Source organism: Podarcis tiliguerta (genome assembly GCF_965153285.1).
Source record: "Podarcis tiliguerta genome assembly, chromosome: 5".
Classification (NCBI taxonomy): Eukaryota; Metazoa; Chordata; class Lepidosauria; order Squamata; family Lacertidae; genus Podarcis; species Podarcis tiliguerta.
This window is the reverse complement of record NC_139538.1, coordinates 63,284,390-63,403,433: the sequence shown is the minus strand read 5'-3', so window position 1 is coordinate 63,403,433 and position 119,044 is coordinate 63,284,390. Positions and strand designations below refer to the sequence as shown.

General features: G+C 42.7%; 3 protein-coding genes across 5 annotated transcripts; 2 read left to right on the top strand and 1 right to left on the bottom strand.

Annotated features, from left to right (window-relative positions):
• The first annotated feature begins 816 nt into the window (after nucleotides 1-816).
• Nucleotides 817-29,276, top strand: STAMBPL1 (STAM binding protein like 1). 2 transcript variants are annotated; one of them, XM_083443691.1, is made up of 11 exons: nucleotides 817-1,185; nucleotides 12,788-12,868; nucleotides 14,278-14,495; nucleotides 17,188-17,263; nucleotides 17,757-17,852; nucleotides 19,193-19,526; nucleotides 21,694-21,818; nucleotides 23,071-23,208; nucleotides 25,785-25,897; nucleotides 27,490-27,589; nucleotides 28,656-29,276. In XM_083443691.1, exons 1-11 carry the CDS (start codon nucleotides 1,183-1,185, stop codon nucleotides 28,710-28,712), a joined length of 1,341 nt encoding a protein of 446 aa, XP_083299817.1. In that variant the 5' UTR covers nucleotides 817-1,182; the 3' UTR covers nucleotides 28,713-29,276. The 2 variants fall into 2 exon arrangements, with proteins under 2 accessions (XP_083299817.1, XP_083299818.1); XM_083443692.1 differs by having other exon boundaries at nucleotides 822-1,185; nucleotides 12,788-12,856.
• On the bottom strand, nucleotides 29,103-45,209 carry ACTA2 (actin alpha 2, smooth muscle). The gene is made up of 9 exons (XM_083443748.1): nucleotides 45,056-45,209; nucleotides 37,623-37,793; nucleotides 35,577-35,705; nucleotides 33,990-34,100; nucleotides 33,248-33,332; nucleotides 32,994-33,155; nucleotides 32,290-32,481; nucleotides 30,187-30,368; nucleotides 29,103-29,450 (listed from the first exon to the last, which is right to left on the bottom strand). The coding sequence occupies exons 2-9, from the start codon at nucleotides 37,749-37,751 to the stop codon at nucleotides 29,307-29,309; spliced, it is 1,134 nt and encodes a 377-aa protein (XP_083299874.1). The 5' UTR covers nucleotides 37,752-37,793; nucleotides 45,056-45,209; the 3' UTR covers nucleotides 29,103-29,306.
• A 6,640-nt stretch (nucleotides 45,210-51,849) lies between these two features.
• On the top strand, nucleotides 51,850-65,626 carry FAS (Fas cell surface death receptor). 2 transcript variants are annotated; one of them, XM_083443754.1, is made up of 9 exons: nucleotides 51,850-52,181; nucleotides 54,213-54,387; nucleotides 55,066-55,206; nucleotides 56,167-56,278; nucleotides 57,666-57,730; nucleotides 58,163-58,255; nucleotides 59,214-59,269; nucleotides 61,078-61,114; nucleotides 64,563-65,626. In XM_083443754.1, the coding sequence occupies exons 1-9, from the start codon at nucleotides 52,122-52,124 to the stop codon at nucleotides 64,844-64,846; spliced, it is 1,023 nt and encodes a 340-aa protein (XP_083299880.1). In that variant the 5' UTR covers nucleotides 51,850-52,121; the 3' UTR covers nucleotides 64,847-65,626. The 2 variants fall into 2 exon arrangements, with proteins under 2 accessions (XP_083299880.1, XP_083299881.1); XM_083443755.1 differs by lacking the exon at nucleotides 58,163-58,255.
• Nucleotides 65,627-119,044: the final 53,418 nt, after the last annotated feature.

The following is a 119,044-nucleotide window of genomic DNA, read 5'->3' as shown; positions in this document are numbered from 1 at the left end:
ACTGCTGCTATTGTGAATCGACAGGGTTGCAAACTGATCACTCTGTTCCTTGAAAATAACAATAGAAACACATGCATCGGTTGGATAGCTCACTTGGTTAGAGCATGGTGCCGATAACCCCAAGGTTGCGGGTTCGATTCCATATAGGGCAGCCGCATTGCAGGTGGTTGGACTATCAGCCTTTCTCAACTTGTGGGTCCCCAGATGTTGTTGAACTACAACTCCCATCATGCCTAGTGAGCAAGGCCAGAGCTCAGGGATGATGGGAGTTGTAGTCCAACAACATCTGGGGACCCACAGGTTGAGAACCGCTGGATGACGCTCAGGGTCCCTTCCAACTCTATGATTCTACATTTAAAAACAAAAACAAAAACCAACAACTGTGCAAGTGTCAGTCCAGCCTCACCAGGGCTCAGCCTCACCAGGGTCTTAATTGCTGCTCATACTACCAACCCGCCTCTCAACTACAGTGGTACCTCAGGTTAAGTACTTAATTCGTTCCGGAGGTCCGTTCTTAACCTGAAACTGTTCTTAACCTGAAGCACCACTTTAGCTAATGGGGCCTCCTGCTGCCGCTGAGCACGATTTCTGTTCTCATCCTGAAGCAAAGTTCTTAACCCGAGGTAATATTTCTGGGTTAGCGGAGTGTGTAACCTGAAGCATATGTAACCTGAGGTACCACTGTACTCCCATTCCTGCCTGAGGCAGACTCCAGAGAGCTAAGTGAAGTCGGGGACTGAGAGCCGGGGGCCTCGCGCTTTCGCGGGCTGCCGCTCGGCTTTACCGCGCCTTTCCCTTTGCGCCCCGCCCAACCGCGGTCCATGTGAGCGCGCGCGCGGCGCCAGCCGGCTGTCTCCGCTGAGGGGAGCAACGGGCCCTTGGCTCAGCCACGGCAGCAGGAGCCCGCGCGGCGCTGCTGCTGCTGCTCGCGGCGGCATTGCGCTCGAGAGCGGCGCTCGCGGCGAGAGATTGGGGCGCGCTCCGCCCCCGGCGCGTGTCACGGATTAGGCGAGCCGAGCGGCGGGCGGAGGCGGCAGCAGCAGCGGCGGCGGCGGCTGGTCTCGGCCCCGCTCATTGTTGGGCCATTGTGGCGGCGGCCGCCGGCAGCTGCCGCCACTTCTCTCTAGCCGAAGCCCTGAGGCGAGGCGGACTTGACGCGACTCTCCGGGCAGCCATGGCTTTATGGTAAGCTGGCGCGCTTTCTCCTCTTCGAAGGAGAGGTATGGAAACGGGGATGGTTTTGCTTCAGAGAGATGGAGGGCGGGGAAGGGGGCTGCGGGAAGGCAGCCGGAGGGAGGGGGGGCTGCCGCCCTCGCCGTGCCCCACGGCTTTCGCCAGGCGCATCTGGCCGACCCCTCCCGGAGGCGCAGAGCTGGGCTGCAGGCACCTTGCGGTCCCATTCCGAAAGGGCCCGCTCTGACGCTTTGACGAGGCGCCGACCCTCCGCCAGACAAACATGTGTGCCTCGAGGGGCGGGGGAAGCCTCGAAGCCCTTGTCTTCCTAGTTCCGCCTCTCGCTGCCACAGCCGGCGAGGAATCTCGAGCTTAGGGGATCGGGAAGACGTGCTCTGTGGCTGAGGCTGATCTGACAGATCCCTTTCCCTGGCCATTATTATATACCGCGTTTTCCTAAAGCATCGCCGCTCGGGAACACGCTGTGCTGGAAAGGTGCTCTTTGGTTGCATGATCGGGGTGGAGTTGATCTGGACAACGGGGCGGGCGGCAGTTCCCGCCCCCTTTGAAATGTGACCGAAATGAAGCAGCTTCAGTCGTTTCCAGATGCCATTTGTTTTTAAAGGGACACTTGGAAGGGAGTGCACATTTCAGAAACAACATTATAGATCACTCTCTCTCCCCCCCCCCTCTCTCCCTCCCTCTCCCCCACTCTTCTCTTTTTAAAAACAGACTCCACAAATCCCTTAACAGGCCCACTGGGATTTGCGAATCCACATAAGGATTTGCTACCCCATCCCCACCTCCAATCACCCCTCTTTCCTGGTAAGTGGCGTTTGCCCTAGGGATTTTATTGCATCTGTACCTCAGACTCATTCTTCACTTCAGAGCTGCAGTTTTCTCTTTGCCTGCCCTCAGCACTTTCCGCTGCTATGTTATTGATTCCCCAAGGACTTGCAGGTTGCATCAAGATGGCCTTGAATGCAATACAAATACCTTCTGGCGGTGGGGAAAAGAAAGCAATCAAGACAATAAGGTGGAACTGAGAAGATGTTCAGGGAGAATTTTCACCCTCTATCATAAATGGCTTTCCTTCTTTCCTTTCCCCTTTTTATAGTGAGTGCAGTATATGACCTTTATAATTTATCACGCCATTATATATATATTAGAGATAATGTCAGGATTAACACAAGATTCTGTTCATACTCGGGTTCAACTGTAAATTGAACAGCAATTAGCACTCTACCAGGTTTTTGGCCTGGTAATTGCTCTTGTTCTAACAGGCACTTTCTCCAGGGATGTGTTGAAATATTGCCCGTAAATAGCATTGCCAGAATATGAAAAATAAATGTCTTAAGAAAGTGAGAAAGGAGCAACAACTGTGTGAAATTGCACTGTCTAGAATCTTGTATTGCCTTTCAATAGATAAAGGCTTGGCATAACCCTAACCTAGCTTGCTATAATGTATTTTAGTAGGCCAACTAGATGTAAAATTGATTGTATTTTAAAATATTGCATAATGATGTCACATTTCTGGACTGGCTCTCCAGACAAAGGATAATTCATAAGATTAGCAATTAATAGGACTGATACGACTGTAAGAATAGATTAAGTCTTGAGAAATTCAGAAATCCAAGTTGAAAAGTGCTGTCAAATTCTAAATTGCTAAGAATGTGACTAGACAGCCACAGTTACAGATGTCATAAACTGGGATTCTAATGATAGAAGCTTTTTTTTCTTTTTCTTTTTTAAGAAAACATATACTGTATCTGAATTTGGAGTTTTTGTTGTTGGGGCTGTTGGTGTTTGGACTATATAAAGCTGAAAGGTTTGCCAATATTTGCTTATTTTTAGCAGCTATGCTAATGTTCAGTGTTAGGAAACATTTTAAGATCATAACAAATTATATTCCATTGCTAAATGTGCTCGCTTAAAGATGACCTATCTCAGTAGAGCCTAGGAGCAGTTTACATAGTGAATCAGTGCACTGAAATCATGAGTTTAGTGAATTCTGATGGGGTTTTGAATGTGACTGAAAGTTGAGTCACACAACCCTCTCAGCATGTTACCATCCCCAGAGAATACTCAGCCTACAATGAGTTGACTTGGGAAAGCAGTGTGACTGCTGCTGGCAAGCGCTGAATTTGGCACAGTCATTTTAGAGAGTTGGTAGCAGTCATGTTTCTCCCCCTGGCCTAGTAACTTGTCCTCTTGTTTCTAAGTGGTACTTAATGCAGCTAGCTCTGTCTAATTGGGAGTAGAAAGTTTTTATTCTATTAAGCAGTTGTTGTTGTTTAGTCGTTTAGTCATGTCCGGCTCTTCGTGACCCCACTGACCAGAGCGCGCCAGGCACTCCTGTCTTCCACTGCCTCCCACAGTTTGGTCAGACTCATGTTTGTAGCTTCGAGAACACCATCCAACCATCTCATCCTCTGTCGTCCCCTTCTCCTTGTGCTCTCCCAACATCAGGGTCTTTTCCAGGGAGTCTTCTCTTCTCATGAGGTGGCCAAAGTATTGGAGCCTCAGATTCACGATCTGTCCTTCCAGTGAGCACTAAGGGCTGATTTCCTTAAGAATGGATAGGTTTGATCTTCTTGCAGTCCATGGAACTCTCAAGAGTCTCCTCTAGCACAATAATTCAAAAGCATCAATTCTTTGGCGATCAGCTCTCACTTCCATACATCACTACTGGGAAAACCATGGTTTTAACTATACGGACCTTTGTTGGCAAGGTGATGTCTCTGCTTTTTAAGATGCTGTCTAGGTTTGTCATTGCTTTTCTCCCAAGAAGCAGGTGCCTTTTAATTTCATGAGTGCTGTCACCATCTGCATGATCATGGAGCCCAAGAAAGTAATTGCATATATTTTCAATTTAACGAGGGTGGTGCATGTACAGAAGGAAACCTCATGTACACATCCCTTGCATGGGTTGAAATTATGTGCTCAAAAGTATACAGTGGGCATGTTTTCTGGCTTTGGATCCTTCTGTTTAGATTCTGTGTAATTCCAGATATGGGACTGGTTACTGTACAAAGCACTTAACATTTATTTGGAGGAAGTGAACATAATTCATTTGCTACTTCCTGTGTTACCGATTGTGAAGAAGAGGATCTGTGATTTAGCTCTCCCCTCCAAACCCGAGCAGGTGATCTGAGCTGTCAGGCTTTGCAAAGTGGCCATCTGTTGGGTGGTTTTGTTGTTGTTTAGTCGTTTAGTGGTGTCCGACTCTTCGTGACCCCATGGACAAGAGCATGCCAGGCACTCCTGTCTTCCACTGCCTCCCGCAGTTTGGTCAAACTCATGCTGGTAGCTTCGAGAATACTGTCCAAATATCTCATCCTCTGTCGTCTGTGTTTGCATGGCACACTAAACCAGGGTGCTGAAGCTCAGGTCTGCAGACCAAATGTGGCTCATCAGGCTCTTCTTTCTGGCCAGGCCACAGCCCTCATTGTTTCTACTTCATACCTAAGCTTCGTGCTGATAACACCAAGGTTGCAGGTTCGATCCCCATATGGGACAGCTTTATATTCCTGCATTGCAGGGGGTTGAAGTAGTTGATCCTCAGGGTCCCTTCCAACTCTACAATTCTATTATTCTGTAAGTGCTTTTGTCAGGTAGTTCAGACCAGCAAAATGGTTAACACTATTGTTAGTTTCTTTTTAAAAAATATTTTAATTAATTTTTTCCCCTCATAACAAATATCCAATATCAATAACATTCATTTTCCAATTTCTCCCCTCCCTATTGACTTCCCTCAGCTTCCATTTCTGGTTTATTCTGTCATCCTGCTGTTTGTATATAGTATAATGTTGTCACGTTGTTAAATTTCTTGTTCTCTGTAAAAAAAATTGTAAATGTTTATTTAAAACCTGCCAGGGAGTCCATGTCTGTTTGTTTTTTCGTTTCCGCAAATACTGTAAGTTGTAAAAGGTTCCCATTCTTTTTCGAAATCACTATTGTCCTTTTCACGCAATTTGGCCGTTAACTTTGCCAACTCTGCATAGTTCATCAACTTTTATTGCCATTGTTCTTTTGACGGTATTTCTCCAGTCTTCCAGTTTTGTGCTATTAAGATTCTTGCTGGTATTGTGGCATACATGAATAATGTCCATTTTTCTTTCAGTAGCTCTTAAATACCTAACAAACACTATTGTAAGTTTCAAAAAGGCTGATTTCACACAGTCATTGCTGAATGTTAGACTAAGTTTTTAGCTAAGAGCAAAAAAAGACCCAGTCTCAGTTCCAGACTGCAAATGCAACCTCTGGTTAAGCAAAAGCAAGCACTTTGGAACTTCTTCTCTTGGGTGCATGAGATGGGAGCAGAAGAGTATGAGGTCCAGAGTTTGAGGAAGCTCATTATGGAGTGCATGCATAATTCTAACCTGTAATCTAACAACAAGGCTGCCAACCTTTTAGGGGCTGGGAGCACATTTGCAAGCTAGAGAAACACACACACACACACACACACGGTGCATCCAAGCATACACCACAGCCTATTCTATTGGCTACAAGAGAGAAATCTGTGTGGAGAGGGGATAGGACCTGGTGGGCACCAGGGAAGGCCTTTATGGCTGCATGGGCACCCATGGGCACAACATTGGTGGTCCCTGTTTTCACGTGATGTCCTGATGTGCCCCAAATGTCAGTAACTGTTGACAGCCGGTGTATCAGAATGTTAGATTTTGATCAGGAAAATTTCTGGGTTCAATTTTCTGCTGACCCATGCAGTTCACTAGGTGACCTTGAGCTCTCTCCATCTAACCTACATCACAAGGTTGTTGTGAGGGTGATATCAGTTAAGTCTTGGGCATGTTGCCTTGGGCTCCTTAGAAGAAGGATGGAATACAATCTAATAAATAAATTAGATGGTTTTTTATGGACTAGTATCTACTGCATATATATATTTGTTTCACAAACCAGAACTGCATATAAGCTGTTCCTTTTAAAAATGGGGGGAACTTCCCCCACCTCCCAAACGACATGTTACTTTTGTGTTATAATAAGGGTATTGCCTACCAACAGGCCATTGGTTAAAATCCCATTGCTCACATGAGTGTTATTAGAGGATACACCAGTCTGCTAGCTATGAGCGGATTAGGAGTGTATTGAAGTAATGGGATGCTTAGAATAATCATGCCAGTTGACCTTAAAGAAGTTTGTAGCAAACAAGCATATGGAATGAACTCTTCTCCATGAGCTGAAGGTCACCTTCTTTTGATACCTTTGCTCTGAGTCAAGTTTAAAAATCAATGGAATGGTTTACCTTGATACAGAGGCAGCATTCGTCAGTATCTTTTCTACACACAATAAACAACCAGGGTAACCTGAGATCTAACTACTTCCCTCTTGAAGTAGTTCCCTCTATATCATCTGTTTTATTATGATTTTGCTACACACACACACACACACACAGCCCATAGTCACTTCTGAATAAGTATGCAGAGCATGGCATTGTAAAATCAACTAAACTGTTGTTAGAAAGCAGACATATTAAATGATTGTAATAAGATTTTACAGTACTTTCAACCGACAGAAGTGCTTTTATATCTTAATCATGTTGTCATCTATAATGTAACTGCTTAAGCTTTCATGGAGCTAATCTTAGAGCTCACTTTGTACATTCAAATGCAGTTTGCTGCCGTTTTAATGTTTGACATTTCTGCATAATTTGATGTGAATATGTATCAGTTGAATGTTTGTGTGCCTCTGTTTGCTTTGTGTTATTGATTTGGCTTGACATGTAGTCTACTTTCTTCAGTTACTAAGTTGCTGTTATTGTTATTATTATTGGCCAACCTTCCTACACATGCACTGTATCAGAAATTTGGTGTGCCCTGGCAGCATAAAAGGAAATAATTATCTCTGTTAGTCATTTGCCTAGTCATCACTGGGACTATTTACAAACTCAGAAGCTGCAACAGTGAAAAAATAAAAAAGTATCCCCAGTTCTGAACAACTTATATGGATACTTATATAGTTACTTATATAGATAACCTGTAGCCACCTAGTTGACATTGCTCAGGAATTCTAAGAAACCAACAAATTGGTGCAGTTTTCAAAGGTTCAGTCTGCCAAAATGGCATCCATTTGTATCCAAACACAGATAAAAGCCTGCTACTTGATTGCAGGAACCAGCATGCAAAATTTGCTTATAACATTCATAGCAATCAGACAAACAAATTTCCACAATATAGATTGGAAGATGAGGGATAGGCACTTGATCAAATATATTAACTATGTTAAGATACGTTAACTGTTAAAACAATAAAGTCATGAGCAGATAGGAAACTTATACTAATTACAAAAACAAATTAGTTAACATTATGATACAATTAAATTCACTTTTAAAAACATATTTATTTATTCCATACGTTTATATCCCTCTTTTTCTCTGTGATAGAACTCAAGGCAGCATACATGGGCTTCCCAGGTAGACACTGACCAGGCACAGACCTGCGTAGCACAACCAAGGGTTTCTATAAACCAGAGCTTTCCAAACATTTCATGTTGGTGGCACACTTTTTAGATGTGCATCATTTCGCGACCCAGTAGTTCAGTTTTACTAGAAAACCAGAGGTTAAACCAGGCATAGGCAAACTCGGCCCTCCAGATGTTTTGGGACTACAAATCCCATCATCCCTAGCTAACAGGACCAGTGGTCAGGGATGATGGGAGTTGTAGTCCTAAAACATCTGGAGGGCCGAGTTTGCCTATGCCTAGGTTAAACTTACTCCTTTCCAGCTCCAGGAGGAGCATAGGGAGTGTTCATGTGGCACATTAATGTGTTGCGACACACGGTTTGGAAAGCTCTGCTATAAATGCTAACTATTCTGCAAATAGTTCTTCTTTTACTTTTATCCTGGAGCATCAGGGCCAGCCTTTATTTATTTATTTAAAATAAAATAAATTAACAACAGATATCACAGAGGTAATTCTCATTCCTGCAGCAAGCAAGATAGAATAATAGGTATTCTTTGGCAGTGGTCTTTGCCACTGATAACTGACTGCTTTCCTGTTCAGATACACCAGTGGTTTTCAACCAATCTTCCATGGCACCCTGGGGTGCCTTGAGTGATGGTCAGGGATGCCAGGGGCAACACTGGTCTTTGTTCCTTTTTCCTTCCCTCCCTTCCTCTAATGCCCTCACACATCTTTACCTCTCAAAGGCTTGCACAGCTGTTTGTTGCAGCATCCCTGCCTACAAGCTCCCCAGGCAAATGGTGCCTCTGGGGCTGGTTAGGGGGTGCTTCCCAGGCCCCTGTGGGGCAGTGTGAGGAGGCACCTTTCCTTGGGGCAGCAGCTTCTGCCTGGAGGACTCCCAAGGAGAGGGGAGAGGGAAGAGGGAGATGCTGAGGGAACACTCCACAAGGTAGGGTGTTCGAAAAAGGGTGAGAAGCTGCCAGCTCTGCAGGCAAGGGCAGACATAACTGGGCTCTTGAGCTCCACAGGGGTGCCACAAAAAGAATGTAGTTGGTCAAGGGAACTGTGGACTCAAAAAGGCTGAAAACCACCCACAATTACTCTAGGTGGCCAGCTGGAAAAAACTTTCCTTTCCTTCGAGTTTGCCCCTAATTGCTGCAGGGCCAGGAGGAAGAATCTCCATTCCTGCAATTTCTATAACCTCTTTAATTTCATTATGGCATTAAGCTGACACCTGTGTGGTGGCATTCCTGACTTCATGGAATCTTTGATCATATTTGACTGCATCTTTCTCTTCTTCTTTGGTGATCACTTGCAGCCGAGTAAGATTGTCTTCTATAAACACGGTTTTAAAAGTGAGTCTCTAAGTGACTGTGGGGGCCATTTCTGGATCCACAGGTCTTTCCACAGTGGGGACATACAGTAGGTTTCTGGGCAGGAGTTGATCATGGTGAGGGTTTGCCAAGCGTGCCTTCCTCTTAGCACTTTTCTCCCTTTTGTCCTGAGTTCCAGCATCTTCAAAACCCATGACACCTTTGGTAAAGGCTGTTCTCCAATTGGAGCGCTCGCAGGCCAGTGTTTCCCAGTTGACTGCATCTAATAATGGATAGTTAGTTGACAATATTTGATCAGTCAATTGACCCAAGTGGCAATTCTATAAGGAAGCAAGGCTCGTCAGATTTGTGGTGCTTGGGATGTCTGGGCTTCCTCTATGCATAAATCAGACTGATTAGGAAGATAAAATGGCCACTCTGAGTAATGACAGCTGTTGCAGGCAAAATTTGCAATGGTGCAAAGCAGAATAAAACTGGAGAAAGTAATAGAAACAGGGCCAAGAGTGCAGGGGACAATCAGCTTCAATAAAGACAGTTGAGAAAAATAATATGCTGGGACAGTAAATTTGTCCACTGCCAAGGGAACTCTCCCAAACCAGAATGCCAAAGCTAATTTGTGTATTCTGCTTAGGACAGGCGTGGGGGACAATTGACTGATCAAACAGTGCCTGTTGAGCAGTCAGTTAACTTCAATCAGTTACTTCATGCATGAAAATAATGCCTACCTTTTTATTGTATACTATGAGATTGTTTTATAACAATGACAGAGAATAAAGGCTCTATTTCTGAGCCCTGCAAATGCTAAGTTACAACTTGCCCTGTAATTCCTTCTAAATGCATTCCACGCTCTTACCTTCCTAATAACCACATGACCTAGCTCAAGGGTGGCTAACCATTTTTATTTTTTTCAGTCAAGGGCCACATTCACTCTTCACCAATCCTCTGGAACAGGTGTTGCTGCTCCACACACTTGTATGCACATCCAAAGGCACACTGCCTCCCTCCTCAGCTGATCCATGCAGTCTGATAATGAGGTGGCCTCCATCCACCCCCATTTTTTTTGCCACAGTCGCCAAAATCAGTAGAGTGGGGGGGGGGGGATCAGTAACGTTTTCTTAGAGGACCTGGATTAGAATGCCAAAGGGACAGTTAGCCACCCCGTCCTAGCTTCTCCTACTACCTAGATGCTGCACTGCCAGCTCTGAACAGTACAGGTTTACACTTCAATAGGGAGCAACACACACAAGCAATTTCACATAAGTCACAAGTTCCCGTTTATCAGTGGACTATCACTAAATCCATTGCATTTGATATGGTGAGGTTTTATCAAGTGCTCTGAAACAGTCAGCAATATAGTTAGCCTCCTGCAGGCTCTGTAGGCTCTGAGAGAACTTCGGTTTTCAGAATAGGTGATGAAATAATTATGAGAGATCTTTGGGGGCACTCTTTACCAACTCAGCTTTTTCTCTGCTATCAGATTATTTGGACACTGAGTGTTCAGTATTTTTATTATTTTGGAGGAAGATGGCACACGGTGAGATAATTGGATAATGTCAGCGTTGTGATAGCAGAATGACTTGGATTGTTATTTGGTTTTGAAAATAATGTGTCGATTTATAGACACAGATGTCTTCTGTTTAGGAGAGAGAGATGATGTAAATACATTCTACTGAAAGTATTGTTGAACAACCTATAAATAGCCTATCCTTCAACTCAGTTTGCCAAAGCCAGTTAGGCAGTCAGAGCAAGTTTTGTTGAAATGCAGGGGGCTGAGTGCTGGAGTTAGATACTCCAGTTCTATTAAAAGATGATAGAAGATGAATGCTTATTAAAAAGATTTTTCAGAAACTTTGCAGAGCTATTTTTGCACGGTCTACAGTTCCACCTTAGCCTGATCCTGTCAGATGTTATTTTGGAAAATAAGAATATAGGTTCATGTGCCACGATTTCTGTGGCTCCTCAGAGTGAAGAGCATGGCACTGAGATTACATCACAAGAATTCCAAAACATGATAGTACAGCAGCTTGATAGCACTGTGCTGATAACAACCAGTAAGCACCACTGCATACAACAAAGCAAAATAATTTTCAAGCCCACCCTCCAAAATTTTGGGAAGATTATTGAAGTGCATATGAATTGCTCAGTTGGAATAAACCTTACTTTCATCTTGGGATAATCAAGTGATAATGCTGTTTATGGCTGCAAGGCGAAATTACTGCTTAATGGTCCAGAACGGTTAATAGATTTTTCATTAATGGGAGCTAATTGTTAGGAAGCAGTTAGAGAACGCTGAGTGTTTTGACTAAGAGTTAGCAGAGCTGGGAGCATTACACGAGCCCTGCTAAGGGGGAAGACAGCTGATGCAAGAGGGGTATGTGTTGCTGTGTGTGCATGTGAAGAGAGAAAAAGAAACCACTTTTGGAACAGGGCAGGATGCAAAGAGAGAAGCTGTGAATGAAAGGCTGGAAGCATCTTGAAGTGCCAGTGCCTTTCCAGGGATCTGGTGTGGCATAGTAGATATTGCCTCTTAGGACAACCACTGCTTTCATGTATGCTCTGCTTGCATATTTGTGCATAAGCCAAACATTATAAAAATCTCTTCCCCAAAGGAAAGCAAAACCTGGGAGGTGATTTTCCTGGAACTTTTCACCTCTTAAAGAATATGGAACAATATCAGCATGTAGCTCACAGTCCTAGTAAATTTGAGTTAGCATTTTGCATATGCTTATTTTTACTGGCTAAGATATCTATAGATAGCATTTCCGATGTCTGGTTTTGTCACTTCTCTAAATCTACCAGGGTGCAGGTGGAAGAACCAACGAGGCTTGCAAACTTGCCTGTTGATGTTACTAATCACGTTGTTCCTTTTTCAAACCCTGTGTTTTGTTTCTTTGTCTTCAAAGGGTTTATGCGGCTGGGGGGGGGGTGTTGTTGCTGAGCTCACAGGGCTTTTTTTGCAGAATCAAGCTCCAACATGCTTGACATTTCCATGCTTGACATTCTGAGATAATGACCTTGGTTTATATGAAGAGAGATCTCAAGGGCTTTTCTGCTGAGTTAAGGTTATGTGAATCAGGTACAGGTATATTTCAGTAGAGCTGTGAATTGCTCCCCCAAAAGTAGTTAGTCCTACTGTTATTTATATGGTGAAAGGGATATGTCAACAGACCTAAGGTATGGTGTATTACAGACTGTCTACCAATGCATGATAACAGTGTATATCTTGCCTGTAAAAAAGTAGTGAAGGAACAAATGCTTTCTTACACTTTACATATTTACTTTGTGCAGTAAAACAGAGAACTTGGCTCTTGCTGTAGTGCATTGTCACATATGATATATTGCTAGGAAGGAGCCTACCATGAAAGTATAGTTGTTTTCTTTGCTTAGGGTGCAATCTTATGACCCCTGGGAGGGCTTGGGGCTGTGCTAGGGGAGGACCAGGAAATGGCTTGGATTTAAAACTATCCTAGTCCCCTGATGTGCCCCCAAAGCAGGGAAAGCTTGAGATCACACCCTCCCCCAAGCACTTTTTAGAGGGCAAGAGCACAGTGTGAGAGTGTGGCACTCAAAATGGCCACCATGATCTCACATGAAACAATGTGATGTCCCGATTTTTCCAGGGCAGTTGGTAGGTATATATCCAGAAGATATGGCTACCTTTGAAATACAGGTCAGCAAAGCCATGGTGCTTTAAGTACCAATCTATGGATTCATGATTCATGATTCATATTTCAAGAGACAAATGCTGGCTGGTTACAGCACCGTCAGTATATTTCCTTGGAACTTTGTCATTGGCGTGAGATGTTGGATGAGACTGCTGTTGAGCACTGTATCTTTTCCTATTCTATTTTTGTGGCTAGATGGAAGGAGTGGAGAGGAACAGTAAGCTTGGATTGCAAGCACAAAGTAACATGGAACAACCATTCACTGTAAGTTCATTGGTAAGTGCTAAGGGCTGATGCTTCATGATGCATGGAAAGCTGCTTATCAGACATGTCTGCTTGAATGGTGTGGATATTGGCTTGAGCCTGTTTTTTTGTGAAGCAAGCATCCCACTCAAGCTCAAAATACACCTTGGAACATGTTGTCCATCTTTCCAAAATGTATTGAGTTGGCATAAAATAAAAAAAGTTTATGAATGCTACTTCTTACCCTCCATCTGGTCCATAACTTTTTACTTTTACTGAACTCCTCTGATAATCATATCATTGTTGATAAGTTATCCTAAACCACTCCTTTAAAGCCTTGGTAGGCCCAGACATAATTAAAAATCACAACTTTTAAGGCTTGCGGTAGACATGACAGAAGATGTGGGGCTGCTGCTAAAAATAGGACTGTCCTCTCCTCTTTTCCCCCTCCTCCATAATGTCTACTAATACATAATGTATGGTGAGACACTGTCACAGTGAGAGAATATCTTTGCTACATTTAAGTGGCTGCCACTTGGGGACACAGGGAAACTCTCAGCATGGTGGCCTGATGCCATGTGCTTAAATTGCGAGGACGAGACAGAGATGCAGGACTGCTGTTTTCTTCAGCAGTCTTCCTTTCTCACTATGCCTTTGCTTAAGCCTGAATCATGTCTCAAACTTCCCATATTACATTCCTGTTTATGAAAGAGGCTGAACAGAGTGGCTAAAGGTAAAGGGACCTCTGACAATTAAGTCCAGTCACGAATGACTCTGGGGTTGCGGCACTCATCTCGCTTTATTGGCTGAGGGAGCCGGCATACAGCTTCCGGGTTATGTGGCCAGCATGACTAAGCTGTTTCTGGCAGACCAGAGCAGCCAATGGAAACGCTGTTTATCTTCCTGCCAGAGCGGTACCTGTTTATCTACTTGCACTGTGTGCTTTCGAACTGCTAGGTTGGCAGGAGCAGGGACCGCCGACCAAGGCTCAGTGGTTTACACCACAGCGCCACCTGCATCCTGTTTATGAAAGAGGCCGAACAGAGTGGCTCCGGTTGGTTTAAAAAGTGGCGACTGAAAGCTTTATGATTCTGACTTGCGTATATGCAAATGTGAAATACAACATTTCAGAACAACAGCAGCTGTGAAAAATATATCATAATGGGCATAAAGTGCACAACTCTTGCATCATTAAGCAAAATGATTTTTGGAAAGTTGTGTGGTTTTGAAAATGTGGTTGTGTGCATGTGCATGGAGTAGCTGGGGGTTGGTTTAATGGGATTTCCCCTCTACTATTTTGCAGCAGCTCTGATGGAGCAAAATCGAACCTTGCTGAAACCGTAGGTTGCAACTGCTAATTGTGGCTCAAGATTTCAGCTCGAGTTCCTTGGATAAGTTCAGTAACCAAAGTGAAATGCAATTTGTGCTGTCTGTTTTAACAGAAAAGGCTAGCAGCTATACCTGACCACACAGATGTTTCACTGAGCCCAGAGGAGCGTGTACGTGCCTTAAGCAAACTTGGTTGTAACATCACAATAAATGAAGACATTACTCCACGGCGCTACTTCAGATCTGGAGTGGAGATGGAGCGCATGGCATCTGTATATCTGGAAGAAGGAAATCTTGAAAATGCCTTTGTTCTCTATAATAAGTTTATAACGTAAGGATTGGTCTGAAGTTATGGATATCAACCTGATCGTAATTTTTAGAAACGGCAATTTTAAGCCAGTGGAATGCTAAGCAAATGATTCCAAACGTGTCTGAAAAAGGGGTCTTGTTAGGCAATGACTTTAGAGCTCAACAAATATGCCCTCATTTGTTACAGGGCACACAGAAGGCTTTCCTAACTTCTGCTTCCAAAATTCTGTATTTTCCAAGCATGTGAACAGTAATTACTTTTATACCTGGAAAATACATCTTTCTCCCAGCTAGCGTGTCAGTTGTGAGGTGAACGCTGCATGCAATGCAACTGCACTAGTGCCAAAGAGCCTGGTAGAAAATGTATGTAACATTAGCAGTGATAAACAACACAACCCTCACCTGGTGCTAGGGATTTTCACAGTTTTTGTTCACTCCATGTTTTTAAGTGATCCAACCCGATTCACACTTCTTGGATTAATATGCAGATCAGAACACAGTTATTTTTACGTTTTCACACTTCCCTCCATTTTCTGATATAGCTGTTAGCTCAGATGTGTATTCAACTGCCTCTTTTAGGCTAAAATGTGTATTTTAGGTAAAAAAACCTATTGAAATTGTATTTTACGGTAAAATGTGTACAGAAAATGCACATTTTCCTATGATTTTTAAAAAAACGAAATTGCAGAATCACACAGAAATTGGACTGAATAGACTCGATGCAAAAGTTACATGAACTGGAAATAGCCATCCTTTCATTCTTACCTGATGCCTCTACCATTGTGTTAATTTATGGGACAGAGAGTTTTCCTTTTTTTAATGTTTAAAGATGGAGCACTCAAAAATCAGGAGTTAGATGTTACAGCAAACTTGAGGCCGCCATCTTAAACATCAGCTTTGTGTCCCTTCTCCTGTCCATAATGATAAAAAATATTCAACATACAGAAGAATTTCATTACTCTGTAAGCTTCCTTGACAATGATCTGCATGGATACAGAGAGACATGATATAATATTATGCATGGAATATCACATGCAGGCTGGGATGTTGGAACTTATAGCCTGTTGGAGGGCACAGTGTTGGCTATCTGGCATTTGAGAAAGGGGATAGAGAAGAAACAAGACACAGGGTGCTGTTTTCATGGGTTGCCTCATGTTTGACATACATCCCAGTTTCACAGTCAAAATTAAAGGAATCAGTCTGCAACCTTCCAGACCTTTTCAAATGCAGAAGAGTCTGACAGACTTTCCTTTAATTGAGATGAGACAGGCTCATCAGGCAGAACAGTAGGCCACCACTCATCAGAATGTGTGAGCTTTCGCTGCACCATGCATTGCTGGAGTTGACTCCTGCCTTCAGCTAGTATTTTGCTAAAACTGATGGTTGTAAAAACTCAGGGAAAGTGCAGACATGAGGTACATATGAACTATGTGGCTGCTGTTGCATCATCACAAAGCTAGGGCTCAAACTGAGATGAGGGATTTCTGCTGGGTGATTTAATCTTTCATGTTGCATTTTGAATACAGCTGTGTTCCCCCCCTCCACAAACACACACACACATACACACACAGCAGCTTTTTATTTAACTCTTGTCATGCATCTTCAGTACAAATAACCAATGCATACCTTAATAAGCAGGCAGTAATTACAATGGCCACTATCGCCATGCCAACGACTAATTTCATTCTAGCAAGCAACCTCCATCAACTAGAAACTGCAGTATTTTGCCAGTAAATGGGGATAGGGAGCCCTGCCAGTGTTTCCTATAGAGTCAATAAACTAGGCTGCCAGACCTGCTTCTGTTGCTGAGTCACTAATCCATCCCCTAACCTGCGAGAGAGTGAGTGAGTGGAAGCTCGCCATGCCATTTTTGAATTCCTTTTGTGCACCTGTGGCTGCTTCTGGCACTCTCTTGGCAGAGTCTTTTTCCCTTCCCCAAGCCCAGTTTTGTTCCCAGACATACTTTAACACAATAGGCTGCATTATGGATGCAGACAAGCTGCTTTCCATGCTGCCTTCTCATTCACCCACCCCCACACTCACATCTGAGAAAAGGAAACAGAAGTCTTGCAGCAACTATGTGTTCTGGGGAAAGCCATGTGAGAAGTTAAATGGGAGAATATTGAAGCTCAGTGGTGGGCCATAAGCTTTTCACTCAGAAGGTCCCAGCCTCAGTCCTTCAGTCTAAATGTTCACAACTATTCAGACTGGGACACCTGCCTAAGTTTTGAGAAGTTGTTTTCAGTTGAAGTATTGAAATAGTGCTGGGCTAGTACTCCCGAGGAAAGAGGCAAGAAGAATTGAAATGGAGGGAAGAGAAGGATTGAAAAATTGCATTGTCAGTTACAACAAACAAAGAAAGTAGGTACACCAAAGGATAGTTCTAGTGCTTTGTTTTATTCATTACCTATAGTTCTAAGCATAGCATTGACTGCAATTGAGAAGCATTGTTTTTCTGGAAGAGCTGCGTGAGAATGAGTGGCACTACAGCATAGTAAATAGTAAACCAATTGTGCACGGAGAACCGACTGTAGAACTGCAGTGTTGTAATTTAAAATCCAAAGGTACAGAAAGCTGCTGTGAATCAAAAAAGGAACACTAGGTCCAGCCTCATACGATTTATGCAGCCAGCTTTTGTCTCTGCAGGAAAACAATGGTGTTGTGGATATTTCTCAGACATGCAAGGTGGAAAATGTGTGTGTCTCGTTTTCTAGTTTGTTTGTAGAAAAGCTGCCCTGTCATCGAGACTACCAGCAATGTGCAGTTCCAGAAAAACAGGATATCATGAAGGTAGAGTTGCTTTTTAAAAAAAATAAAAATATCGGGCATTTCAGAGGACTTCTTTTTCTTTTCATGAACCAATAACAACAGCACCACCAGCTGTGCTAAGGCATTTGGGCTCTAAAAGCTTATGTTTCCATCGGTGCTGAGGGCTACAGTATGAACTCTGGGTTTGGAAGCCATGTTCTCCTATGGAGACCAGACTTGATACATTTTCTCGTGATTAAATTATGTTAGCCATTTTACCAAGGCAGCAATACCATCATGACCTTTGAAATCTATCAGTAGCAAACACAAAGGCAGTTAAGACCACTGAACAGCCATGTCAATAGAGGCTGGTTCATAGCTCTGAGCCTTAAATTTTTTGTATTTAATTTTAATTTTATACCAATAGACAAATTGGTTATGAGATCAAGATGGTGATCTGGAATGGGAGGAAGGCAAGTATTTATATGCATGCATGCACTTATTTATTTCTTTATTTTAATTCTCTCTAACAAAGAAACTGAAGGACATAGCCTTTCCAAGAACTGATGAATTGAAGAAGGAGTTGTTAAAGAAATATAATGCAGAATATCGGGAATATATGCAAGACAAGGTAAATTCCACCAGAACATTTATATTGTATGTGTTTTTAATTATATGTGTACCCCATCGTCAATATTCTGTATAACAAAGCTGGCAAATATATAAACCTTTAGTAAGGAATCCTATAGGTGAATGACATAATTTATTTAGCTTTTAAACATTTTGTGGTAGTGGTGGTAAGTAACACTGTTACTATTGATGATAATAATAATAATGTTAAAAATGAACACAAAGTGAAACTGAACACTAACATATCAGCTATCTATTGAGAAACCAAAGTCCTTTGTTACCTCTTGATCCATGGAAGTGTTCCACTGGATTGATGCAAACCTTTTCTCCATCCCCCAGCAACACAGACACACACAAGTAGGCAGCCATGCCCAAACAACATGGGTGCCAAGAACCGTATGGCCCACAGGCAATGCATCCATATTCTGCACTGTACTATTCCTTGCCAAAAAGTTTGGCCAAGAATCATAGCCAGCTATAAACGTGTGTCAGTTCCTTGACATTATTTATTTTTGCCATTATTCACTTCCTATGCTTGTGCTCATAGAGGAAACGATCCTTTCCGAAGCCCAAAATATGCATGACGGTGGCAGACCTACTAAATGAAAAGTTCTCATTTTCACTTGCAAAACAAGTGTGGGTGGTGCAACTGAAAGGGTCAGAGAGCTATGCAGCCAGGAGTTTACCCAGAAGTCTGTTTCTTAAGGTCCAGTACCAGAAGTAAGCCCTGCAGAGGGAAAGCTGCAGGCTGAAGGTTTGTTCAGCATTCTCCCCATCCCCATACACTCCTGGCCTTTAAATAGTACAGTGGTACCTTGGGTTAAGTACTTAGTTCGTTCCGGAGGTCCGTTCTTAACCTGAAACTCTTCTTAACCTGAAGCAGTGGCGTAGCGTGGGTTGTCAGCACCCGGGGCAAGGCAAGTAATTTGCGCCCCCTAACCCGTGGATTTGCGCCCCCTAACCTGTGGATTTGCGCCCCCTAACCCTAACCCCCAGATGTTGCGCCCGGTGCGGCCGGCCCCCCCTGCACCCCCCACGCTACGCCACTGACCTGAAGCATCACTTTAGCTAATGGGGCCTCCTGCTGCCGTCACGCCGCCGGAGCACAGTTTCTGTTCTCATCCTGAAGCAAAGTTCTTAACCTAAGGTGCTATTTCTGGGTTAGCGGAGTCTGCAGCCTGAAGCATATGTAACCTACAGCGTATGTAACCCGAGGTACCACTGTACTCCACTTTATATGTGAATGGGACAAGTATTTAAACAATTGGATCTGCCATGTCTAATGTGGTTTGAACCACTGTGGGCGGTACATTGGATTTTTTCATGTAATATATTTTTCAGGGCAAATGCAAAGCTGAATTACTCAAGAAGCTAGAGCAGCAGAAACTGATAGAAGCAGAGAAGAAGCGGATTGCACAGATTCGTCAACAGCAGCTGGAAACAGAACAGTTTCAGTTCTTTGAAGATCAACTGAAGAAGCAAGAAAGAGCCCGTGATGAGAAAACTAAGGATAACTCAATTACATCTGAGCAGACTGATGGGAGCACGTTATCGTCATGCACTGCAACACATCTGAATAATTCTTTCCCCACAACAATTGCAAACAAGAGTGATGGACAGTCTCCTCCTATAAGTCGGGCCTTAAAGCCAGCTGCTACTCTAAGTGCTGTTCAGAGTAAGAGAGCAATTTTGTTGTTCTTGTCTTCTTCCCGTGTTATTGCACACAGCCAACTGTGTGGCTAAGGTTCGCAACAGGTGGCATCCAATATAAATCGGAATACAGTGGTACCTCGGGTTAAGTACTTAATTTGTTCCGGAGGTCCGTTCTTAACCTGAAACTGTTCTTAACCCAAGGTACCACTTTAGCTAATGGGGCCTCCCGCTGCTGCCGTGCCACCGGAGCACGATTTCTGTTCTCATCCTGAAGCAAAGTTCTTAACCCTAGGTACTATTTCTGGGTTAGCGGAGTCTGTAACCTGAAGCGTCTGTAACCTGAAGTGTATGTAACCCGAGGTACTACTGCACATGAAAGATTTGACCTAAAAGTCTATACAATGCCAATGATTAAAATCCCAAACCGTTGAAATATTACAGCATAGAAGATGTTCTGAAACTTTGATACACACATAGGTATCTTTTATCTGGTTAGAAATGTGTGTCCACGTTCTGGATGGGGTGCTCTGTAAAGGTTGCCCAGTTACTCGTTCAGAGCTCCATTTGAACTGAGTGGTTTTTCCCTAAAAAGGAAAAGCCATGAATAAATAATTGGCAGTTCAACCTAACGAAGGTATCCAAGACAATACCTCACTCATGATATGGAAGTCAAGGTGTGCTTTAAGTTGTGTGTTTGTGACTGACTTCTAGTATACCCTATTCGTTGGTTTGCTCAAGAGAAATATTTGAGTCTCAGATCTCCCTTCTTTCAGGCTTCCATTCACGTAGCTTGCATTCTTCCATGCCCCTAGTTTACCTTCATAAAGCTGTTTCTCTGTATTCCTCATCACTCCTTTCCCTTTAACTTTAGCTTTTTAATTCACTCAAACCTCTTTGAAATCCTGATTCTGGAACTATGCTTCCAAAAGTTCAATAAATTCTGTTTAATAACTGCTCATTCATCCTGGAATGTTGCCGAACGGCCCAAGGTCAGCTAATGACCTTCATGGTTGAGCAGGGATCCCAAACCAGCTTTTCCACTACATCACACTGGCACTCAAATCCTAAAATGCACACACCAAATAAGTGAGACTGCAGCAACTCTAGTAGCTGTCCAACCTATATAGCTTGTGATTGTTGTTGTTTAGTCGTTCAGTCGTGTCCGACTCTTCGTGACCCCATGGACCAGAGCACGCCAGGCACTCCTGTCTTCCACTGCCTCCCGCAGTTTGGTCAGACTCATGTTTGTAGCTTCGAGAACACTGTCTAACCATCTCGTCCTCTGTCGTCCCCTTCTTGTGCCCTCCATCTTTCCCAGCATCAGGGTCTTTTCCAGGGAGTCTTCTCTTCTCATGAGGTGGCCAAAGTATTGGAGCCTCAGCTTCAGGATCTGTCCTTCCAGTGAGCACTCAGGGCTGATTTCCTTAAGAATGGATGCGTTTGATCTTCTTGCAGTCCATGGGACTCTCAAGAGTCTCCTCCAGCACCATAATTCAAAAGCGTCAATTTTTCGGCGATCAACCTTCTTTATTAGCTTGTGATATTTTATAGAAATTTCAGCCTCTCTTTGTTGCATAAGCCATTTGCCATAAGTAGAGGGCAACAGAAACAGGCGCAGAAGAAAATCACTGCTAGAAATGGGACAGTCACTTGCAGTGTCTTTATATCTACCCTGAATTCTGACTGTAGCTAGGTAGTGTATAAATTTCCAAAATAAATGAATAAATGCAAAATAAATTATTAAAAAATTAGCCTCCGAATTTGTACATGTATTCAAGTCAGTCAAGCGCTTTTTAAATTGTATTGTATAAGAACATGTAGACTTCTGCATAAATGTAAAAAGGTAAAGGACCCCTGGACGGTTAAGTCCAGTCAAAGACGACTATGGGGTTGCAGCACTCATCTCACTTTCAGGCCGAGGGATGTTTGTCCACAGACAGCTTTCCAGGTCATGTGGCCAGGATGACTAAACTGCTTCTGGTGCAATGGAACACCGTGACAGAAACTGCTAGGTTGGCAGGAGCTGGGACTGAGCAACAGGAGCTCACCCCATCGTGGGGATTCGAACCACCAACCTTCCGATCAGCAAGCCCAAGAGGCTCAGTGGTTTAGACCACAGTGCCACCCGCATCCCTTACCTTACCTTTATCTCTGCATAAATGGCACTCTTACTCTCTCTCTCTTTTTAGACAATGTGGCTGAAGGGCTGCGAAGTGTGGTTCTGCCCAAGGATCTTTGCCACAAATTTCTGCTGCTAGCAGAGGCAAATACAGTAAGAGGAATAGAGACATGTGGAATTCTCTGTGGAAAACTGGTACAGTTGAACCTTCACATTTGTATGGGGAAGGCACTTTTGATAGTACTGTATTTTCCTGTAATGAACTGATATCAGAGCAAAAGCAGATGTGGAGTGTAAGTGTGCTACATAATTGACTTTACTTCTCAGAAATTCTTACTGAACTGTGGTCTGCTGTTTGCCTTTTGGGGGAGGAGCATAAATCATTGATCTTAGGCAATGGGAAGCATGTAATGCTATTAAATCATTCTGCTGTGAAGTTAGACCTCCACTAAAGGATTTTTTGTAATGGTTTTCATGAAACACAAATGAGAATTTGTTGCAGGAAAACCAATATTAAATATAGTGGGAGCTAATGCTGTGGCATATCAGATTCTGAATATCAGATTTTGTGTGTATGTATGAGTGGAGAGAAATTATAGCAAATATCACTTAGCTATTATTGCTTGGATTTTGCTTCCTAGATAAATAATGCACACTCTTGCCTAATGTTCACTTTACACCAATAGTTAACTGCGAAATGGTGTCTGAAATACGGCTGATATAGAAAGTACTCAACCTGGCACACAGGGGAAAACATACACAGATATTAAAATAATATATATTCTGGCTAGTAAGAAGATTAAAAAAAAATACTGCATTGTGAAACCCAACCCTATCTATGTTTACTGAGAAGTAAATTCCATTCGCATGTGAGTGTGAATAAGATTACATACTAAGAAAAGGTAGCATTTCCTGCCGTATCTTTACATAAGCATGGCGCACACTGGCTGTAGCTCAGTGCTTTTAATGCAGAAGGTTCCATGTTCAGTACCAGGCATTTGCAGGTAAGGGTTGTGGAAAAGCGCTGTCTGTATCCTTGGAGTCACTTCCAGTCATAGCTGTAAACTTTTCCCTTTTCTTGCGAGGAATCCTATTCGGAATAAGGGAATTTCCCTTTAAAAAAGGGAAACGTTGACAGCTATGCTTCCAGTCAGTGTAGAAAATGCCGAGCTAGATGGACTAAAGCTTTGACTCAGTTAATATGGCAACTTTCAATCTTCTCTTTAAATGCTTGTCCAGGTATATAATATTTTAATATCAATGTTGACCTCCCGTCATTGCTGCTTTGTCTGCTACTGTGATGAACCTGAGTATCGCTTGGTGTAAATCAGCACAGCAACTATGATAAGAGCACTAAAAACTGATCCGGTTGGTAATGGTGATGGTTCTGGGGGTCGATGTTCGGTTCTTGTTCCCAAAGCTATCTTGCCACACTTTTATTTTACAGACCCATAACGAATTCACTATTACTCATGTGATAGTGCCAAAACAGTCTGCGGGGCCAGATTATTGCGACATGGAGAATGTGGAAGAGCTGTTCAGTGTTCAAGACCAACACGATCTCCTCACTCTGGGCTGGATCCATGTACGTATATACATAAATATGCTGTGGATCTCAGTGAAGAAATAGGCAGAAGACATTCCTTACAGAAACAATATTTTTGGTAAACTATTCTAAGGGTGTGCAATGGGGGGTGGGGAGAATTGGTTTTGTTTTTAAGCCGACGTCCTTTTTGCTTTATCTTCATTTTAGTTGCATTGGTTTATTTCTATTTTACTCTGGTTTAATTTTTCCATGGATTTCAGTGGAGACCCATCTTGTCTGCTACTGCTTGTGACATGACACATGCACTGACATTTGTTTTTCACATTCGTTAATTGTTTTATGCTTGTCGTAATGGAAAGTGAAAGGTAGTGCATTCAGTTTGTTTTCAAAATGAAAGCACTATCCCTAGACTATTCTTCCTTAACCTTCCTGCTACCCACATGTACCAAGTGTTCTGTAGCCCCTTAGGGCACTGCAAATCTTTCAACAAGTACAGGTCTGTCTACTTTTGTTGACTAGATCTTCAGATTTGTTATGCCTACACAGAAGTGCTTATGATAGCAGGGCATATTGTCATCCCATTTTTTTAACAAAAAAATTCTTGTGTGACAGAAAGAGGCAGATGCATCCTTTAGGAGACATTATAAGTACTACTACTACTACTGCTAGGGACGCGGATGGCGCTGTGGGTAAAACCTCAGCACCTAGGACTTGCCAATCACATGGTCGGCGGTTCGAATCCCCGTGGCGGGGTGCGCTCCCGTCGTTCGGTCCCAGCGCCTGCCAACCTAGCAGTTCGAAAGCACCTCCGGGTGCAAGTAGATAAATAGGGACCGCTTACCAATGGGAAGGTAAACGGCGTTCCGTGTGCTGCGCTGGCTCGCCAGATGCAGCTTGTCATGCTGGCCACGTGACCCGGAAGTGTCTGCGGACAGCACTGGCTCTCGGCCTATAGAGTGAGATGAGCGCACAACCCTAGAGTCTGGCAAGACTGGCCCATATGGGCAGGGGTACCTTTACCTTTACCTTTTACTACTACTGCTACTAATAATGATAACGATGCATTAAAAATATATATATTCTACCAGTTTAATTAGGATACCATAAACCAGGACACGTTTTGAGCTTTAATTCAATTAATTAAAACATTTGTTTAAAATATTTTTGCTTAGGCAACTCTATCCAGACACGGAGATGGTTATGTGTTTTAATCTTTCTTACTGTTTATTGTCATTATTTTAAACTGATTTACTGATGTACCTTGAAACCGTTTAGATGTTTTATTATAAATAAGTGGTATGCAACTGTTGTTAAATAGGCAAATTAACAAATAGGCAAATTAACAAATAAGTCATTAAATGCTGCAGCCATACAAAAAAAAAAAAAAAAGGCATTGCAAGAATATATATAGCAACTCTAGGTAGGTATAGACACTGATCTTTTCAAAATTTAAATAGCAGTCACAGGGAAACAGTGACCAGGACTGTAGGGAGAGAAGAGGTTAACTTTCCCCCCAACACAGCGTTCCTGATTAAAATGCTGGTGTTACTTTGCAAATGTACCCCAGCCCCCAATTGGCCCTGGTAAATACGACTAACTGGCATATACTTTCAATATGCATTCCCATTCCATATGTCTCACTTTTCTTTGAGTAGAGGTGGGCACACATGCTCCCAGACCTGTCGCTCAGCATTTTGGGGTTTTTTTTTTATCATGCTATCAGTGTTCATACCTGCCCTTAGTGTTCCTGCCAAATGTTAGGCCTATATTTGAGTGCTGTGTGCTGCCTGAAGGGATCCATACAGAACTGAGCACATGCAGAAATCAAACGGTGACCGCTGAAGTATGTTCAGCTCATGCCACGTTCAACCTCAAAGCCAAAGAAATGTCCTGAACAGTGGCTCAGGTGAGCTTGCCAGTTGGACATGTGCCAAAGCAATTAAATAATCACTTCAGTACGTGCCAGGCATTGCCTCCCACATCCCCCAAGTGCCTTGAAAAGTTTTGCAAGAAAACATTTGCTTGGGGACTTCCCATCCCATTTTGGGGGTGAAGTTTAAACTTCAGTCAGTCAAATGGGAAATTCCTCTGGGGAGGCTGTTTTGTGATTGCCACAGGAGTCAGGCAATTAGCACTGTGCACTGTTTTTTCAGCTACAAACAAGAAAGACAGATTACATCCCCGCCTCCTGTACATCAATCGTTTGTATGTCTGACCAAAACAATGCAAATTATATACCTATACCTGCCAATTTAATTAAATTTTCCATGTAGTAGTTTGTCATTTTCTGCCCCTATTTCTTTGATATAGTTTCATGGTCAAAGGCTTTAGTTTTCTGTTCCTTTCAGTAATTTCCCTTTCCTTACCAGCCCACCTATGGTGCAGTGAGTAACTTACAACAGGTACCTTTGCTATGACTTTGAAGCACCCTCTTTGCTGATGAGAATTGTCATGCTGTCTGTTTGGGTGAAGGAAATAACATAAACGGTTGCTAGAAAATCATACAACAAGCCTTCAGACTAACTATGATTTCTCCTTGATTGTATTTGACCTTGATCTGTTAAAAAACAAAAAATCCATCCACTAAGTAGACATTTTCCTTTCTTTCTTTGTAGACACATCCAACACAGACGGCATTCTTATCCAGTGTTGATCTTCATACACATTGTTCTTATCAGCTAATGCTACCGGAGGCTATTGCAATTGTTTGTTCACCAAAACATAACGAGTAAGTTATTTCTCTCTCTCTCTCTCTCTGACTCCATCCATCAGCAATGTTCAGAAAGATGTCTCTGTAATCAGCAAACTACAGAACTACAGACAAAGTGAAGGATTGAAGTACAGGGTTGGACTGGAACCGTATTGTAACTTGGACTGTAACTTAGACTTAATTCTTATTGTTAATTCATATTTTAAGTGGCAATTTAATTTCAGGGTCCCTGTTTTCTTTTAAAGATTTTGATTACTGTATATACTTGTCTATAAGCTGACTTTTTCAGCACATTTTTAATGCTGAAAAAGCCCCCCCCCCCAGCTTATACTTGGGTCCCACTTACTGTTTGCTGCCACTGCTAGTGCCACCGCCGCTCTGCCAAGCGTGGCTCCTGTGCTTGCCCTTGCGAGCGGCAAAGGCTGTTACTGGCAGAGGAAGAGGAACGAGCAGCCGAAAGCAGCCCTTTGGGGCAGCTCCTTCCTCCTCCGCTGCCTTTGCCGCTGTCGGCATTTCCCACCCTAGGCTTATACTCGAGTCAATAAGTTTTCCCAGTTTTTTTGTGGTAAAATTAGGTGCCTCGGTTTATATTCGGGTCTCCTTATACTCGAGTCCATAGAGGTCCACATGCATGCATATCCTCATCCACTCCTCACTGGAGGCAAGTTACTGCGTTGGGTAATTTTGTGCTATAGGCATTTGTTTTTTTAACTCAGTTTATTTGGTGGGAATGTTAATTTGTAGGCATATTTATTTTTTGGTGCAATTTTGCTTTACTGTCGTGGGGAATGGAAAAAGGGAAATAAGGAGATGAACTTTATTTCAAGTGTTGAGCATAAAACTTGAACATACAAAAAACGGCATTGGACCACGTAGCCCAGTGTGACCTCGTGTGGTTGGCAGTGGCTTCTCCAGGGATAGGTTCCAAAGCAAGCATCTCTGCCAGCTTTGCTACTTGATATCCTTCTAGTTGGAGATTAAATCTGAGCCTTTTTAACATGTAATGTGCAGGTGCAGTCAACCTTGATGGATTAAGTTAAAAATTAAATGCTTAATCAACTGCAATTATTTTAGTCTGGTTTAGGCAAGTTCAGAATTTTCCACAGCAGGATCTACTTTTTGGATATTACTCTGCTCATGGTATCACACTGGATGCAGTGTGGCATCATTTGCATCATGTGTGTCCAATACGTGAGGCAGCAGTTACAATCCTACATATGTGATGCAAATGTGCTACAGAAATGACCCATTTCATCACTAGGAGAGAGGAAGTATCCTCTTCTCTGGTGAAGGAACCCGCTCTCCTGCTGGTGCATCATTTATAAATACAGTTGGGCAGAGCTGGATTAATCTTAAGCAACCTTTCTTTCATAGGAAGCTGTTATAGTTGCTGTATATACGTACCTCTTCTGCTACTGGTGCTGCATAGAATTGAGCTGTCCGTGTCTTAGTCCTCAGGTGTGAGCTTAAATTGAAATGCTCCTCTGGCAAACTCCCTAAAGTTGCTCATGCATCTGATTTTTCACACATTATTGAGACGTACATTTTTATTTTATTTTTTGCTCTGTTCCGTTTGCTTCCATGGACATAATACTTTCTTTGCTTTCTAGCACGGGAGTCTTCAGACTTACTAATGCTGGCATGTTGGAAGTTTCTGCTTGTAAAAAGAAGGGCTTTCATCCCCATACCAAGGATCCTAGACTATTTAATGTAAGCATTACTTCTCAACAGTTTGGCTGAGTATGTCTGTCTGTCTGTGTGTTTGTTTGTCCAGCACAATGTCTTGCAGGACTGAATTCCATAACTGTGTGAGGAAGCACTTCCTTTTTGTCTTCCTTGAATCTCCAAGAGGGAGAGAAGCTTCTCCCCATCCACTCTCTCCTATCATGCCCCTGTAACTCTTTTTCCAATTTAACAAGCCCCCAATTCTGTAACCTTTCCTCAAAAGAGAGTTGTGCTCTGTCATTCTGGGTGTTCTCTTTGTTTGTTTCTGGAGTACACAGAACTCATCTAGAAAGTGGGAGAGAGGAAATGTGAATTCTCCTTCTCCTTCCCCTTCACTGGGAATATTTATTTTTGCCTGGTGAGGAAGAAGCGTAAACTGCATAGGTTTATATATGCAGCCCAGCTGCTCTGAACTAAAAGACACTAATTTTAAATTTAACTAAGTTAAAGTGTACTCTCTTCCATTTCACCCCATTGTTCCTGCTTTTTGGTCACAATTAAAGCACTAATTTTCCGACATCACAGACACCAAACATCTGCTTTCATAAGGCTGCAGGAAAAAATGTGGCTGGTCTTACATTGACCAAGATGTGATTTAGGCTGTATGCACAGCATTCAAAGCATATAAAATGCCCCCCTCCCCCCCCAAAAAAAGCATCCTGGAAACTGTAGTTATTTAAGGGTGCTAGGCATTGTGCGCTGTGAAGGTTAAACTACAGTTCCCAGAATGCTTTGGGGGAAGTCATGTGCTTTAAATGTATGGAATGTAGGCAGCCTGAGACTGGGGAACTACTGCCTCCAATTTGATGTGTGAGTTACAAGAGATGGCAAGGCAAGGATGAGGAGGGAGAATGCTGCTTTATGGGCACCATGGTTCTTTTCCTCTGAGCCAGCACTAACCTCCAGGAGAAGTACCATATTTTCAAAGAGAAATGCTTTTCATGATCTGCTGTCTCTTAAACAGCATGTTCTCGATTGACTTCAGAGGCCTCTTGCAGCAGATTCCTCACCAATGTATATCCGTGATTGATTTTGGCGACTTCTTTTGCAGATATGTAAACACGTCATTGGGAAAGATGTAAAAATAACTGTACTGGACCTGAGGTGATGTGGATGGGAAAACAAACCACCTCAAAAACAGCTGCCCAAAGGAGAACATGGCTGCCAGATTTTCCTACAGTGTTTTCCAAAAGTTACTGACATTTTATATTTGTACATTTTAGATTTAATAATTTGATATTTATTGCCCTTTCCCATTTTGAGGTTATTTTGTTGTTCTGTCATGATAGAGTTCATGGTGGCATTCAATCAGGATATGTTATTATGCTGAAATATTATGAAAATAAAGTGGACTTGAAACAGCGACAGTGATGGAACATTTGCAGCGCATCTGAATTTTCTGTCTTAGATTCCATGACTTTTGTGAACTGCAGTTTTTCAGCTGAGTAAGAACAACTGGAGGTGTTTTTATTAAGAAAAAATGCAAGCACCCAACTGGTAGCATGTTTACAATTTATTCTATCCCCTCCCCACCCCCAAAATACACAGAATCTAATTGGAAACATAGCCAGAGCCATTGTTATTAATATAAGTGGAATGGAGTTATAAAAACATTGCTATTCCTGAATATATTCACAGTAATGTGCTCGGGGAGAGAGGAAAGGAGAGAGAGGGGGGAAAAAATAGGAAAGAGAGAAGCAGTTTAAAAGCATTTGCGGTGAACAATAGATGGACCAGCTTCATCATATTCTTGTTTGCTGATCCACATTTGCTGGAAGGTGGAAAGAGAAGCAAGGATTGAACCACCAATCCAAACGGAGTACTTGCGTTCAGGGGGAGCAATAATCTGCACAAAAGAGAAATGGAAGGATGTAGCTAAAATGCTGTATGCAATGATAAAATAAACTGCATGAAGAAATTTAATTCAGTGGAGTGATGCAAGCCATTCCTATGGCAAAAAGGGGTAAACAAAAGAGTTTTATCTGTCCACACTTGTGTATCTGACACAAGCAGGTAAGAGCTGCTTCTAAAGTCTTCCTATCTAAAGGAGTGCTTATGCAATCATTTTTGACAGGAGAAAAGTAAACACTGGGGTTTTTTTCACCTGGGGCAATTCAGTATTCTTGCAAAAGCACTCTTACATGATCAGATTTATATTTTGCCCCGTTTTTAAAGGCACTTTAAATTGGGTGGGTGATTTCCTGCAAAACCTTGGGGAAGATCACCAGAATACTTACAGGAGCTTAACCATGGTATCATCAGGAAATAATCTAATTATATTTTGTTGCAAGACGTTTTTTTAAATGGTGTAAACTCGCCCTAGAATCACTGTGCTGCTGGGAATCCCCTCTGCTTGGTCTTCTACTTTCTTCAGTTCCTGTCTTTCCCTAGATTGGCTTGGGAGTGGGATAAGTTGTTTAGTTAGCTTTAATCTTTTCTGCGTCAAGATTTTATTAAGGGCTTTACATATCCCTGTCTGGCTTATCTTAGTTACATTAAAATATGTAAGCTAGCTAGTCACCTTAAAATATGCTGGCCTACTTTGCCACTATAAATTAGATAATAATCAAATAATGCAGTACCTTGATTTTCATAGTGCTGGGTGCCAGGGCAGTGATCTCCTTTTGCATTCGGTCTGCAATGCCAGGGTACATAGTGGTTCCACCAGATAGTACATTGTTTGCATAGAGATCTTTCCTGATATCAATGTCACACTTCATGATGCTGTTATAGGTGGTTTCATGAATGCCAGCAGATTCCATGCCTGTGATGGTTGAGAAATTATTTATTTAAAATATATTTGCCTTGGCTTTCCAACTTTGAGCTGCCTTCCAAGTGTGGATTATAGTCAAGTGTTAAAATACATCCATTATAATAATTAGGAACATGGCAATCAGAAAGAAAACAGGACCAGAAACAATTGATAAACTTGCATGCAACAACAAAATCATAAATTCAAAATGCACCCGCTGTCAAGGCCTCGGAGAATGAAATAGTTTTAAATTGGTGCTATATATGTTAAGTGGCAGATGGATCTGCCTGGGGAGGGCATCCTAAAATTCTAACCATGCCTTAGGATAGTAGAATTGTGGGTGCCACAACTGAGAAGACTGAACCCAGTAGCCACCAACCTGTGAAGGTGTGGACAAGATGTTAGAATGAACCTTAATGAAATACAGTAGAACCTCGGTTCTTGAATGTCTCCATTGACAAACGTTTCGGAACCTGAACGCCGAAAACCCGGAAGTAACTGCTTCAGTTTTCAAATAATTTTCGGAAGCCAAACATACTACACGGCTTCCATTTTGAGTTTCCCTATTGAATTGAGGCTTCCGCTTTCAGTTTTCGAACGTTTCAGAAGTTGAACGGTCCTCCAGAACAGATTACATTTGAAAACCAAGGTACCACTGTAGCCTTAAACTAATTCAAGACTAAGAGAAATTGTTATTCAAAGCCTAGCATATAGAAGTCAGGTAATTGTGTGCACACTTAACTAGAAAAAAAACCCCAATATCTTGTGGCAGGTTGAAGTCAGGCAAAAGTTATTTGAAGTACAACAATTGGTTTCTTAAAATATTTCTTATAAAGGGAATGACAGAGCTGAAAAAAGAATAGAGGCACCTTTACAATTTTCAATGCAGGCTAAGAATTCCTAACACAGTTATTCAACATTTACAAATCCAGCTAGAGTTGGGCTTTTCAAAACATGTCAATTCATAGGTATATGAATTGACATTCAGAGACCTGGTCTGAATAGAGCTATTGGATTCTTGTCTCATTACACATGCTAAAGCTATTTTTGGTCATCTGAATACTATTCCTTGCTTTTTCCTTTAGGACTAATTGCAGTTATTAACAGTCGTCAACAGCTTTACCATTAAGTCAGTCACCCATCCCCTACTACCCTTCTGGAAAAAAACCATTCCACCCTCCCACTATATATAAGGGTCTGGTGACTTCTGTTTCAGTGTATCTCAAGAAGTGTGCATGCACACGAAAGCTTATACAGTACCCAGAACAAACTTAATTGGTCTCTTAAGCTGCTACTGGACAATTTTTTAAATTTTTTAATTTATTTCTACTGTGACAGACCAACACGGCTACCTACCTGAATCTAGAATTCACAGGTATGTAACTGCTTGGACCATCTCCCTGGCAAGGAATGCTGCTACTATATCCAAATTTGATTCTCAAACAACTCTTCCCAAATGTTACAGCTGCCAACAATAACATTCATTTACCCTAAGGCAGCAAGTTCACTTCGCTGTCTTAAGCCTTAGTTTATGCTATTTTTGTACACTTGTCAGGGAGCCAGCTCGTGACAAAACATGTCCAGGTTTTTACCACACCATGGGTGAAATGCCCCACATCACCTCTAGCATATAAAGCAAATCATAGTGAAGTGAACTGAGTGATGGGTGTTCAAGGATCGTTGGTTGTGTTGGCATAGAAGCAGTTATGGAAACCTATAGCCCCCGAGAGGAAGTTGGACTCCAACTTTCATCAGCTCAGCATCCATTATCATTACCAGGGATGATGGGAGTTGTAGTCTAATGACATCCTGAGGACCACTTGTTCTCCATTTTTATTAACCAAGTAGGTATAGCCATTTAGAGTGAGGTGACTGAATTTCTTGCAGGTGTATAATAATATAATTGGCCAATAAACAGTGTAAGTTATCTTACCAATGAAAGAGGGCTGGAAGAGTGTCTCTGGGCAGCGGAAACGTTCGTTCCCTATTGTGATCACCTGACCATCAGGCAGCTCATAGCTTTTTTCCAAGGATGATGAAGAAGCAGCCGTGGCCATCTCATTTTCAAAGTCCAGGGCAACATAGCAAAGTTTCTCCTTGATGTCACGGACAATTTCACGTTCAGCTGCAGATGGGATTCAAAGCAAAGATTTGTGTTTAAATTACAAACAGTACTGTGTAAATCACACTATTTCAGCGATCAAAGAATGATTGATTGATCTTACTCGGCTACGAGTGATCGCCAAAGAATTTTGGCAATCAAAAAAAGGAACTGTTTTGCTTATCTTTAGTTCAGTATTATTCATGATAATGAAACAGGACTCTTGCTTTGCTTTTAAAATTGCAATGTTCTGCATTCAAAATAAATAAATACACGTCTCAACAGGAAGCCCCCAAATGTGATGAATTTGCAAAACATTTTGGGCCAGATTGAACTAGCAGGAGCCAACACTAGCAGAATAGGGCTTTCACCCGCCTCCCATCTGTCCCCACATCACATCCAGGGGGTCAGGAGACATAGTGCTAGGCAAGACGTGTTAATAGAAAAACTTGTTCACCATTACTGAAAGCAGCCATGTGTCTGTAAAGCTCCTAAAAGTATGTTCAGCGAATCTCAATCCTAAGTATTTCTCTTACCAGTAGTAACGAATGAGTAGCCACGTTCTGTCAGGATTTTCATGAGGTAGTCGGTAAGGTCACGGCCGGCTAAATCCAGGCGCATGATGGCATGAGGCAGTGCATAGCCTTCATAGATTGGCACATTGTGGGTTACACCATCCCCAGAGTCAAGCACAATCCCTAGATACAACAGAAAACGGGCAGAATTTATCCTGATATCTATGTACTCTTCTTCCTTTTCACAAATCCAAAAGCTCCCATCACTTTCTTACCTGTTGTACGTCCAGAAGCATAGAGGGACAAAACTGCCTGAATAGCAACATACATAGCTGGGACGTTGAAAGTCTCGAACATAATCTGAAAAGTAATTAACAAACAAACAAAATGAAAGTATTGGGTTTGTGCTATCATCTTTGTTACTCCATGCAATAGGGTCGTAACCATTAATTACCAACAGCACATAATTTAAATGATTTCCACAGTCCTAATCAATGCACCCAGAACCTTCAAATACAGCAGGCTCCACAACTGGATCAATAGAACTCATGACTAACAACAGAAGTTTCCGTTAATTTAGAGAGGGTTAATGTATAACATGACATCTTTTCTAAGGAAATAAAAATCAGTACTATGCGGCTAGGGTATGTTTACAAACCTAAGCTGGATTAATAGTCACTTCCATTCCTTAGAAAATTACAGTTCTCAGGAAACCAGGGTAGTTGAAATGGGTTTCACACCAATATATATGTGGTGCCATGAAATATTCACAACATGAACTGAAATCCCACCATTCAATGAAAAGTAAGAGTTAATCCTTTTATTGTCCTGAAGTACAGAGTCCAATACAGATAAAGGCCACTTACAAACTCAGAAGAAAGAACCACCAAAACCAGTGTATAACCCACATCAACAATCAGAAATACAGCTGGCATCTACACCGTATAGAACTTTAATGAAGAAATACATAAATATATAGTAATTCAATGACCTTAATGCTAAGAAAAGGCTGTTTACCTGTGTCATTTTCTCTCGGTTAGCTTTGGGGTTCAAAGGTGCCTCTGTAAGCAGAGTTGGATGTTCTTCAGGGGCAACGCGCAGCTCATTGTAGAAAGAGTGGTGCCAAATCTGTATTAATAAAAAGCAAAGTGATTTTTTATTATAATAAACAGCCACAGGCCACCACCCCACCTTGACAATATTTCTGAAGCTCCAGTAGCTGTAGAACTCTTATGAGACATTAGAACTGAATGTTTTAGACTGCAAGTGCTATATCTCCATAGTTTCACCCATGTCAGTCCAGGTAACCTCTTCTACATCAAGGGTAGGCAGATTTTAGGCTTGGATAATTTACTAGACCCTCGTGGCTCAAGAAGGCAGACATAGCATTGTGGACCAAGGTATTCCTGGGCACTGTGGCATTTGCCCATTCCTTGTGATTATGTTTGTACAGGGGGATGGGAATGGTTAATGTAGATTGACCAATGAGAAAGCCTACCTGCTTTTGAGGCTCAGCCCAGGGATTTTACCATTGGAAGATAGGAGAGTCAGAGAAAGCTAGTAAAAGATGAATATAGCAGTTGTGACAGAGTGAGAGACAGGGATAGAACTGAGAAAGAAGTGTGTGACAGTGTGAGATAGTGCCACATCTAGTTAAGGGCGCGCATTTGAGAAACCATTCTGAACATATTTAAAACTTGTTTGTTCTTCAATAAACTTTAATCTTCATTGTTGACTTTACAACCTGACTGAGACGCAGTATTTCACCAGAAGAAACCTGGTTGGTGGCAGCAGAAGAATAAAGCAGTGGTGTACAGGTCAATAGTCCGTGAAACGACTGGGGGCTCTGCACGAAGGCCACAGGCACATGCTTTCAGTAAAAAAACTGGAGCTTGCACACAAATCTGTTCCCACACAAATAATCCTGTCCCCCCCCCCAAGCTTTCAGCAGCCTAATACAGGAGGTGGGGAAAACACTTTAATCATCACAATTTTCAAACCATTCCAAATCCCATTCTACTCCTCTACCCACTCTTGATCTATATCTTCTGCCCATGTGGCTAAGAGGACCGCATAATTCCGTCCCAAACTAGCAATGTCTGATTCAGAACTTTGAGAGGGGGTGGTGTCACCTATGTGAATGCAATATTCATCGCAGCTGCAATGACTGAGAGCAATGAGGAGAAACAGCTCTCAATAAGCCCAATGTGAGTAAGGATAACCTCCATGGGCAGAAGATGTATACATTACCAGCAGTGGTGGAGAAGCACCCACGCCCACTCCAGATAAAGGAAGCCCTAGCCACCACTTTCCAGAACTTGTTAATTGCATTTCCTTTCTGTGACTTCTTAATTAGTCTCTATGTAGTTCCAAATCATAGCAGCAAATATGCATTCTTGTGACGTCCTTACTGGAACACCAAACACCATGAACTTACTGGGGAAAAAATTTAAATCCCAATAGCAGAAGATATGCAGATTGTTCTCACCAAAAAAACACAGGCAAATCACAACTTTCTCCCGTCCCCCAAAAAGAGCAAAAATCCCTGCTTCTACTTATCATTCATTTTGCATTATATTCTATTTTAATTTGTGGTTTCAATACCTTCTCCATATCATCCCAGTTTGTGATGATTCCATGCTCTATTGGATATTTCAAGGTCAGGATCCCTCTCTTGCTTTGGGCTTCGTCTCCTACATAGCTATCTTTCTGGCCCATCCCTACCATCACGCCCTAAGTAAGAGAGGGAGAAAAGGTGACGGTGACAACAGGCTCATAAGAAAGCAATGTAACAAAGCAAACAAGATGGCCCATACCTTCTATCTTATTTTTAAATAAAAGGTTGAGGAACCAGCCTTCATTGTTTCCCCACCGAGCATAACTATAACAAACGTAATAGGAAAAAAGTGGCCAATGGAATAGAAACATAGGAAAGCTGTTTTATTTTGGCTCAGATTATTGGTCCCTTTGGCTCAGTGTCACCTACACAGATGGAGTGCAGCTTGCCAGAGTCTTGGGCAGGGATCTGACCCAATAATAGTGCTTCCTCAAACCCTTGCATCCAGAGACTGGACCTTCTGCATGCAAAGAATATGCCCCTCAAGTTCTGCATCTTGTTCTCACCGTGGCCAGCCAGATGGGAAGCCTATAAGCAGGACCCAAGCTTAACAGCACTCTTCCCTCTTGTGATTTTCAGCAACCAGTATTCAGGGACATACCACCTCTGACAGTAGAGGCAGAACATAGGCATTGTGGCTAGCAGCTACTGGTAGCCTTATCCTCCATGAATTGGTCTAATCTTCTTTTGAAGTCATCCAAGTTGATGGCCATCTTTACTCCTGGTACATGCTATAAATATGAGTGAACAGCCATCTAGTGGCAAATATTGGACAGCACACTCTTCTCAAGTGCTCCACTTCCATGGCTCACATTTACAGTCTGATCCTCAACCATGTTTACTTGGAAGTAAGCCTCAGGTATTTCAGTTGGATTTGCTTCCAGATAAATAGTATTGCAGCTTTGACGGGGGGGGGGGGGGAGTCATTTTTTAGAAGTGTGTTATAATAGCTATCTTGGTGGACTTGAATACGTGCATTTTCCATTCTTGTTGGGTCACAATGATTATTTGATACAGTTCCATTTATCTGACATGCAGAGACTGGACACACAAGGGCCCCCCAACTCAGGTCTATAGCTTATGGATATCTCAGCAGTTTCAGGATCATTTTAGGCTCTGAATCTGAAGTTTAATGACATGGCTACTTAAAGTGCATTACTGATGGATGTAATCCGTTTAGCTTGTTCTGTGATGCTTCCACAGTGCTATCACATTATTGCTGTCTGGAGAGGCTGTAGTGGAACAGAAGTGAAACAAAAGAAACCAGAACATTTGTGGTATAAAAAGTTACTGGATTTCGCAGGAAGTTGTGGGATATGCACTGACTAAAAAGGAAGAAGTGTGGCTACCCCAAAGCATGTAAAGCTACAAACAGTGTTAAAAGCAGGACTGTATATTATTGCCCTCATAAAATCATGAGCACAAATCATCATGAATGTGCAATAAAAATGACATCCTGAGGGGCCCTTAGTAAGAGGTATCTGACTAGTGATATTTGATTTGCTATGATTACTTGATATTTGTCCCCCCCCCGACTTTCTTAAAACTCATCTCTATAGCAATCTATGGTTAGTCTACCAGCCTACAAGATGTTCTAAATTAGTCAACTGATTAGTCAATTTTATTAGTCAATTCTACTTGTTGATCAAAGTTCTCCCATTCTACCTCAGCAAACACAAAACCGAAAAGCACTGTTGAATGCACATTGAGTAGTTATTATTTTCCCAAAATTATAGAAACTGGCCGAGGAAATAGGGTTGCCAGCCTCTGGTGAAAGTTTGCTCTCTTCCAATATGGCTGCTCAAGAGTTTAAACTGCATTTTAAATCGGACCACAACATGCTACATGGCAAAGCTCTATTGGCATCAACAGGACTGATCTAAAAGAAATTGGATAAGGACTGTGGCATTGTAAAGGGAGTGTGTGTGGGGGGGGGGACAAAACTCTTCCTTTCGAGGTCCATGTTATTATTGCTAATGAATCCTTTGGCTTCTGTACCAAGCAGTTTTTCAGTAGCTGAATCAGTTATTCACCTGGTGCCTGGGACGTCCCACAATGGATGGAAAAACTGCTCTCGGAGCATCATCCCCAGCAAAGCCAGCCTTACACAGTCCTGAGCCATTGTCACAAACCAGTGCGGTGCTGTCCTCTTCCTCACACATCTTCTATAGCAACTTTCTCAGACCTTCCACACAAGTACAGACCTATAAAGAGAACAGAGAAGTCTCAATGTAATAAAAGAAAACATTCCCAGGAGCGGTGGTGGTGGTTGGGGGCAGGGGAAGGCTAGCTTCGAGAGTTAACGGGGTCTGGCTCCAATTAGAAGAAACTTTGTAAAAGTAGCAAAAAGGGAATCCCTGTCACCTCTCTCAATTGTCCTGACATGTCCTGACATTGTCCACAGCAATTCATGACTTAAAAAGTGGTGGCCTTTGGGACTTGTGGGCTTCCGAAGGGCCACTGCCATTGTAATTGCCTTGAAAGTAGCCCCAATGGCCAACACTCTTCTGCCCTGCAATGTTTCTGGATGACAAAGGGGTGAGAAGGAGGGAGATACTCTAATCCTCTCTGCTACCATCTCCATCCTTGATGGAGGAGGATGTCAGAGAAGATGCTGTGTGAGTGGCGCCCATACTGACTGTGTGCACCCTCAGCCACTCTACAGCTGGGGGGAGGCAGGGGACATCTTGTCACACACCCCCAGAGTGGTACCCAGGGTCACCCGCCCCTTCCGCCCCCCACTTCGTACGCCTCTGCCCACTGAGCCAGAAGCGGTTTAGTCATGCTGGCCACATGACCTGGAAAGCTGTCTGTGGACAAACGCTGGCTCCCTCGGCCTGAAAGCGAGATGAGCGCCACAACCCCATAGTCGCCTTTGACTGGACTTAACAATCCAGGGGTCCTTTACCTTTACTATTTTACCCCCCGCTCCCCCATGATGCAGTGGGAGTGAAGATAAAGCCACAGAATGTGGCTATTAGGTACAGAATTCACCCTCCTAAGAATCTGAGCTTACTTTTCTTAAAAAGCAAATGTTTCTTATCGTAATAGTGACAATATAATTCTTACTTAAATTTTTATCCCATCATTTCTCTAAGGGTTTCAGAAGGGGTGTGTGTGTGTGTGTTTGTGTAGGGTTTGGATGTGAGATTTCAGTTTGATTTAGTACAGAGTACAAGCAGTTCTGCTAGTCATGAGGAAACTCAAGTGTAACTTAACCCAACCTAATACTGTTATCCGGTTTCTTAATTAAGGCCTGCGGTGCTGGATTTTAACAAGGCAGATAAGATCAAGCACTGCAGGCCTTAATTAAGAAACTAGAAGCACTTAGACTTCCGGATTAGCGCCTCCAGCAATGGCGGATTTCCTCTAATCTGGAGGAATCCGCTCCTTGAAAATCAGGGTCTGGACCGCCACGGCGAGGCAGAGACCCACTAAAAACCACGGGCGGGAGAAGCCTGTGGACCTGGGATTCAGCTGGCACCTTTTGTGCCTCCCCTACTCGCGGGGAAACCCGGTTTCAGGGATCCGGAGCGACGTGGGGTGAGCGGCGCGGTGCTTCGAATCGACCACTTTTTTCAAGGAGTGAAGCCGCATTGCTGTTGCTGGAGAGCGCTGACTTTTTCCTGTGGACAATTGGACTTTAAACAACTACTTGTAAGTAGAACGGAAAATTGGATATTTAAACATCGTAATTCGGCACTGAAACGGGAAGGTTCTAAGCAGGAAGTCTGCCTTCCGTTTTGTAAATAGATCAAAGCAAAGACGTTGCAAGCTAAAGTCTGGGAAAAGCCTTTTGTAAAGGATTAAACTTTCATCATTTAAAAATACTAAACCCCCCTTGGAAGCAGGAGAAGAGGGGGGAATTTTTGGACTGTTTAAGCCTGCAGGAGAGAGAGTTAAGAGAGATAAATCACCACCGTTTTGAACCTGGGACTGGGCTATCAGCAAGACTGATGGTTTGAGAAAACTCATTGACTGTGAATAGAGCATATGCTGACAGATAGCTATATAAGAGATATACATTGTTTCCATTGCTTTCCTCTGCATTTAAAAAGGAGAAAAAGTAACTGAAAATTGAAAATTAACTTTGTTGCTCGACTTGTGTCTAAAAGGACAGATACAAATAGAAACTGTTTCCTCTAGAGGGAGCCTTTGTAACTGCTGCAGGAGTGGAGTGGAGCTGGGGAATTTCCCAGCCGTAGAGTCAAAGACGTGAGAAATATAGTGACCTTGGACAAGAATGTCAAAACAAGAAGCCCTAGTGAATGCATTTTGCAAGATAAGTGCTTTACTGGAACAACTTCATGAGAAGACGGATGTGATGATTACTAAAATTGACCAGCTGGGACAAAAAACAACCGATTTTGGACAAAAAGTGAACATTTGTACAGAAAATCTTCGGGCATTGACTCAGGAACCCAGTTCGAAATGGCAAGCTGTGGAGAAGATGAAGGAAAAAGCTGCTTTTAAATCTCAAGCAATACAAGTGGAGGTCTCGTCTTCTCAGAGACAATTTGATGGATTTAAGCCGAAGCCCTGTGTGATTGATTTTGAAAGTCAGATTTGGAGAGAGGGTGTCCTGCCTGAATCGGAGAAGGAAAGTTGGACAGACTCCCTTATGAAGGGACGCTCTGGACTTTGTGATTTGGATCTGGGTCAGGGAGAGATTGGAGTTGTGGAGGCCTTTAGCCTCGAAGGGACTTTGGAATATGTCCTGAAACACCTTTTGGATTTTGGTTCTGATTATGGAGTATGGGCTAACCTGTTAAGAAGGAATAAAGGAACTGTCAAGATGGAGTTCCCCCGGGATCTACTCCACGGTACCAAAGGAAGGAAACTAAGAACAAGCTCAGCAGAAGATAAAGTAAAGTCTATGTATGCATATGAAGAAGATCTGCAGAAGGGACATGGAAATGAGCTAAGAGCCTCAGACAGAAGATCACCAGGTTGATGGGCTATATAGAACTGATAGAAAAGACTGACAGAATCCGAGACCAGGGAGAAGAGACAGTGGAAGAAGATTGGATTTTTTTTAAAAAAAAAAATCTATTTAGAGAAATGTTGTAAAATTAATGAACGTTAGGAAATGTTGGAATGAAATTACATGACTTTAGTAGAAACACTATAAGGAGTTAAGTATAAATAAATTTTAAGGGTTTGATGGTAAAATAATGTTAAAATAAATCAAGATAATTAAATGACAGAAAGCAGTGAAAGAGGGAAAGGATTTGCTGATATAGTCAATAACTGGAATACAAAAAAGGGAGGTGTGAGGAGGTCAAGGAAATAAGTTAATGAAAGATAAGGATAAATATTGGATGTGTTTTTAATTGGTTTTGTTTTTTTCGTGTTTTGATGTATTGTGTTTTTTGATCTTTTTATGTATTGATTTTTGTTCTTTTTTCTTCTCTCTTCTTTTTCTTGTGCTTTTTCTTTTTGTGTAACTTTGAAACTCCTAATAAACATTATTTATTTTTTTTTAAAAAAAGAAACTAGAAGCACTTGATGTTCTCATCATGAGAGCAGCAGCATGAAAGCTCGAACTGGTGAAGGTAAAAATGAGTTGTCTAGCATGAATACAATGAACATAGGCTCTAAATGCCTCTTAGGAACAAAGAATGACATTTCCTGTGCCTTTCCATTGGTATCTGCTGTCACTAATATTTAGTTCATTTTCTTCCAATGTGGAATTCAAGGTGAAGCATTTGGGATTCTCAGGTGGCCTCCCATCCAGTCCCAAACATACAAGATGGTGCCCTCATGTGCCCTCAGAACACACCCTGGGACTCAGAAATGGGAACTGTGAGGCAGTGTTCAAAGGAAATGCTTTGTGAGCCAGTGAGCCTTTGCTTTGGGTGTGAGAGGGAACCAAATTCAAATGCCTTCTCAACCTGGGATGAGAGATCTTTAAGGAAATGTTTATACCAAAATACAAATACAGAGAGAGGCCACTTCTATACACATCACACAGGGGAAACCTGAGGTTGTCCCAAAATGAGTGAGCTCAGCAAACAGCTCCTGCTAACCTTAGCTCTTCCCTGGGTGGTAATAAACCCACATTTGCAAATCTATATCTGTCACATTTACATTTTGCATTTTTAAAGGTCCACCTCAAAGAACGTGATGTGTCAAATCACTCTTTGTCTCATCAGTCCAGGTTACTTCACATAAAAAGTGGATGAGGGTATAATATAGTTCATCTGAAACGCTCAGGGAGGGGTGGGAATTAAACCATAAATTTAAAACAACAAGTAGAAGATGACTTTTTATATTTAGTTTTACTGAAAAGAAATGTTTAATAGCACATATTTTGGGGAGCTAGTGGCTATATATACTTGAGCATTTTACTCCAAAGCACAGAGGAAACCTTACCTAACTTGAGTGCCTCTAGCTAGCCTGTTTGGAACAAACGATTTCCTAATTAGGAAACAAAGTCTTTCAAATGTCTGTTTTTGGAACAGAGCTGGAGAGGTCAAGGGTGGTTTGCTCAAACTCAAGCCAACTGAGCCAAAAATCCTAAGAGGGAGGGGGGAAGGCGGAATGCTGCATTTCTGCCTGAGCAGGGTGAACTCTAAATGAAAACCATATTTAGTAACTAGGATAAATTCAAGCAGATTTTAACATGTGTCTTCTAGTGACAGAGAAGCAAGCAGTGCTCTAAGGCCCCTGGGATGCTCCAGAGTGCTAAGGTGATAACTGCAGCTGCTAATGTAACCCAGAAACCTGCAACAAACCCATTGTGTGCATCTCTCATGAGCAATCCTATGCATGTTTACTAAGAAATTAAACCCCAGTACATCTAATGGGGTTTATACATAGGATTGTCTTTTAATAGTTTAATCCTATGGATGTCAATTGAGAAGTAAGCCCTGCTGAGTTCAAAGGGACTGCCTGCCAGCAAAAGCGTGACCAGCCTGAGGCTGCCTTCCCCAACCTGGTGCTCTCCAGCTGCTGTTGGACTACAAATCCCATCATCCCTGACCATTGGTGATGCTAAGTGGGGCTGATGGGATTTGTAGTCCAACATCATCTGGAGGGCAGTAGCACTTTGGGGAAAGCTGTCCTAAGATGTGCAATTGTCTGCTAATTCTTGCTTCTGGACAGAGCTAAAAGGCATCCCAGCATACCAGGTAAAAGGCAAATCTCATTGAAATATACTGTCTGCAGATTATGGCTTATTTAGATATTAGGAGAAGGAGGAGGATCCTTCTATTTTTCCCCACTTTCCAAACAAACAGGCTCACAATATGTCAAAGCTGTGCAAGTAAATATCTATAGTAATTATAAGTCGAAATGACAGAAATCAACACAAGGAGAATTTAAACAACACAACTCCGAGTGAAGATTTACTATCGCGGTCCCTTGCAGGTGCTAGACTGGGCTATAAAGAGAAGAGCTGCCCTCTAGAAAACCATGGAAGGAGTGGGCCATATGAAGCTCTTTCGGAAGGGAATTCTGCAGGGATGGTGTCACGATGGAGAAGGCCCTGGGCTTTTCTCCACTGGCCCCTCCTCACATACAAGCACTGGACTGCAGGTGGAAAGGGCACAAGCAGCTGGCCTGTCCTGATGACCTGCAGCCTCAATGCAGGCAAAGCTCAGGTGTGGGGGTGTCAGACACTGACAAAAAAACCCATGCAGGAAAAGCAAAAAATGGGCTTTCCCCAGTGAGTGAGTGGTGTGTGTGTGTGTATTCTAATAATTAAATGTCCAAATATATTATCATAGGCAGAGTTCAGCAAGTACATTATATACATGAGAAGAATGGCAACTGTATACTGAGGAAATGCTACAGTAAATATTGTGGTATGTCAACAAATGTTGGCCACTCCAGTTTGGATAGCTATGTTTTTGAGGCATGGAGAGGACCATGCTCAGAGCCAGTGTGACTGGAGGGATTCTAGTGCATGTACCCTCCACTGGCACAGGTCTACAAAAAGAGCATTGGACTACCCACAAGCCCCAACTGGGTATAGGGCATCCATGAGAACCTAGGCTGCAGCTATTATTAGGAGAATAAGATGCAAAATGGGACAAAGAACAGAAAGAAGATAGGATTTCAACAGTTGTTTATTGCATGACAAGCCACACCTGTTGAATATCCCACTTCTATGCAACTTGCAGAACCATGTCCTCTTTTGCATCTAGCCCCCCTGGATTATGCTTTTTTGCAGCATTTACATTCTATAATTTAATTTACCCTTGTTAGTTAACATCAACACTTACACAGAACAAGGGACAGAGTGAAGTTATGACTCACTAGAGTTTTAATTTTGTGCTTTTATGCTTGCATCTAAGTAATTTTCTCTAGGCACTACTTAGGAGTAATAGCAGCACTTGGAGTAGTAATAGTAATTTTATTTATGCAGCACTATCAATGTATATAAATGGCACTTTACACCACGACATAAGCAAAACACAAGTTTCTGCTACAGATCTCCTCTTGCTCCGAACTTAAGGCCATGACTAGAAGTGAATGCATATGATTTCCATTTGGCAAAACAACTGAAAGGGTTCCATGTGAAAATGTGCGCACACACACATTCAATTAGGTCTCAATCCACCAGTTCATTCCAAGCTTGAGAATCCCAGTGAGGGTGTGAAAAGAACCTATCAAAAACCTGAAGTGGGAAATCCCTTTCAGGTTCACAATGTACATATTCATGCAAAGCCTAATATCCACACAGCTTCTAAAGAGCAAGAACACACTAGGAACAAATCTGAATCATAACTGAGAGAGAGAGAGAGAGAGAGAGAGAGAGAGAGAGAGAGAGAGAGAGAGAGAGACCCTTTCCCAGCAAGGATGGTGCTTAAAGAGCAATGCAGCAGGAGAAATAAATACTCTGGCAGAAAGGCTTACAGAGGCTTAGCTATAAATGACATTGCTTATAAACATCATACCAGCTTCATCTTAGAAATGGAAATGCAAAAGTGAGGGTCAGAGAATAAGACAATGGCACAATCAAGACAAAATTACAGTATCCTTCTTTAAGCCCCACCAATTTCACTGGAAGAGTAAAGCATGTGCTTAAATCCTCTCATAAAAATAAATACTTAATTGGATCAGGACAAACAGCACAATCCAGTGCTTGTTTACTCAGATATAAATCCCACATCCAAGGATGTTTCCTTAGAATTGCGGCACAGTTACTTAGGATTAAACTCCACTAAGTTCAGACTGATTTACTTCCAAGTAAATGTGCAGTGCATCAGACAGCAGGAGCCCAACCTAAGGGTACATGGAACATCCCACTGAAGTAAAACAGCAAACACCAATTAAGCTCAATGGGCGTGGATTATTGCACATGTACTCATTTATTGTGTGATGAGCTCTCCTAGGCGCCACCAATATACTGGATTGAAACAGCAAAGAAAGTCTCTCTCTCTCCCCCCCCCCCTTTCTTTCTTTATCTAAACTCATCAGGCAAATCCTGAAATCACTTCTTTGGTTCCCTGCCTCTTACCTGTCAGCGCTTGGCTGGGGAGAGCTGTTCTGGGGTGGTGCACTGGCAAAGTGAACCTTTTCGGCTTATATAGCTCCTTGGCCTGTTCCCCTCCCACCAGCTTCCCAAACAAGGAGCAGAGCAGAGCTCCATCTCCATCTCTCTGTCAAACAGAGCCATATAGGGGCTTCTGCACAAAACTCTCTGATCTGGGTGGCCTCGCAGGGCCCTTGGTCTCCTCCAGTCTGCATTCCTTTCTGCTGTTCGCAAAGCAGGAGGGAGGTTTCAGCAGCACGGTAATATAAACACAGCTAAATTTCAGGATAGCCGCTGAAAGACTACTGGGGTAGCACACAAGTGACAGGCAGCTTCTGGCAAGGAGCGCATGTTTCAGTCATGCACCCCACAGCGTCCTTGTTAAAAAGCAGGCAGCTGACAAACAGGGCGTGAGGAGAGCTGCTACTGCCTGGATAGGAAAACGCCCTGCCGAGTTCCCTTTTCTCGTGGGATTTGGATCAAGAAATTCTCAGCTTGAAGAAGCTGAGTGTATAGGACTGCACCCCAAAAAGAATATATTTCAGCATTTCAGGGTCTGCATGTCTAACGTTACACGAACTGCAGCTACCAAATGCTGCTTAGCTGCACGCATATTAATTACTCAGTCTCACCTACCTCACAGGGTTCTTGCAAAGATAAAAGGTAAGGTGAGGATGGGAAAGTACGCAGCGTCCACAAACCATGTAGAGAGAAATAAACATGCACGAAGCCAAGGAAATACCCCCCACTCCAATTTCTTTAAATGCTTCATCAAATGCAAATACGTGCCCTCTTCCGCCACAATGTCATAAAATGACTTCCAGACGGAATATGAACTGGCGAAGCTTCCCCCAGAGTTGTATTTCCATACTAGATGTCACCTGCTGACATCTTTGAGCCTCAGGTGAAAACTGAGTGAAGGGTGGGCAACCAAAGGTGAGCAATCTATTCCAGAAGGAGCAAAATGTGTCCCCCATCAGAGTTGATACCCATCCCCTAACACCCCACACAGCCCAGTGTGCAGTGTTATTATATCATTCTTCATCATCATCATCATCATACTGCAGCACTTTACATGGCTACAATAATAGGTTTCTGTAGTAAATAAAACTTTTTAAAAAAAAAATGGCGCGCAGCTTTGTGAAGCAAAATCAGCTGCACTCCTCCAAAGGAAAATACGCACATGCTTTTGCTTTATAAGGCAAGGAAGCCAGCTGTGTGCATGCAAGGATCATTTTTGTGCTGAAATTGGGTGGTCCTGTTAAAAATGTATTTGTCTCCCTTCTGATTTAGAAAGTGTCGTGTCATTTTGCTAGCTGACAGGATTTCCAAATGCAGCTGCCTCACCATAAGTCACCAAGGTTCTTATTAAAACACGGCCAGAAGAGACACAGAACAGTTTGGGAGGGAGAGGGAGGGAGAGACTCTCCTAACAGCTTGATTTATTGCAACTGTCGTATAGTTTAGCGTGTCTGCAAAGCACAAATGCAAGGTGTATAAACGGAAACGTAGACTCTCTGACAAAAAGGAAGGAAGCCCAAGCTGCACTGCAGACTAGATACACATCCAGAGGAAGGTGCGGGGAGGGAGGGAAAGAGACAAACAGAAGTTTGTCTCAGACTTCCTCACTCCCATACCCTCCAACATTTCTCTGATGAAAATAGGGACGTCCCATTCCATAATGATAATTACACTATTTCTACCCCACACATCTTATTGGGTTGCCCCAGCACTCTGGGCAGCTTCCAACATATATAAAAAACATAATAATACATTAAACATTAAAAAAACTTCCCTATACAGGATTTCCTTCAGACAACTTAAGAGCTGGAGAACTCCATACCCCCCCAACATTTCTCCAATAAAAATAGGGGCGTCCTAAGGAAACATTCCAGGATCAAATCAGAAACTGGGACTGCTTCTCTAAATCAGGGACATCCCTGGAAAATAGGGACACTTGGAGGGTCTGCATTTCACATACAGTAAATGCTCTTCCTTTATAGCAACTGGGAAGGGAGACTTTTCAGTTGTTTTTCCCTATTAGGTGCTACAAAGAGAGCACAAACCATGCCAACAGTGGCATTTTCCCAGTGGTGGCAACGCTGTGCTCCTCTTGATGGGGCAGAGCAAGGCAGTAGTGGGGTTGGGGGAAGCTCTCGGACATCAGCGGTGACAACTCTGCCAGTGCCAACCTAGGGCTCCACAGACCTCACTGCCTCCTTATCTTGCAGTCTACAGAAATCAGAAGATGAAATTTCTTCTGACATTTATCACCAGCTAGCATCTGCTGATCAAACTGCCACTGAAGTCGTGAGCAATCCTAGCTCTTGGGTGTATTTTTTGAAGGGCTTGGTACAGTTATTTATTAATATCTCAAAATTTAAAAAATTGTCCAGTAGGTAGTTGTGTTGGTCTGACGCAGATGAAATAAATAAATTAAAAATTGTCCAGTAGCACCTTAGAGTCCAACAAAGTTCGTTCTTGGTATAAGCTTTCATGTGCATGCACACTTCTTCAGATACCTGAAGAAGAAATGAAGACTACCTACTTGAATCTATTAATATCTCATAAGAGATAATACAGAAGGCCTGGCTCATTTTTGGGGATTTAGGCTGCAGTCCTATGCACACTTACTTGGGAGCAAGTCCCATTGAATTCAATGAGTCTTCTTGCTGAGTAGACATACATAGGACTGTGCCGTTAGGCTTTTTTTGTTTTGTTTTGGTGTTTTTGATGTTGTGCTTTAACAAATGATGCAAACTACCCCAAGGATTAATGGAGGGTTGAAAAAGCAGAAAAAGGAAATGCTCCTTTGCTGTTATTGTTAGGCTGTAATATTGTACACGAGAAGCAATACTAGCTTCTCAGTCACCACAACTTGCTAGCAGTATCTGCTCTTTTTTTTTTAAAGAACTTTGTGCATTTCTTCCCCCCTCCCAACTGCACATCCTGTGATGAATTAGAAAAACAAGAGCATGATTTCAAAACTCAGCACCTACGTAGTTCAGTCATGTGGAGAACTGCTGTTGGATTTTGAAATACTACTCTCAGACAATAACTGTACACATCTGCCGGCTATAGATAGTGACACTGGCCGCCATTTTATTACTCCCAGCTGCCATCTTCTAAAAACTGTGGTTTGCCAAGTTCATGAAAGTGGTAAAGGATACATACCAGTGTATTATGATGCCTTCTAAATGATGGGATGTGAGCCATTTGGCAATCTAGATCCGTCAGATGTCTAGGATGAATATTCCCCTCATGTCACGTAGGATAAAAAGTAAGAACCAGCAAGGGATGATCACACTGGCCTGAGCTAGCTCAGAAGTCGGTCATCTGCTTTGCGTGCAGGAAGCCCCATGTTAAATCTCCAAGTAGGGTGGGGAGAGACCCTTTGCCTGACACCCTAAAGGGTCACTGCCGATCACTGTAGACAACAATGAGCTAGATGGGCCAGTAGTCTGACTCCGTACAAGGCAGGGTCCTATATTCCTAAATGTCCTCTTATTATATCCCTCTACTTTATCTTATCTATTTATTTCATAAACTTTATACCTCCTGATTGATTGATTGATTAAAAGAAAGAAAGAAAGAACACCTCAAAGTGGTTTACAAAAAAAGATAAAACAATAAAATTATCACTAGGAAAAATTAACACCTCCTGACTGATAGAAAGAATGAAAGAACACCTCAAAGTGGTTTACAAAAAAAATATAATAAAACAATAAAATTATCACTAGGAAAACTTAACAAGACTAATTTAAAATTTTCAGAATGCTAAAATAACAATAGACTAAGAACAGATGAAAACTGTTTGTGTTTTCTAATTATGTATGTCTTTCAGATCTCACATAAACCCTGTTTCAAAGCAGCTGCACTGGTTGCCAGTTTGTCCCAGGGTCCAATTCAAAGCTAACACTAGTGTTTAAAGCCCTAAGCAACTGAGACTCCTGATAATACCCGATAAATCCCACTCCTTCCTTACAGACCCCCCTCAGATGCCAAGATCAGCATAGGGAGCCCTGTTGGTTGTTCCACAGCCCTCAGAAGCTCAGCATGATGGTGGCCAAGGACACAGCATTCTCTGGGGCAGCCCCTAAGTTGTGGAACTCCCTCTCCACAACGGTGCGTCTGGCATCTTCTTAAATAGCTCTGATTTAAAAAAATACCTCTTTACCCTGCTTTCGACACTTGAGCTGTATATCTTCAAGATCCACCTTATTTCTGTGATTGTAATTTTTTTTTAAAAAAAACTGTTTTGAACTATTGTGCTTTAATTCTTGTAATCTGCTCTGGAGTTTAAGGATGAAGGGTGGGGAAATTAATGATGATGATGATGTTTCAAATAAGTAAATAAACAACATATAAAACATTACATTTCTGATAGAAAATTACCTCAGAACTGACAACGGTGTAGTACAAAGCTCACACTAGGGAAAACCAGGAGGGGATTCTTTCTGTAAAGCTGAACATTCATGGGAGCCTTGTGGCTAAAATAAAGACTCTGAGATGGAAAGGCATTTACATTTAAGGCTAACATTGCAGTGATTGGCTGTGAGCACACTAAGGCATCAAGCCAAATTGTTGTTGTTTTTCCAGTCTAAGGGAATGCTTGGGCTATTTGAGGGGAAATGCTGGTTCTACTGTGAACAATGCCATGACAATTTTCAACATATGGTTTTATGGCTAAAACAAGATACATAATAATATGTGAAAGACATATTCCATTTAGTTTCTCTCCAGCTGCTGCAGTGTCATCGTGAGCAGGAGTCTTTCGAGCTAATCACCTACTACTTACCCCCCAAAGGAACCATTTAAGGGCAAAATGGTTTTTGTGGTTTCTCAGCTGTGCTGGCTGCTTGGGTACTCAAACTGAGTGGCTTCAGATTACAGGAAGAGATTGGAGCTGTGTAGCTGAAGCCCAACTTACCTCAGAGACTTTGGGTGGTGTCTAGGGCTGAGCAATGTCTGGTTTTCAGTGTTGTGATATATCACCAGCTAAACATTGCAATACAGTGGTACCTCGGGTTAAGTACTTAATTCGTTCCAGAGGTCTGTTCTTAACCTGAAACTGTTCTTAACCTGAAGCACCACTTTAGCTAATGGGGCCTCCTGCTGCTGCCACGCTGCCGGAGCACAATTTCTGTTCTCATCCTGAAGCAAAGTTCTTAACCCGAGGTAATATTCCTGGGTTAGCAGAGTCTGTAACCTGAAGCGTATGTAACCTGAGGTACCACTGTATACCAATATATCACAATATCTGAAATAAGGATGGAACTATGTAGAGGTGAACTGGGTAATGTTCTGGCAACTGCTACTACCTAGGGCAGGCACCCCCAAACTCGGCCCTCCAGATGTTTTGGGACTACAATTCCCATCATCCCTGACCACTGGTCCTGTTAGCTAGGGATGGTGGGAGTTGTAGTCCCAAAACATCTGGAGGGCCAAGTTTGGGGGTGCCTGACTTAGGGGGCTAAAACCGATACATTTTTACTTACCTTTAACATATTGTTACAACTGTTATTTTATAGCACAGAGCAACTGAGGTAGCAGAAATCATGAGAGAAGTGATGAGCGACTTCACAGTTTCTCCCACATCACAATTTTTTTACATAGCACATGCAAACATTGTTAGCAAGAAACAATAAACCCGAAGAGAGATATAACACTAACCAAACAAAAAGGCTGCTTTGTCAGATGATCTAGTCATATAGATCACAACACTCAACAAGAGTTTTATTAAGGCTAAGGAGTTAACACTGAAGCACTTTTGTGCATGTCTAGTCTCCCAAACCAACTCAGTTAGCCCTCACTCTGACTGAAGGGGAGATCATACTGTCACACGCCATCCTTATCTCCAAGTGGTGAGAGATTCCAAGGGTTTCAGTCAATTAGCCAGGGTTCAATTCCCTTGTAATGAAGGTCAACGGAGACTGTGGTGTCTTTAGGACATATGGTTTTATTGACATATAGTTGCACTCAAAAAATCCACAGGAAGAGTAAACGACAGCAAAATCTGTGCAGCTTGATAATATATTGTTGCATGCCACTCCAATCTCTGAGAGATTCTATGGTTTCTGTGCTCTTTCCCAGGGTTCGTGTTTCCTTTTGGGAATTACGTACAGTGAAGACTGCAGTGTTTTTATATAATATGGTTTATTTACACATGTATACAACCTGAGCCTGTGATGGAGGGGTGCACAGCATTAACACCCCAAAAAGTTCTCAGTTCTTGTTTCTGCCATAGCCACAACCTTTGATTCAAACAGTCACTAAACTTCCTCTCAAATGTTGCTTTCTAGCTTGTTACTTCTAAGTCACATCACTACAAACTCAACTTTCTGGATTTATCTGTTGAGGGAGGGCCCCCCACCCATTTGACGTCTTTCACCAAGCCTCTTAAGCCCCCTTAATGGCTCATCACCTTGGTTCTCACCTCATCAGAAGGCTGGCCTGGCTATTACAATAATTGGAAGCCACCCCAAACAGGCATAGGATCACAGGTTTGGAAGGGTATAAGGAATCATCCAGACTGACCATTTCCCCAAACTCATAACAATATTTTGCATTCTGAACCAGAGAGAACCTTTGTGGGGGAAAGATGCTCAGCGTGCACTGCATCTCGAGCTGTACAAACTCTTATTCCTAAACAGGAAAACTTTGAGGGCCTTTGTACGCATTTGCAAGCTGGAGACACTATGTTGTGCACCTTGCTCACAGTGCAACCGCACACCCAGAATAAAGGAGCTTTCAAAAAGCCTTGTTCTTTCTACCATAATGGTCACTTGTTTGACAGTTGAGGTGTCAGGACACCTAGTGGCAAAGACACAAGTAACAGCAAATGCTTTAAAGATTCCTTTGGCTCACTGCAAGAATGACATGACAAAGTCCGTTTGACTTCAGCCGTTCACAGAAGGGTGTTTCCTTATCTTGAAATAGCACGAGCTCTCCAAAGCAGTGTGTGTCACCGGCCCTTCAAGCCGTGTTTACATTGCTGACTATAAGGGGAAGGGAGTTTCTCAGAAGTGCTCTCCTTTCATTTTCTTTTTACATGCGCCGGCGAAACAACATGGCCAAGAAACTTGTTCTCTGCCTCTTAACCCTGTGTCTGGTAAGTATTATTTCCCCCCCACATATCACCTCCCTGTAATCATTGAAATACCTGTCACTAGCCACAATATTCTTATTCAGAAGCATTCTGTCAGTCTGTTGTTTTGAGAGTTTTTGCCAACAGTTCTGAAGGAAGGCTGCATGAGAAACGGTAGTCAGAGAGTGGCAGGGTTTGAAACGGTATCCCAAATAATTGGTTTGGTTTAGTGTTTTGAACAGTGTGGTTAGCTGACCCAGAAACAGTTTGTTTTTCTCTTGTGTAGCGGAAAAGAAGGTACTTTGAGAAGCTTGCACCTCAATAAAGATTATTAAAGCCTTTTTTAAAAAACCACAAATTAAAAGCATTAATTCATAAACTATTGGATGCAGCCTGTACAGTAAATTCCTTTTCTTATCTGGCTATGCAACTATCACCGGCACATGATGGTGGTTTTTTCCTTCCTTCAAACGACTAGGTTAGGTAAGTTAAAATCTTTGGATACTTAGTTTATTATAATGCATTGCTGAGTTGTGTCAATAGGAAGTTGGTCATTGTTGTCAACTGGTCGGGACTTCAGCTTTCTTCCTGAATGTATTATTCACAAATATATTTCAGAGAAGCAACAAATCTCTCGCTCTTAGCACGATGCACTTTAATATCTATGGTTGACTGAGTTATTTTACTTTACAAATTAATCAAAGGGAAGTCCCAAGAAAAACTTGAAGGAAAGAGGGAGTTGATACGTGGTAACTGTCAAGTCTGGGCATATGCCGTTGAGCTCAAGTCAGTAAGAAAGTACCTATGAGTCATTAAGTGTTATTGTATTCATGTAATAGAATAATATAACAGAATTTTCCATCCTGTGGACCACCACCTCATGCTAGATATGGTATTTTTATGTGCTCTGTTCTGTAGAAAAAGTCCCTGTCTTTCCCCCCCTTTTTCTTTTAAACTAGCGCATTAGGGACAAGATTCTAGATCTTCCTGTCATGCTAACTTTCTAGACACGTGGACACATTTGACTTGAGGAACCGTTTAAAGATGCAAATTTCTCATCTTTAGTGATTTGAAGGAGGGTAGTCTCAGCTGGACTCTATCGTGTGAATTTGCCCTGAACATGATGAAGATTAGAAATTCTGTTGTTTCACTCACCTTAGTACAATGCAGCATGTTATTATCAGTTTCTTATTATTGTAGTAAGCATTATGTAGTGGTTTTGCTACAGATAAGCTCAAGAGATAACAGATACAGGAAATCTTGTTTTGGGGGAGGTATGGAAGCATGCCAGGTGCACTCGATTTCTAACACTGTATCTGGCAGAATTTAAACTGCAGTTGCACAGAAGCTGCACTGATTGTGACAAGGACAGGCCGGAACGGAAATTCCTGCCTTCTTAACTGCGTAATCAGGGATGATTGTAAAAGGTGCGGGATTCCTTTGCTTCCTTCACCACTCTGCTCAGGAGGGGAGAACTCCCTTGGTCACTGGTCATCTTGCCTGGGGCTGATGGGAGATAGATTTTTAATGAAATGGCAACATTAACGTGCAAAGCAAGGACACTCAGTATGATACCAGACAGGTTACTATGCTATAAAATAACATTTAAGACACAGCATGCCCTTAAAAACACCAAAGGAGCCACAGCTGAGAGTGCTCTGGTTTCCAGATGGGGAAGGGCCTGCAACATCCCAACAGCTGCTTCTTCTATTTTTCCTCACAGAAAGGAAAACTTAAGCTATGTCCTTGGGGTGCGTACATCTTCCTTGGGGTCACACCAGTAGCCAAGAGTGATTCTCAAAATTACCCACAAGGAAGCCTCCCCCCACCAACTCAGAACTTCCAGTCCCTTCTGTCCACCCTTCTGTCATCAGAGTATATCTGCTTTGTTCTTTATTTTCATATGAATAAAACTTGACAAGGAGCAATTTGGTTGTCTTTATTGCCTACCAGAATCCAAAGAGAACTATTGTCTTTTCGGAAAATGCCATAATGCATTGAAATGCAATATTTATATATTCTCTCTCTCTCTCTCTCTCTCTCTCTCTCATATAGGCATTTGATTTTATTACTCCTGGACCATTGCATGAGAATGTTTCTATGTCTATGGCGCCCAGAGCACATAAGAAACCTGGGCCAGTGAAAAGTATTTTTAAGCGGAATGTTATCAGGTGTCGGAATGATACACAATATCTGTTTCGAGATTTTTGCTGTGATAGTTGTAAGCCCGGTAGGTATGATTGTAAGATAACTCAGAAGCATTTCCATTTTCAATAGTGGAGAGCTGAAACACAGGTGCATTTTAGGAACATGCTCACCCCTATGGAACACTCAGCCTCTCCAGGCAGCTTTATACTTTGTTTTTGCATGAACCTGATTGCAAGGCAGTAAATGTTAGAGGGAAATGAATTAGGTTCTCATTGCCAAGGCAACCAGACTAATGCTCCCTCTCTCTCATATCCAGTTAGAGCAGAATACAGATGGGGAAATACATTGAAGCCCTGTGCAGGCATTCTAGTCCCCATGAGGGAGTGGCTAGGGAAACCCAGCCAGATGGGTGGGGTATAAATAATAAAATTATTATTATTATTATTATTACAGCCGAGATAAGTGTGCTAACTCTGGCCTCTGTTGCCATCACCATCACATTTCATGTGTCATTCTCATAAGGTTATCTAAAAGGAAAGTGTTTGAATATTACTCTGTCAAGCTCCACTTAAGTCACATTATTAAATAGTTTGGAAATGGATACCTGTTTAACCTAATCACTATCTGGTTAGCATTGTTCCTGCAATGATTTGGTACTTAGGTGGTGCTGAACAAGACAAAGTGATTCAGGAAATCTGAGACATTCAAGTGAATCACGCCATCTTAATGTTTAAACTGTTTTTTTGTTTTTTTTAAATAGGTTCCTTTGCTAAACGGAAAGGTTGCACAAAGGACAATCCTACAACCTCTTGTGAAAAATGCATAGATGGGGAAGAGTATATGGATAAATACAATTATCACCCTGAATGTCTGCGATGTGGTCACTGTGACACAGAGCATGGTATGTTCGCAATCTAGAACTATTGGTTGTGATGCGCATTGCATTAGAGAGAAATATTTTAAGTGCATGTCTTTGCAGAAAGCCTAGCATGTGCAACACAGAGAAAAGGCTTCTTGTCTCCCTACACACGTTCCTCCGTATATGCATCAGATTGCATGCTGGGTAAGGTGGTGGTGGCAGCCATTGCACACACTGGCCTCTAGGGGATGGGAACCAAATAACAGAAGAGGACTCTTATTTATTAAAACAGCTAAACATTATGTGCTGCTGTGGTGAAGACATGTAGACACATGGAACAAAACAGAACACAATGGGTGCAATATAGAAGTTATATCCTGATTTTCATCAACTGAAGACTCTTAAATATATGATCAAGCCTTTGGCTTTTCATTGAACTTCAAGAACACTTAGAATCACAGAGCTGAAGGGGCCTTGCCAATCATCTGTTTCCTTGCAGGGAATACAAGGCTACAGCAGCCCCTAACAGATGGCTGTCCAGCCTCTGCTTGAAGACCACCAGTACTTGGTTGCGTTGTTGACTTGCCCTTACCATTAAGAAGTGTCTCCTAATGTTCTCCAGAAAATCATTGGGCTGTAGGGCAGCATGCAGTTATTCCCTGCTATTTCCATGGAGGAACAGAAGCACACATACACATGAAAGATGGGAGGGTAGCAGCAAGTCTGATAAAGTCCACTGGTGTGAAAGAAATTTAGCACACCTGGGTGGCATAACACAATAAGTAATGCAGTGTAAACAGAACATTAGAAACTGGGGAAGAAGTACTAGCATTATAACCAGGAAACCTAACACAACAATCCCAATGGACCTCTTTTTTGTGACAGTCCTTCAGGAATCAGCTTTGTTTCTCTTCAGATTCAGTCCAATTCATCTGAGTCTTCAAAACCTGCCCACTATAAAAAGAACCAGTTCATTCATATATATGTTTCTATTTATTTTAGGTTTTGAAGTTGAAAAGAATTGTACCATCCACCAGAACATAAAATGTAGATGTAGGTCTGGCTACTTCTGCAATTCTTCTGAACCATGCCGCCACTGTGATCCATGCGATGAGTAAGTCTCCTGCACAGTTACTGACTAAAGGGCAATTTGAATGAAAAGCAGGGACCGGAGCCAGGATCTAAAGCATTTTTGAATTGTAGATCTTGCATTTGAACCTCTGAACCTGCTCCCAATATATGTGGTCTCGGAAATATACAGTATCCACCCCAGAGTTCTAAACATCTATTGCTTTGATGAGATAGGGTTGACTAGGGATGCACGAATCCTTTAAATTGAACACAGTTTTGTATGCGATATTCCATGCAGTGCACATTTTGTACAGTTTACAATACTCTGCTCCTTAAATATGCATTTTTATATGATTTTCTAGGCACTGCTCTTGAAACACACCCTTTGCACATCATATTTTCCCCTGCAAAATAGTTGTTTTTATGTATTTCCCCCATAAAATCTGCATTTTTTTGTATGCACTTTCCCATAAAAGATCCCCGAATTTGAGCAATGCAAACCATCAACCTCTAGGGAGCCACAGATTTTGCACCCCTGCTCTGTATTCATAGGAATGCAACCCTCGATGGTCTGATTTGAAACTTTGTCCAAATCACAGGCTACTCATTATGGACTACCATAAAAGAAGTAAATCCAGAAGGAAGAGAATGCACAATAATTTCCAAACACTAGGTGGCATCCTTGCTCTTCTTCCATGTGTTTCCAACCATTCTCTGGGTGTGTTTTGGAGTAGAGCATAATCTGAAGCTTGGCCAATGGTGAGGGACGATGTACAACCATAACCACACTTTCCAGCTTCTCCGTAATGGACTCTAAGTTTCACCTAAACAGGGACCTGAACCTAGCCTAGAAAGCTACTGAGGAGTGCACGTGCTTATGCTTCAAAGTCGTTTTCTGGAGCAGAATGGAATAAGGGTGTGCATCATTAGCAATAAGTATTGGATACTCCAAGCATGGTATATAAATACCAAGAGCCCACTCTTTTGCTTTTGCATAGTTCAAGGATGGGAAATCAGTGGCTTTCCAGATGTTGGACTTCAACTCCCATCGTTCCTGGCTATTCTCTATGCTGGCAGGGCCTGATGGGAGTTGGTGTCCTGACAGCAGCTGGAGAGCTACTGATTCCATATCCTTGGCCTAGCCTGTGGAATAGTGCCTTCTATTTGTTTCACATAAAGTTCTAGCTTCCAGCTCTGGCCATTGATATCAGAGACTCTGAGCTGGAAAGTCAAAAGATCTAGACTGCAGCTTCTGGGAGGTCCAGCTTAACAATGTCATTGGAGGATACATTCCTCCAAAAGGAACTTCAAAATTCCTATATCATAATAAGAAACTCAAAAAGCAGTAACTTGAGGAAATTGACTATTTTGCTCTGTTCCCTTGACAGATGACCTAATCTTTCCATTGTTTTCAAATAATTTATTCGCAGGTGTAAAGGTGGTAAAATTCTAGAAAATTGCACCCAAACCAATAACACCAGATGTGACAGAACAGGTAACTGTTGGGATCTTTGACTTAGCTCTGAAATATACCTTAAACAAGGGAATGATTACAAAAGAAGAGTTGGCTTTCGGTCACTGGACCTCTCCTACATACAGCGCTCACCACTCTGCCCTGGGGTGGGTGGGAAGTGAAAGTCGGCATCGATTGCTCAAAAACTCAACAGCCACAGAGTGAAACAAACAGTTGTGTGAATGGGCTGTCAGTTGTTTTCAACCTGACTATATTTAAGGGGATGTTTGCATTTTGTACTGAGTGTGGTGGGGCTGGATTTCATTTGTTCATTCTACCCATAAAATGGCTTTGTGTCAAAGCTGAGCCTCATGAAGCAGAGACCTGCCATGTAAGCCATATAAGTCTAAAATGCTTATTGGTGAAAAGTATCTGCATATTGTGTATGAAACTTTGCAATGTTCTATTTAACAGTGATTGCACAAGATAAAACAGCTTCAATTGTTGCACCCGTTGTAGTCAGCATAGTCATTTTGGTGGCGATTGTCATTGGGATAGTGTGGTATGGTAAGTTGATGCACCTTTAAACTACCTTATTTATGTTCTAAAATATTCCGCAACCTGCAATGCATGCTTGAGGGTTGTACTTAAGGCTTATGTAGCATAGACATGGGTCTTTTCATGCCCAGCCACATTTAAGAAAAGTTTGAGAGATTGTCTCAAGGTTCATGTGAACGTACTTCTAGAGAACTAAGGTAGCAAGCCTAACCCCTCTTACCTGGGAGTAAGCACCATTAAAATCTACATGATTTAGTTCTGAGCTGGTATTCCATCAATCTGTTTTTTTTTGTCCCCAGCTTGAATCCAAGGGTGGATGGGGCTAGCAGGAAGTGTAGTCTTTGTACTTCAGGAAATGGGCTTCTAAACTCCACCCAACAACTTGTTTAATCGAGGTTTTAAAACCCTGATTAAGCATACAGTCAGGAGGGGGTGCGAGAAGGAGGTGCTGTGTCACCTCACCTCCCACCCTGTCCCCACATGATTACAGACCTTTGCAGCAATCAGGATCCAACCCCCCACTCATCTGGTGAGCAAGGGTTCAGTACTGCTCAATTTGGCTGCACGGACCTGTTCACCTGATGGAAGCAGGCTACTGGGAACAGCGCAGTGCAGGGCTGTTTGAAAGCGCCTCATGCTGTTGTTTTCAGGGGTTGCCTATCTCACCTTCTTTCCCCCTGTAATCCATCACTCCCCCTACCTTTTGACCATCTCAGATCACTGCAGGTGGGCCAACCCAACTCGAGACAATCTGGCACTGTCTCATCGCAATCCAGCCCAAACCTTGATCCACCCAAATAAGCCCGATACAATTTGGGATAGGGACTTTGGTCAAATCTGGTTCACAGCCTTAATGGGTGCTTCTAGCCAGTGATGTAGAATTCTATGTCCCTTCCTATTGCTACTCCTGTTGTTTTATGAATGTAGTAAAACAAACAAACCACAGTTCTTTTCTGTGTGGCTGCAGTGCGTAAAAAGAAGAAAACTGCCGAGTACAATGTCAAAGATGAGCCAAACGGAATGGTGAGTATCCTTTTTTACTTTGAATACAGTGCATGACATTTACAATAAAATGGTATATAAATTTTATGAAATAAATATATAAACATAACCCAAGGAATATTGTAAGAAAGAAAACAGGGGGCGATGTTTTTCCTTAGATGAAAAATAGTTTTGCTTATCTTTGGGACACCTATTATGTGCAGGCAATGATGAAATAGCCAAACTGGCCTAGACCAAAATCAGATCCCTGGTTATACAGTAAATTCAAAGCACATTACAGCTGGCCACATAACAAAGTCCTTTGATCTAGATATGTGTATGTCTTTTTCACATTCTTATTTTAATTGAGTTTTATAGTTAGTTGCAAAAAATAAAATAAAATGTACATTGAGTTGCGTATTGAAAACAAAAAAATAATGAACTGAACTGTGTCTTACTGTGTTTTAATTTATTGGAAGCCACACAGAGTGGGTGGGGTAACCCAGTCAGATGGGTGGCATTTAAATAAATAAATTATTATTATTATTATTATTATTATTATTATTATTATTATTATTATTTTATTATTATTATTATCCCTCCCCCCAACTTTTACCCAACCTGAAGGCATAGTTCAGATCTAAATAATGATAGTAAAGTTCATACAAGCACTGAAATGAAGAGAGTCTGACATCAATATAAAGGAAGATATTAACATAACCATATATTACATAATGTGGCAGGTACAGTTTGACCTGTAATAATCCTTGTTCTTGGGCTCGATAAGCATGCATGCCTTTTTGCAAACCTCATCACAAACTGACTATTAATCTAATTAGAAGATGGAACAATCAGATGGACCTCTGTGCATCATTTGGCCATAGATGTATTTAATTGCTTCTTTAGATCACATTGAAGTCAATGGTATTTAAATGCCATGAGTAACCTTGTGTTAGTTAGATGAGGGCTTGCCAATGTGGTATTCCCCAGGTGTTCCTGGACTACAATTCCCATCATCCCTGACCATTTTGTCATGTTTGTTGGGGCTGAAAGGAGGGTGCTACATTGGCTATTCCTGTGTTAGATGATGTATCAATAAGACACAAGGTGCCTGGTCTTGTGTCCCTGCTACAAGGGGCCTTGCACCTGGCCTAGGTGGTGGGGCCCAGTCTCATCCTGAACAGCTAAAAGAGGCTCCTGGGAGGCCACTGGGACATTGCTGGAACAATTCTTGGGTTGGGACAAATGGCTAAAATGTTCTAAAATGTTTTAAACAGTTTTAATTTGGGTTCCTCTGTTTCGTTTTTGTCAGGTTGGTGTTGGTTAAATGTTTAGTTCCCCCCGACCCAAATTAATTACATTAATTTGGGTCGGGGGGATTCTTTCCAGTAGCACTGTTTATTGTTGTTGTAGTTAGTGGTTTCTATTGATTTATTGGTTTGTTGCTTGTATAGGATATTTTGTTTTTGACAGTGTTTGAAAAAAGAAAAAATTCTGACCTCCTTTTTACTCTTTTGCCTAGTGTTCAGACTTTAGTTGGCACAAGGAGTCCTTAATAAAGAGTACTTTGCAGAATGCTGTTTTTATTCTTAAAAAGTCTCCTCCAACCACGATCAACAGCTTTACACACATCAAACACAACCAGCTTTCTACCATCCAACCAACCCAACACCACACTAACATTGACCACTCAATATATACAAGTACAATTTGGTGAAAGGTTGCATGAGTCATTGTAGGCCGCTGACACATGCTGACTTAGTTCTTTTAGCATTAAAGAAACAGCGGCCAATTTTTAGCTGTAATAGTTTTTAATGTTCGATGTTTTGTTTTTTTATATATGTTGTAAGCTGCCCTTAGAGGAAAGGGAGCCTCTCCGTTATCCAGGTATGGAAATATATATATGATGATGTTGTTGTTGTTGTTGTTGTTGTTGTTGTTGTTTATTGAATTTATATACTGCCCTATACCCGGAGGTCTCAGAGTGGTTCACAGAATAAAATCAAAATATAAAAGCACAAAATACATAATCAAAAGAAAAACAACCCAATAACCCCCCCAACCCCCCCCCCCCGCCACATTTTAAAAGGGCATAGGCATGTTGGCCTGTATACAGGGGTGGAGGAAGGGGGTGCTGTGGGGGCAGGATGCCCCAGGTGTCACCACTGAGGGGGGGTGACAAAACGCCGGGTGGCACTCATTGCGGGGCCTGCAGCATGCCCGAGCCAAGCGTCTCGCCAGGGAGTGACACAGCAGCTTGGGCATCTGCTGGCTCCGTCTGCCCCAAACGGTCCACCCGCTGCCTTCCTCCCAGCTGTAGGGCGACTATGTGGGAGGAGGCAGGCAGATTCCGGAGGCCCCACGGAGTGTTCTGGCCTGGCTCGTCCTGTCTTGTGGGTGGCTGGCCCCGCCCCTGGGTGCAGGGCACACGCAGCCCCGGGCGCCTGATCGGCTTGCTCCGCCACTGCCTGTATAGCACAGATTTGGCCATGGTATCATCTTAGTTACAGCACAGACTTTTGCAGTATGCTCTACTTTTAGCAGAGTCTGGAAACTTCAGCTGGTTCCGAATGTGGCAGCTAAATTATAAACTGGAGCTGCCTTCTTAGGAGCATGTTAGGAACTGCACTGGTTTCCAATTGTTTCTGGACCTAATTCAAAGTGCTGTGGCGATCTTTAAAGCTCTTTATCATTTGGGACAAGTTTATCTGAAGGACCCCTTACAGGCAATCCTGCAATAAGGCCTCCTATGTGTTTCATCTACATTGTCAGGAATAGGTAGAGGACCTTATTGGTAGTCATCATTTATGGAACTCCAGAGAGAAGAGGAAAGCAGGGGCTCTCTAATGGTCTTCCACTATATGGATAAGACCATTCTTTTTAGAATTGGACAGTTAAGTGGTTGTCAGGGACTGGACTGAGGAGGAATGCTGGAGACCGCCTCCCCCTCCTTCTGAACCTTCCAGAGAAGAGGAAGACAGTATTGATTTACAACAGTGGTTTGCAGAAGGTCACAGCTCAGAGATGGAAGAAGGACAAAGATGAGAAATAATGAGGGGGGGGTGGGGGAGAAGCAGAGCCAGAGCATCTGGCTGGCACGTTATCATTAGAAAGTATTCCAGACCCACCTTCTCCCAGAACCCAGCGAGCAGTGAAAGTGGGAGAGCAGAAAGCTAAGAGGCAAATGGCCACCATAAAGGGGGTGGTGCTGTTGACGATTAAGAAGGGAAGGGGGGAGGAGATTATTTGGAGTAATGCCATTACCCCAAGAGGCAACATTTCTAAGCTTCTCTCTGTGAACAATGAATAAAAGACATTGGTAAGAACTTATTATCTATCTATTACTGGCAGTCTGGCGTGAGGGGGAGAGATTGGATTCGCTGAAGCCTGATGGGTGGAGTGCAATAGGGCCAGCAATGGATCACCCTGTCTGGACTCTGTTGCCATCACATGATAGGAAGTGGCCCAATCTGGGAACTGGGGTAGCCAACGACATTTTTCCAACCGATCAGCACAAGTGCCAGGGCTGTTGATGCAGCACTGGCTTCCCTTCTCTATGAAGCCCACTCACTGTCGGCCAGGATTTAGTATTACATATTTAGATATGGATTCTAGTGAGACAGGTTTACATGTCTTGCTATTTTTTGGTCACTTGATTGCTTTCTTTTTCATTTGTAAAGCTGTCTAGGGAGCTTCTATGAAATTTTCTATAGCACCCTTGTCAGCTTTTCTCTCATCTCACTTTGATTAAATTAATAATAAAAGTCATGTAAAATTTTAATAAGTGAGCTAGATGTCGCATGGTAGACATATGTAACCATCTCCCCCCTCCCCCTTCTTTCTTTCTTTCTTTCTTTCTTTGGGGGGGGGGGGATGAATAGCATTGCTGAATCAACCCAAGTTTTAGAAAGGTAGTTGTTTGCTTTGAAAGCACACACTTCCGCAAGAGGGAAAAAAATGTATCTCCTTGGAGAAAGCATTCTTGTTATAGGGACACTTTTAAGCAAGTGTAACTCACTATACGACATGGGTGGCACTGTGGTCTTAACCACAGAGCCTAGGGCTTGCCGCTGAGAAAGTTCGAATCCCCGCAATGGGATGAGCTCCCGTTGCTCGGTCCCTGCTCCTGCTAACCTAGCAGTTTGAAAGCACGTCTAAAGTGCAAGTAGATAAATAGGTACCGCTCTGGCAGGAAGGTAAACAGCATTTCCGTGCGCTGCTCTGGTTCGCCAGAAGTGGCTTAGTCATGCTGACCACATGACCCGGAAGCTGTACGCCGGCTCCCTCGGCCAGTAAAGCGAGATGAGTGCCGCAACTCCAGAGTCGTCTATGACTGGACCTAACAGTCGGGGGTCCCTTTACCTTTAACTCACTACCAAGCTGTGTAAAAATGGAGGTGGAGCAGTCACATGAGAAGACAGTACCCCCTTGGAATGACATATTTATGGCTTTACATAGGCGTCATATATGTAAATGACAGCAAAACTGAGGAAAATATTAAACAGGGAACTCTCAATTTATGTGGGGGTTACATTCTGGGGATAGCATGTAAAGCCAAAATCAAGTATAGTCAAAACACATTAGGTTCAATGGCAGGTAGGATTGACAAAGTCTTTTCCCCCAGAACCTGCCCCCTTTCTCCCTACTTTTTTTTTAAAAAAAAGCAAACAAACAAACACAATTTTATGGGTAAACACTTAAAGATGAATGAGTGCAAGTTAAATGTGCATAAGCTGTGAGTTACCTGTTTATGCAGATAATATGTTGTTGTGGGTTTAGGGAGTCAGTCTGGGTGTTACCTGAGTACCTTCTAATTCTTGGGTCCCCACACACAGTGAAGGCCAAAATCTGTTGCTGAACTCATTGGACAAGGTTCTTTGCAAGACAATGAGCTCCTCTGGCCAATTAAATGTCCTCAACAGCAACCCCAAAGAATGAGCTAGGTTGCAAGAACAAAAAATGTTGTGGTGCCCTCCTGACTAATGCACGAGCCTTTTTTCCACCCCCCTCACCTAGCTGCTATGTAGGAGAGAGATAGGGGGACAGTTGGGTGTGAGCTAAGCTAGAAGCAGGCTGGGAGCTGGAACATGCTTGCTCTGTGCTGGATCCAAATCTGTGATGAATGAAGAAGGAAGACCTTTGGGGTCAATAATGCTGTGAGCCCCTCCATATTATGACGAGGTTGTATATATGCATAAATAAAACCATATATCCTAAAGACACCTGACCTTCATTCCAAGGAAGCCAACCCTGCGAAGCACCTGGAACCCCTCGATTCTCTCTCTGCTTGGAGATTTGGATGGTGTGTAACATTTGCCCCATTTTTCCTTTCTAGATATTGATCTGCTCCCTCACATTCCTGATATTGCAGAGGAGATGCGGCACTCAGAAGTCATGACTTTTGTTCGGAGACTGAATGTGACGTCCAATCGCATAGATGTGATCATGAAGGATAATCCAAATGATGGTGCTGAGCAGAAAATAAAGCTGTTGGAATGTTGGTACCAAGAACATGGGATGAAAGACGCTTATAAGACTTTGATCACCACACTGAGAGACCTTCGCTTTCGTGCCACTGCTGATAGGATTGAACAAAAAATAAATGGTGCAGGAAAATAGCAGTCAGGCTCCTTCCTGATCACTGGTTTATATACATTCAGTTGATCTTCTGCTCACCTCATGCTTTCGTTGGTGTCATCAAATAGTGGATTGGCTATCCAGTGTCTCTCAATGAGGGGTGTATGAGGATCTAAAGGGAAGGAGGATATGAGTGCTTCCATGATATTTAAATTCTTTAGAAGTTCAAATGAAATAAAGGAGCCTCGTTTGAAGAGAAGCATGAAATTTGTATAGCAGAGAAAAGGAGGCATGGATTGAAAAAAGATTGAGTTAATTCTTCATTGAATGGGATCACACTAATTCAGGAAAACAAAACAAATAATCATGAAATCTTTCTTCTTTCGCTGGCGGAAAAAGAAAATCGATTTGTCAATCCAAAATTCAAAATTCGGGAATATTCAGCACAGCTCTTTTTCTAAAGTGCTGAAACGATACTGCTTGCAGACCAGCACTGTTTATGTGTTTGTTTATCTCTGCAAGAGAGTGGGTCTTTTCAGTGGTGGCACCCTGGCTGTGTAATGCCCTGCCCAGAGTGGCTTGGCTGGTTGGTGCCTGCCTTGGAATGAATTTAGTGCTAGTCAAAAACCTTAATATTATTTTCTAGGCCTTTTAATCTGTTTTAACTTTAAGCTACTTTTGCTTTCTGTTACTTCTTTGTTTTTATTGTTATTGAATTTCACATGGTTTTATTTCTCCTTGTAAGTCACTCGAGAATGCTGTTGCAGCCTATAAAATTGGTTCAGCCTGTAAATATGTAAATAAAGTTTATTTAAAAAGGTATCACTATTCTCCAGTATTGTCTCCTCATGAAAAGATGGATCCTATATAAATTACCTGTGACATTTCTTACCATTCAAAGAATATTATGATTTGTCCCAGCACCTTTATCTGAAACTCGCCTACAAATTTCTATATACCCATTCTGAACATCTTCCAAAGGCCAATTAGGCCTGGCAACAGAGATGTTTGAACGCAACTCACCCATTTTTACATATTTGCAAATAACAGCTGGGTGTGTGTGGTCCGTATTAGGACATGATGCAAGAACACTGTCGCTTTACTGCTGCGCCATTTTCCAAAATGGAAATTGCAACCCCCCAAGTATATTTTGCCCCATTAAGAGCAGAGCAAGCGAGAGATCTACATATATACATTTCCCCCCCTAACAGTGCAAATAGTATGTTTTACCCTAGTGTATGTGGGACGCAGGTGGCGCTGTGGGTTAAACCACAGAGCCTAGCACTTGCTGATCAGAAGGTCGGCGGTTTGAATCCCCGTGACGGGGTGAGCTCCCATTGCTCGGTCCCTGCTCCTGCCAACCTAGCAGTTTGAAAGCATGTCAAAGTGCAAGTAGATAAATAGGTACCGCTCCGGCGGGAAGGTAAATGCCATTTCTGTGCGCTGCTCTGGTTCGCCAGAAGTGGCTTAGTCATGCTGGCCAGATGACCCGGAAGCTGTACGCTGGCTCCCTTGGCCAATAAAGCGAGATGAGCGCCGCAACCCCAGAGTTGGCCATGACTGGACCTAATGGTCAGGGGTCCCTTTACCTTTACCTTTATTCATTTTTGTACCCATTCCATGGCTGGAGAACTGCAGTGCAAAATTTGGAGAAGCATGAGTTTTGAATGAGGACTGCATGTTTCAGTTTGCCTATTGTTTCAGAAAGCACAAATGCTAACTGAATTGAATTTCTCCTCCATCCCTACTATGGGACCAAACAGAAGTTCCCTGCCATTCCTTTCTAGAAATGGCCCTGCAGATGGGGGTCTCTAACTCCCAAACTACAGGCTCTAAGACTGGATGTGTTGGGTCAAGCAGGAAAAAAAGAAATGGGGGGAGGAGGAGAAAATGACTCAAATATTTCAGGAGCCAGACCAAGCTCTCCTGCTCACAAAGGAGACATGAAGCTGATGTAGATTATACCCTTTCCTTCCTAAAAGGTGCACAGACCTTGCATTTCCGTCTGGTGGCGAACTTTAGATAGAATGGAATTTCCCCAGCAGCTGTGGCTATTCAAACCTTTCTTCTTCTCTTCCTCTTTTTTATTTTTATTTTAAGAAAAGCACCTCAGGAATGAGTCATTCCCTCCCAAGAGAAATGTGTAGGCCTGGCCTATATATTAAATGAGGGCTGTAACAGTGGTTTCAACCTTTTCTCCATAATTCAAGAGGCAAAAGTTATTCCAATTCCCCCCCCCCAAAAAAAAGAAAAAAACACCAAAAGGGGGAAGGAAGAGAAATTAAAACATTTGCACAAATAATAGCAATGCATGTGTTTATTAGGAGAAAGTTACACCCAGTGGCGTAGCGTGGGTTGTCAGCACCCGGGGCAAGGCAAGTAATTTGCACCCCCTAACCCGTGGATTTGCGCCCCCTAACCCTAACCCCCAGATGTTGCGCCCGGTGCGGCCGGCCCCCCCTGCACCCCCCACGCTACGCCACTGGTTACACCCAAACACTGATGAATTGTCATGAGGATTTTAAAAAGAAATTAATCACAAATTGCTACAAAAATGTGTAGAGCCAAATTTGACATTGGCAAGAGGAGAAACAGAGAACAAACATTGACAGGTCCTTCCATGGCTTTTGAGAGTATTCTCATTGAAACCAGCTGGGCTTATGTCTAAGCAGACCCCATGAGCTCAGGGAGTCTGTGATAGGCATGGTGAAAGTTGAAGAAGGGCAGTCTGTTATTCCATATGCCTTAAATCTGAACTCTTTTTCCATACTGGCTTCACTGACTGCCAGTCTGTGGTCTCTGAGAGTACAGTGGTACCTTGGGTTACAGACGCTTCAGGTTACAGTCGCTTCAGGTTACAGAGTCCGCTAACCCAGAAATAGTACTTCGGGTTAAGAATTTTGCTTCAGGATGAGAACAGAAATCGTGTGGCGGCAGCGAGAGGCCCCATTAGCTAAAGTGGTACCTCAGGTTCAGAACAGTTTCAGGTTAAGAACGGAACCAAGGTACCACTGTACTCCAGTCCTCCAAGTTAATGCAGTCCTCAGCAGGAAAAGAGGTTTCCTGAGTTGTTATGTGATATTTGTATGATGGGGAGAAAGTTACACATCCTTAACATAATCGCTCAACTGAATGGTTTTCCCTTTGTGGAAGTATCCACCAGATGGCAACATTCTAATAATAAATAAATCCAGGAAGTTGGTATCTTTTTTTTCCAGTAAAGAAAAAAAGAGTTCCAATTTTTAAAGGTTTTTTTACTTTTTTAAAAAATGAGATTGAGCCCCAAAATCCTTCCAGCACCCAATTCTTGTCTGCCAGTTACAGAACTATTGGTGTTGAAAGTCCTCTATGCTGACTGCCCTAAGATCTTCCAGAGCGTGGAGCCAAACAACCACTATTTCGAAGAATGAGTCAGTCTGCAAGGCCTGCCATGGTGCTGGCAGCTGTCCCCCCCGCCCCCGGAGGGAAATGAATGAATTGGATTGCTAAAAACAAACAAACTGCCAAACTCATTTCTGAAAATTACTGCCTTTCACACAGCCTGCCACAATTATTTCAGCATTATTAAAAGATATATAGCTATAAAATGATCTGTGCAAGTTATGTTGCTCAAGTTTCAGTTACACATGAAACCTTAAACTCAGGGCTACAGCGTTAACTAATTTATCGGTTAGGCTAATCTCTCTGAAATCTACTGGTGGACCATAAAAGTGCCCCAATTAATTGTCAAGCAGTTTTAAAAGAACTGCTTTTAATACAAATATTTATAAAAGCTGCAGGTAGCAAGCATTATTATTTTTAAAGGCTGCCCCAATCTCTCCCACACAGGTGAGAATGCCTCTTTTAAGATTGTTACTTATATATAAATTTAAAAAAGGGTCTACTCAGAAGTAAGTCTTTGAGTCCAATGGCACTTGCTTTTAGGTTAATGTGTGTTAGACTATAAGCTATGCCCATGTGATTACTTGACTTTTTCAATCCCAACCATGCCTACTCAGAATTAAAACGAACTTACTCCTAAGTAAGTGGCCATAGCATTGCAGCCGGCAATGCAAGAACAGCTATACTTAAACTCTGCTGCTGCACACCTGTAGATTATAGTAAACTCCAAGATCATATTATCAAGAATGGAGGGAGCATATATTTTAAAATATGACAGGTTGATCCAAAATTGAAATTAGAACTTTTGTAGAAGCAGCAATGCAGACTTTTCTCTTCTTTGTTATTATTGAAAATCATTAAAAATATATATCATTATGGCTATCGAGTCAGCATCAGGTTAACACAAACCAATTCATCCATGCTATTTAGAAGTTTGGGACACGGGTGGCTCTGTGGTCTAAACCACTGAGCCTCTTGGGCTTGTGGATCAGAAGGTTGGTGGTTCAAATCCCCACGACGGGGTGAGCTCCCGTTGCTCGGTCCCAGCTCCTGCCAACCTAGCAGTTCGAAAGTACGCCAAAAAGTGCAAGTAGATAAATAGGTACTGCTCTGGCGGGAGGGTAAAAGGCGTTTCCGTGCGCTGCACTGGTTTCGCCAGAAACGGCTTAGTCATGCTGGCCACATGACCCGGAAAAACTGTCTGCAGACAAAGGCCAGCTCCCTCAGCCTGAAAGCGAGATGAGCGCCGCAACCCCAGAGTTGTCTGCAACTGGACTTAACTGTCAGGGTCCTTTACCTTTACCTTTTTATTTAGAAGTTTGTTTGTCATTGCATTGTCCCAAAGAATCTGTTTTCCAAAGCAGGAGGGTGAAAGCTTCGCTGGCAGCCATGGGACTGAGTGGTGGTTACGAGTAGCCACAAACGGAAATCATTTGGTGCCAGAGGTTCTCCATAAACTGGAATAAACTGTTCCTCATCAACCACAGATTGCATGAAGCGGATAAGCATGGTTTGCTAGCCTCAATTTTAATTGCTGGTAGGAGAGCAGTGAGCAAGCACAACATCTCAGATGCACTTGGGGAAGTGGCTTTGGGGTTCATAAATAATACTTTTAACTGCCACCAATGTATTTATGTTTTAGCCCAAAGGTCTGGCTTTCTTCCACACTTGCATGCTACTCCTATGAGCTACGTGACTCAAAACATTCGACAGAAATTGCCTCTTCATTGTACTTGTTTGGATTGTATAGTCAGCCCTCTACTCCACTTGAGTCTGTTTACCTTGAGACATTTCAAATTTCACCTGCCTGTTGAAGCACAGGGCTGCTTTTCTTCTTCTTCTTCTTCTTCTTCTTCTTCTTCTTCTTCTTCTTCTTCTTCTCCCCCCCCTCCTCCTCCTCCTCCTCCTCCTTCTTCCAAGCTTGAAAAAAGAGGAACTACACAAATTTAGTTAGTTATTTTGTATAAAAGTACAGTGGCACCTCTGGTTACAAACAAACTTAATTCGTTGCAGAGGTCTGTTCTTAACCTGAAAATGTTCTTAACCTGAAGCACCACTTTAGCTAATGGGGCCTCCAGCTGCCGCCATGCCGCCGCCACCCAATTTCTGTCCTCATCCTGGGGCAAAGTTCTTAACTCGAGGTACTACTTCTGGGTTAGCAGAGTCTGTAACCTGAAGTGTTTATATTCCGAGCTACCACTGGATTGGGACAGTGTACAACAGTAAAACATAAAACACAAACTATACAGTAATCATTAAAGTGCCTGCAATTTAAACAGCTGCAGACATCAGTCCACATGAAAAGGGCTTCAACAGATGCTTGTAAGTCAAGGCCAGCCCAAGTAGTTCAGTCGGTAGAGCACGAGACTCATCATCTCAGAGTTGTGGGTTTGAGCCCCATGTTGGGCAGAATATTCCCACTGCCTTGCAGAGATGATCCTGGTGGTCCCTTCCAACTCTACAATTCTATGATTCTAAGACATGCGACAAACAACATAATGCACCATGTCAGGGAAAAAGCGATGAGTGAAGGTCTTGCTGCCTGAGGCATTTGCCTCAACCTTGCCTCATGGGTGGGGTGGGCTGGCCTGACTGAAAGTCAAATGTGAGCATACCTGCTGAATCTCTACTGGAACAATATTTGACAGCATGGAACGGCTGGCATAAAATGCCCAACTTCTAGTGGAGGCCAGTGGGGCCCCCTCTTGTAACATGGGGGACAACTAACAACTGCTCAGGCAGTTCTTAAGGTATCATGGAAACCAAGTTATTCAGGGCTTTGTATATCAGTATGAGAATCTTGATCCTGGCCTGGTGGCATATGGGCAGCCAATGTAGATATTTTAGCAGAGAGGTCCACCATCTCTCCCTACCCCCCCCCCAATGGTCTAGGCACTGCATTCTGCACCAGCTGGAGCTTCTGGCCCAGGTCCAAGTGTAGTCCCACATAAAGAACATTACAGTCCATTCTCAATGTTACCAGTGCATGGAGTACAGTGGTCAAGTGATCCCAGTCCCAATAGGGACATGGTCGGCATAAAAAACAAAGCTGGTGATAGGCATCCCTAACCACCAAGGTCATGTGGACCTCTAATAACAGACTATCCCACAGTTTCCGCAAGCTATATAACTGTTCTTTTAGAGGGAGTGAAACCTCTTGAATAACAGGCTACCGGCCTATATTCTGGACACCGGATCCACCTACTCACAGTCGCCTTCTTCCTAGGTAATTAGTGTAATCCAGGAACACCTGAAGTTGCTCCATCACCGCCCTCCTCAAAACCTTTCCTACTTGAAGAAATCCTGAAGAAAAGATGAATACATCTCTGAAGCCAGCAGAGTGCAATTAATTGGGGAACATTTGATTCCCCTTAGGAATGAGGAAGAAATGGATTCATTTCACTTTCCAAGGTGAACCTCCCTAATTTGCAATCACACCAGCCTAAGACTGATGTTCTCGAAGGAAGGGACTCACAAGTATGTTCCTTCCCCCCACGCCAGATGTTTGATAAGTTTTAGGACTGCAGCCTTAGGAAACCCTTTCTACATGTGTCCATTTGCTAGAGAATGTCTTTGCATATGTATTGCGAAGGATACTGGCTATACCCACCAGCCTAGTTTAAGTATGATGCTGAACAGGTAAACAGTTTGTAACTGTGCAGGGATCCACACCACCTGGATCACGTCTAGTTGTCACATCTGAGGTATCTGTTGAAATATCAATGGTACACTGTAGCACATTTTTATTTGTTAATGGCCATTGCGCTTAAATTGTCTGTTCTCTCGACTGCTTTGAGCACAACGTAGTTGTAGAAAATGCAGTATGTGCATTGTGAAAATGCAGTATATGATTATGCAGTCTACCTCCAGGCCACAGAACAACAACAACAACAACAACAACAACAACAACAACAACAACAACTCTGGGTTGCCCCATCCCAGATTGGCGACATAAACAATCTGGCTCTTCAGAGAGGAACTCCTGATTAGCAGTGGCTGAGGCATTCAGTTTTTGTGACTTCATATGTGAATTTCCACTTCTCAGACTAACATCCTGATAAGAACTTAGCTATCCAACAGATCTTGCACTTTTTTGAATGTCGCAGTGTAGTTCTCAGCAGTTTAAACATGTAAAATGTGGATGGAGCTACATATTTTGAGAGGAAACACACATATAAATATATATTCAGATATGTATACAGTGGTACCTCGGGTTAAGAACTTAATTTGTTCCGGAGGTCCGTTCTTAACATGAAACTGTTCTTAACCTGAGGTACCACTTTAGCTAATGGGGCCTCCCGCTGCCACTGTGCCATCACAATTTCTGTTCTCATCCTGAAGCAAAGTTCTTAACCCGAGGTACTATTTCTGGGTAAGCGGAGTCTGTAACCTGAAGTGTCTTTAACCTGAAGCGTCTGTAACCTAAGGTACCACTGTATGTCGTTTGAGAGGGTCCCCCTCCCCCCCAAAAAAAGAAATCCTGCATATTAGTGCAGAAATGGGACAGACTGGACATGACTAAAAGCTTGTTTAAGTGACTCAAAGCAAAACCAGACTCCTCCATCCCTTCTCTTCATACAGTTCCAAGAAGCAGAGTGTTACTTGGAACACACTTTAAAAAACGCTGTTCTAGACTCTCTCTTACATATTTATTTATTTTTAAGCATTAGCTTTATCTTCAGCTGACCACACCCACAGAACAGCTTACACAAGATGAATGACAAATAAAACAGTCCCTCCAGCTAATTTACTGTCCTAATTGCAAGATGGGCCCGGGTGTGTGTGGAAACAAAGCAAGCAAACTCTGGCGCCAGTTCTTAAAACTACAGTTGCACTGGAAAAAAATTCAGGGAGAGGACAGTGCAAGGGGATCTGGTGTCTGAGCAGTTGACTGATACATGTTCGTATGTGGTGCTCATAGAAAAATCCCATTGATTAATCCTTCACATTTCTATAGAGCATCCAAATGTGTACAATCCTCTGCATGTCTGCTCAGAAGTACGTCTCACTGAGTTCAATGGGATTTACTCCCAGGTAAGCAGCTATAGAATTAGAGCCAGAATAGGCGGTGGTCCCTTAAAGAAGCTTAAAGGCAGGCCCAGCTCCAAATTTTGGTGCTTTTTGCCCACTCCCCATCACTTATAGGTTCACAAGCTATTTCAAGGTAAAAGGTAAAGGGGTTGTGGTGCTCATCTCGCTTTCAGGCTGAGGGAGCCGGCATTTGTCCACAGATAGCTTTCCAGGTCATGTGGCCAGCATGACTAAACCGCTTCTGGTGCAACAGAACACCGTGACGGAAACCAGAGCGCATGGAAACGCCGTGCCTGCCAGTTTGTAGCGGAGCTGTGAGCAGAACTAAATATCTGTCTTCACCAGTGGCACCATTACAGCAACACTTTCTGGTGCCCATTTGTCAGGGTGGGCCAGCTTGATTCCAGGCAGTGTTTGGGAGGAGAGAGCACGGGGGCAAGGGCTGTCTTCTGTGCCACTATCAGGCCTCTTGTCCAGTGCCTCCCTTGGGCCCAGCACCAATGAGTGGTATAACCATCAAGTTAAGGCATGCCATGTAGACCTGGAACTGCAGCTCATCCATCCCCTCAGTCTGTGACAACACTCTGCTGAGACACATCAGTTGTAGTGGTGCTGGCAGTGGCTGTATTCCAGTATTTGCCTGAGTGGGCCTTGAGCTGGTGCCTGGCCTCTTTAAGGGTGAGCAAGGGTTCTTTTTTCTTCTTCATTTCTTAATGAGTATCCTGGATGTTGTTCTAGTTTTACATCGTAAACACAACACCGTTTCCCACACTTTAATTGGCAGAGATCCAACAGATAGTCTCCACAGAACAAGGTAAAAAAAGCTAAATGACCCCTGACAGTTAAGTCCAGTTGCGAATGACTCTGGGGTTGCAGCACTCATCGTGCTTTCAAGTCAAGGGAGCTGACATTTGTCCACAGACAGTTTCTCCGGGTCATGTGGCCAGCATGACTAAGCCGCTTCTGGCGAACCAGAACAGCACACAGAAATGCCATTTACCTTCCCGCCGGAGCGGTACCTATTTATCTACTTGCACTTTGATGGGCAGGAGCTTGGAGTGAGCAACGGGAGCTCACTCTGTCGTGGGGATTCGAACCGCTGACCTTCCAATCGGCAAGCCCTAGGCTCAGTGGTTTAGAACACAGCGCCACCCGTGTCCCATTCCACAGAACAAATACCACCATGATTCACCAAGGCATTTCAATTCCCCAGTTTAGCAAACCACGCTGAGTTTCTTAAAACATGCCTTTCCCCCGCTTTGCAAATCCAGTAATGTGAAGGGACAAAGTTCTCAACTTCCAAGAATCCTGAATAAAATCTAAGATTCCTGGTTGCCAATCAAATAAACACATGTACAAATCCAGGATCAACTCAGCTGCACTCATTTCCCATGGCTAACTTGTCCCATAGAAAAATTCATTCCAGTAGCATCTTAGAGACCAACTAAGTTTGTTATTGGTATGAGCTTTCGTGTGCGTGCACACGAAAGCACATACCAATAACAAACTTAGATGGTCTCTATGGTTCTACTGGAAGGAATTTTTTTTTATTTTGTTTCGACTACTGCAGACCAACACAGCTGTAACTTGTCCCATAGATTTCAATGGGAATGCAGTTCAACCAAAACTGCAATCTTATAAATGGTTACCTAGGAGTAAGCCCCACTGAACTCCTTAGGGCTGAATATTTCCCAAAATTTGCTGTCCAGCAAACTGATGATAAATTGTAGAGTCCCTCTGCTACAATTAATTCATGGTAGGTGCTTTACAAAGCCATTTTTCTTTTGCAAAGTAACTCTTCAAGAAGAACTATAGTCATGCAGCATAACACTTAGCTGTTGGATGACTGCCTATATAATATGCACCTTTCAGTCTCTATGCAACAGTCAAGTCAAGGAGCCAGCCTGTCCCTACGGGCCTAATCAATACACAGAAATCCAGTGCTCACAAAAGTGGCGTATAATACTTAACCCGCTGAATTTACACATTCCATAAGGCTACTAAAAACTACACATTGATTTTATCTCTGATAATTTACCTCAACGAACCACTGACACGCAGCATGCCACTACAGTGGTACCTTGGGTTAAGTACTTAATTCATTCCGGAGGTCTGTACTTAACCTGAAACTGTTCTTAACCTGAAGCACCACTTTAGCTAATGGGGGCTCCTGCTGCTGCCGCGCCGCCGGAGCCCAATTTCCTGAAGCAAAGTTCTTAACCTGAAGCACTATTTCTGGCTTAGTGGAGTGTGTAACCTGAAGCGTATGTAACCTGAAGCGTATGTAACCTGAGGTACCACTGTATAGAATTATGGTTGCTGTAGAAATGCCAACAATTGCAGCGAGTTTTGGAAGTGATTGGAAAGGTATTATTAATGTTGCAACTTAGCGGCAACATGTTAACTTCACTGCTGAGAGAGCTGCACTGGTTGCCAATTTGTTGCCAGGCCAGGTTCGGGGTACTTGTGTTGATTTACAAAGCCTTAAATAACTTTGGACACTTGCGATTGTTACCCATAGCCCTGAAGTGCAGGACTGAGCTTTTAGTGGGGAAGCCCTGCTGGTCCAGTAGAGGTTCAGCAGAAACCATCCCTCCCTTGTTTTAGACATACAGTGGTACTTCGGGTTAAGTACTTAATTCGTTCCGGAGGTCCGTTCTTAACCTGAAACTGTTCTTAACCTGAAGCACCACTTTAGCTAATGGGGCCTCCTGCTGCCGCCGCACTGCCGGAGCACAATTTCTGTTCTCATCCTGAAGCAAAGTTCTTAACCTGAAGCACTATTCCTGGGTTAGCAGAGTCTGTAACGTGAAGCATACGTAACATGAAGCGTATGTAACCTGAGGTACCACTGTATTTGAAAATTACATTTTTTTGGACAGGCCTTTGCAATATGAATGTTCTCAAAATTTATTGATTTCCTTTAATGGTGTTTTCATTGATATTTTGTGCCAATTTTATTTTTACACCGCCTTGACATTTGTGCGTGCGAAAGTGTGGGTTATGAAATAAATAAATAAATAAGCAAAGATTTAGTAAATACAGTAGGTAACTATTATCTCCATACTATAGATGCTTAAGTGAGAGAGAACAACTTGCCTGAAACTGAAACTGATCTATTACATGGTAGAACCAGTCTTGGAACCAAGACCTTCCTCTGTGGAAAAAACAACAATAAAAAATAAATTTGTCCAAGCTTTTTATATTCTGTGCATGCCCTGCTTTATTGAACTGCCACCTGATATTCATTTTATTTTTGCTGATTTTTTCTTTTATTTTGAAACTGCTACGGGAGCTATGCTAGCCAAAGGGTAAAGGTAAAGGGACCCCTGACCCTTAAGTCCAGTCACGGATGATTCTGGGGTTGCAGCGCTCATCTCGCTTTATTGGCCGAGGGAGCCGGTGTACTGCTTCTGGGTCATGTGGCCAGCATGACTAAGCCGTTTCTGGCGAACCAGAGCAGTGCACAGAAACGGCGTTTACTTTCCCACCAGAGCGGTACCTATTTATCTACTTGCACTTTGACGTGCTTTCGTACTGCTAGGTTGGCCAAAGGGTAGGTCGCTAAATAAAATTATAAGAATGCAGTAATAATAATGATAACAATACATCCCATCTCTGTCTTGAATATGTTAACAGTGCCTATGCAATAAGGTATTCCAATCAATTTTCTGATGCAAATTTCTATTAAAAAGGGTTGCAGCTTCATACTACTGTTTTACTGGACCCAGCACCCATTGTCCTTTGCTGGTAAATTTGCTGCCTTTTTCTACATCAATCTCAAGACAGAACTGTTTGGGGGGTGGAATAATAACTGTTTTGCACTGCATGTATTCTTTTAATTGAAACAGAGGTGGAACATTTGGTCAGAGGTCAAGAAACAGCCTGGTTGTGGACACAGCTTTGGAATGCCATGGATCTATTGTAAACTCACAAAAGGAAATGACATGACCATGTACAGTAAGCACAGGGCAAAGAGACGTTCTAGGAAAACACATCCTCAAAGTTAAAAATATTCTATCTCATTTGGGATATGTAAGATCAGTTTATAAAGCATCAAGGGATTAGTGATTTTTTTAAAACACACACACACATGGTGCACCAAGACGTTTGGGGGCCAATGTTTCCTGGTCTTGAAAATAGTATTGCAAAGGGGAGGGACAGCAGTGGAGGTGGAGTGGACTTAATGATGCTATTGTAAATACGTATGTGATGGTTATAATAATTATGATAGCCTACCGTGTTTGATGGGGTGTTAAAGGTGTTGCAGCTTGGCATGAACCCATGTGTACAGTGGAAAAACTATATGCAAACCTTGAGTACTTATTAAAGAAGAGACTGAATAATAGTTTCCCGCTTTAATGTCATTTTGGGGAAATGAAAGGAAGCCAGGAAGAGGGATTCAACAACTATTGTATACTTTACTGGTTTTGTCTAATCTAAGATAATAAAAAACCTCATGAAGTAGCTTCTCTTTTATTCAAATAGTAAACAGTTGAAGAGATTTCTGGCACACACGAGGGGTGCACTTTGCCTTCTTAAATAGTCAGCGTGTTTCTGAAACAGAGAAACAGGAAACTTTTCCAGTTAGGCTGTGTCTTCACCAGCTGACTTCTCCGAAGGCAGTGATGCACAGGAAACAGGGCCACAATGTTAAATGTGCTTGGTATGCCCATTTGGTAAATGTGCACAAGACTAGCCAGCTCAATGCTCTGCAGAGATGTTGTTCGACTCCCTTAAGCTACCACAGCCCATGAGCAGGAGGGGTGGGAAACGAAGCCCACAACAGCATCAGGAAGGCACCAGATTTGGTCCAAAACAATATTTTGCCTTTACATTTCAGCAGCTGTTCTGAAGGGCAAACCTATTGGATAGCTTTGATTTTGGTCCAAAATCACAGCATACCACCCTAAAAACTCTGGCTTTAGTCTATCAGATGTGCAGCTCTGCACTGCAACATCAGACAGTGAACCATTCCAAGGCAAGTAGACTAGACATCACCATATGGCAACCAGATTGACAAAGTTGTTGAATGGTGGAACACAGAGGCAGGGAAAACTCAACCCTTTCCACACAATCGTGGTTTTCATCCATATGCATGGGAACATTTTCTATCACGTTAGTCCAGGCCATGCCAAGACATGTTGCTCCCTGGAACCCCCACCCATTTTGAGTATAGAATCCAGTTGGTCTGACAGTAGAATTCTGCTTCTTCAGCACTAGTGCTGTCAGCAGACCCTCCCCTGCATCTGGGAGCAGCAGCGCAGCTTTGGGAGCACAAGGCAGGCTAGCTTAAAATTCTCTAGAGGAATGGGAGGGATGTTGACCTCCCCCACATATCTACCTCCCTCTGGTATGGTAGGGTTGGTCCTGTTTTATGCCAGCAGATGTGGCTGCTTCACAAAGAAAAAAAAATCAAAAAACTGAAGTACTTACAAATCAATGGATTCAAATTGCAAGAAAGGAGATTCTGACTAAATGCTAGGTAGAAGTTTCTGATGGTAAGAGCTGTGGAATAGACTACCTTGGAAGGTGGTGGACTCTCCTTCCTTCGAGGATTTTAAGCAGAGGTTGGATGGCCACCTGCCAGGGATTAAGTGGGTGGCAGCTAGGGAGGGACCTCTTTAGTGGTGGCAACCTGGTTGTGGAATCTCTCTTAAAGAAGCTCATTTTCCACCTACTTTGGAATCATATTGACCATATATTCTTTTATTTGTAACAGAGACAGACGGACAGATCAAAACTGATACAGGATCTTATTGCATTTACAACATACAATATATATAGTGCACATCACTAAGAATTCTTCCCCTCTCCCTAATAATTCTTTTGTAAGATGTTGTTGTTGCTGCTGCTGTTTAAAATAGAAAACTCTTGCTTTCAGCTTCAAATTATTAATGTATTTTATGAAAGCCCTGAGTGACAAACTTTAGCTGGAACCCAAAGGGCCCTTTCCACATATGTCAAGAACTTCCACATGCACCCTGGCTTATTTCACCACCACTCATCAGATGGTCCTCCTGATGTTTCCTTAAAATTTGGAAATGATTTGTGTGTGGAGTGACATGGGAAGTTGCTTTCAGAAGTGTGGAAAGACAGAGCTCTTAAGACCTGCCAGTTAGGAAACTTTTTTGGAAGCAAGTCATTGTGTCAGAATATTAGGCCTGGTGTAATTGGTCTTTTGGACACAGCAAGAGTAGGAAATCTCAGGCCTAGGGGCCAAACTTGGGCCCCCATATCTCTCTGTTGGGCCCTCAGGACTCTGCCAGGAGACAAATGTCACTGGCCCAGCTCTGTACTCTAAGTGATCTTGTCTGGCTGGAATGTATTCTTGTGGCAATGCCTTTTGTGATTGTGCCTTTTGCTGCCCGAGATGGAGAGATGTATAGTGGTATGGCTGGCTAGAATGTAGCCTTATGTGCAAAATCACACCCACAAAACTTCACTTTTGCCTCTGGCCAGGTCAATGGACCCTCAGAAGGTCCGCCGCCCCTGAGCTGAAAAAGGTTTCCATCCCTGGTGTACCATAATGGAGGAGTGAGGACAGGAATGTGATGAAATGCTGGGTAGAGGTAGAGTGAGTGACAGATAAGAGAGTGTCTCTGTTGGGATTGACAGCTGGAGGCAGTTAACAAGAGAGATGCTAAAGAGAAAATGAGGGCATGCGATTGGATGGAGAGTAAAAGGACAGCGAGTTTTTTGGGCATCAGAATAGCCACTTATTCTGGATGTTATGTTTGCTAATTATTTACATGTTGATGCTTTAACTGTCTGTGCTCTGGTCTTTGGTTACTCCACATGTCTCCACATGGATGTACTCAAGTAGGAATGTAAAGTGGGGGGGGGGGACACCCACTGCTCTTTGTAAGTCAGTAGATGGTTGATTTTAAGGGAAGCCTGGACTTAGTGGAGTAGCAGACGGAAATGACTTACTGATCTCCTGGGGATGTCAGAAACACTTGTTGCCTTTTTGTTCTTCCAGCTTCCCAAATGACACTGAATGTCAGCCAATAGCTTCCTGGTAAGCTAAACACAGTTTTCTAAACATTTTCAGGCATCAACACATCCTTTTTACAGTGGAGGGGAAGTCAGACACCCGTTGTGTGGCCTATCTAGAGATCAGCCGGAAGATAATGTTTTGGGGCTTTTTTCTGCCTGGCACAGCTTCAGTTACTTCTTTGCAAGGAGCACAACTTCAGGATGATAGAGAAGTGCAAGGAATAACGAGGACCTGGATGGCGTGGATTTCCTGCTACAACACGTTCCTGACTACTTACCGAGAAAAGAACAAACAAACAAGCAATAAGAAGAGAGGCATGTGTTTGTACAAATGATGACTTAAGCTACAGACATAACATGAAGCCGGAGAAGGAAGGTCGTGTTTACACAAAAGAGTGCGGAAGAAAAAGAAAGCCAAGACTAAACTCAAAGGCTCGTGTGATTTTAGGTTGTATCAATAGTAGCATCATTTCCTAGAAATAATAGCTCTACTTCAGTCTGACATAGTTTGACCTCACCTGGAGTTGTGTGTTCATTCCATGTTCCTGGCTTTAAAGAAGATGAAGACAAACTGGAGTGGGTTCAGAAGATAGCAGCATGGGAAAAATGAAAGGCTGAAAGAACTGAGTACCTTTAGCCTGGAGAAAAAGCAATTGATGGGGGCAAGATAGCACTGTCACGTAAAAGAGAACAAGTCATAGGAAGACTATGTCCCAGAGAGCAGGATCAGAGGTTTAAGGATGGTAAAATGTGGTTGAAGATCAGGAGACATTTCTTCATGGTTTGACCATGGAACCAATTACTTAGATGGGTGGTGGACTCCTCACGGGAGTTCTTCAAGGAGAGACTGTTATGTCATCCGTTGAAGATGCTCTAGCTCTGGATTTCCTGCACTGAGAAGGAAATTGTACTACAGAGCCTACAAGATCCCAACTCTATGATTCCAAGACACTGGAATGAGCCAGTATATATTTAGGCAACTCTTGGGCCTATTTTGCACATGCATTGCTTGGCTTCTTTGCATTTGATGACTGGCACCTGATAACATTGTTCTTTGGGCAGCTTACAGCATCACTAAAATGTTAAAATATAAATACAGTGGTACATCGTACTTAACCCGAGGTACCACTGTAATGTTAAAACAAAACAAAAGCAGATTTAAACAGAATGTTAAATATTAGCAGCTCCAAGACCTTCAAAGGGACGCTGGTGGCGCTGTGGGTAAAACCTCAGTGCCTAGGACTTGCCGATCGTATGGTCGGCGGTTCGAATCCCCGCGGCGGCATGAGCTCCCGTCGTTCGGTCCCAGCTCCTGACCACCTAGCAGTTCGAAAGCACTCTTAAGTGCAAGTAGATAAATAGGGACCGCTTTATAGCGGGAAGTTAAACGGCGTTTCCGTGTGCTGCGCTGGTGCTGGCTCACCAGCTGCAGCTTCGTCACACTGGCCACGTGACCCGGAAGTGTCTTCGGACGGCGCCGGCTCACGGCCTCTAGAGCGAGATGAGCACGCAACCCTAGAGTCGGACACGACTGGCCCGTACGGGCAGGGGTACCTTTACCTTTTAAGACCTTCAAAAGGGCTGGAAAAAGGCTCTTTGCCTCACATCAAAATGACTCCAGAGTAGGAGCAAAATAAGCTTTTTTGGGAGAAATTCCACAACCAGGGTGCCACCACTAAAAAGGTCCCTTCCCTAGTCACCACCCACTGAACTTCGCCTCGGGGTCCAATTAGATACAAATAGGAGGAGATAACCAGAACAAAGCACAAACATAAAATGGTCAATCCACCCAGTGCCAGCTGTCAATCTAGCATGTGAGAATGCGGATATACCTAGGGGTATAAAAAGGCACCGTTTTCTGCTCAACCTTGTATTTGTCACGTGCAGCACTGTTTCCATTATGTTGCAGTTCATCTTCAGCCAAAAATATATATTAATCATCTTGCTGCTTGCTATGGTGAAATTGTGACATTTATGCAGTGCGTTGTGAAATTATGGTGAAATTGTGACATTTATGCACGCGGGTGGTGCTGTGGGTAAAAGCCTCAGCACCTAGGGCATGCCGATTGAAAGGTCGGCGGTTTGAATCCCCGCGGCGGGGTGCGCTCCCGTTGTTCGGTCCCAGCGCCTGCCAACCTAGCAGTTCGAAAGCACTCCCGGGTGCAAGTAGATAAATAGGGACCGCTTACTAGCGGGAAGGTAAACGGCGTTTCCGTGTGCGGCTCTGGCTCGCCAGAGCAGCGATGTCATGCTGGCCACGTGACCCGGAAGTGTCTCCGGACAGCGCTGGCCCCCGGCCTCTAGAGTGAGATGGGCGCACAACCCTAGAGTCTGTCAAGACTGGCCCGTACGGGCAGGGGTACCTTTACCTTATTTTTCTAGAAAAAGAGGTGCCAGAACTGAGTTCTGGCTGAAAAAAGCCCTGTATTTATTAAATTTGCATTGTTACTTCACCCCATTCATTTAATTACAAAGGAAACACAATGCAACTGTGGGGTAGGGGGCATAACCAATTACATATCCTTTACAGATTGAGAGCAACAGCAGCAGCAAATACCAATTGTATTTGCTGGGTTGATTTCTCTTCTGGAATGGGATAAATAAGGGAACATTTCTTCTCCTGTTACACACATGGTTTACTAAGCATTCATGTTCCTGCTGGGAGAAACATAGTCAAGAGAGCCATTGTTGCTTGTGCAACGTATGGGCACACTAATTCCTGTTCTATCAGCTGCAATCAAACACATAGTGCAGTTCTTCGGAGCGACTCAAATTCTTTTCCCTGCCCTAGCAAAGTATATGAGCAAAAATGACTGTGAGGCAAAAGAAAAGTAAGTGAACATTATTGGTACTCTCCATTATGCCACCATCAAATCTCTTTAAACAATGATGACTATTATTTTCCTCCAGCTAACGAACAATGCTTCATTTAGGAACTGTTTACAAGCAGAGACTTGGTTGAGACCAACAAACAAGCTGTACTTGCACAATATTGTCTTTCTTGGACAAAAAAAAATTATATGATTGTCTCTTACTGCATTTTCTCAAATTGCTAGCAGATGGAGGGAAAAGATCTAGCAATAAAGTCATGTACTAGTAGTCAGGAGGAGAAATCTGGGAAGCAGGGGATATGTACACAATGAACCTCTGATTGCTTGGAAGCAGTGGGTGCATATTAAGTAACGAATCTATAAAGACCAGTCACTAGAGTAGGTGGTGGTTAGAGGGAAACAATAAGGTCATTGGAAGGAATGGTTTCAGGCTGAAAATCTTGAATCAATTAGATTATTTTTTAAAAAAGCACAGACTGTCACTTGCATTAGAAGAAAGGCATGTTTGGCTACAGCAGGACACTCACAGGTTATAGGTGAATCAATTGCTATTCTGTCCAGAGCAGATGGAGGCAAAGGCAGTTTGCAGGCTCTTTTTACTTAGGGGAAGTTGGAGTAAAAACAGTCTGTTCTGGTGCTCTTTTTACTCCAACTTCCCCTAAGTATAAAGAGCCTGCAAACTGCCTTTGCCTCCATCTGCTCTGGATAGAATAGAAGTTGATCTCCTAGTTTCTTTAGATGACAGCTTTGGTCTATACCTGGTATCGGAATTGGGGGACGAACAGCCAGCTGGCTCAGCTCCAGCTGGAGTGTCTCCCCTCTCAGCCTTGCCACTGCAGAGATCCATCGACCTCTTCTCCTCCGATGTGCATCTGTGACTCAAGCCGCAGAGCAGGCTTGAGCACACATTACTCAGCAGTGTAAACTGCACAACAGATGAGGCTTGAGGCATGGACACGATACTAAGCTATGCATTTATTATACATACATATATATTATACATATATACATATATTATACATATATCATATTATACATATATACATATATTATACATACATTTATTATACATATACAGTATTATACATATTATATATTATACATATTTTATATATATATATATATATATATATATATAATATTATACATATATACATATATACATATATACATGGCTTCTCTCCTTGCCGTTCATCTCAGAGAGACACAGAAAACAAAAGCAATACAGAGCGGAAGTTCCGCTCATGCCAGCAATCTGTGCTGGAATGTTAACAGACATGTGGCCTGTAACAATCCACATATCTGCAGCAAAGGGTGGAATGGAATTCCCAACACCTGGACCTATTGTTTCTTAAGGCAGCAGTGGCCAAGGACTGCCCTTCGTAGCTCCAAGGGTAGAGAGTGCAAGGGCTGCGCCCACATGTGCATGGTAGATGGGAACAGAGGCAAAAGTGAGCGAAGGAACTAATATGAACTTCGCCTTTATACAGTGGGCCAGTTTCTACACACACTTGCACACACCCGCCTATCCTCCATCCAGGAATGCTTTATCTGAAAGATGTACAAGTCTTGCTTTCAGTCATCACAATCAATAAGTGAAAATTTTAAAAAGAAGAAATATAAGCTAGAGTGGTGCTCACATTCCCAGGTGAGGATGCCTTCTATATGATCAAGTCTTGGGGGCATTCATTAATGCCTTTGCAATATTGAGGCTGGACTACAATAATACACTCTCTTAAAGACTCTTTTGGTTGTATTGAAGCTGTAAGTGGTGTGGGATATAGTATATTTAAAAAAACCTTCATTGAATGGCTTGGAGCCTATGTAACTCGCAAGTTTGGGAAATTGATGGATTGCTTCACTTACAAGCCACTTTCCCCACCATGAGCTCTGCCCAAAGCATCCTCTAGGAATCATTCAAAACATCAAAATGCCACAGCACTAGAAATCCAAAATATACCAAAACAGAGAACATGTTCTGTGACAAAAAGTATTTGACAAACATCGAACAAATTCAATATTACAAAACAACCTAGTCTTTAACTCTATAGCAAAATAAGAGTTAACCGATAATAAGGTTTCTGCTGCTGCTGTGGCCTCACTCCATGGAACCTGGCTTAAATACAGTTCAGAAGGGAGGGATAGATGACAGACAGCTGGCATACAGGCTAGATGACATGCAGCTGGCTCCTATATCTGACACTGACACATGGCCATCCAGATGTTGTTGTACTACAGCTCTAACCATCCTTGACCACTGGCCAGACTGGCTGCGGCTGATGGGAGTTGCAGTTCAACAACACCTGGAGGGTCACATGTTCCCCACCTCGCTTGGAGACCACATTCTCCCCTATATTCCATCATTACATTTAAGCTGAACCAAGTTAATCATCTTGGCTGCACTGCCCATCATTTCAAACAACTGGAAAAGTTATCCTCCCAGCTTTGAAACACTCTTCCCCTTGAGATTTTCCAGGTTCCAAACCTGAGATGCAGAACTTTCAGAAAGCTCAGCAAAACAGCATTATCTGGGCTGCCATTTGGCGATGGGTGTTAGCTGGGGTGGTGTGAAGTAACTGTAATGCTGTTTGTATGTTTGTCGTGTTTAATCACATTGTGTTCCATTCTGCATGTATTCTCTTGTGCTTTTAAACATTTTTCCTTCCCCACCCCCATACAATCTAGAGATGAGGCTGAGTAGAGAGTGAAATAATAAAAAACATCTGAACAGAGCAACAACAAGGAGAGGCAAATGGGAAATGGAAACCAATCACAAAGCAGAAGTAACATGAGATCAACTTTTTTTTGAAATGCTCATAGGACCTATGCATGCCACTACATAAAAAAAAAAAGTTCTTTGCTTATAAGTCACCGTGGTAGATTTTAGCATTTTGCTGAACACTCTGTCTTCTTAAGGACGCATGTTTAAATCACATTGCAATAGATAGGATTTAAGCACCCAGTTGCCTGCTTGATTTGAGTCCTTTATATTTTAACAGAAAACCCATCTGGAGCATGCCCATGTATTTAAAATAGTTACTGGAAGGATGGAGGGGCCAAGTTACTCCTTTGACACTGTTCTCATCTTGCCCAACCACATATTTAGGCTAACAAAGGACAGAAGGTGAAAGAATGACATGTGTGTGCAGTTAGTTTAAAAAGAACACCCCCAATAGTATCTGAAGCAACAGCATTTGACACATGTCTTCTCATGATTAATCATACTGAGTTCAGTGAGACTTTCTACCAGCTAAGCATCTTTGGGGTTGCAACATAAATGCATTTGCCAGTAGAGATTGACAATGTGATCCTGCAGATCCTCTCTAAATAATAGTTTAGACTGAGAGAATTTTTACTTATAAACACAACCTGAACATAAAGAGAGAGAGATTGCACATTCTTTTGTGGTTCATGAAAATCTTTATTAAATTTTTAAAACAAACAAACAAACATCTGTGTAGCCTGACAGAATGCTCTGGAAATCATTGCATAATTACAAATTCTTGAGCGTGTATTCTCAGCTCACTTCCCAAAGATTAGACCCTGTTTCTTCCATTTACTATCCAAATGCACACTGTACAAGTTGTTTTAAAAAGTTCTTAAATGGGCCACCTTTATTTTGAAAGCAGCTACCAATCCACAATGTGCTATTGATATGGCTCAAGGCACCCCACCAGCTTCCAGCTAACCTCCCCCCCCCCCCGCCCCAGCTCTTATTTATCCCCCAAAGCTGCTGATTAGCACAAACAGCACCTTGTTGGCCAAAGAGTAATGAGAGAGAGAGAGAGAGAGAGAGAGAGAGAGAGAGAGAGCTGGCAGAAAGCTCATATGTGGCCCTGATCTATATAGGTTGAACATTCCAAATCATTGTCCCATGGCTTCTTGGTCTTCATAGTTAAAGTCCCTTGTTTAACCATGCTTTCAAAAAAAGCAAGAGCTGTTTTGTGCAGATTTTGCCCTTAGTACTTGATGGTTAAATGGCAGTGAAGAGCAAAGCTTACCGTAATTATTTCATGGGAACAGAGTTTATGATCAATGCTAGCTAAAGTACAGTCATCTCACTTTTCCAAGGGTTCTGGGTAAAAATTGGATCCAATAGAATTAATCTGAGTCTTGAAAAACATGTCAAGCAGAAAGAGGAAGTGGAAAAGACTCTTCCAACTTATTCCTTTGACCCTTTTGTATTTTTCAAGGGAGAAAATTGATAACCACCCTCACTACTTCATAACTAAATGAGGGGTTCGGAAGCTCTATTTGTGCCAGGGGGAGACCTCATGGGCACCATTTTGCCCTCAAGCACAATGTTAGCAAACCCTGTCTTAGACAAAAGGAGAAAGAAGAGGAAGGAAAGGATCACATTCTGCTACTATCCGTGCTACTGCTACAGAGGAAAGGGCTATATGGTAAATTGCACCTGGTTGGGGCACCAATTCTAAAGCAAGAAACAGTTTAGGCAGCGTTTCCCAAACTTGGGCCTCCAGGTATTTTTGGACTACAGTTCCCATCATCCCTGACCACTGGTCCTGCTAGCTAGGGATGATGGTAGCTGTAGTCCAACAGTTTGGGAAACCCTGGTATAGAGTAAAACAACTACAAACTGTACACAGTTCAAGGGCTGTAATTTATTATTATTATTGTTGTTGTTGTTGTTGCTGACAACCATCCAACATATTCTCCCATAAAATATGCTGCCCACAGTAGGAATTACAGATATGGTGTCCTTGTTAGTTCTACTCTTAAGCAACCTTCGATTCCAGCATATTTGTGCACAAGAACTTGCAAAGGGCAGACTGGTATGATTCTTTTACGGGTGCAAAAATTCTCACATGCCTAGAATCTTTGGTCTAGAGATGGGTAGGTGTTTGTTGCTCAGACATGGCCTTCTTTCTTCACTGGCTGTGAAAGGCCTAGTGATTATCTTCTATCCCCAGATATTAGAGAGAAGGAGCACATCACACGCACGTATGCACACACTTTCCTGTTATACACTTTGTTTTCTATTTCATGATCAAACATGCCACAAGTTTCAGGTCAGATTAATGCTTTTGTACTTTGTTCTGTTCCCACCCACTTTGGGCTTCCACACCACACCCCATTCTAGCTTCCATTCTCCACCAAGACACAATGTCAGTGGACTTCCCCTCGGATTGCAGCACAAGAACAGGAATTGGCACATCAGCAATCATGTTTAAACCACCCACTCAAAAGAATCCTGTCTGCTGGCCTGGATTTCAAATCAGGAAATAGGAAGCATGGAATTCTGATTTCCCAGCAGGAGAAAGAGGAGGAGAGACTGTTGTTAAATGCCAAGTTCTAATGCAGTAGATGTTAAACTTTTCCTACTGAGGATCCAAGATTAACTACAATTTGGGACAAACTCTTGACATTTTTTTAAAAAAGACATGTACATCCACCATATTTTTCGCTCTATAAGACGCACCAGACCATAAGACGCACCTAGTTTTAGGAGGCGGAAAACAAGGAAAAAAATATTCTGAATCTCAGAAGCCAGAACAACAAGAGGGATCGCTGCGCCTCTTGCTGTTTTGGCTTCTGGGATAGCTGTGCAGCCTGCATTTGCTCCAAAAGACGCACACACATTTCCCCTTACTTTTTTTGCTCTATAAGTCTTATAGAGCAAAAAATACGGTATCTCCTTTTTTCTCTAGAGTACCCTACCCAGATAGAAGGGAAGAGAGGGTTGCTGCATGCCAACAAAATAACTACGAAACACATACACTTTTAGTAGATGTAACTAGCTATGCATAGTTGAGAAAATCCACCAGCAATGAAATTCTTTTTTCTGCTACAACCATTAAAGGTACAGGAACCCGATCTTCCTTCTGCTTTGGACTCTGTGTGTCTCTCTGTGTTTCTTTTCCATAAGAACATAATATGCTACCAGATGCTTATGAGAAGCCCACATGAAGGATGTGAGTGCAATAGCACTCTCTCCTATTCATGTTCCCCAACAACTGGTATTCCATGGGCTACTGGGAGCTCCTTCAGATGGCCTACTTGCTGAGCAGTCATCCTGCGTTGCTAGCACAAAGCCTACACAGATGTTATATCTTGTATTTCTTTTGGCATTTTTCTTAAGTTGTTTGCAGGGAGCAGAGTAAGTTTTCATCCCACATTCATCTTGCTCTGTTTATTTGTGGTCATATGTCTTCCCATTAGTCATTTGTTCATCCCACACTCTTTGATGCATTTCCCTGGCACTTCCCTAACGGCAAAAAGTCCATCTCTTCTTTTGAAGTGAATTAGCTGCGCTTTGGCCGACAGAGCACTTTAATCCACTTCAATCACACAGAGCTTAATTGGCCTCCCACAGAACAGTTTGAGAAGAACCCTGTCTATGATCTTGGAGGTGGAAAATAGCCCTTCTGGATACCGATAGCCTTATTCCCCATGAGTTTGTCAAATCCTCTTCTAATCCTTTCCAAGCTGGCGGACAACATTACCTTTTGTGGTAGCAAATTCCATCGTTTGTGTGCCATGTGAAGTGCTTTCCTTTTTTCAAAATAACATTGCAGTGTTCCTACTGGGGCTTACTTAGCTCAGAATGTAGCCCATGTCTGCAACTCAACCCACTGGCTGTAGGACAATGCAGCAGTGTATGTTCAGGGTCTCTCTCTTCTCTCTGGTGATCACTTGTAGCCAAGTAAGATTGTCTTCCATAAACACAGCTTTAAAGATACTCAGCATCCTGTCTTGATGGGTGAATACCTTGGCTTGTGTCCAACTACATTAAGGGTGGAGCTAAATTAGCCACAACCATTATTTTCTAATCTGAGCAGAATTAACTGTGGAATGCCACGCACAGTGTTTATCTACACCACAAACATATGTTGCCTCTCACCATCATGACTCTCTGGCCCCACCAATAATCCTAGGAACCATAATTTGGAACTATAGTTCCCAGGGTCATTGAGGAGGCTGGGTGGCAGAAGATTGATTGTTAAATCAATGTAGATTTGTAGAGTAAGAATGGCCAAGAAATACATTCCTTTAGGAGCACATGGATCGAATTACATCCTGGCTCTGGGGTAATATCAATGCCGGGAACAGACCTGTCTTATTTTCCCAGGCCTTTTAAGACTTCCAAAGATTTCATATATCTATTTTTTAATTCTTTCAATCTACTGATTAATCATTGCATTATTTCATTATAACAGTAAGCTGCCTGGAGAATGTTTGTGTCTGGCAAATAAATATAATATAGATGATCACTCACACATTTTGGATGATTCAAGACAGACCAAAAAAAGTACTTATTTACACAGCACACAGTTATGCCACAGAATTCACTCCCACTCGATGTAGTGACAGCCACAACTTGGATGACTTTAAAAGAGGGTTAGACAAACTGATGGGGAGTATTCTACCACTTCTACCAATCTCTATCTTGCTTGAATTTCTTATTGGGTGCCAGATGTGTCCTAGTGTTCTTCTCATTACATAGAGGACAGGATGCTCATGCCTTACATGGTTATATGCCCATAAAGCAACACTTGCTAAACTGAACAGTAGAAGACAGACTCTTTTTTGTAGACCAACACTGAATGGCTGCCTATCAGGAATGATGTAGCAGTGGATTAGCAAATGGCTTGATTTCCATACCGTGTGGTCAGAATAGTACTCTCATTATGTCAGCACACATAATGGAAATGCAAAGAGCTTTCCATGGATGTTGTCAGTCCTTGCTTTCTCCATGGGATACTGCAGCTGTAGCAGGACTGAACCACACACACACCCTTTCCCCACTACTGAGCTGTTACCTGCATCAGCTGAGTCAGTGAGGAGAACTTGCACATGATGGTAGAAGAATGGGAACAAAAGTGACACCTGAGGGCAGTGTCTTGCCTAAGACTATCTGGTAACTTTGTGCCTTAAGCCTTAAGTAAACCCGTCGCTTAGAAGAGACTTTCCAGCTGATCCTGTTAGTCACTGTAGAACAGGGATGTCCAACAGGTCAGTCGTGATCTACTGGTCAATCCCTGGAGGTTTTGGTAGATTGAGGACAATTGCTGGCTCCTCCCTCTGGCCCTGCCATCTAGATCGATATACCGGAAGACAGAGCTCTTGCTGAGAGGCTGACTGTTTCATTAGCAATCTCTTGGTGAGTGACTTTTTTATTTATTCCTTTGCCCTGATCCCCCCCACAACAGGATTTCCCTCCCTAAAAAATGCTCAACAAATTTGACCTGAACACCCCCCCCAAAAAAAAAATGGGTAGATCACTGCCAGTTTTTAATTGTGTGAGTAGATTGCAGTCTCTTGGAAGTTGGCCACCCCTGCTGTAGAACACTTAATAGTGATGTGTCTCTGCCAACAATTAAACTCATTCTTGTCCACCAGAGCACTTGATCATCATCATCTCACTTATTCTTTGTGGTTTATTCTTGGCCTACTGTGTGATGTGTATATTGCTACAGTGGTACCTTGGGTTACAGACGCTTCAGGTTACAGAGTCCACTAACCCAGAAATAGTACCTCAGGTTAAGAACTTTGCTTCAGGATGAGAACAGAAATCATGCTCCGGCTGTGCAGCAGCAGCAGGAGGCCCCATTAGCTAAAGTGGTGCTTCAGGTCTCAAGGGCATCCTGATCAAATTTGCAGATGACACCAAACTGGGAGGGGTGGCTAACACCCCAGAGGACAGGATCACACTTCAAAACGACCTTGACAGATTAGAGAACTGGGCAAAAACAAACAAGATGAATTTTAACAGGGAGAAATGTAAAGTATTGCACTTGGGCAAAAAAAATGAGAGGCACAAATACAAGATGGGTGACACCTGGCTTGAGAGCAGTACATGTGAAAAGGATCTAGGAGTCTTGGTTGACCACAAACTTGACATGAGCCAACAGTGTGACGCGGCAGCTAAAAAAGCCAATGCAATTCTGGGCTGCATCAATAGGAGTATAGCATCTAGATCAAGGGAAGTAATAGTGCCACTGTATTCTGCTCTGGTCAGACCTCAGCTGGAGTACTGTGTCCAGTTCTGGGCACCACAGTTCAAGATGGACACTGACAAACTGGAACGTGTCCAGAGGAGGGCAACCAAAATGGTCAAAGGCCTGGAAACGATGCCTTATGAGGAACGGCTAAGGGAGCTGGGCATGCTTAGCCTGGAGAAGAGGAGGTTAAGGGGTGATATGATAGTCATGTTCAAATATATAAAAGGATGTCATATAGAGGAGGGAGAAAGGTTGTTTTATGCTGCTCCAGAGAAGCGGACACGGAGCAATGGATACAAACTACAAGAAAGAAGATTCCACCTAAACATTAGGAAGAACTTCCTGACAGTAAGAGCTGTTCGACAGTGGAATTTGCTGCCAAGGAGTGTGGTGGAGTCTCCTTCTTTGGAGGTCTTTAAGCAGGGGCTTGACAACCATATGTCAGGAGTGCTCTGATGGTGTTTCCTGCTTGGCAGGGGGTTGGACTCGATGGCCCTTGTGGTCTCTTCCAACTCTATGATTCTATGATTCTAGGTTAAGAACAGTTTCAGGTTAAGAACGGACCTCCGGAACAAATTAAGTACGTAACCAGAGGTACCACTGTATTGTATATTGTGTGGTTATATTGTTTTAAATTGTTGTACACCACTTCAGTGAGTTTTGTGAAAATCTTTTAATAAATAAAAATAAAATAGCAGATAATGAACCAGAGAGGGAGAGAGAGAGAGAGAGAGCGCCATAATCAGACCCTGCCTGAACTTCAATAATCAACGTGCTTACTCTGTTCTGGTTGAGCAAACAATGTACTCCCTTTCACCCCCAAGCTGAACTATTATGCAAGAGTCTCTCCACGGACAGATCTGGATCCAAATCTAGGAGAGTCCAAAAATAGACTGGAGACAGACATGAAACTCTTTCAGATGACAATCAAGGGAGAATCAGTGTTCTTGCTCCAAGTCTGGGGCAGCTGCAGAACCTCTGCAAGGCCAGTGGGCCCATGCACTGCCATTTTGGATTCCAAATACAATGGACACACAAATGGGGTGAAGGCTAAAGATTTTATTAAACAACAGGTCGGGGGAGGCTGTATCAGACCATGGTCCATATAGCCCATTGATTGACAGTGGCTTCCATGGGCTCATATGGAGACTTTTGCCCTTGATTATCACCTAAAAGTGATAATCAAGTTCAAAGGTAAATAAGTGGCTGAATCAAAAGGGTGAAATGTTCATTCATTAGATCATGATGATGATGATGATGACGATTATTACTACATGTATCTTATCACATAAGTATTATGACTTAATGCTTAATCATATGTCATATTATCTAGAGCATGAATGGGGAAACTGTGGTCTTCCAGATGTTGTTGGACTGCCACTCCCATCTTCCCTCACTTCTGGCCATGCTGACAGGGGCTCGTGGGAGTTGGAGTTCACCATCTGCAAGCCACAGGTCACCACCCCTACCATACAGACCTGATAACAGAGATTAGTAACCCATGATTGCAAGGAAGGGGGAAAAGAACCACAAAGACAACAGTTGTTAAGTGACTGAAGCAAGCTTTTCAGGACATAAATAGCAGAACAAAGTGAGGGAGATCTGAGGGTGAACTAACTAACTATTCTGCTCATTTGTAAAAATGTTGCACTGAGAAGTACAAAAGGGGAAGCAGAGGGAGCATCTATCATTATGTGCTTCCTTTCAATGCATTCGGTAGAAGTGGGACTTCTAAGTATAAGGTCGCCTTATCCAAGACAGCCTGTTCTACTGTGGCTAGTGGCAGCTCTCCAGGGTTTTTCCCCACAGACATGAAGGAGGAATCTGGCTGATGCCAGGGACTGAAGTGGGGATTTCTACATGCAGGTCATGTGCTCTTTCCTCTGATAAGTCATTCCTGTTATTGGGCTCCAGCTTCCACAAGCTCCTGCAAGCGTGGCTAGCAGTCTGGGAGGGATGGGAACTGTAGGCCAATGATCACATTGTCTTGTTGAGATGGGGCAGAGTGGCTTGACTTTTCCCCCTTGTTCCCTCGTTGCTTTTTTGCAAGTGTTCCATCTATGGCTTTCCAAAAGACTCAAGTCACTGTTCTTGAGCAGGTAGGAAGCATATATGTGTTCTGCTGTAAGGATGCAGAGGCTCCTTTGTGCATTGCACAGACTCCAGTGACTACATTCCCCCTTCACTTTTCACACATTCACTGAACCTGTGTGTGTATTGCTGGGTGGAGGGTGAATTCTAAAGTATCTTGCAGAAACAGGATATGATTTTTACATCGTTCCTGGATTTGGGCTAACCAGGGAGAGCATACCATGAAGGTCAATTTGCCAAGTCTTTTGAACAGACTTTCTGTGCAGACTTTTAACTGCTGTGCTGGCGTGCAAGGCAAGAGTCTTTCCAGCATGGAGATGCAGTGGTGGGAGCAGAAGTTTCACATGCTGTTTTGATGTTTCACACGCAGCTCTTAAAAGCATCACAGACCTGCCCAGGGAAATCTATGGGGGTTGATGCTTTTCAACTTTTGACTGAAGTTGAGCTGCTTGGTTGTGTGTGTTTTAATGCTTTCTTACACTCATACTGGGATAAGTTGTTCTGCAACTCAGAATAACATTCCCCCTCCTTGCTCTAACTCAGCCCTCACCTACATAAGGCCCACCAGATTTTTTGGACTATAACTCATATCAGCCCCAGCCAGCAGGAAAATTGTAGACCAAAATGTCTTGGCTGCACCAATTTCTAAAGCACCAAAGAATGAGGCAGAAAAAATGGAAACCTTTTTTTTTGGGGGGGGGTGAGAAAAGTGGGGATGTGGATTCTAGAAAGTGGAGGATAGATTTTGACACAGCACTAGCTTTTCTTTTCTCATTTCTGTACTCTCTCTCTCTCTTTCACCTTTACAATAATTTTGCAGTCTTGTGATTACAACCTTAGTGCATCTCCTCCAATACAAAGTGACTCCAAACTGGGACACCAACTTCCAGGGCTGCACTCCAGTGTGAGTCACATAACTCATGCAAGAGCGTGCCCCCCCCAAAAAAATCCACCACTTTTTCCAACATGGTGCCCGAAAATGTTTGATTAGGGGTGCGGTGTAATATAGGGCTTTTTTCAGGGCAAGAGTGTGGCCCAAAATTGTGCAAGATTGCAGTGGCCATTTGGCCACCTCCCACCACAAGAAAAAATGGTATGTTCCTTTTCTCTGGGACAGCTGATGGGCATATTAATGTTGCAATACATATGGAGTGGTCAGGTGAAAAAAAGGGTGGGGGCTCCTGCAACTTTAACAGTTGTGTAAAAGAAAGGATTTCAGCAAGTGTTAGCTTGGCAAAGGTGCGGGATATTCTTTTGCATCTGGCTTCTCTCAGTGTTATTATTAACCACTCACTCTTGATTTTCAGTGGGCTAAAAACAAACCCCAAAACTTGCCACTCAAAGCTGTTTGTACAGTTTCATTTCACAATCCACCTTTTTAGACCTGGCTTTTGACTCTGCATAACAATCAGAGGAAGGGAATTTTCACGCCGCTGGGATTTCCCATGGCACCACAGAGACACAGAGTGCTTTCTGTCCCTGTGAAATCAGCTGGGGATTTCCCCATCCTGAGTGCTGACTACATTCTGCTTGGTCATTCGTATTATTTTGCTTTGCCGCAATCCACCTGTACAAACCCTACCAGATTGATCTGTCTATTTATATGCAATATCTGAATCATACTTTAAGGTGCTCAGAAGTGACACAGTTTAAAAATCAATGCAATATCAAATCACAAACTACTTCTACAACTAATAAAGGTTAAAACAGCAGAAAGAAGGGGCACTTACCTACTCACCAGAGCTTGGGTGAAAACAATTGAGCACTTTATTAAGGAGGTTCTATTGCAAGCACAGAAACCCTTTACCAAGAAAAGACAGTTAAGAAAGGCTATCAGTGTAAAGACACCTTCAAGAATTTCACTATAGAACAAAACAAAGCTAATTTGCCCCACCCTAATATCAACCATTAGAGTCACAGGCCCCCCACCAGCAAATGTGGGTGCTGCAATTCATGCTCCTATTATTATTATTATTATTATTATTATTATTATTATTATTCCACCTTTATCTGCCAAGGCTCTCAAGATGGTGTACATGGTTCTCCTCCTCCCCATTTCATCCTCACAACATGAGGTAGGTTGGGCTAAGAGATGGCGACTGGTCCAAGGTCACTCAGTGAGCTTCAGGGCTGACTGGGGATTCAGACCCTGCTCTCTAACCATTGTGCCACACTGGCTTCCATTAGACCCAGATCAGAGACCAGTTTTGATACAAAAGGGCATGGATAAAAAAGGGGTAGATTTTCCTTCAGAGAGGGCCTAGATGCATGTTTCCCTAGCACTAGAGGGTGTACATGTTGGAAAAACTTGCCACTACTCAGTGAATTTCTGCACAGAGTGACCTTGACACAATCTTGCATCAGATGTTCACACCTGGTGGCCATTAAATGGATCTTTTCCCTCTGTAAAAACTGTGCCCAGAATCCTGAGTAAAAAGCTGCATTAAAATGAGCAGTTTTAAAAATTAAAATACTGGGGCAGCACATTTCTAACTCTTCCCTTCGCACTGACAGTAATGCCATTGAAAATTGTCAACTTCTTCAACGGCAGCTGAAATTACTGACTGAAGCAGAACCTCATTTAGTTTCTGCTTTTTATTGTATTTAGCCATCTGATCACATTTCTAAAGAAAGCCTGGGTATATGTGATAAGGGGAAGGAACTGAAACAGACACCAAGTCATTTCCTTGCTTGCTTCTGCATGCTGTGGCCATGCTGGGCTTTCATGAATCAAACTAGCCTATCATTTATAGCTCTATCCAAATAAAGTAGGGGTAGGCAACATGGTGCTCTTTAGGTATTTGGGTGCCTGGCAATGATGGGAGTTGTAGTCAACAATATCTGGAGGGCTCTACATTGGCTATTCCTTGAACAAGACTGTACAATATTCCAACAGGCATGGCATGATTTCCTTTTTGTGCAAGATGTGGGAAATTGCTCTTGGGCACAGCAGAGTGTGACAGATCATCAAAGCAGTAGCAGTTGATACAGTAGTGTGGCTGATGTGCTCCCAATGTTGAGCATCACTGCCAGTAATCAAGGAGAGGGGCAAAGTGGCAAGCAATTTTGGCACAGCGTAGGTACGGCAACAGGAGGAACACCACTGCTGCACCTGCACTGCACAGAGCTCCCCGCGGCCTTGCCCTTCTCCCTCTTGGTACTTGGCAATTGTCATGGACTGGCTGGGTACAGAGGAGTGGTGGGAGGCACTATCTGGGGAATCTCCAAGGGAAGAAGGCTCGTAGTCTGGAGACTGGTGGTGGGATGACAATGAGTGGTCAGAGGGGAAATACTGGGGGAGGAGGTGTTGGAAACTGAGGAGGCAACAGGGTTTAGTGAGCAGGAAGAGGCTGTGGCAGAGAGCAGTCCAGAATCAGAGGCAGAAGCAGAAGCAGAGTGGGGTCAAGAGGCAGAGCGGAGGGCAGCTGCTGAAGATTCCAGAGAGTCTCCCTCTCCTGCTACAGCCAGCTCCCATGTTTCCCAGAACAGAGAAATGAAGGGGGTGGACCAAAGAGAGACAAGGACAGCCCTCCTTTTCTTTCTGCTGAGTGGGGCCCTGACTTCTCTCCCAGTATCCTACCCAGATGACACAACTGCCCAAAACACAGCTGCTTCAGAAACGGAGCTGAATTTGTGCTTGCTACAGCACCCTTATAAAACCTGAAACACAGATATATTGTTAATGAAGGGATTTTGACAAAAGTAACATAACCCTACTGTGCTCTGCCCTTTCCAAAAGAAACAGAGTTTATAATTGAAGTATAGCCCCTTAGGCCCAGAGTTCTGGGAACTGCTGTGAAGCTCTTTGGATCGTAGCCACAAGCCTTTTCTTTAAAAACAAAGCATCACATGCTTCATCCACATCCACATTTAAAAAAAAGAAAAGATACAACAGTTCATGCCAGCTTCAGCATAACTCTCTCCCTGCCTCTCCTAGAATGCAGAATCTGCTGCATTTGGCCAAAGTTAAGGAGAACCTACTTCCAAATCCTGTAAATTCTCCCTTGTTCTCTCTTTTCTTTTTTCTTTTCTTTTCTTTTCTTTTCTCGTCTCTTTTGTGTGTGTGTTTGGGGGGGGGAGAAGATAGAAGTGCTTGCAATTTTTTTGTGCCAGAGCAAAAGCTTGTTGTAACCGTTCTTAACCTGAGGTACTACTTTAGCTAATGGGGCCCCCCGCTGCCGCTGTGCCGCCACCGCATGATTTCTGTTCTCATCCTGAGGTAAAGTTCTTAACCCGAGGTACTACATCCGGGTTAGCGGAGTCTGTAACCTGAAGCGTTTGTAACCTGAAGCGTTTGTAACCCAAGGTACCACTGTACCCATTTTTAGGCTTCCTACCCTTCTCTTCCAGACTCCTCCCCCATCATGGAGTAAATAACATGATTTCTTTGCCTCACTCACATTGCCAATATAATTTGGTTTTGTTTGTTTTTCAACACATGTAAGATGCTCCTAACTGGCCTGTACATGCAAGACACAAGAAAGGCTAGACCTGGCTGCAGCAACTGCTCACTCTGAGCTCTACTATAACAACATTACCTTCTCCTTCTTCTTTACTGCCCTGTCTCTGTGTTTAGAGGGGTGCCTGGTCACTCTCTTGCTGCTCCTCCATTCATCCTTCTCTCCCTACCTGCCACCTCGAGGATGGGATACAGCCAGGAAGCAGCTGCTCTCCCTCCTGGACCACCACCAGCAACCTGGGGACAATAATGAATGAAAGTGCCCTTTCCGTACATGCACACAGCCCATGTAGTCAGAATACCTGATGTTTTAGAGACAAACCATGCACTGGACATCAAAAGATAAAAGGAAGGGGGGAGGGGGGAGGACAGCCTGGAAGAAAAAAAGAGCACTGGACCTCACCACGTGCTGCTGCTTTGCACTGCACTACTAAAGAAGAAAGCAATCAGTGCATTTTCCCCCCAGGACACACTACCTATTGAAAGGCCAACACGCCTTCCAACGGGTCACCTCCTCTACTGGTGGTCTCTAGTGGGCTTACCTAGAGACAGTGGTGACTGCAGCAGTGCTCCAGTCTGTACTGATAAGTATTTTGCTATTCCTGCCACAGCTTTGGTGAGATAAGGTATTGGGGTGGATCATTAACAAAGGGGGACCCCATTTTAGAGTCTTGGAGGCTACACAGGCCTTACATCACTCACCCCTAGATGCCCACTGGAATCTAGATGCTTGGCCTGTGACACAGTGGAGACCATTGTGTTGGCAACTCCCAGGATGTGGCCTCAACAGACAGGCTCAGGTGTAACCTAGGGACAGCAGATGGGCTCTCTAATAACCTGTCTATGTCTTATGCCTAGGTAACCCCACATTCTTGCTGTAATCACTAAAGCTGTGGCCTATTTTAACGCATCTTTGGTTCTCATTCTACCTTAGTTCTGCTCCTGGGAGTTAGTCACCTTGTGCAGGACATACAATTGCATTGCTATCTTCACAAGAGTGTGGGACATGTGAATTATGTGAGTTCACCTCATAATTTTCAAGGAACAAATGACTCAGGCATCCCTACTCAGCTCATATTGAAGATCAGGGATTTCACCTAATACCTTCATATGCTCTCTCGCTGCAATACGAAATAATCCTCTTAGGTGCACTGTGCTCTGTCCCATGAAAGCAAAATGAAATTTCCAGCAAGGCAGATCAAAAGAGTATGACTAATACTGGATGTGAAATTGGGTTAGAGACAGATTCTCAAAACCTGGGAACTAAAGAGTATGTCTTCAGCATGTCTATACAGGAACCAAATGAAGAAGTTGGTTATTTCTAGTTTCTGTTTCTCTAGGGTCAGCTTTTCAGTTTCTTTCTAGTGTCAAAACCAAACTGAGGCAAAACTGCACACAGAAAAGTATATATTGGACGAAATGTGAGCTAAAGTGCTGATGAATCTTCATTTGTTTTTAAGTATATATACACAAACATGAAACGGATGTGGAGAACTGAACTAAAGGCTGGGAAACCAAAATGGACATATCTGCCCATTCCCAACCATAAGGCTTCAAAATTCTTGTTAGGGCTGCTCAGGACTTCATGGTCATCATCACAACCCTTGGGGCTTGTAACCATCCCAAAACATGTGACAAAAGACTTTCTGAACTTGGTTTCCTAAACCAGGCAGGAGGATTGTGATCTGAAGTGGGGTGTTTCATGATATTTGGCTTCATTAGGTAGATATCACCCACCACAGTGCTGTGTGTCTCTTTGTGTTGTGGGGTTTTGTTGTCGTTGTTGATGATTGCAGCTGACACCAAAATTGATGGAGTCTTGGAGGGGTCTGGGAGATTTAATTGAGATACCAGATCAGGACCAGGATTAGTTGTTAACCATCTACTGTATTAGAGTGATCCACTCTTGGAGACTAATGGGATCTCTGAGGGATTCATGGGGGCTATGAAAATGTTACAGCTGGTATGGTTGATGTTGAAGTTTTACTTGTGCCATGAAATTCAGAGATGATCCAGATGGTCCACACAACTATTCCCACTTAGGAACATGTGAATCTGCTTTATACTGAGGCCATTTTCTACACCAATGGGCAGTGGTTCCTCAGGGTATCAGACAGCAGGTCTTTCCCTGGCCCACCAGGAGAAGCTGGAGATTCATTCAGGGATCTTCTGCATGCAAGTCACTTTCTCTCCTACTCAGCTACATACATGGCCCTCAGGCCTGAAATGGTTGAAGACCAGTGATTCTACTTTAGTCATTCCCTCCTGTTTGAAGGTACAAATCAGAAGGGTGCAATTTCAGATTTCAGGGCTGAAGGATAGGGGTTGCCGGGGTGGTGGTGGAGGAAGTGTCACAGGAAATATATCCCCTTTTGGATATATACAAGATTAAACTCAAATGTATGGTTGCACTTCCACTAAATGCATCAATGATCTCAGTAACACAGGTCAAACAGTCACCATGTGTGGTCCTTGGCATGCACACCAAGAACATAAACCTATTTAATAGCTTATACTATTAAGTTGCTCAGCATGAGAACCACAGAGTTGGCTTGAAGATATAGGTGTGTGGTCTGAAATGTGGGAGAGTGAGAGAAACCCCCACCCACCTTCTGAAAAGATACTAAAGGGCCTTTAGGAATAATGTTATGGCCTCTGACCAGCTGTTCCTTTTGTCAGGCAGATTGCATGTTACTCGCTCAGAATGGTTGGAGGGTGGGAGCTAATAGGTGACAATTTCTCCTGAGTGTCAGCCATCAGAACTTTGAAAATATGATCTCCTTCCTTCCACTGATGAAGGCATGCATGCCTGTGAAGCAGGGATGGAGAAGAAATTTGATTCGCACCCTCTGAAACAATACAAAGGCTGCATCTACATTGCTATTAAAAATGCTCTGAAAATGCTCGGGGGGGGGGGATGTTTTAAAGCTCACAATGGAAAATTTCATGGAGTTCCGATTTCAGCTCTACAGCACCATCTGATGTCACAGTGTTACAACACAATTATAACGTCTCATTTTTTAATAATGTGGCTGAATCCACAAACTGAAACACAACCATTCTTTGAAATTCACATTTCTCTGAATTTTGCAGCGCAGTTCTCCAGCCAAGCAATGCATATATTGGCATAAAGAATGCTTTGGTATAACACACTAAAAGCATCCTATAAGGGAACATAGCTTTGGGGAAAGTGTGCATATTTGTCAAAACGGCATAGAAAAAATGTATATTATGAGAGATTCACACTAAAATGATGGTGAATTTCCATGAGGATTCTGCTAAATAAATAAATAAATAAATAAATCACAAATTGCCACAAGATGTGATGAATTGAATTCAAGATTGGGAAAATGAGAAATTGCAGGACCCGTAAAAACGACAGAGCTCAAAGCATTTTAAGGAATCTTGTGCCTCTTTCTGGAAATGGAGTAATAGATGGATGGGAATGTTAAGCCCAGTGGCCCCAATTCATCACTCTCATTCTGACCCTTGGGACTCTCCAAAATCACACCACCTGCCCAATAATAACTTCTACAGGTCCTGCTTTTTGCACCTTCCTTGGGTGTTTTTGCCTGACTGGAATGTGTCCCTGAACTCTACTAATGCCTCTTCTGCCCTGGAGGGAGGGATGTACAAGTGCGCATAGAAACAAGTCTCTTGTACATAGGTAACATTGCTCTGCCCTCTTTTGCTTGCACAGCACTGGCCTGTGACCCCTGGGAGTCGACCCTTGGCTTGAAAAGGGTTTCCTACCCCCAGGGTAAGGGATCTTCTGCCCAAGAGGAGTTTACAGGTTCCCTGCCTGCATATTATAACTAAAGCAAATCTTTCAAAAACACCAGTAGTTTCTCCAGCAATATCTCCTTCAAAACCCTGCCCTTGGGACTTCTCATTGCTTAGAGAAGTGTGGAGCATATCGCAAGAGGCTTTCTTTGGAGTATCACCAAGAACAGCTCCCCCAGGCAAAGCAGTTCTGTGTGTTGTTTCACACACAGCTCTCTAGCAAGGTTGCAACAGCTGCGATGTTGGCTATGACCAATGCCTGGCTATTTATCTACAGCTCTTTGCACTTAGGGCTACATCCATCACAGCTTCTGTGGAACAGCAAGTTGGGAAAAGAATGGCTAGTATTATCAATCAGATTTTCAGACTTGTGTTGGTAATCCACCAAGGCTGGCTTGACAAAGCACTGAGCTGAGTGACTGGCTGATTTATCAGCTGAAAGTTCATCCTACAAACTCTGAGAGTGGTGGTAGGGGGAGCACATAATGTTCTCTCTGTTGCATATGCTTCTTGACAAATTGTACCTTGTCACCACCAGTTCCACCAACCATTTCATGATTTATTGATTTACTATTTCCTTGTTTGCCTTGGATGATTAAAAAAGACCCCTGCTTTTCTAAGGAATTGAGTTCGTTAGTCTAATTGTCTGAGTTTGTGTTTTTTTACAAACACCTACTTTAGATTTCACAGAAACATTTAGGGTATTTCCAAGAAATTGCATCAAGTGTACTTAGTGCAGACTTGTGAAGAGTTTATGATTAAGCAATAAAAGTGCACAATCAAACAACATTGTTTCTAATGCATCAAATGTCAGGGATCTGAGTCATGTGATCCTTTGCTTCATGGTTATGGAGCTTCATAGCTACAGAGGTGGCTATGACTAATATCATCCAATTTCATTTTTCTGGTGCACTGATTAACAGCACACTGGGGTGTAGGGTATGTATTTCTGGAGATGCTGCGAGTCCTGTTCTGGAGGAGGATAATACACATGACCTCTGCTCCCACAGCAGCAGGGGGTTTGGAGGGCATGGATGGGCTGAGGGGAAGGAAGCCTGGAATTATTCTGCAGCTCAGATTTTGATTTAGGCAGGGAATAAATTCCAAGGGCTGTAAAAGTTTACCTCTCATTTGGGCCAGCTGTATGAGCCTGGGAAGTTCTTTGAGCCTGAGCACAAGGGAATTTCATCTGGACCTCTATTCCACTGAAGCGCCATTGATGACCCCCTTGCTGTCTTACATTAGGTGACTGTTGATATATAACAGGCAGGGCCCTAGAGAGGCCCTAGGCTCCTCCACTTGTGAGGCCCCTCCCCACCCCCTCAGCCTCAGGACTAGAAGAAAACGGAAGTCTTATAAACAAAACTGAGTGAAGCCAAGGATGACGATGGGTATTTAAAATTCTGCAATCACAATTTCTCCTCTAAAGGACCTAAGATGTTATTGTTAAATACCATGGTGATTTTAAAAAAAATGCATAAAATTAACACTGAAAAACTTTTGCAATAGCTGAACTTTGTAAACATTTTGGGGCAGGCCGCAGGCCGGGTCTTCCTGTTATATACCTTCTAGTATTGACAAGGCACCTGACCCACACCTAAATCTCATAGCTCATAGCCTGACAAGTTCTTTGGTCTGCAGCCGCAATGTGGAAATAAAGGATGAGATTGCCCACCAGATACCAGGCACTCTACTATTCAAATTAGGCCCCAGTGTTTTTATTACAATCCCCTTCTCAATTAAATAATCATTTTTAATCTAGAATTTAAATTCTCAAAACTTTCTTATTTGTTAATTTGAGCAAGTAAACTACTGCTCTCACTTCATTACAAACAGTATTTCTACCTGCAACACACTTTGAGCAAACCTGCTCCTCTTCCTTCCACAGATATATTGTTTCCATTTGCAATTGCAGCTACCTCTGATGAGTTATCATTTAACTCTTTTGGAGGAGGGAATTAGCATCAGACGTCATGGGCATGGAAGTTGCCAAATCAATTAACCAACTAGAAGAGTTACTGTCAATAGCACCAGTTTTCCTATAACTTGATATTGCTGGATAGTTCTGATGAACTCCAAAAGCATTTTTAGTTTGCTTTCTGTTGCCACCGTGGAACTTTTCTTTATTAGTTCCACTTTGTTTTGTACAATTCCTTGCAAATGAAGGAAAACAACTTTTCTGCTTGTATATGTTGATAATATAATTTTGGTTACTGAGAATAAACAATGTTGTACAACAAGATTGGGCACAGGCCTGGCCAGGACATAGGCTTTCTGTGACAAAGGTGACCTGTGTGCTTGCTTGCTTGCTTGATTAACAGCTGTTGGGAACTTCAAGGTCCCTGCTCTCCCTTGTTATGGTCTTTGTACTGGACCTGGAGACTCTAATAGAGAGCATTCCATGTCAAGGAGGAGGGCAAGTGGACACCCTATCAAATGACAGGGCAGAAGCTACACAGAGCAGGGCCTTTTCACTGGTGGTGCCCATTGTATGGCTCGCTCTTCCCAGACCTGCTCTCTTTTGGCCTGTATTTTGGAGCTTTATAATTTAGGAAGACTTTGGAAGAACTGGTTGACAAGTCTTATCAGTCACTGACGTACGAGCAGATTTTATTTGCTGCTATTCTGGGCTCCTGATGCACCAAGGTTTACACCAGCATGAGTTGGCCAGGACGCCAGAAGGGATAAAATTTATGAGCTTTCTCCATTATCTGCAAAGCAGGGGGTGTTCAGTCAACAGTGCAAAGGCTGAGCTGAAGCGTTCCCTGTTGGTTACCTGCTTTCAGTAATAGGGGTCGCTGTTTGGCAGTACCCGATTGGTTAGCTGTCAGATTCTAGAGCTCCCTATTGGAGGCTCTTAGGTTACTCCAAAAATACAGAGTCCATTAATAAAACACAGTGTTCATTCATAAAGCAGCAACATAAATCTCCGTTGCTACATATTGGGTGTGTATTTCAGTGGTTGAACGTACAGGTTTATGGCCATGCTGTAGTGTGGTGCTTATGTGACTGTGAATAAAAGGTGGCTGGGCTCATCATCACAGGGTTTGGGGGTGGGGAGAGGTGACAAAACTGTTTTCCAATAAGTGCCCCACCTTTTATTTCCATAGCAAGTCCTTGTGTCTGTACTCTGAATAGTGACACCAGGGACCTAGAAGGTGCAGGGTTTTCAGTCCAACCCCTGCATAGTCTAATCAGGGCTGACCTTAAAGCAATTGGAGAAATTTGGCCAAATTGGGCCCCATGGGGGCCCCCACACCATGGAAATCTAGATGGATTTTATTTATATCTATAAGATTTTGCAGACTTTGGCTGTGAACTGGGGCCCTACAAAAATCAATAAATCAAATTGTGCCCCACTGCTTCAAATTGGGTCCCACTAGCTAGCCCTGAGCCTCATAGTTGCTGGGCCCGAGTTGTCCTGCCCTCGCATGAAGTCTTGGGTTTGCAATTTTGGGAGAGGGGAGACTGCCTGCTGGGGAGTCTAGGGCAAGTCCCCCTAGATTTAGAGGCCCTATGCTTCAGCCTACTTAGCCTATACATAAATCCAGCACTGATAACAGGTCTTCTTCCACTACAATGACTACACTGGAATGTACTCCCCAAAGAGAGTTAGCCTCCCTGCTTGTCTACTTGAAAATAGCTAAAACTTGGCTCCTAAAAATAACATTTTTCCAGCATGATTAAATGGGCTGTTGCCAACTAGCTATTGTCCCTAACCTGGCCGTCACCGCCCATCCTTACATTTGTTTTATTTCTGTTTCAAATAGATTGCAGTGAGTTTGTAACTGAGTTCCCTTTTTTTAAAAAAAAAAAAAAGCTGAAAGACTGTGTATACAATAGAACTGTAACAAATGCCTTGCCATTCACTTTTTCATCATAAAAAGGTGCCAATTTGGGGTGATGAAACAGGCACCCAAAATGCAGAGCCATGTTTCTATGGTACGCAAACATGCCACGGCATTTCAGTGGAACACATCACTTTACTTTCAGTGTTGTTTCCACCCCTGCTCCTGCTGCTGCATGTTCTACTTACAGAGTTTGGTGAAGTGGTTTGAATATTGGGTTAGAACTAGCAAGATCCAAGTACCAAACTCCACTTGGCTATAGAGCTCACCGGCTGACCTTGGACAAATCTCAGCTTAACCTACCTCTCAGGGCTGTTGTGAGGGTAAAATCACATACATTGCCTTCAGCTCCTCAGAGAAAGGGTGGGTTATAAATAATGATGAAGTCTGAATTCATGACAATATTGATGGACTGCATGAAAGTCCTTAATTTCCAGTTGAACCTCAAGTATCTAAATGGAATGACCTTTATTTGATAATGCGGTGTATTACTTTTTGCACAGGCTGTAACCTGCCCTATATTTTCCTGTTCACTGTGAATAATGGAGCTAGCTTAGACGAGAAGAGGTGTCTTTAGGGGCAAGACAGCCCCATTTTTCAGCTCACTCTGAGTCTTTAGCTTGAGCTTACGTTCCTCTTTAATGCTCATTCCCATAATGAAGGTGAGAAACTAAGTGAGAAAGGGGAGCTTTCTACACAGCTACTTGACCAGTTACAACATAAATCCAAATTCAGCAATAATTTTATTGCACACGCACATGCACACACACATATGTGTGTGTGTGTGTGTGTGATATATTACAAAATTAAAATACATATAAAAATACATCCATATATGGGAGATGGAATCATACAATAAATCATGAAAAATAATTTGCTAAGAAGACGAAAGCCCAAATAATGTTTTACAGTCATCAAAAAAGATTCCAAAATCTAGATTTAACCCAAATAAATCACATTGATTTGCATGCATTAAATTAAATCTATTGGGATTTCTGTGCAGCTGAAGGGAGAGGCGTTCAAGACAGACATAATAACAATAACATAAAAATAAAATGGTTTCTCTAATCTTTCCATATACTTGATAATCACACTAGTGGGATTTTATACTCTCAGAATCTATGTGAAGAAGAGCAGCCCTAAATTCAAAAACTTCAGGCAACATTCCCAGGAAATTGTTATATTGTGCACTTAGAACTGGGTTTTATAGAAGGGGAAGTTTGGGAAACCAGCAAGTCCTTGTGGGGGGTGGGGGAGTTTCAGCCTTTAACCAAAGGAAAAGGATTTCCTTGTGGACAAGTGGGCACCATGTTGTTGTCCAGAGTGTGTAAATAGAGAAAAGCAACCAACGTATGCAAATTTTGTTGCATGCCACCCTAATCTCCAAGCGGTGCAAGAGTCCAGGAGTTCAGGGCGCTTACCCAGGATTCATGTTCCCTTCTGAATGAAGGATAGCAGAGACTGCAGTGTCTTTGGGGTATATGGTTTATTTACACATCTATACAACTTGAGCCTATAATGGAGGGGTTGACCGCATCAACACCGCATGAGGGTCTTTCTTCTCCCATAGCCAAACTTCCTTTGTTTCCTTAATGGCCTATACTTCAAGAAACTTGCCTGGCTATTTCAACAATTTGAATCCTTGATTAGATTTTAACACTTGCTCTATTCAGGAATTAGAAGGGTCTCAGCATATAGCCCACCCCACTCCCCAAACTCATAACAATATACTTATACATGAACAGAAGCAGTTGTCAGGAGGGAATAGAGCAAAATTCACCCCTCTCTCCCAAAGAGATGCTCACTGTCCCTTTAGTTAGGACATATTTGTAAACAGGATTCCTGAGTCCAGGTTTTGAGCAGAGAGGCTGTCTGCATAACAAACACTGTAAAGTGGGGCACAGATTAAATCAGCCTTGGTTTAACCAGAGGAAAGAGTGAGTCTTACAACAAACCCTGGGTTTTTCTTCGCACGTAGTTTAAACCATTACATCTTAAGTCGTTGTTGCAGTGTCTATTTTGAGATATTAAAACCTCAGCAGCCGAAAAAGTTATTTCTGAGCAAACCACCTCATTTTCAACTATAATAGCCCAGCCACTGCAGCAGTACTGCAAGTTTGTGGTTTTATACAAGGAGTGGAACTTGCTATAGGTACATATTTAATTTTGTTTGAAGGGGCAAAAGGTTTCGTATGGGGTCTGGTGGATGACTCCACCACATTTATAAGTATAATAGTATTCTAAATTCTCTCACAAGTGCACATGCAGACACATATAAAAAATGATTTGGCTTTTTAAATAGACAGTGAAGCTACTTGCAGGGCTCTTTGGGCAATATTAATGTATTCACTGCAACTAAAATACTTTAAAAAGAAGCTCATTGTTTTAAGTAGTCTGTGTGATGGAGTACTAAATGTATAGTCCTTCAAGAACAGGCAGTCATATTTGACAGTATAACACAGGTATTGTTTATGGTATCCTAAGGAACTGGGCAATATTTCAGCTCAGCTAAAAGCATGTCTGTTTTCTTTCAAAATGCATTTTTTACCTTACAGGATAAAAATGAATGTGGCTAATTTGGGTCTGATGAACTCAATCCACCTGTAATATATTTGAAAGTGGGAGGGGAATGAGCAAATTTATAGATACTTGCACACACAAAAATATGAAAGTACACAATGGCACTTAGGTTCCTGGAACTTACAGTGGGTGAGTAATTGTTAACTCAAAGGAACAGGACAACACCATCTAGCACAATTAAATTCTACCAAGCACCACCCACTTGTGTTGTTGTGCCCAGGGAACTGCGCTGACGATTTAGAGGTGTGCTTCATCCTTCAAGACGTCAGTGGCTGTCTCTATCTCCATTCAAGAGTAACAAAATCAGCAACCACGGGAATCTAGAATAAAAGAGACTGGCTGCCTGAATAAAAACAGGCATTGACTTAAATAGCACCATTTAGCCTTGGCTTCATGAAAAACCCTCGATGTTCTTTCCTCTTTTAAAATGAAATGGAAGTGGGCTATGTAATTTGCTTCTAACAACATGAGGCAGATGGGCTGGAGAAGAGGAACAATCCAATGTCATGTGTGTTATAACATGCACAAGTAATTTCCTGTTTGTTTTTTATCCAGGACATTCTGTTTATATGAACTGAAAGGCACTGGGATGCAGCTGTTCATCCAAGAGAACTGAATATATGAACCTGATCGCCCCTTCTGTGCATGCAGTTGGGTCATGTGCCCTGCTTTAGAGAGGGCTGTCTCAGCAGTGAAATTATAGTAATCATTTCTAAATTTGCAACGCTACAAATAAATTAGTATGTGGAAATGTAACGCAAACCAGTGCGATCCCCCCCTCCCGTGTGTGATACATTTCCTCTTTCTGCCTAATGCAGAAGTGGTTGTCTTATTCCAAGTATAAGTGACCAGCAGAAGTTTGGATGGTATTTGGAAGGTTACTTCACAGCCACTAATGCCTGGCTGGCTGACAGAGTGCACATTTGCTGGCCAAGGGCTTGAGGGTAAGAGGTTCCAATGATCCCCTTTTACGAATGAGGAGGAGGTGCTCTGCCAGGAGTTCAGCCTACACTTGAGTAGGACCCTGGCAGAGACACATGCCTGACTGGCATGTTCTCTCCCTCTTGGTCGATTGTTCAGGAGCTTCATAAGCTTTCTTCAGCCCAAACATCACAGCGACTGATGCCAACCGACACCGGCACACTTAGGGATTCGCAGAGTCTTCACAGCTTCGCGTGACAGAACTTAGCATTTTGGCTAATCTACTTTATTTACATATGAACACTCATGGAGCACTGCAACATGGCTCCCTCTCTCTCTAGCATCAGACAGCAAAGAGAAAAAAGAACAAAGGACAATAGTCCCACTTCACGGAACACAGTAACACAAACATCCTGTCTCCGTCACTTCCCACTCTGTGAAGTCAAAACATATACCGTCATGTGATAGACAACAATCCCATGACTGAAATCATGGAGCAGGAATTCTAACATGCTCTGCATCTAGTTCATTCTACTCTACTGTGGATCGTCTTTATATCATAACTTTGGACCAGTTTATGCCTGTAGTTTTTGCCTGCACAATCAAGAGGAGAGCTGTTAGATGCATCCATTTCTTGCTCTAAAAGTGAAACTTATTTGCACGAATGGTCAGTGTTATCTCCATGTTCTCTCTCAGCACTGCAGTCATGTACAGACACACTACACACATGGAGGTGATTTCAGGAGGTCAGTTATGTAACTCACATGTGTAACTGACATTCAGACCCATGAAAACAAAAGTGCTCAGACTGGGCTGGATCATTCCCAATGAGATATACTAATGATGCCTACATTTTACTGCTTCTTAATAACTAAATAAACAAACAGGTAATTTTTCTTACTTCCAAATTTAAATATTTTTCAATAAAAAAAATGAAATAGGACTTTTTATCACTACATTGTCCGTGACAAAGTGCTTTGGCTCAAAATAGGTTTTTGGGAGATTTCTATATGGCAACTTGGTAGTTAATATCTTTGCAATCAGTTGTACCACTTTAGGATATTGCCTTCTCTAGAAGGTTAAAAATAAGATTTTAATGCCAAATCTTACACTCTGATCTCAGAAGTGCTCCTCTCAACATCCTGTCTATTGAGCATTCATCCTGATTTGTTACACAAATATTATGCAAAGATTAGATTGTATCTGGTCTTTACTGAGGCTTCATTCTGATTTGTTTGCAGGGGTGACTATATAACAATATACATATGTCCTGCATTCATCCTGATTTGTTTCTGGGGTCTTTATACATCTTCCCATTAATGCACACAGTGCATTTTCCTGTCACTTTTCTAACTGCAAGCAGTCCAAGGTTTCTTGAGTAAATTTGCTGCACCTAGGCCTTGGGAAGGGCACCTGTCACTCACCTTATGCTTGACAATTTATAGTTAAGAGTCCTACTACTTCTGAAGGGCCTCAGGTTCCCCCTGTTTGACTTGAGGTGACCTGATACAGGAGAGGATGGAACTCCTGTACCTTTCAGAAGTTGTGTTGAAGAGAGAACCTTTGCTGCAGAATGGTTGAAGGAACCATGGTAGGTGGCCCTGCTGATAAAGCTAATATATAATGGGAATGTCTTGTATCCTACTTACCAAATTATTGAATGATGGACCCTGTGTATTCAGTTGTGGAATGACAGATAAAATACCTCTGCCACATTAATTTAATTTTCTACCACAATGTTACTATTCCTTTTTGTTCCATCCCCTCTTTTCCTTACTACTCTTAACCCCTTATTATTGTATTATAGCAATATTTGTATATTTATATTTATATATAAATTTTAATTAAAAAAAGAAGGTGGCTGGGAGTACCAAACAACAACAAAACACACACAGACCCTCCAAGTGTCCTTATTTTCCATGGACAGTTCCATATTTACAGAGGTCATTCTGGTTTCTTATTTGATCCCAGAATGTTCCACTTTTCCTTAGAATGTCCCTATTTCAAATGTTGGAGGGTATGGAGTTATGTGATCCCCAAACCAAGGAGATAAGTAACTTTACAACCTTTAGAAGACATCTGAAGGCAGCCATGTACAGAGAAGTTTCATAATGTTTTATTATGCTTTTAATATAAGATGATGATGATGATGATGATGATGATTGAATAGGACATCCCTATTTTCATTGGATAAATATTGGAGGGTATGCAACCACCCACACCAGCATAATGGGGAGATGCAACCAGGGGGAGGGGGGAGTCCAATAAGGGCTGAGCATGGAAAAAAGAATATGATAAGTGAGAGTTTTTTGTTTCTTGGTATCTGTCCATTTATGGAGAAAACAAAGTTCACTGTTAATCAGCCAATTTTCAGCTGTTTTCCCACAGGGACTGCCAATCTGTTTCTTCCAGTTGAGCCTACCACTCATTTCCCGCTGGTATTCTGCTTGTACATTCCCTCTCTTTTGCCCTTAAAATTACTTTTGGCTAATATCTCGCTGCCTCCAAAGAGTATTATTCAGGCTGCTTCACAAGAATGGAGCCAAATGGTTTTAACAAGCTGGCGCAACCACAAATAGGTTTAAAGTTTTGATCTAATCAAAGACAGACAATATAGACAGGGACCGTGTTGAGGGCTGATGATAACTGTGAGTCATTTCAGAAGCAGAAAAACTCCAGGACAAACAAAGGGACAAAACTAAACCACAATAAATCACCAAAACTGTCTAAGCTGCAGTAATTGACTTTTTAAACTCTGAGAGGTGCTTGAAAGCTTTTAACCAACAATAGCAAGCAATTAATTAAAGCCTGTTGTTCTCAATGTGTGAGGTAGGCTGAGGATACAGTGGAAGTTTCTAGATGAGGAAAGAGCTCCCCCCCCCCCCCCGAGTTTTGCAATATAAAATACTTCTGTGCCTGTTCACACTGGCTGGGTGAAGAAATGGAGAAGTCATCAGCTTGCTACCACCAAACTTTGAGACAAGGCCATCAAAATCAGTTCACTCAGTTCACTCAGCAGCGGGGGAGATAGTGCCCTCCTGACAATGCTGTTGCTCTCTTCTTTTTCTGGGGAGATATGGGGGGAATGTGACCTGTTGGCTCTTTTTGATCAGCTCAGAAGTTCTGGAACTAGAGGCACTATATCACAGTGGTTCAATTCCTATTTGCAGGACAGATGCCAGACAGTTGCACTGGACACTTCTGTTCATCTGCGTAGCAGTTATACTGGTTTAAAGATATAAGGGCCTGGGCAGGGAACAGAAAAATGGGTGGTGGCTTGTTTCCTCCCAATCTTCTTCTTCTTCTTCTTCTTCTTCTTCTTCTTCTTCTTCTTCGACACCCAACTCTATATCTGCTTTCCACCAAAATCAGGAGAGGCTGCTCTGCTGTCTGGAAGCAGCAATGGGTGAGACCCAATAGCCTGAATCTGAATTAGACAGAGTCACTGATGGTGAGCCATTTCCAGGTCCAGGAGGTCAGTAGATGGCCTGTTCTGGATGTATTTGCATTCCTCCTGAAGGAAAATGTTCATAGCTTTCTAGGGCCATCATTGTCACCTGAGATTCAGGTAACCCCCCTGGCAAGGAGCTTGCCAGGTGTGGCCCTCTCTAACCTAGCTACAGTAGTGCATACCATTGTAGTTACACCTACATTTTAAAGGGAAGGATTGACCAAGGTTATTGAGCTTTTTTGGGGGTTACAAGGTGTTATGTTTCCAAGGGGTTGCTCGAGAGCAAGCAGGCAAATACCTTCCTGCTCGGCTGCAAAGCCTTGCTTTTGCTGCAAAAATAAACTTTATCTGTCCGGAGCGCCACTCTCCCGTGGCTGACTCATTCACTGGCAGAATCCATGAGTGGCTGGGGCTTAAACTTAAACTCAGCAAAGTAATTTCTTGATGCCCAGTCTGCACCTCCCCTCTCTACGTGAAACCTTACTGCGCAAGTAGGGCATGGGTAACGGTGGACCTTTCCCCTCCCCGCTTTGCCCAGGCAAGGTGTCCTGGCAATGCCTCGCCTCCTCCGAACCCTGCAGCTCCTCTTCACTGGAGGTGTGGTTACTCTCCCCCACCGAGGAGGAGCTGCTTTCCACGACCTTTGGGGGCTCTCTGTAATCCATCTGGCTTTTCCTCTCTCCCTCCTGCACCGATGGCAGTTCCCTGACACAGGGTTTGGGTCCTGAGTTGAGGGAGCTTCTCTTTCTCTCCTTCACTCATATGCTTAACTCAGTCTTTTGTTTTCTTTATATTTTTAGGTAAGTTCATAAAGATACCAACAAAGGGTAAGTTCGATGTTGTTCACAATACTGAGAGATGCTAGTGAAGTTGTAGATGGATGTTAATGAAGTTGTAGACAGGGTGCCGGCGTTTTGCAGCTGTTTCACTCTGGCAGTCCAGGTGAGGCTGCTGTTTGCCCCTGATGGGGCCCTTTTACTAGGGCTTGCAGGTACCACACTCCCAAGGTAGTTTTCCAGGCTTCTTCAGTGGTCTAATCTCAAATCCTTGATATGTATATTGATATTCAATTTCATAAAGAATACTCTTTCTTGGCTTAAGCTTAAGAGACTGATTTGCTTAGCCTTTCTAAAGCTGACAAGCTCCACAGAGCTCACCAGCATGGGGTTTGCCATAGCATCTTCCAGCCAAAATATCCTGCTTTCTTCATTCAGCCCATAAATTGGTTCAGAAGACCTGAACTAGTGTCTTAAGGCCACTTGTAGAACAGTGGTTGGAAACCTCAGGTCTGGAGGCCAAACACAGCCCTCTATGCCCCTGTCTAGCCCTTGGGATTTGCCCCAGGTTACGCCTCCTCTTTAGCCACCCTTCTCCTTCCTAGGCCACATCGCTTACCAGCCCTCCTTTGTTCCTTCATTGAATGTTTTTGTCCTTGAACTCTGACCATGACCCTTGCCTGGATTAAGGATAGAGGGTGTTAAAACTAGCCTACTGTAGAAAGGTCAAGTTGACATTTGTTATTCTTCCCACTTATACCCATGTGTCCCCTGGAAGCTTGCCCAGAAGGAAACATGGTCCTCTGATAAAGGTTCCCCACCCATGTTATAAAAGAAAAGGTTGCTTGGATCATGATGGTCACATGCTCCACATGAATGGTCACCTCTTTATAGTCCTCCCTTTTTTTATTCAGCTGCTTTGAATTATTCCACATCATAAATTCTTCCCCAATCCTCCATTATTTCATGTATGCAACATCAGTAGGGTTTGTCCTAACATGTAAACTTCCTCAATAAACCGCTTATCTGCAATAAAAGTCTTCATGTCAGTGGGCTGTTTGCGCATAAATCCTGTTCTTGTCTGATCTGGCCACAGCCATGAGTGGGAACCTAGACACCACCCAGCTTGCAAACAGTAAGCTGTGGCAAATACATTGTTCAGAAAGTTCTTGAGGCACTAAAATACTGGATTTGCTGTCAGAAAAATCACTATAAAAATGACTTTATGTTTTGGCCCTGGGACTTGTTTACTGAACAATAGAAATAAAATACACATGAGAGAAGCATTGGCACTGCTTTACTTCTCACATCGGCAAAGTTATCTTCCCAGTAGACTTTAGTGCCAGTTTAGGTAGGACTTTGTGCAAATGTCCTCTCGAAATCCTGCAGCTGTGGCAGCAGCCAGTCATTCCTCCTGAAGCCACTGCCCAAAGCTCTTTTCTTCAGGTAGAGTACACCACTGTGTGTGCCTTGCAGACTGCCCCGAGCCCTGTAAGCTATGCTGCTGTCCTCTGATCTGTTCAATTACCTGATCTGTTCAACCTGATCTGTTCAACCACCAGTGTTGGAGTCAGGCTGTTGGAGTCAAGCTCAAATATCAGTCTAGACAACCTTTGTATGTGGAATGAGGGTGGGGTGCCATTTTGTCCTGGCAAAATGTCTTGGACCAGCCCTGCTCTTAGCTTCTGCCAGAGGGTGGGATATTGGGGATCAAAAGAATACCACACATAGCAGTTAAATATTGTATAAGAAGTACTTTACCTTTTGGGTAAAAAAATGAGGTCCCGGTACTCTTGATAAAAATGTTGTGTGTGTCAGCAAAAAAATAGGAGGTATCAGTACTTTGTGCCATCACAAAAAATAGCATTGTGCAGAAAGCAATGGAGGCTTTAGTTAAAAATTGGGACAATACAAGTGTGTCCCTATTTTTATGAAACACTGGAGGATACAGTAGTGTATGGTTTCACACGAAAAACACTGCAGCTGGGGGGGGGGGAATAGAAAAAAATCTCCAAATTTCCAGTTTGGGGAAGTAGGATTTTAATGAGGGGCTTTAGTGACAGGACACCTGCTTTGCAAGCAGAAGGTCACCGGCTGAATGCCAGGAATCTCCAGGTAAGACAGGGAGAGACCCCATCAGAAAAACCTGGAGAGAAACTGTAAAGTTTCATCAAGTCAGGGTAGACTATGCTGTGCTAGACGGTTTGGTTTAGTCTAAAGGAGCTCCTTCTGATGCATTCTTAAAACCAGAGTTAACAGCCCAAAGGTTGTTTGTGTGACGGTCATTAACCACATAACAATATCACGTAATGACTTATTTTAGGCCTACTACACCTCACATGCAAAGAATGTGTGTAAATTTCCAAGGAAGACGGCAACAGCTTGCTTCCCGAGAAGAGCATCGATTTCCTGGTGGCAATTGCAATGCTTTCCATCTGCTGTCTACTCCTCCACAGGCTGAGTAAGCAGAGGCCAATGGCTCCAAGGGCACGCAAAAGTTGGCAGACATCAACCCCAACCATATGGTTCAACACACCACTTTCCAACTTATTGCTATTCTTTCACATTAATGCCCTAGGTCCTTTAGAGAGTTTCTTTGCCAAGATTTAGGGGCTGCCATAAATATCCAAAGGAGTGTACACATTAAAAACTGTTCTTAAAAAAAAACAACCCAATAAAATGGTGACAAAATAATCCTAATGATCAAAGCAAATGAGAAACAACCCAAAGGAATTATCTCCCCAAAATGCAGCAGGTTTTATCTTTCCTCCAGAATGTCACAAGGGAAGAGGATAAACAACAAAACCTCTGCCGCCATGACTAAAAGACCCAGCTTCTTCCATTGGAAGAGGAAACCCAGCTTGGTTCATAAACCTTTGTTTTGGAGGAGGATCATATGGAAGTTATTCCTGGCTTCCACCAGGCCACTGTTTGTTTGTTTGTATGGAATATTTATACCAGGCCTGCTAACCAGAAGTGGCTCCACTGTCGAAGACAGCAACATGCAAGAGCAGCTCCCTGAATAGCACATACAAGCATGTGTTTGGGTCTGTAGGGGTTAACTGAGTCAGGAACCAGAGCCATCTTGCCAATTTCCTTCCAGGTCCTTTGCAGGACAAATGGACGGAATACTGCTTGAATAATTTACCTTAGTGAAGGGGCTAATCGCAACATTCAAAAAATAATAATGGCGGGAGAGATGTATATTCCGAGAGGGGCTGTGTCCCATTGACTCCCATAGCTATGGGTATGGAGCATAACTGCAATGAGAAGCTGTATTGGCCTCACTAAGGGTTCTTCCATACTTCCTTTTGTCCCATGTTTCTAGGCACAGGTCAGCATTTTAAAAAATATGTATGTGACCTTTTTTTTCTGCTCTGCCCCGACACAAAAACCTGCTGTTTATCACTGAAGCTGGTGAAAGTAACAGGGCAAAAAATTTAAAAACAATAGAGGTTTGTTTTATTTTATTTTAAAAAGAATTTTTATTGGCTTTACAAATACAAAATACAAATAAACACAAACTAGTAAAAAACATATCTATAAAAAGAGATTCCCTAAATCTTGAGACTCCCCCCGCCCCCATTCCTTCCTTGGAGTCTTATTTTAAGCTTCTACAGCTGCATATTGATCCATATTTTTATATTAAACCATATTGTCCATAGTATTTTTTCCACCACAAGTGAGTCAAAATCCTGCTCTTGTTTTCATCTGCTTGCAGTGGTCTCCTGGGTAACTTTTAAATTTTTCCATTCTTTTATAATTTTTTTTCTCCTCTTGGTTTCTGAGTTTTCCCGTCAGCTTTGCCATCTCAGCATAGTCCATCAGCTTGATTTGCCATTCTTCTCTGGTAGGGATTTTGTCTTCTTTCCTGCTCTGGGCTAATAGCATCCGAGCAGCTGTTGTTCCATACATAAAGAGTCTTTTGTGCTCCTTTGGAATATCGGTATCTGTAATTCCTAGTAAGAAGCTACTGAAAAAAAATGCTTAAAATAACTTTTGTTAAGAAACCAGAAGCTTTCACACAATAGAGGTTGAAAGTGTGACCTGTGCCTAGAAAGGGCTGGGTGAAAGATAACTGTGGATGAGCCCTGAGTGACTTGATAACTAGTGTTTTGTACATATATGGTTTTAAAAATGCTTAGCTATTACATGGTGAGATGAAAACATACCAGGATTCCAGTTGCTGTCAGTACATTGAATGACCTTGTCACAACCCTGACGAGGTTGTGCCGAGGGCAGCAGTGTCTCTCAGCCCATCTTTACTCTGCTGGGACTTTTCATCTTCAGTTGAAGACAAACAACTAACGTTCACCCATGCAACCATTAAATCAGCATGCAAACTCAGCATCAGTCATCATTTTCTGGAGTTGATTTCATTTCCAGACAGCTTTCAGAATGAGGCTATGAAGTGAGGAGGACGCTCATGGAATAAAGTGTGTATGTCAGGAAGGTGGGTTTTGTTTGTTTGTGTGTTACTCATCTGATCCCAAAGAAATAGCTTGTGTTACAATATGTTATTACCTCAAAATGTCCTTGCTACAACCCTATGTCAGGGATGGGACTCTAGAGGGCGAGATAGAGGAGGAGGAATGGTGGTCACATACACCCTTCTCCTGACGCTGCAGGAGAAGAGGGAGACAGCCTTGATATACAGCAAGTCTTTGAGGGGTTTGAGGGACGTCACAGCTCAGAGAGAGACAAACAAAAAAGTTGGGAAGTGTTAGAAGAAGGGACCGGGGGTGGGACTGTGGCAGGGCAGCCAGATGACACGTTGTCACTGGAAAGTATTTCTGATCCCCCTTCTCCCAGAACGTGGCGTTTGTTAAGAGTCCAGGACAAAGGACTCAAAGACATTTGATCACAAGTGGCCACCGTAAGGCAAGATGCTGTTGCTAGGGAGGAGGGAGGAGGAGCCCAGTTTGGAGCAACGCCATGCTAAGGCTTGTTGCGTTCTTTTGTCTCTCACTATTAGGATTGAATAAAACTCATTAAAAAGGACTCTACTTGTTTTCTCTGCTCTTGCTGCAACCAGGAAAGAGTAGCTTTCCTGAAGCCTTGGCAGAGCCTTGACACCCTGTGATTTAAGGTAAAACAGTGAAGGCAACTGGGGCTGCATAAAGCAA

What these genes read in the sequence shown, in the direction of transcription:
- STAMBPL1 (XM_083443691.1), top strand. An exon ending in GGGAATATATGCAAGACAAG is followed by an intron (nt 17,853 to 19,192) that starts GTAAATTCCACC and finishes TATATTTTTCAG; the next exon opens with GGCAAATGCAAAGCTGAATT. An exon ending in GAATTCTCTGTGGAAAACTG is followed by an intron (nt 21,819 to 23,070) that starts GTACAGTTGAAC and finishes TTTATTTTACAG; the next exon opens with ACCCATAACGAATTCACTAT.
- ACTA2 (XM_083443748.1), bottom strand. Translation starts at nt 37,751, where the DNA reads ATGTGTGAGGAAGAGGACAGCACCGCACTGGTTTGTGACAATGGCTCA. An exon ending in ACCGAGAGAAAATGACACAG is followed by an intron (nt 33,333 to 33,989) that starts GTAAACAGCCTT and finishes ATTACTTTTCAG; the next exon opens with ATTATGTTCGAGACTTTCAA. An exon ending in TGCTTCTGGACGTACAACAG is followed by an intron (nt 33,156 to 33,247) that starts GTAAGAAAGTGA and finishes TGTTGTATCTAG; the next exon opens with GGATTGTGCTTGACTCTGGG.
- FAS (XM_083443754.1), top strand. Translation starts at nt 52,122, where the DNA reads ATGCGCCGGCGAAACAACATGGCCAAGAAACTTGTTCTCTGCCTCTTA. An exon ending in CACTGTGATCCATGCGATGA is followed by an intron (nt 56,279 to 57,665) that starts GTAAGTCTCCTG and finishes ATTTATTCGCAG; the next exon opens with GTGTAAAGGTGGTAAAATTC. An exon ending in AAGATGAGCCAAACGGAATG is followed by an intron (nt 59,270 to 61,077) that starts GTGAGTATCCTT and finishes ATATGTTGTAAG; the next exon opens with CTGCCCTTAGAGGAAAGGGA.